The sequence below is a fragment of the Mytilus galloprovincialis genome, chromosome 8, assembly GCF_965363235.1.
Source record: "Mytilus galloprovincialis chromosome 8, xbMytGall1.hap1.1, whole genome shotgun sequence".
Taxonomy (NCBI): domain Eukaryota; kingdom Metazoa; phylum Mollusca; class Bivalvia; order Mytilida; family Mytilidae; genus Mytilus; species Mytilus galloprovincialis.
The window spans coordinates 89732121-89876299 of NC_134845.1; the positions used below are offsets into that span (position 1 = coordinate 89732121).

General features: G+C 31.5%; 6 protein-coding genes and 1 pseudogene across 11 annotated transcripts; 5 read left to right on the plus strand and 2 right to left on the minus strand.

Moving 5' to 3' along the window:
• Positions 1 to 2769: 2769 nt before the first annotated feature.
• LOC143042804 (stromal interaction molecule 1-like) lies at positions 2770 to 40635 on the minus strand. Of its 5 annotated transcripts, none has more exons than XM_076215263.1 (16): positions 40341 to 40635; positions 35755 to 35876; positions 30692 to 30806; positions 28874 to 28985; positions 27499 to 27617; positions 26501 to 26675; positions 24585 to 24675; positions 23371 to 23457; positions 21854 to 22018; positions 19769 to 19869; positions 17283 to 17413; positions 16128 to 16220; positions 13980 to 14033; positions 11423 to 11512; positions 9597 to 9822; positions 2770 to 9243 (listed from the first exon to the last, which is right to left on the minus strand). In XM_076215263.1, the coding sequence occupies exons 1-16, from the start codon at positions 40459 to 40461 to the stop codon at positions 8919 to 8921; spliced, it is 2127 nt and encodes a 708-aa protein (XP_076071378.1). In that variant the 5' UTR covers positions 40462 to 40635; the 3' UTR covers positions 2770 to 8918. The 5 variants fall into 5 exon arrangements, with proteins under 5 accessions (XP_076071378.1, XP_076071379.1, XP_076071380.1 ...); XM_076215264.1 differs by having other exon boundaries at positions 26501 to 26670; positions 27497 to 27617; XM_076215265.1 differs by lacking the exon at positions 13980 to 14033.
• On the plus strand, positions 16286 to 114392 carry LOC143042808 (uncharacterized). The gene is made up of 6 exons (XM_076215273.1): positions 16286 to 16291; positions 109090 to 109172; positions 109738 to 109907; positions 110687 to 110847; positions 112433 to 112599; positions 113659 to 114392. Exons 2-6 carry the CDS (start codon positions 109109 to 109111, stop codon positions 113709 to 113711), a joined length of 615 nt encoding a protein of 204 aa, XP_076071388.1. The 5' UTR covers positions 16286 to 16291; positions 109090 to 109108; the 3' UTR covers positions 113712 to 114392.
• On the plus strand, positions 47685 to 96197 carry LOC143042805 (pancreatic secretory granule membrane major glycoprotein GP2-like). 2 transcript variants are annotated; one of them, XM_076215269.1, is made up of 7 exons: positions 47685 to 47818; positions 48668 to 48862; positions 55228 to 55407; positions 56240 to 56311; positions 93675 to 93716; positions 94530 to 94614; positions 96080 to 96188. In XM_076215269.1, the coding sequence occupies exons 1-6, from the start codon at positions 47767 to 47769 to the stop codon at positions 94592 to 94594; spliced, it is 606 nt and encodes a 201-aa protein (XP_076071384.1). In that variant the 5' UTR covers positions 47685 to 47766; the 3' UTR covers positions 94595 to 94614; positions 96080 to 96188. The 2 variants fall into 2 exon arrangements, with proteins under 2 accessions (XP_076071384.1, XP_076071385.1); XM_076215270.1 differs by lacking the exon at positions 94530 to 94614 and having other exon boundaries at positions 96080 to 96197.
• Positions 62220 to 71146, plus strand: LOC143042806 (uncharacterized). The gene is made up of 7 exons (XM_076215271.1): positions 62220 to 62375; positions 63197 to 63288; positions 64970 to 65005; positions 66179 to 66348; positions 66662 to 66822; positions 69116 to 69282; positions 70778 to 71146. The coding sequence occupies exons 2-7, from the start codon at positions 63222 to 63224 to the stop codon at positions 70828 to 70830; spliced, it is 654 nt and encodes a 217-aa protein (XP_076071386.1). The 5' UTR covers positions 62220 to 62375; positions 63197 to 63221; the 3' UTR covers positions 70831 to 71146.
• LOC143042930 (uncharacterized) lies at positions 81550 to 86703 on the plus strand (annotated as a pseudogene).
• LOC143043658 (uncharacterized) lies at positions 87113 to 91107 on the minus strand. The gene is made up of 4 exons (XM_076215860.1): positions 90709 to 91107; positions 89645 to 89819; positions 88895 to 89084; positions 87113 to 88052 (listed from the first exon to the last, which is right to left on the minus strand). The coding sequence occupies exons 1-4, from the start codon at positions 91018 to 91020 to the stop codon at positions 87203 to 87205; spliced, it is 1527 nt and encodes a 508-aa protein (XP_076071975.1). The 5' UTR covers positions 91021 to 91107; the 3' UTR covers positions 87113 to 87202.
• Positions 96149 to 104410, plus strand: LOC143042807 (uncharacterized). The gene is made up of 7 exons (XM_076215272.1): positions 96149 to 96297; positions 97110 to 97201; positions 97655 to 97690; positions 98853 to 99022; positions 99336 to 99496; positions 102575 to 102741; positions 104117 to 104410. The coding sequence occupies exons 2-7, from the start codon at positions 97135 to 97137 to the stop codon at positions 104167 to 104169; spliced, it is 654 nt and encodes a 217-aa protein (XP_076071387.1). The 5' UTR covers positions 96149 to 96297; positions 97110 to 97134; the 3' UTR covers positions 104170 to 104410.
• Positions 114393 to 144179: the final 29787 nt, after the last annotated feature.

Sequence of the window (144179 nt, forward strand, 5' to 3'; positions counted from 1 at the left end):
AGAAACATGTCAATGGGATCAACTTTTATTAATAAATGTTATCAATTGTCAAACACCAGACACGCATTTGGACTAATAAAATCTTTAAATATCCAAAACGTAATATAAAAACTAAATTCGAAGAGCGGATCCAACATGAGAGAAAAAAACTTAAGTTTACCCAAATTCGAACAACATAGCAGAACTTCGCATGAGGGAAATATTTTCCTCACTCTAATATAATTTCATTTTTTTTTCTAAAGCACTTGCATTGTTATCAGATACCATTTTGGTTCGCAATGAAGAGACCGGATATAACTTTAAGTTATGGGAACTCAAATGAAAACTATTTATACCATTTATATTGCGGACCTGTTTCTGTATTATGAACAATTAATGTTTTAAAGACAAATTGAAACAACAACTGATACCGCCATTTTTAAATATGTTTATGATTTATTGTCAATAATGACGATTTAAGTATGTTGTTAATATTGAGTCACTGATAAGGTCTTTGCATCGGAACTAAACACATTTATTCTAAAAACAGTTGTTGGCATGACACGGGTTATGTTCTTCTCATATATGTTATGATGGTATGATACTAAACCCCTAACGGGAAGGATTGTGCATGATGTTCATATGATGAAATCATAATCTTTCAGTCAGTTTGATTGAAGTCTGGAACTGGCATGTCAGTTAATTGCTAGTAGTCTGTTGTTATTTATGTATTATTGTAATTTTGTTTATTTTCTTTGGTTACATCTTCTGACATCAGACTCGGACTTCTCTTGAACTGAATTTTAATGTGCTTATTGTTATGCGTTTACTTTTCTACATTGGTTAGAGGTATAGGGGGAGGGTTGAAATCTCACAAACATGTTTAACCCCGCCGCATTTTTGCGCCTGTCCCAAGTCAGGAGCCTCTGGCCTTTGTTAGTCTTGTATTATTTTAATTTTAGTTTCTTGTGTACAATTTGGAAATTAGTATGGCGTTCATTATCACTGGACTAGTATATATTTGTTTAGGGGCCAGCTGAAGGACGCCTCCGGGTGCGGGAATTTCTCGCTACATTGAAGACCTGTTGGTGACCCTCTGCTGTTGTTTTTTATTTGGTCGGGTTGTTGTCTCTTTGACACATTCCCCATTTCCATTCTCAATTTTATTAACCACCAAAATGTTTCCTGTTGACCTCACTTTCAACAAAGCTATTACTTACAATGAACACTGTGCTTTTCTTATCTTAAAAGGGGAAAGCTTAGAGAAGATTTTTCCTTTCCTTTAATTGAATGGTCCGTGTTTAGAGGGTGACGTTACCTAGAAACGATCGTATTGTGTTTGTATTTACTAGAACTTGTTAGAATTGCTAAGGTATGTTACAACGTATTTGATTTTAATTTTTGATTGACTTTTGGTGTTTTAACGCCAATTCTAAACGCCGCTTTTGAGCTATTTCGTGGAGGTCAGTTTTTGTTGTTAGAGAAGATGGAAATCCTGGAGAAAATCATAGACCTTCGATAAAAAAACTGACAATCCTCGAAAATTAAAATGGGAGATGAGTGCATCCGCAGGAGCGGGGTTCGAACTCACAACCACAGTCTTGACTGGCTGCTAGTGATTACAGTAGAACTACTCAGACCACTTGGCCACCGGTACCCATATTTGATTTAAACGAAAGATACCTACGTTATGTTGAAAAATTATTTCAACTGGATTTTTGAACTTGTCAAATCTTTTATTAAATTTCTTAAACGGTATATGGACATTATTTGAAAATATAAGTCGACTTGCAGACATATTATACATTCAAGTATTTTTAGTGGTAATATTCCATACAAATAAAAAATAAGGTCTTAATTCACTCCAACATATAGCAAAACTGACTTATAAACAAGGGGTATATGGTTACGATATGTTGTCAGATGACATTTATTGGGATTTCTTCATATGGTCTTTGGACTGGAAATAAATAAATCTATTCCAAAACATCATACTGGCTATGTTTGCATCTACTTTTTTTGCGAGCCACTTGTCGTTTGTATATGAAACTTCCGATATAAAGTATCAAGCCTTAATGTGTTATCCATGTCCCTCATGTAATTTGAATTCAAACTGTTGTCCAATTTTTTCTCAGGAGTACCATCATATATCAATCTAAATTTTTGAACATGATGTAAATAGAAAACTTCATTAAAGATAACTTGTCCAGACTTTTTGTGTAATAGCTGAATCACTTCAAAGATTTTTTGGTATAGTGCATAACTTTGACTAATAGATGGAGTTCGGGATGAAACACAGAAAACCATGACTACCTGTGGGAACAAATCAGTTATTTCTTTTCCAAATATGTAAACGTTTTATAACACTGACCCATACATTTTTTTCAATATGTAAGATATAAATGCATTTAAACTGATATTTTATAACCATAACTATGAAAACTTTTATTTCATGTTCCCTTGAATGGCAAAAATGACTTCTATCAATCAAAAGTAAACACAATGATTACAGATAGACAGAAAGTGAGCCAGAGAACTAACACTGAAAGATAGACACATTATCATTGTCACTGCAAATACACCATACATTGATTTATAGGTCAAAATTCAGTATGAGTTCATAGGATATGTAATGCACAATTTCAACAAAGTAATTTTTATATGAATTCAGCAGACATAAACAAAATCTGTATATCAGATTTGAAACTATTACTGGAAATGAACAACCCCAAAAGAGTACTAAACAACCATTTTCAAGATGCTTGATTTGGCACAAGTACACTAAACACATTTATGGAATGATAATTTATTTCAAATATACATGATATATAATAAAAATAACAATTTATTTTATCACATATCAGATATTAACAATAACATCAGATTCTGAAATTTAAATATTGGACAACATGTATTTTTTCTGCATCTGCACTTTGACTCATTTGGTAAAACAAATATGTTAATACACACTTTATATATATATGTACCTTTTCTTTTTATGAATATAGTGTAATTATCTTTCAACAGTATAGTGAAAAATATGATTGGAAACTGTAATTTTTTCTGAAAATTCCATTAAAAATGTCCATAAAACTAATTTCAGTCATAGTTTACTGAATAAATATAGACAATTTTGCAACTTTATATTTCCAATCAATTTCTATTTTCTTAACATCAGAAATAAAACGTTTTACAGTATCCATATTTATGCTAATGCTAAACATCGTCAAACTTAATTCGAAAAACAAACAGTGTAATAAAAAAAGAAAATTACAGTTTAAAAAAGTCATGTAGATAATCTGCATTATTTTCTCAGTTTTTTTTAATTAACTTATTAAACATAATTAGTTATTAATAATTTGATAATAATTTCAATGTTTAATGTTTTGTCTTAATCCTTGAAGAGATATCAAAAACAAAGGATGTGTTACCTCAACTAACATAACTTTTAGTTCTTCAGTTTCTGAGTAAGTTTTCACAGTTCATTCCCAAAACAGTCACAATAAACTTACAATAGATTACACAAAAATTCCCTTTTTTGGGGGGAATAAAGTTCTTATAGTCACTAAAAGAGAGTCAAGAGATACCTAAATGACATTAAAACGTATTGGTAAAATACATTCTAACAGTGCTATAATTTATCAAACCATGTTATGTTGGTTAACTTGAAATTTAACTCCATCGATCGTATGTCCATTACTGAGGAAAAACTCCTTTATTTATTCTAAAAACAAGGATGGTGAAAGTGGAATGAAAGAAACAAGACAGTCAAAGTTCAATGACATTTCTAAACAGGTATACTACACAGTACAGCATTGTTCAACAACAAAAATCTAAATTATCAAAATGACAATGTCAAAAGGTCAAATTTCAAATTAAATCACAAGATAAATTTTACACAAACTGAGAATGTATAAATAAAAAGGGGTGACAAAATGGTATCATTGACTTTTAAAAGAGGAATGAAAGATACCAGAGGGACAGTCAAACTCATAAATCGAAAATAAAACGACAACGCCATGGCATTAAACCTAATGTTCCTGGCTTAGGATTGACTAAAATAAAGTGGAGGAAGTGCAGATTGGTGCAATTGTGTACTGAAATTGAGAATATTTACCTGTGTTCTAAACAAAAATAAGACACGACATTTGTTTACATCATTTAACAAAATGCTGACAAAAAACATTAATTATGCATTTTCAATTAAGTTAATTATTAAATCACATTGCACAGTAGAAAATTTAACTCAAGTATATATCTATACAAAATAATTGGTAGAAAAATAGGATGAATGTATAAACAAAATGTACGGAATGGTTAGTTTTGGTTATTATCAATAAATTATTCCCGATACCACAAACAAATAGCTATATATTCATATCTAGGGACTAAACATGATGATTTTTTCAGCTGGAACACACTTGACAATTACAATCCAAATAATGAATGAATTCAACACAAACTTCAAGTTATGATCTATAAGCTATAGACGGCAGTCCACACATATTTGAATATTTAAATGGACAGTTATGCAAAGTCTATCTAGCATGTTTTTACAGATGCATGTCATTTTGTTGCACAATTTAATAAAAATAAATTGGAATGATATTTTAAAGAAAACAATTGCAGTTTTTGAGAAGATAGGAAACATCAAAATGGAAGACTAAATATATTGCAAGAAAAAATATAAGGTAAAGGAAAATAATTTGAAAGAGATCAAGATTCTAAATTAAATCTAATGTGTTGGCAGATTTGATTGCAATTTTAATAAAATAAAAAAATTATGATTAGTGAAAAAGTAGAATAAAAAAATAATGACTCACTTTTGTAAAACAATTATTATGAGAATGAAACTTACATGAAAAATTTAAAAAAGGGGAAAAAGGTGGAAAGAAAAGTATCACAGAAAAAATGTCATTTTGAATAAATATCACCTATATGTAAAATATTAAATTTCATATTTGATTAAAAAGAGTAACTTTCCATGTATTTACATATTCAAATCAAATTTACAAAACAACAATTGTTATTTATCTGTGTAGAAAAAATAGAACATCATAACTTGAAAAAAATAATTTAACCTGTAAGAAATTAGTTAGAGTAAACTCTGAATATGTTATATAAATTCAGATATTGTTAAAAACGTAAAAAAAAGTAGCTTACTGTAAAACACATAGAGAAAAACTTTGTATTTTTCAGTCATTCTCCGTTTAGATTTTTCCAAAAATGTTTATACTAATTTTTTTCCACTTATTTTGAAAATTAACAAAATTCAAAGGCAACATTTTTTTCTTTTTTTTTCCCAGATGTATTCTTATTTCAAACAATTCTAGATATGTTATATTAAAATAACTAGAATAAAAATAGACTTACAATCAAATATCATCTATCCTATATACCTAAATTGCATGGAGTCTTGAGTTGTGAATACATAAAATATAAGTTAAAGACAAACCATCTGCCCTCATTATTAACATCCCTAAATGAGAAAAAAATCATGATAAAATAAAAGACAAAATTTAACAATGTACTCATTTCAGGGCTTGAATCCAAAACAACACTTTGAGTCACATTCTTTTGCATATAACATTTCAATTTCATTTCTAATTTTCAATTTTTCATTCACATATTTCGTTGTCTTTCAACTTCTCTTTACATAAATAAAACTGTACAGAATGTTCATACCCAATCACAGGAATATAGTTGCACTAAACAAACAATTTACACTGAAGATAACATTTTAAAAAGAGGTTTCTAAGAGAAAAAGTATGCTTTAAACAAAAATGAACACAAAATTATAATTCTATTTATAAACCAAAGGAGTATTTCCCCAAATTTATGATATTGACCAAGACAAATTATAGTATGCCATATTGCCTCAAGTTAATCTTTATGGTGATTGATAAAATGAACAACAGATAAACATATATATATCTATTTATCAGGAAAAATAAAATGTGCACAAAATACTCTGGTAAAATGTTCAGCCTTTTAAAAAAATTAATTCTTTTATTTCTCCAAAACTTTAGTTCAGTTTAAGAATAGTATGTACAAAAAGTTGCTGAAAGTTATTTTAATAAAGAATTATTTACACATCCTAAAGTTATTTATAGCCAACCATGCAAAAAAAACCTCCTATTTAGATGCATTGACTCTTGTATAAAAGTATAATATCTTGGAAGAAATTTAATTTTCTGGTAATTCTTTGATTAAGACAAAATCCCCAAAATATCCCCTGGTGTAAATTTAATGACATCAGAACCTGCAAAAGTAGAAAATGATGAATAAAAGTTGTGGAAATGTTTTGCCCTATATGTTTTGAGAAATATTAACAATAAATCCGGAAAGAGAAATCAATTGACAGAACATTTCAATACATTTTATATGCCAGCATTTACTTCGACATTGTTATGCATATTATTAAGTATCGATGATTGAATTGAACTAAAGAAGCACAACTTGTTAATACATGTTCAAGCTCTAACAACTCAAATTTCAAAGTGGTATGTGCATGAAAATAAAAATCTGTGTGTAACTGTTCAATTATAAAACATGCACATGAACATAACTATATTCTAACCATTTCTTGTATAATTCTAAGAATTTTGCCTTTAACAATGAGTATATTGTATTACCCATGCATTTAAAAAAACATATTTCTTCAAAGACTACGAAATTAATGCTTTTTTATCTTATTAAAATCTACACAAAAAAATTATCTATGAAATGAAACTTATCTCATGTTTCCTCTTAACTTTCTTTTTTACTGTTGATAACTGCTGCTGTTTTTGAAATGCAAACATATAATATCTCAATAATAAAACATCTAATGAATTCTACAAATAGTTCTACATATCTAAAGTGTGATGAGATTTCCTTGAAAACAGACAAGCACTATAAAATGAGCATCCTATATCAATATTCCTGAAGCAACTATAAATATATTACAATTGAAAACTTGCATGTGTTAAACAATTTTCTTGCAAAAGGGCAATTTAAATTTAAAATCGGCCTTTGATAACACAAGTTTACCTATATTTCAACTGAGCAATTCATATTTCAACACCAAAACTTTTAACCATAATATAGATTCTTCATCAAATCTAAAAATAATTTGACCATCTTTCAAGAAACAAAATACAACCAATTTGTTGTCTTGGTTATAGGAACAATTTTTGGTTACAATAAAATGTCTCTGTATTCCATATTTGTTTTGTAACAATTCTTTTGCAAACCATCTTTTCATTATTTGTTTTAAAATGGATGTGAAAACTTATCAATTCATTCCTGTTATTTTTCAATTTGAAAAAAATAAAATGAAAAAGATATAATTTGGATAAAAAAACAGAAAATCTCATGAAAAAATTTCAAATCTTGTTTACCAATATAACCAGTATTTCAAGATGTATCAACTCAGTATTTTGAAATGAAAAGGAAAAAAGATTTAAAACTATAAAAATCTATTATTCAGAGTAGAGATCATAAAATAACACAAGTTCTTCCATCTCACCAACAAAAGAGGTAGAGGTTCAGGAATTCATATTTGGAAATAAGGTTTTTTGGTCATAAAAAAATCCAAACAAAAATCAAAGTATAAATAACACAAGAACACTGAATGAGACCAACAGTTTTATTCTTTTTTTTTTCAGGAAAAAATCCACAATACCATCACGTTTTTCAACAACAAACTTGAATTTTTTGCCTAGTAAGCATATTATAATTTTTTTCGCCTATGAAGCAAATACCTGTTTATGTCTTTACTGTAATTTATAAAGCTATATTGAACTGCACAGAAATACATTTGGTTGCACCAAATATGAGCCCTATCTTAAAAAAAATCCATCAACTAATATATATAATGTTATTTCTACTTCCTAATGAAATCTAATAAATTAAATATTAAGATATATATTCAAACCTAGTAATTTACACAATTTATTTATAATAATCTCTTAAGACTAGCAATACAATCCAAACCATCATCTTCAAAACAAAAGCAAAGCTCTAAATGCTGAAGGATATTCCTTCTTAAAAAATATAGCATAATGTATCGAAATATATAGTATGATGGCAAGAGACATCTTTTTGTATATTTAAATTGAACCTTTTCAGTTTTTAAAATTCTATTTTCAAGATTTATGAAAAAAGAAAAATACATTTATAAACATTTATGTTAGTTTTCATCATATTTTCATAATAATATGTATTGTAATGCCCAATCTTTTTATCCTTTTACTGAAAAAAAAAACCTAAAACCAGTTATATATTTTTCTAAAATTCTACATATACTACAGAGAAATACTAGCTTCAGACAATTATGCTTTTCATTATTTTTTCATAAATATTGAGATTTGTTTTCAACCTCTCAAAATAATTTTAGAGAGTATGATTGGTTTTTTTTTTTTAAAGAAATCATTTTCGAGAAGTCAAAGTATAAGAAAATTAATTAGCAGCTTGACTAAAAATGCAAATAAACATTGTTTTCTTCAATATACATGCTTCATTTATATAGTCTCAAAATAAAAAATCTAAATCTTCTAGTCGGATTTCTTTTGTCTTAAAAGAAACCAACTAACATCATTATTTCAATGTATCATTTCACCCTAATGCTGCCTCCATATTGTTTTAAAAATGCATTGTGGGTAAACCATTACTCATTTGTATATAACAAATCAAAGCACAGCATTTTGGATAAACATTACATAATTTCAAGCAACTGGTTCAATACATTACAAATAGTAAATATTTATCAGAAGATTAAAAATAATTTTCATGGTCTTAAACACAATACAATTACCCATGATCCTTCATTTTCTGTAGCATAGCAACATATATTTAGGCAAGCCTAAAGGCAGGTTTACAACAGAATACATTACATAACCTCACAAAACAAAACAACCTTTTTGTAGAAAAAATTAAAAAAAACAACAATCATTGATTCAAGATTTATGTTTCTTATGAAATAATTTATTAAACACATTCTTCTTTTTTTCTTTAGGTTTTGTCTTTTCTTCAACGCTATGATTTGTAAGCAAATGAGCTGAATTATTCAGTTTTTCTAAGTTTGCATCTGATTGGCTACGTTTTCCAAAAGGCACGTTCTGTCTTAAAATATCTTGGTTCTTTATATAACCCAGTCCTCCAATAGTATCACTGTAATGCTTGCTGTTCCCTAATAAACTCATTGATTGGGAAACCTTCATAGGCTGGTAACTAGGTGGTGTATGTTGCTGTTGTATCAGACTTTCTGGGGAAGGTGAATTGCTACAAATACAAAAAAACAGTTATAATGATAATAATAAAAAAACATTTATCAAAGAGTACCATATAAGTTAATACTAGTAAAATCTTAATCTGGCTGTAAAAATGGCAAGAAAAATTCATGGGATATCAAGACTAAACATGTGCAAAGTTTTGAGTTCAGCTTTAGATTATGTTGTCTTGCTTTCTCTTACTTACTAGTGATAATAACTGACTGTTTTCATACAAAACTGTTGACTTGCTCAACAGTAACCTGGTCACCCATTCAATACTGATATTCAAGCTTGTGACCTTAGGGGTAGGTACCTTACTGAAGTCTAATTCATTCTTTTAAAATAAAATTAAACATAACATACTTGTCTAAATGAAAGACTGGTTTGTCTGGTAGACTTGTATCTGGTGGTGTCTCCGTACTATTGCTAGACAGGTCATCACTTTGATGTGATTCATCAGAATGTCTCTTTTTTGGTGTCCTTGACCTAGGTAATGAGCTACTGCTACCCAACTGTCCCATTGAATTTTTCAGATTGTTTGGTAAGTTGTGTGGTCTCAATGGTGTACTGGTTCCTGGTACAGGGTACCCTGAAAATGAAAATAAATAATGTAAAAATAACAACATTTTGAAAGTCTAGATTTCAAATTGAATTCCTTTAAGTTAAAAAAAACATGAAGATGACAATTTCCAATGAGAAAACTCTCTACAACAAATCATTTTATAACATAGAAGTAAGGTATATTACACAGTACAAACAAAATCCTTGGTTATGACAAAATGATGTGTTTTTTTTATTTATTTCTGCAGTGTTTTTTCTTCAACTTTCTTTTCGTCAACTTCTTATCTACAACTAGTTATTACATTTAATAAGTGAATCAACTTTATTTCAACAAATGATTCTTGAATTGGTTGTGATAAGTAATCCTGGTATAAAATTAATTTTCAATATAAAAAAATAATTGTAGGAAATTAAAATGAAAATAAATATTGGCATGCATTTTTTTACACAGAGAAAGGCATTCAAGGAGAAGAAATAAATTCTTATTTCAAGCTGGGTGCACTCTTTAAATGTAGCAAAGAACTCAAAGTTGAGAAATAGTTTTGTCTGTTTTTATTCGACATATGATTTGTGTATGCCACCTTCATGGTAACCTCTGTTATTATGACCATGATGGCCCTTTCAGTTAAAAAAAAGAGATTCACAGATACCTCAACTTACAAAATCCAAAAAAATATTCAAATAAACATTTAGCAACTACAAAACATGTGTGTATTATTCTTTGCTGTGTATAAATAATTTTTTGAAACAAACCAGAAGAGATTGCTGTGAAAAATTACCAGAAACAATTTTCCACTGTATCAAATGATTTGAATGCTATAATTTCCAGTATGAATAGTTAGAAGGAAAAATCCAATTAACATGGATAAAGATTTTTCAAAAGTAAAAGAGCTACCTTCACTATTATTTAAACAATTGCTATAAAAATGTGTCCAAGTAACAACCAATTTATTTGATTATAACAGTAAATGGGAAAAAGACTGTTATTATTTATCACAGTCACTAACAGTTTAATGTTAATCATGAAACATCAATTTTGAAAAATAAGTGAGCCTGTTTTGTATTATGATCAGGTTTTTTTGTCTTTAACCTGATGTTTGTAAAGTTTTTACCTTTGTGCTATCAGTCTTTCTTCAGCCTCTTGTTTTAATGCTCTTTTTTAAATGATTTCACTTTTTTCGGGTTTTGATGGGTATGGAAACAATTATTTCTCTATTTCCTAGTTTAGGGAATACCCATTTTTCATTTTAATTATCACAACAATAGTTTTGAAATCTGATCTATTTTAACTGCCAAATTACATAGAGCAAATGCTTAAGCTATTATCAAGTAACAGCTATTAAAGCTAAAACTGGTAGGGAACAAGAAACAATTAAGTTATTCTAAAAGACAATAAATATCTTGCAGCATATGCTAAATATGCAAAAAAATATGCAAGCTAATATAACGAAATAATCAGGCAAAAAAAATCATTAAAATGCATTATCAAAATCTAAATGAACATAAGATGCTTCAAACAGATTCCAATTCTATACCAAAAAAAATAGAAATGTAAGGAAGGCTAGGATTAAAGCCATCTTTCCCAAAAAATAAAAGCTTATACTGGTATGACAAGAAACCAGTCTTACTTGGCTGTGCCACCATATTAGTTTCTGACCATCTTCGGAACAACTTTTTCTTATTACATGTATTTGTTCTGGCTGGTTGGCATTTTACAGCTGTTTTAATAAGATATCAATATATAAGATATTACAATTATTTTTAAATAAATCAGCTAAATATTAAAACAATCTTAGAAATAAAACTAATTTTTTTTGCATTAAATTATTAAAAATATGTTTGCAGTGATTTCTTTAAAAATATATTTGCAATAATTTGTTAATATTATGTATCAAAATCTCTGATTAATATTTATAAACAAGCCGTTACAATGTAACAGAAAGAACAATTAGCACAGATCATGAGAACAGATTGAAGCTCTTAGAAATTTGTTTTAGCATGTTGTCTTTTACTTATAAGACAATATCATTAATTTTAAAATAAATTATTTCATGTTTACATTTATATTTCTCACTATTCAATAATTTTTTAAACAAACATTTAAGATTTAGAACTAGAGGTAGTCTTTAGTTAAACACTCAATATTGACCTCTATACAATAGCTATATGTCTTTGTTATGTTGTGAGGTTAAATTATTGTTTTACTGATATACCATATCTTGTTTGATTTATATTAAGCCTCTATGCAAAAAAGATATAATAACAATTCAATTGCCATTGATTTTTGTTATATCAGTTGGGAGAATCAAAATCTTTTATGATTGTAAGTAATCAAGTATGCTCTATTTAACAACCTTCCGTTATCCTCGTACCTTGATAACTAACTACTCGGAACTTGACTGTGTTTTTCTACAGCAGTTGGCTAAGAATTCTGACCAATTATTTAGTTTAGCTTGATAAAATAAATTGCAATTTGGTTGGAATTTTGAATAAAATTCTATAGGTGGAGAGCAACAATTAGTCACAGAAATTTGTTATTTGATTATACATGTACAAAGTTTTAGCATTTTGTATACATTTTGTTGATGCCTGATTGCAGTTTTTTAATCTTTCATTAAGGATGCAATGTTTATTAGTAGCGACATTTACTCATATCACTAATTATTATCAGTGGTTATTGTGCTTTCATATAAGAACTGTTATGCATTAATTTTATATATATATCTATATAAATATAATATAATGAGTGCAAAATAAAAAGTTGTAAATATTCTTGAAAAATATAAATAGTGTCAAACATCTTTATTTTCCTAAACCTTCTTCCCACTGTGCACAATTAAAACTGTTGTCACTATTTCTGACAATAACAAAAAATACAATACACTTAATTGCATAATTGATAATTAACACTTTGAGATTTACAAATAAGTTGTCTCATTGACACTCATACCACATCTTCCTATACCTAACCTAAAATGCAAAAACCAATTTAATCCTAGTTTTGAGGTCAAATGATTACTTCCTAGAGGCAGCACTCTAAAAGTAGGAACCTTTGTGTTAGAAGTCCAATGCAATAACCAATAAACCATGGCTCTCTTATTAATATAATAAATTTTCCCAAAGGCCATAACTTGTCAAAAATATTTGATTATCACTAATATTTAAAAGAGACTAAACTCATTACTGATATAACCCTATGATACAAGTTTCATAAATTCTGGCCGGTACACATGAGAATCCTTACATGGCAAATTCCATAAAATCAATATTACGAAGGGGTATAACTTTTAAAGTAATTAATCATCTCTGAATTTTAGAATCTTCTAATTAAGATATTGATGATATATATCTTTTATAAATTTCTTCAAAATCTGACAAGAATTGTACACATGAGTGCACAAACAATGCAATGTTTCATATGAACAATCTTCAAAGGGGCATTACTCTTAACTGATTGGCACTAATTTTCAAACTAATCCAAGACATTGTTGATATAAACTTATTACATAAGTCTGGCAAGAAAAGTACATATGCGAGCTCTAACAACACTGGACAGATGGACAGATAGACAGACTGACAGACGGACACACACACACAGACAAACAAACACACAGACAGGCTGACAGACAGACACCCTGTATGTCTATGTCTCCCACAACATGTTGGATCATGTGAATTGGGAACAAATATTCAAATATTGATAGTATTTATGATAAAAAATTTAATACATGTAATATACACAGTAAAATTGAAAATGTTCACCTAATATTAATTTGATCTTTAATTTGAGACAAAATAATGCAGAAAAAACTTTGCAAGCAGCATTGCTTCTAAAAATCAAATTTGGCAAAATAAAACCAATTTCTACAGTATTTTTTACTATCCGGACTTGTAAAAATATGTCAGCCATTGAATTGATTCCATGTGTGAGTAAGTAATTATTAAAAAAATAAGAGACAATTATAAAAGCATAATAATTGATGCCATAAAAAAGCACAGTACATATATACATACACACTCACATAAAAAATATTCTGGAAAAACCCACAAAGTTGTGTAATAATCTCTCAAGAAACAGAAAAATTTCTTTTAAAAGAGGTGGATTTCAAATGCTACAAACAAGATAGAAAAAAGATGCGCTCTTTTTTGGGAACACCACATGCCTACCAGTGTAAAGTTGCCTACCTGGGTAAGGTGGTGGGCGAACCATGCCATTAGTTACCGTGTGCTGCATAAAAACTGCCAGTAAAATATATAATGTGCAATTTTATCAATTTTAAATGTGAATAAATTTTCATATAATTTTGTAAAAAATATATAAAATATTTACACAAATGCTTTACATCTGAAAAAAAAGAATTAAAACTGTGGAAGTATATAAACATTAATGTTCATGCATGTTTATGTTTAATTAGAAACAAATAGGAAAATCTTGCAACGGCTTAGTACAATTGGACAACCTATTAGATAAGACAATCTTTTAAGCCTGCTTATTAGAGAGACTTTTTATGCCCCACCTACGATAGTAGAGGGGCATTATGTCTTCTGGTCTGTGCGTCCGTCCGTCTGTCCGTCCATCTGTTCGTTCGTCCGTCCGTCCGTCTGTCCCGCTTCAGGTTAAAGTTTTTGGTCAAGGTAGTTTTTGATGAAGTTTAAGTCCAATCGACTTCAAACTTAGTACACATGTCCCCTATGATATGATCTTTCTAATTTTAATGCCAAATTAGAGTTTTTACCCCAATTTCACGGTCCACTGAACATGGAAAATGATAGTGCGAGTGGGGCATTCGTGTACTGAGGACACATTCTTGTTTTAAGTTTATATATAGTCCATCAAAAAAACTCTCTCATATAATATGACTATTTTATCATGTTCCAAATTTAAGATAATGACACTTTAAATGTAACAGTTTCAGGAAAGTTATATGAATAAAAGGATGTGTGATTCATACTTGCATTGTTGCAATATTTTCTTATTTGTTTCCACAACCTCCTTTGATTCTTTTCACAAAAAAATCTTTAAAACTCAGCGGGTTAAAATCAATTGGGAGTCATGGAAATTTCAGTGGGAGTTATGACCAATTTTTTGTTGTAAGATTTTGTTTGTGAAAAGAGTCCCTTGACCATAATCAAAATATTCATAATCATTTAAAGAAAGTTCAAACAGAATGGTATTTTTTATTTTTGACAAATATTTCCTATTAGGTTTTGACTTTTTAGCATTGAAAAGAAAATTTGGTTCTTTTAAATCATGAAGTCAATTGTGGTCTGGGGACAGATGTTATTCTGATTCTTATCCAGTGGTGGATCTAGAAATTTACATAAGTGGGGGCCCACTGGCTGCCTACGAGGGGCCCCGCTCCCGTCACAATTTATTGATTCCCTTTATAATCAACCAATTTTTTTTCTCCAAAAAGGGGGGTCTGCCCCCCTCAATCCACCTCTGTTTTCTCCTTTTTGTTTATATCTGTATCCCTAGACCTTGTACATGCATTCAATGTATACCTGAACCAATATAAGAACAGTTTCCTTCTATATTATAATCTTGGTTCACCATTCATTACTGTAAATTCCGAAATTATTGCACATTTTTAAGTGCATAGTGCAACTTGGTAGTATCTCAATACCAGGAATTCACATTCTGATAATTGGAACAAAGAATTTGTTTTCGAAATTGCAATAACCAAACTTGTATTTTTTGTCAATTCTTGGAGAATCACATTAACAAGTGCACACAACTATTTCTGAACTTACAGTATTCAAAATAATTAGTACTTTCTACCAATGACCCTTATGATGTGGAAAGATCAGAAAAGCAATGGTTTACTGAAAATATTACAGTTACAAATAGATGAAATCTTTCTACTGCTCTTTATTTTTTTTTATATCAAAAGAAAGAAAATTTCGCTTCATCAGTATAAAACTGTCTGCAATCCCTCCAATAAATTTCCTTCTTGAATATATTGGAGGTTTGCAGACAAAATACCAAAACAAGTGCAATAGGATATTTAAAAAAATGATGGGTCATCCACATTTGATATCTAATATATACACTAGTCCTAAACTAACATGTAGTTACTTCTTAGTATACATTAACAATGCTTTTCTTTACCTTAATAAGTATTCTGAACTTAATTATGTTAAATCTCATGATTCTTATTTTGCTTTTCCTCCTATAAAACAATGAAATCTAAAGTTCTAACCCCATAACCTTTCTGGAATTTTCTCCTGTTATATAAACCACACCCATTTTATAAGTTAACTCCACCCCTTTTTCTTATAAACATTCCTTATATTAGTAACCACACCCATTTTATAAGGGAGATAACTCACCAGTTCCAGGATAACCGGGGGGAGTATCTTCATCTAGTTCTCCTTCTTCTACATTCCTAAATCCTAAATCAACTGATATATTCTGTGGAACTCCTACAATACAATTTTCGAAATCTGCGTAATTCAAATACTATAAATTTTGACATGTTGCTTGTTTGTTTAATAAATTAAATAGTCAATATATTCATCAAAAGTTATATTTGGATTTCAAATATTTGGGTTTGATTTAGTGGTTCTTGCTCAAGTTGGGCACTTCAGACACACTCAAGTAATTTTGGTCTATTTGTCTATGATCAGTGAAAATCATTTCAAGATAAATGGTCAATATTCATGGGATACCAATTGTTGGTAGTGAGAAACTCTGTCATACAAACAGATGGAAGGATGAACATAACTTATAATATTGCCTCTCTTATATTGTATGCAAAGCTTTTAAAACTGTAAAAAAAAAATTGAATCATTTAGTGAAAGAATATCATCTATAAAGGGGAAAGTAGAGTTAAAGGATATTGTTAACTTCTTATCTTTCTTCCTCAGAAGTTCCTGTATGAAGTCAGTCTCATAATAATAAAGAAACAAGTGGACAAGAAGAGGGGCACAATTTGTTCCCATTGGAATGCCGACAATCTGTTGAAAAACATGTCCTCCAAACGTAACAAATATGTTGTCAATAAAAAAATCTAGCATCTTGATGTCAGTTTCAGAGAATTATTTGTTTGAATCAGAGTGATCCTTTACAAAGTAGGATTTATCCCTCCCTATGACATTGGACATTCTTTTTTATGAAACAAAGCAATACCAACTCTTTCAAATTGTCTTTTAGTTTGGAATGTGGAATACATGTGTAAAGTGTAAAAAAGTCAAAAGTTTTAATACTATTCCATGATGAAAGACAGTTAGATTGTATGTACTCTAAAAGATCTTTGGAATTTTTATGGGAGACAATGTTTCACATTATTTACATTAACCAAAGGGAGACAATCTTTCACAATATTTAAAAGTATCCAAAGGGAGACAATCTTTCAGAATAATAACATTATCCAAAGGGAGACAATCAGATTAAATAATACTATCCAAAGGGAGACAATCTCTTAAAATGACTCCACAGTATATGTTGCCAACATGTACTATTTGGTAATCATATCTATGTATTACCTATCTGTAACATCTGTACAAGTTTCTCTTTGCCAGGATTAGTACACACAGGAAAGCCACATATCTGTTCTATATTGTGCCATCTTTGTAATCTCTCATCCAAACAATGCTTTACTTCTTCTAATGCTGATCTAGAAATCACAAAAATATGTCATGTTAATATAAAACTAGATGTGTCAAAGCGACACGAATGGCCCCGTCTCAAAAAGCTGAAAAATCTCCAATTTCAATAACTTATGTGGACACAAACATGATGGTAGTCTCACATACAAAAATCAGCTCAAAATCTGGAGGTGAATAGAAAAATGTCCACATAACTGTGATTTTCAACAATTTTCAAAGTTGTAAACCCTTAATTTTGGCAAAAATTAGCAGAGCAGAACGAAACTTTAACTTGATCTGTAACTCATCATTGTAAGCTCACATACCAAAAATCAGCTCAATATCTGAAAGCGTTTAGAAAAAAAGTTTGTATAACTGGGATTTTTAACAATTTATCCAAGTCCAAAGCCCGTAATTTCAGCAAAAATTAGCGGAGCGGAACGAAACTTAAACTTGATCTGTAAGGGACGACATCAAAAGATCAATGTAAGATAAAAAACTTAATTCAATAGGTTTGGGGGTGGGGGGTTGAACGACTGCAAGATTTGGTTATCCGACATTGATTTTTACATATATTCATATGGGTCAATCAATATTTCCAAAATTAAGTTAAGAGGGGGGTGGGGGTTCAGTGCAAAAACTATGTGAATTAAGTTTTTTATCCTTCATTGAACTTTTGATGTCGTCCCTAACTCATCATGGTAAACTCGCATACCAAAACTTAGCCCAATATCTGAAGGCGTTTAGAAACATAAAATCTAGACCAACAGCTAAGAACTTAAAAGTGTCAACAAAAATAATCTAAAAATGTTGTTTTGGGGCATTTTGTAAGTTGAAACATAGGTTATATGACATTGAAGATTAAAAGTTGTAGAGTGCTTTTTGATCAATTTTTAAAGTATTTTTCAACACAGGCATTGAAAATGTACTTTTTCAACATAAACAAATTAAAAAACTTATATTATTGAAATGTGGATTCTTTTTGATTGCCAAAATATATATTCACTTCTAATAAAAATTCAAATGACTAAAATAGACACAATGATTGATGTGGAATAAACTAATAATCAATGGTTTGTTATAAATAAAAGTTTTAAAATTTTACTAACGGTTTCAAGCCAATTACTGATTTACACAAAATAAGTGAACTAATCTAAATGTTGATTAATTACAGATGTCAGATTATTTGAAATTTATCGAGTAAATTATAGACCTTACTTGAATACCTTTTATATATTCATATTTATATTCATATTTCATTTTTTTTTTAAAAGATCTTGTTAATCCATTAATCATTTATCTTTCAGACATAATTTACAGAATCACTTTATGTAATGTAGATCAAAAGTAATAGGCAATAACTAAATCTATCATCCTTAAATATATCAAACATCTAATATATACATTTGTGTATTCAAGTATGAGGTCAAATATTTGTATATTCAGATGTGTATTGGAGGGTCTGTATAATTATGTAAGACTGAGGTTGATAAGTTATGTGGTCAATTTGATTGACAGTTTAGGAGGTGGGGTATTGTAATTAAAGGTCTACCTTGTCTCTGATTGTTTGGTGATAATGACAGTTGTCAATCATACTAGTATGATATCAATACCCAATTACCTAATCAAATGTTTAAAAAAAAAGCCTGCACATCAACACATCCTAATGACATACATTCTTAAATAAACTGCTAAAAAAATATATATTTTTTTTCAGTTTATGTGTGTATTGTGTACATACATGAGAACTATAGGGAACTATGTTTCAGTGGAAATACATTTAGTAACAGTAGCTAACCTGTCATGTTGTTAGGGAGGCTGGTGCCTAAGTAAAGATTTAGAACAAGTTCTAATCTTTCCAAAAAAACTCTGTATAATGGTTTGTTGCGGAATGACAGAATGAGGGAATTACGGAATTTAGGACAAGGGTAAAACTATATGGCACCAACAACTTTGTTGCGGGGCCATAAAAACCAGAATTAATCAATAAACTAAACAGAAATGTATGTCAAAATATGTTGATTCACACATTTATTTATTCTCTTTGTAGTATTTTTTTGATGTTTCCTTTTGATATATTAAGCATATGCATAGTCATGCAAACTTAAGTCCACATAAAAAATAACAATAGTAAAAAAGACATAAAATTCTCATAAATTTTACTAAGCCAATATCAATCTGGAATTAATCTGTAGATAATAATTTGAGGCCCTTTATAGCTTGCTGTTCAATGTGAGACAAGGCTCCTTGTTGAAGACTTTTAATGGTTGACTTTAATAAAGTGACTTGGATGATCAGTTGTCTCTTTGGCAGTCATACCACATCTTCTTATATCTATATAAGAATTCGATTTGTAACAGCTAAATAATGAAACATGTTAATACCTGGCTTCTTCTATTTGGTGATCCATTTCATCCATACTGCTACTAGTAGCTACCCGTAAAGACCCCCAAATTCCTACTCGCTTCCTACTCATTCTTTCACACTGAAAAAAAACCAATACAATTAAAGCTTAGATGATTTTAATAGTAGGAACCAATACATCTGTATGTGATCAAAGAATAATGGCAGTCTATAGATTGATACTTAAGGTGGTACCTAACACTACAGGGAGATAACTCTGTAAAATCAGCTAAACCTTTTAATTACGTTGTGTTGTTAAGGGAATATTAAGCTTCTCAATGATCAAAATTAGAGTTAGTCTAACTGCTATATAACCAGTGTAATTTTTCTGATAAATTGGTTGGTTCAAATTTTTTGAAATTTTTATATTTTTGTCAAAGGGTCAAAGTAAATACTTTGTCAAAATTTTATGAAAATTAAACGAGCCAAATTAGTTTTAATGAAAGTGTTGGGTACCACCTTTAATCAAATGTAAATTCAGAAATTAAAAGATACAGTCAATTCAGAAATTATTGCAAGGTTCTTAATGATGGAAATAATGAGACTACTATTAGTATCGCATAATTATAGAACTAGTATCTGATACTTTTTATAACTTTTCCTAAAATCACAATAATTAAACTTACATTTCAGTTTGACGCAATGATTTTTAAAATTTACATTAGTGTAAATGGAGGAAAATTTTCAGAACTTGTCATTCCCAATTGTCTGTAGAATCTTCCAGTGTTTCACATAATCCAAAGGGAGGCAATCCTTCATTATGTTCAAATTATCTAGTGGGAGACAATCTTTTAAAGTTTACTTTATCCAAAGGGATATAATCTGTCACAATGTTTACATTATCCAAAGGGAGACAATCTTTCAGAAAATTTACAAAGGGAGACAAAGACTTCTTCTACCAATAAAAATTAATAGCTATAGGTGATTTAAATGCAATCGGTTATTTGCATAGACCACTATCCAGAAAAATATATGCAAAACGAAATCCGAAAAGAAGATGATGACTGGTGATTCATTTCTAGATTACTGAATTCAAATAGATAATTCATGTCAAGTATAAAAGTATTGTGTTTCTATCATTTTAAAAAAGAATATAAACAAAACAAAAATTTTATAGACTTGTATTTTGTGACCTATGTGCAAAATATAACACCTCTTGACATTGCATCATTGATAATCTTTTAAAATTTATTCGAAAAAAAATTTGAATGCATGCAAGATTATTCAAGAATATTGAAATGATCTGTGAAACTTGTTACAAAAGTCTTCTTACCTTTAAATTGGCCTTTTCAGTGAAAAATAATCAAATTTAAACTTGATGTATTGAAATGCCATTTTTTAATCAAAATGATGTTTTTTCAAGCTATGCAAATATTATAATTTTTGTTTACAATTAATGAACAGAAAACATAATAGAAAAAAAAAAATGTAAAAATTGCTGATAGAAAATGCTATTTCCCTGATAAACCAGACTATTATGTTGTATCAGAAAAGTTTACCTATCCTAGCTTTCTTAAACTGAACACAAATAGGTATACCTACTGTATCAGCAAATATCAAACTTCTAGCCCAGTTCTATTTAATAGATTGATTGATTGATTGTTGGTTGCTTAATGTCCAGTGGCAAATATTTCATGCATATTCAGGACGAGAACAAGTTCACAATAAATACAATAGGTAGGTCTGTCACAAGAGAGGCCATCTGGGATGATGGTCAGAGAAATTTGGACTGCCACTGGAAAATGAGGGTATATTGGATAGGGCCAGAAATTTTGCCTTGGAACAGGCCACCTACGGACCACTCAAAGAGTTGTTGCAAGGGTTCTTAATGAGCAAAGACTGTGGCACTCTCTTTGCACGAGGCATCGGATTTAACGTCCCCATTCTGACTGGACGTGACTGCAAACTTGATACATCCTGCACAGACAAACGGACGGTCCACTTCGGCAAGCGTTTTACTGCAGGTAGGGAGAAGACCAAGTTACCATATTTCTATTCCTCAGTCACCCTAGGGGCCTATTAAACAGAAAACCAGGTTAAGTTACTGTATCAGCAAAACATCATACCTCTTCCCTAGCTCTCTTAAACTGTATATCAGCTGCTAGTTTCTTCCTGTTGAAATAATCTAGTTCTATTTCATAGGTGAGTTGTAACCAATTTCGTAGGGCTGCCGGTGTTACCCATTGAGATCGCTCCAACTCCTTCTCAGCCCTCTTTAATGCTCCCCTGACCTGTCAATAAATTCACACAATTGTACACGTTATATATTTTCATGCACATTATATATTTTCTTGCACAATGGAATTGGACAATTTTCTCAAAGGTTTCAAGTGTTCTTTGCTTTGTCTTTATTAATATCACTTTTACTGTGTGATCTGTTTTACGTGATATACATTTGACGTGGCTCTGTACTTATGCATTCAATCATTATATGTTGTTAGTATTATTTTTCATTGTTACTTGTGTGCTTTGTTTGTGTGACTTTTTATGTTTTTTTGATATATATAACTTGTCTCTGGTACTTTAAACATTGCGTAATTGTTTTATAATAATTTTTGTATACTTTGAACGACTAAATTATTTTATATCTCTACCTGTGTGACATTTACATTCTAGACTCAAACTCAGGATTCTACGCCAGTGTTTATGTTAAAATTACGATTTGGTGCCAGTGTTTAAAATTTCTTGCTCCTTAATAGGTTGATTTAGCATATATAAATAACATTCAAAAATAAGTAAGCAATGAACAATGTTGTTAAATGCTTTTTTGTGCCTCTTTGTTAGATGTGTTAGTTTTTGTTGTGATTAAGATTGTGATATGGTGTTAACTGCTGTACCCCTATTTTGACATTTTTATCTATTATGTCTGTTTGTTTTATTCATGCATCTTTTCAATATCTATTATGTCTGTTTGTTTTGTTCATGCATCTTTTCAATATAATGGAATTTGATGTGACTGTCATACAAGTGAGAGGTTTAGTGATATATAACCAGGTTCAATCCAACATTTTCTATAAAAGAAAATACCTGTACCAAGTCAGGAATATGACAGTTCTTATCCATTTGTTTGGTGTATTTTTGCTTTTGATTCTTCCATTTGATTAGGAACTTCCATTTTGAATGTCTCTTGTAGTACAGTATTTTTGTGATTATCTTTTTTTATATAGCTTTTAATCATCAACACTTAGAAAACAGAAAATTATCAAATAAATGTGTCACTCTAATTATAATTGTCAGATATGACATTAACAATGTGGCTTAGTGTAATCAAACTGTATGTATATAATCATGATCATCCATTTCTAAACAAAGAGAAATAACTCAATCACATTATAAATAGCACTTTTGAATATCAAAAAGGGTGATAACTCAACAAAGAAAGCTTAAATGGTGAAAATTGAACTTGAATTTCATATAGTAGCAGGTCGCAACATTACTAAATTTGAAAAAAATTCATCAAAGGGTTTTCATGTAATTGTGGAGACACTATCTGGCAGCTACCCGCCCACCCTTCCCCTTAAAAGTCTGAGTGAGAGAACTTGTAATTGGAATTCCCCTACCCCTACAACAATTCAGGGTATACCTGAACAAGTTCCTCTTCAGCTAGTTTAAGTCGAGAAATTTCTTCAATACTGCCCTCTCTAGCTACTTTGAGTCTTTCAGCTTCTTTCTGCAACAAAAAAAATCACAAATAATTAAATTTACAAAATTAAGAGCATTTAAATGATTAGATTTTCAAAACTAAATAAAATACTGATAACAATTTACAATAAAGTGTAGCTGGATATGACCGCAGAGGTCCAACCCTAAACATTTGGGCCAAAAATGGACACAATTTTCACACTTGATACAGGTCTGAATTTGGATTGTAATTAAGTATTTGTCAGTTTATTTTCGATTTATGAGTTTGACTGTTCCTCTGGTATCTCTCACCCCTCTTGACACATAAAGAATTTCTACACCAAAAAAAAAATCTTTTCCTCATAATATGGTCATAATCTCAATTCAAATTTCCAATAGAGTTTGCTACCATTATAACCCATTTAAATACATCATAAAAGTTTAACATAGAAAATAACACACATTATCATGGCTAAAATTACCTTCATCAGCATTTTTAAAATAGTAACTTCTAAAAATATATAATTTACTATATTTGATTTGTATTACTAAAGTTATTGTACAAAAACCAAATGTCTTTGGACGCTGCCTACGTGATACCAATATAAAAACCAAATGTCTTTGGACGCTGCCGACGTGATACTTAATATAAAAACCAAATGTCTTTGAACGCTGTCGACGTGATACTAATATAAAAACCAAATGTCTTTGGATGCTGCCGACGTGATACCAATATAAAAACCAAATGTCTTTGAACGCTGTCGACGTGATACTAATATAAAAACCAAATGTCTTTGGACGCTGCCGACGTGATACCAATATAAAAACCAAATGTCTTTGGAGGATGCCGATGTGATACCAATACAAAAACCAAATGTCTTTGGATGCTGCCGAGTGGTACCAATATAAAAACCAAATGTCTTAAGATGCGGCCGATGTGATACCACTACTGTTAATCAATGCTTATTTTAGCCTTCTCAAGATTAACCAAAGATTTTGTAAAAATACTGAAAAAGAAAGCAAATCTTATTTTTCAAAAGATATAAAAAATTGACCCTAGTTTCTAGTTCTTTACACCATACAAACTTTTACATCAACTTGGTAAAAGTATACTGGTTCTTCTTCGACACCAAACTGAGGAAAAAAACATTCCTACAGAAATTCATTTCCACTTACCTTTGCCATTTCTATTTCATCTTGATATTTCATTTCTAACTTTGTTTTCTCTTTAACCACCGTCAGCTGTAATTCTTCTGCTTCGGTTAATCTATGGGTAAACAAAAAAACAAACTTTTTTTTTAAGTTAAGAACTTCAACTGTTATCCTTATATTTTCAGAAAAGGTTCAAAATAGAAATGTTCCCACAAAGCATAACAATATCTGAGGTTTTTTAATTGAAAATAAAGAAATTGTAAGTTACTGTAACTCTTAATCTATTTACATGATATATGAGTAACAAGTTAGTTTTTTTTAGTTAACTATAGTCCTCATGTTTTCAATTATGCAATCTTAATCTTGGGATCATTTTAAATAACATCTAAACCAAACAGAAAGTCCAATACATAAACTATCCCATTGTGTGCTAAAATAAAGAAAAGAGATAAATGGGCTAAAGAATAAAGAACCAAATAAGTTGACCTGAAAATTATAAAGTACTGAAACAAAGACATGGTATGCATGATTTTTTTATTAGTTGTTAGTGGCTTTGAACTAGCTGTCAGATAACTGGGAGCACTCTCAGATCTTTTCATTGTGTCTTTTTGTGTCGGCCACGTCCACTTGTATTTTTGTCCATCTGATGATGTCCTTTTTTAACTGATTTTTATTGTTCGTTCTTATGTTGTACTGTTGTACCACTGTACCAGGTTAGGGGAGGGTTGGGATCCCGCTAACATGTTTAACCCCGCCACATTGTTTATGTAACTATGTGCCTGTCCCAAGTCAGGAGACTGTAATTCAGTGGTTGTCGTTTGTTTATGTGTTACATATTTGTTTTTCGTGCATTTTTTTATATAAATAAGGCCGTTAGTTTTCTCGTTTGATTTGTTTTACATTGTCTTATCAGGGCCTTTTATAGCTGACTATGCGGTATGGGCTTTGCTTATTGTTGAAAGCCATACAGTGACCTATAGTTGTTAATGTCTGTGTCATTTTGGTCTTTTGTGGATAGTTGTCTCATTGGCAATCATACCACATCTTCTTTTTTATATGGTATACATACAGTAGTATGCGATTTAAAAAAAAAATCATTCTATTTGTGCATATAAAATTAATAACTTCTAATAAAACATTTTGAGTAGAATTATCATACTTAGATTTCAACCAATCATAATACTGGATTTTGTGTTTCATGTAATACTTTTGTTCCCTGACTTCTGAGATCAATTTTATGAGACAGAGCCCATGCCTGGCTTTGCGGTCATCAAATTTTTAAAGCTCAATTAAGGTACTAGGACTCAAAAATCAACCAATCAAAATACTGGATTTATATTTCAAGCACAAATGTTGTGCCCCCAGTACTGAGTTAGTTTTATTACTTACAGCCCTGAGCTAACAACATGAACAATCATAAAACATTTGAGTGTAATAAATGTAAAAGTACTCAATCATAAACCAATCAAAATACTGCATTTGGTATATCAAGTGCAAATCTTGTACTCTGAGTACTGAGAAAAGTTGTATAGCTGGGAATCATGATGTGCTTATGATCTTAAAACTTTCAAGAATGAGTATGTATACAGTACTCTCTCAGAATAGTCCAATCGTAATACAGGATTTTTCAAGCACAGTGACACATTTTGTACTCCGAATCCTGAGTTAAGTTTTAAGACAGTGAGCCCTTGGCCTTTGCTCATACAACTATACTCAGTACTTGGGAGTTCAACATTTGTGTTAATTACACCAAATTTGATAATTTGATTGGTTGATTTCTGGGACTAATTACAATAGTTGTATTTCGAAAATTTTATTGACCACAAGCCTAATCAACCAAATCATAATACTGGATTTGGCGTTTCAAGTAAAAATTTTGTACTCCAAAAATACTGATTTAAGTTTTATCACCGTGAGCTGCTGAACTAACAAAAACATACTTATTCTGAACATCTTTGAGTTCGTCATCAGCTTTCTGTAAATTCTCCATTTCTCTCAGCATCCTCTCCAGTTGACACTTTGACCTCTTGTTCTGTGAATATGCAAACCAGGACACGCCCACCACAAAAAACGTGGATAAAATGAGAGCAATGTCTTTCAACACATTATGACCATCTAAAATAAATAATCAAACAAACAAAAAATGTCTATATACTGTGTGTTAAACTGGTTTTTTTTTTTAAATATTCATTTAAAGGTATAAATGGTATTGGGGTATTAATTTAATTTAATTATCTTGGATCTATTTTCAGTGAATAAATAGATGCCATATACATTTTTAAACATTCAAAATAGAAAAAATTCGAAAATGTCCCTGTAGTCGTAGTCTAATACCATATCTTCAAAGTAATGATGTAGATGAATGGTTGCATAACGACCAGCCCTTACTCTTTAATGCTGAATTTAAGAGGGACATGCTAATATGTAAGCATTGATCAGGCGCGGATCCAGAGGGGGGGTTCCGGGGGTTGGAACCCCCCCTTTTTTCCCCCCGATCAATGCATTTGAATGGGAGCATATAGCTGGAACCCCCCTTTACTCTGGGTTGGGAACCCCCCCTTTTAAAAATGGCTGGATCCGCCCCTGATTGATGCAGACCTTTTTTTAATGAAAAAGCTATTATGCATCTAGCAGTTGAAGAATTAAACTGTTTACTTGGTTTGTTATAATGTGAGCAACACAAAAGGTCCCACATGTGAAGCAGGATCTGCTTACCCTTCCAGAGCACCTGAGATCACACCAGTTTTTCATGTTTTTGGTGGGGTTCATGTTGCTTAAGTGTTTAGTTTTCTATATTGTGTTTTGTGTACTATTATGTGTCTGTTTGCAGTTTTCTTTTCAGCCATGGCATTGTCATTTTATTTTCGATCTATGATTTTGCCGGTATCTTTCGCCCCTCTTTCAAGATTATCTTTTAACAATTCAATATTACTCTTACCTTTTGGAGGTCCAAAGAGGACCAAATCCATGGCCTGAACTGATATTTTCTGTCGGTGAATTCCATTTTTTATTCCTAACTCTGTCTTCAGTGTGTTGGTCCCTTTAGTGATAGCAAGTCTGAAAATATGAATTCCATTCATGTTATTATTTGGGTGTTCCGTATATATGATATAGTGATATACAATGTTAAATTTTGGGACATTTTTTAAAAATACTACAATACTACAATATAATTGTGCACTTTATTACAGACTGCCCAGAATATATAATTATCATAACTATTTATATATTATACTATAGTCAAGGTCTAGCATAAAAAAAATGTTTGGCTTCTAAACTTAAATTCAATAAATCTAATGTCACCTATTACAAATTACAAATTGTATTATCATGATTATCAAACTTATTATTTGCATTCATAAAGAAACATTTTTGTTGAAACTTGTCACTTTTTTGTGTCTGTTTAAAGTTAGGACACTGTAATTCATGTGGTAATTCAGTTGTTGTATGTAGTTAAGTTCATGTCTGCCATACTTTATTTTTTTAAACTGTTTTTTTTAAATTTTCTATTTATATATAAACAGATTGCCTAAAAAGGTTATTTTAACACACTATTTAATAGGTAAATATTAGAATGTTTAAAACATTTTCAATGCGATAAAAAAAATAAACACAATATTTCACTAGACAAACAAGCCTCATCAAGCCTGCATCGAGGTGAAATCAATTGTAGATAAGAAATTATATATATAAAGCTAGTTTTCTTGTTGAATTTTGGCGGAGAGTTGTTTTATAGGTTATGCAATCATACCACATCTCCTTGGGAATGGCATCAAAAGTTCAATGAAGGATAAAAAACTTAATTCACATAGTTTTTTCACTGACACCCACACCCCCCTCTTAACTTAATTTGGGAAAAATTGATTGACCAATGGGGATATATGTAAAATCGATTTTAGATTAACAAAACTTGCAGCAATGTTGACCACCCTTCCCCAAACTATTTGATTTAAGTTTTTTATCCTACATCGATCTTTTGATGTCATCCCTTATTTACATGTACATTCATTTTTGTGTCATATACATGTATATAGTAAAGATAAGATTTGAAACCATACATGGTATATTTATTTCTAAGCACTAATATTTTATGCTTCATCAAAGCAAAAAAAAAGGATTAGTGGGTTTTTTTCTTGGTCTTACATATGTTTTAGTACTCAATAGAAAAGAACTAGTATTGAGACACCTGCAGTATTGTACTGGTGTATATCTAAACATCTTACCAAATGCCACAAATATTATATCAATACTCTATTAATATTTGTACAATAAAATTTTAATCTAAGATCTTTTAAAATATGCAGATTTCTTACCTAGGCATAGAACGTCCAATGATATTATGTGCCCTAAAGGTGGCACTGTACTGTGGTAAATGTACATGTGACTCTAACCAATGGACCACATCATCTACTGTCCAGTTGTACACTGTGAAAAGAACATGGAAAATCAAAACAATGGATCTGATCATCTACTGTACAGTTGTATGCTGTGAACAGAACATGAAAAATCAAAACAATGGATCTGATAGTCTACTGTACAGTTGTATACTGTGAACAGAACAAGAAAAATCAAAACAATGGATTTTATCATCTACTGCACAGTTGTATACTGTGAAAAAAAACAAGAAAAATCAAAACAATGGATCTTATCATCTACTGTACAGTTGTATACTGTGAACAAAACAAGAAAAATCAAAACAATGGATCTAATAATCTACTGTACAGTTGTATACTGTGAACAAAACAAGAAAAATCAAAACAATGGATCTAATAATCTACTGTACAGTTGTATACTGTGAACAAAACAAGAAAAATCAAAACAATGGACCTTCATTCTTATCATCTACTGTATAGTTGCATACTGTGAAAGGAATTCCTTCATATTTTTATATCATAGCGGAATATACAGTATGGGTTTTTTTCTCATTATTGAAGGCAGATTGGTTGCCTTTCATTGCTTATATCCACTTTCATTGGCAAGCATACCATGCATACCTGACATCTCTTTATTTTCATAAGAAATAAATGAGGAACGTGTCCATGGAACACGAATGATGCCTCCAGCTTGCATCAATTGTAAACATGATAAAGAGAAATAGCCTGGTAAAAGTGAAACCTCCCCTATTTTAAACATTATCTGTGTTTTGTGGTAATAATAATATTAATAACCAATTTTGGGTGAGACAAGGAGAGCTTTGGGAATGACACTGCAATGTTAGACAGTAATGTATCTTCTATATACTGTCTATCTAATGTGAAGATATATATATATATTTTAAGGCAAATAACTGTGAAAATCACAAGGTCATGTTTATCTTTGAGTTTATGACGTCTTTACACTAAATCCATTGGATGTGTTCTGATTGATAATTTAGTCTTAGATGTATGATTTTTTTAATAGTTGTTAATGGCTTTAAACATGTTGAACTAGCTGTCAGAAACTGAGAGTACTCTCAGATCTTTACTTAGTGTCTTTTTGTTGTTGGGATATATATACAAGTATCTGGCAACGTCCACTCTGTGTTATATTTTATATGTATACCTCGAATCTGATGAGTTAAGCCTTTTCAACTTATTTTTATAGTTTGTTCTAATGTTGTACTGTTACACCACTGTTTCAGGTTAGGGTAGGGTTGGGATCCCGTTTACATAATTAACCCCGCCACATGCTTGTCCCATGTCAGGAGCCTCCAATTCAGTGGTTGTTTGTTTATGTATTACAATTTCTTTTTCATTCATTTTTTGTACATACATTAGGCCATTAGATTTTTCTTTTACATTGTTTAACAATGTCATTTCAGGGCCTTTTATAGCTGACTATGCAGTATGGGCTTGGCTCATTGTTAAAGGCAGTACAGTGACCTATAGTTATTGATTTCTGTTGTCATTTCTTGAGGAGACTTGTCTCATTGGCAATCATACCACAACTTATAATTTATATCTAGTTGCTTGTGGCGAGTTGTCTCATTGGCAATCATACCACAACTTATAATTTATATCCTAAGTTGCTTGTGGCGAGTTGTCTCATTGGCAATCATACCACATCTTCTTTTTTATATCTAACGTGTAATTTTGGAGTGAACCATCTTTGAGTGTGCTGTACATTTAAATGTTGAAACACCATATTCTCACCATCTGATTTCATCCATGCTTTCCATAAATCATCCACTGAGATCAAGGAATCATTATTATGGAATATAGCCACTCGTTCTGATCCACCTGTATATTGTAATTCTTCTTTCAGAAACTGAAAATAGAAAACAGCAACTTTAATAAATTTAAAGACTCCAACTTTCAAATTATCATCGGTATACTGTAAATTTAGAAATTATTGCGATGTTTTTATTATTGCGAAAAACGCGACAAGGTTTTAATCCCAATAACTGAATAATTTAAACTCGCATTTGATTTTTTTTTATATTAATTTAACAATTAAGATACTTCTCAATATCACAAAAGTTGGTATCGCATTTTAGTCTAAAATGACAAAATCGCAATAATAAATGCAGGCAATAATTTGTGAATTTACAGTATTAATTTTAAATGAGAATTATTTATCATGTTTATATTTAGAGCTAGATTTTATAATTTTGTTGCTCGGACTGAGTTGTGGTCTCTTTAAATTTATTTCAAAAGGAAGGAAATTTTCAACATTCCTGAAATACATATAAATTATTGAAGGCCAATTGCATAGATTACATATTGTACACCATGTATAATGCACTAAATATCCTTATTAATGTACGTATATACATCATGTACATATTTATATGAGAACAACCTGTTACATATGTAATGTATTGATATGCTATAGACGTATAGATACAATCTGTTTAATAACACCTGTATATGATTTCTATTTCTATTTCTATATATATAAATAAACATTGATTTCTAATAGAAATATTTTTTATAAGTTGTAAGTTCTTAATATTTACTCCAGTAAATTTCATAATTCATAGCGGCATTCCTTTGTAAACATTACCTAATTGATGAATTTAAAATAAACATTGTATTTGTTTTTAATAGATATATTTTATACTACCACTTCTAAACATTTGCATAATTTCATAATTCACAATCATGGTATTCATTTGAAAATATTACCTGATTAATCATAATGTTTTCTAAATATATATTTACATTTTTTAGGGCAATTGTTATATTCTTTTATACTCCAACTTCTAAATTCTTTTATAATTCATAATATGGTATTCATTTGTAAATATAACTTGATTGATGTTATAAAATTGACAGTTTATTTACATAAATTTTAAGACTCCCCCGTTTTACGTACACATGATGACTATATGTGTGTACATTGTCTATGTTATGTGATTTAGTAGAGCCCTGGATTGTATCGTGTACAATATAATGATTCACTATAATCATGATAATATGACTTGGTGTTCGGACAATTTTACAGCGTCACTTTTATAAGATATCACACCTTTTTAATGGATACTGTACATGCTGTATACATGTACATATATGTCATCTAAAAATTTAGACAATATGAAAACAAGGAGCCCACTTTATATAATATTTCAAATATTTTTCTCAACTCCTATTTTGACAACTTGGGATCGGCACTGTCAGGACATAGACTGCTCTCTGGAGGGTTTCATTGGGAGGGGTCTGATCTCAGGTCCTGCTTATTGTTTTGTCAGATTCCTGTATCCTCTTATCATTGTTATAATAACTCTTGCTCGTAATTTTACCTGTCCCTTCTACTTTGTTAACTGTTTTCTTGCACAATAATTTGACTTTTACTTGTCACGCTTATAATAAAACCGCCAATCCAGTGTCACAATTAGACCCAAATGAGACCCACACTGAAGCCTGCATGACTTGTACCTCAATTAAGTTCAACTGAACTCACAGAAGAACTATGATTGCTCATGATCAGAGTTCATACTATATATCACTTGGAAAGGCAAGGATTCTAATAAACAAAGGTCTGAAGGTCCCTGAACTTTTTATTCCCATATCTTTTGAAATTTAAAGAATTAGACTCTGTTCTCCAGAGATTAACACGTGACATATGACTTGTGATTTGTAAATCCTTTAAACTAAAATTCCTTGTACCCCCCCCCTTTTTTTAAATTTTACAACCAATGCTTTTATATATTTTTAATAAAGTTTTGGAGAATTATGTATGTCATTAAACTGTTTCTTAATTAAACCACCTGTACAACACCTTCAAAGAGTTTGTCATTTACACCTTTCCTGTGTGGGTAGCCCACTCATTTTTGGAAATTTGAAATTTAATACAAATGTCAAAGAGCTAATTAAATCAACACAGACATGACAGACCAAGTGTATCAACCTTTATTTAAGGGAAAAAATGCTAGATTGACCCTACTGCAGATTCTAAATTTCAGAAAGACCTGATTTGTAGTTCCTGAAAAATATAAAACACAAGTTTTATTTATAAACTCAAAGCTTTACTGCGGGGCTATAAATAAAATCTTTTCCTTCAAAATTCAATATTAATCAGAATATCTTATTTTCTCAACTTTGTCATTTCAGGGTCTTTTATCGTGTTTTATCTTTTAACAACTGACTATATAGCCATGTGGCATGAGTTTTGCTCATTGTTGAAGGCTGCACTGTAATTTCTGTGTCATTTGGTCTCTTGTCAAGGTTTCATCATTCCACTGTCTTCTTATTTTTATTTTCTACTTACTAGAATGTAAGTTCAGATGTTTCATAATTTTGTCTCCAAAATGTCTACATTTACATGCGTATATATATATATATAACCCTAATTAGCTTGTTTCTATTATAGTATACCACACTGCATATATACATGTATATTTCCCCCCTAAAGTTGCTCATAAAATAGTCCATAGCTTGAACTATGTACATGTATAATATGCCCTTTAAAATATCTTAAGGAAACAAGTACAGTATTAAAAGAGATTATAAAAAGGAATTAACTACTAAAAACAAGGTTAAAGTAATGTTTAAAGTAGTAAAACATATATTGACAATATATCAAATCTATATTACATGTACTTATTTTTAATTTAACATCCTTAAGACTAAGTCATGTAAGTGCAAAGTAGATACATAAAAACCTTGAAGGCGCGTGCACAACACTGGGCTTCCAAGTAGTGACTGTACAATGTTCACATGTATGCCCTATTCACCTAACACAGGAAATAATTATAAAACAAGGCTTGAAATCAATGATATAAAATTGAGAATTGAAATGGGAAATGAGTGACAGTGTCAAAGCCTTTTGCAAATTAAAGAGACAACATAACTCGACCATAGAATAGACAACAGCAGAAGGTCACATATGTACATGTATACTGTAAATTCAGTTATTAATGTATGCATTTATAAATTGCAATTTTGCAAAAAATGGACAAAATGGACAAAAATGCTAGATTAATAATTGTGATTTCAGGAAAATCTACATACAGATATATATAATGTAGGCCTTCTAATCTGGGCCTATTATAGCTGACTACATGCGGTATGGGGCTTTGCTCATTGTTGAAGGCCGTACGGTGAACTATAGTTGTAACTGTCTGCGTCTTTTTGGTCTTTTGTGGATAGTTGTCTCATTGGCAATCATACCACATCTTCTTTTTTATACTATATTAGCTATCAGAATTTGAGTTCTTTTTATTGTGGACTATTTTTTCTCTTTTACACATTTCCCATTTCCATTCTCAATTTAATTCTATTATAAAATCATCCAAGATAGTTACCATAGTAGAAAATATAGAACCAAGGTACTGGTTGATTAATATATTTTTGGTGGGTACCAATTTTCTTTGATTGAGAGAAACTTGCATTTTCGTGAATATTTAATTTAGTGGTATGTATTCCTTTAGGAAATTTGTTATCCCTTGAACATTTAAATTTGTGGTTCCCCTGTATCAATGAAATCAACGAAAATTGGTATCCAACAATATTAATGAGTCCACAGTACCATATGGACCTTTGGTGTTTTAAGTCTCTGGGGAGAACACTGATAATAAAAACCTCACAATAATTTCTGAATTAACAGTACATGTACTGGTATATGAAACTGTTATATAAAAAAAATCATGAGCATAATTAAAAGGATTAAGTGATAATGAACATGATGAAGGTCAGATGTTATGCCAGGGATGTTATGGTCAATTTCTTTGACCAGTATACACGTACCATTGATTATAATGGTCAGTTATATATAATTATTCAATACATTCACCTGGCCTCCCATGATTCCAATACATCTTGATAACACCACATTATAAATGATTAAATAATGTTCTAAATTCCTGATAAGATTTATTACTATTGAATATTTATTACTTTTACAACATTTTATGTATATTTATATACCTATTTAGATTAATGTATGTAAATGAAATTTACACCATGGTAAATTATTTCTTGATTAATGCATGATTAGGATTCAATAATAAACAATTTGAAAAAAGATTTGACAAATTAGATTTGAATGCATTGGTGATGTTTTAAATGGTAACATTTTTACGTTATGATGATATGCATGTTAAAAGTCAATGATTTAACGGGTATTAAAACTCTTACATTGTGTAAAATGTGAACCCAAATCTTTCAAGTAGGATTGTAAATTATAGATTTACATGTATATACAAGGTCGATTTTTCAGCAAACTATTTTATACAACATAAACTATAAACTAAATAAATACTCTATATATCAGGTAACCTGCAGCAGACAGCTTTTGATTTTAGCAGACAACATTAGAAAACTGGCAAAATTACAAAAAAAAAAATACTTTTAACTTTCTTATTTGTTTATTTTCTTGTTATTATATACCAGGCAGATTTATAAGGGTTAAATACATACTTATACATTTAATGCTATGACTTTTTACAAGGGGCCCACCCCCACTCTACAGTTCAGAAATTACTAAAATTTGGCTTCCATGCATCCTCCATGCTATACTTTGAGATGTTTTTTTCCTTTTGTTCATATTGTCCTCATGGTCATAGTCAAAACTGGGATTAGCTGAAGGATTTTACACTCCCTCCCTTTCCACCCAAGTTTTGACCTTCATAACCAAGCTCATTTCTTACATATTGGTCACCATCTATATCATACATGTACATACATGTAGTCATGCATGTGGTGTTATTTTTTATCACTTCCACATGACCTCTCCCCTCTCCCACCCCCATTCCAGTTAGACAATAACTACATACCCCTTTGCTTTCCTGTTGGTTTACATTGCCATCTTGGTCATCGTCTATCATATGATGTAATTCATTAATGGCTTCCAAACTCAGTTTATCTGTACTGCATGATGGGTCTTTCTCATCACATTCTAAAAAGAAAATGATATCCATGATATATGTTAACATTTTTTTCTTACTAAAACACTCTTAGAACCAGACAAAACATAATATTTAAGGCAGCTAATCACTTGTAAATTTGAAGCATATTTGATTACTGTAAACCAACTTATTCTTGCAGATACTTCATTTTTGTGTTACTAGCCCTTTCTCATGTTTCTAGTGTAGACAATTGTAAGTATTCATTTTCTTAATTTCATAGGGAATGACTATAAGCATGAAAAGATCAGTTGGGTGACTGTAAGAGAGGGCTTTTATGTCACTGTTTCCCTCTATCCTAGGTTAGCCACAAATGGACACTCTGACATACAGTCTTTTGGTATGTATAACACGCACATTTATACCATAGGTCATGTTTCTTGTAAGAGGGGTGCATGTAATACATGACTACAAACAATTTCTTAGTCTTGTTTTTAGGTCCAAACTCCGACAAAAGAAAATTTCAAATGAAGTGAAGAGTACGGAATATTTTTGCTAAAACCTTGATTGTTTTTATGTTTTTCATTTCTCAATCATGTCAATTTTATACTATAAAACTGAACATCACACATATACCAGGACAGACAGATCTATCTCACTTCAATATGCTTAGGCCAAAAGAAAAAAATCTTGTGTTAAGGGTTTCACCATACATGCTAAATATTACCTTTCCTTACTAAATAGTAATAACTACAATGTCAATGAATGTATAGGAAGATGCGGCATGAGTGCCAATGAGACAACTCTCCATCCAAAAAACAATTTATAAAAGTTAACCATTAAACATGTTATAGGTCAATGTACGGCCTGCAACACGGAGCCTTGGTTCACACCGAACAACAAGCCATAAAGGGCCCCAAAATTACTAGTGTAAAACCATTCAAATGGGAAAACCAACAGTCTAATCTATATAAAAAATGTCTAAGCAAGGTTTATAAAAAATTGATACTGAAAATAGTATAAAGGCAACAATTAATTTTCATATTGATCACCCCAGGTCTATCTGTCTATGGTGGGGTTCATGCTGTCTCTACTTTGAAAAGTGGAAAGCCTAGGCCTGATCACAGACATGACAGATACTTTTGTTTGTACAGAGTACATGAATAAAAAAAAATATTTAAAAATAGGAGGTTCTAAATCAATCAACAATCATGACAATGTTCAGTGTAAAAAAAAATAAAAAATTAACAAAATTGTCCTCACTGATGTACATGTACAATGTGCCATAGTGCTTGTTAATGTTTATAGATCTACCATATTGGGGTAGGTTAGTTCGTCAATAAAATGCTTAGTCTTTTAACTTCTAACCCCATATTCTTTGATGTTTGGCCTTACTATTGTTTACTAGTACTCACGGATAATGAAAACAGATAAACGATGCACGCCATTATCACCGTTGTGCAGCTTCTTCATGAGTTGATAAAGTATTTGCAAATTGGTTATAATACTGATTATTGTCCAAAGAACATAAGCATATGTTGATGAAATATACATGTATAATACTTTTCATCGTCTATTTCACACGTCACCTATTACTAAATTTGTTCAAATTATTTGAAAGATAATGACCGCAACATGGTAAAATGATGATGATTTTACTGGTTAATAACTTTTAAATCATGTTGTTCAAGCTGTCTGAATTAGCTTCCCACATTTGTAAAATTTAGCACCTTGCATCATGTTTATAAAAATTTATGACTAGAAGTTAAACAGCTGCTATAAGTGAACTACTTGTAGAGGTACAAATGTAAATGTCCTTAAAAAAGCTAACAAAATTAAAATTGAGAATGGAAAGGGGGAATGTCATCAATGGTCATTGTCATCAAAGATAACATCCCCGACCAAAGAGCAGACATTTCCGTTCAAGAACCCTGAATTAAAAAAACAAAACAATGATATACATGTGCATGACAAATATCACATAAATATATAAAAAAACAAGATGTGGTATGATTGCCAACGAGAACACTCTCCACATCAGCCTAAATGACACAGAAAATGAGAAATGAATCATGTGAGTAATTCAAGGCTTTTGCCAAGTGTTGTTGTATGATTGGAGATTCATTGTGATGGTGTTATTCCACCTCAAGGTTTAACATACAAACAATGTATTAAATAACAAAAGTTCTTCACACCAGTTTTTATGTTATTATAAATTATTGATAAAATAACAATGACCATCATGACTATCATGACAATGTGATAACACTGTTTTCTTCAACCATTGACTCTGATATTATGGGATGAACACAAATCTCTATCATATACATGTACACGTATGTCTATACTTACAATTTGAAGCATATTTTAAAACATGTTACTGTACTTTGTTTTTTCTGCATTCAAATTCTGTACAATACTGTTAATTCAGAAATAATTGCCATGTTTTTTAATTATGTTCCAAAATCAATCAAAGTCTTAAAGTGGCATGTAAATGTACATGCATTGACATGTACATGTATATGTGCACTTTCATAAGGTCAATTTCTATCCAACGCAGTAAATATATAAGATAATAAGAAAGAATTGAGTTTTAATGTATGCTTTTAACATATATATTGCATTTGAATTCCCAAAATCAATAAGCCTTTAAACATGTTAAAAGCTTTATGGAAATTACAAAAATGATCGCCTTTGAATATGTACAGCTGAAATCTTTAAAGCCATGCAAGAATTATCAATATTCTCTTTGTCTTTTGAATAGTTGAAATCTTTAAAACTATGTGGGAAATATCAATATCAGAATACATATATATTCTTTTTGTGTTGTTAAAGGGAAGATTATGCCATCAAAATACATTATAAAAACAGTCTTAACATAACCATGACAATGCAGAAGAATACAAACATTGACAAATGTTACGTACATGTATATCATGTACAGTTTTTGTTGACAGTGTATAAATGCATATGTACATGTACATGTAAATATACATACAAAGTTTACAAACAAGTTACCTTCTAGTTTATGCAGTTATATACTGCAGCTGTGCTATTTGAGCAGTCAAATTGCATTGACCGTACCTTTTTATTCATATGTGATATACAGTCACTGACCATGTATCATCTTGTTTATGATGTTGACAATGTGTTTCCGTAGAGTTTTATTTCTGACGTCAATAAAACATACAGGCTCGCAGAAATTTTACGTCTTCTGCTCAAAATTTGGAAATGATGGTTTTTACCCTAAATACTTCATTTAGAACATGTACAGTTATAAGAGTTGCAGTGTATAAAGAATAACCATACATTGTCTCAGCACAGCCTCGCTTTCTACCTGTTTCTAAGCCTTGTACAAATAACATTGATATTTCGAGACAATGTATGGTTATTCTATATATATATAGGAACCAGAAAATCAGTCATTTAAATTTAAGTACTTGAAATTTAGGTTTGAAAAAGATGAATGCTTGCCAAACATCATTAGTCATGATAGTGACAATAAGACATAAAGGAGTAGGTCCAAAATGTCCAGTAAGGGGCGATTTTGGCCTCAAATTTCAGGTTCATCTGACGAAAGATTTTGCACACTTTTTAAACACTAAAAGTTGTAAGTGCTATTTCAGTTGATTCAATTAGTTTATGAGAAGAAATTTAACTGATTTAGTCACTAAAAACGCACTGATTCAAGCTTAAATAAGAAAAATCTATCAAATATACATGTATGACAAAAAATGTTGCTTTTCACATGATTTTTGTCAAAAATGAAAGTAGCCGCATCCATGTTCATCCTCAACCTTTATATACATGCATATGATATATGTTATGTATTATCATCAAATACAACTTACATTTCAATATTATGAATGAACACAAATGCGGCCTATTTCAATTATGACGGAAACTGTCTTAAATTTAACTAAAATGCTAAACTTGTGAAGATTTTAGTAGTTACATGTAAGCATGACTTACTGATGCTAGTACACGATATATGTGCATTGTATTGTCAAAAACAACCATATTTATGTAGCAGAAGCATTCTACTTTCCAATATATACATGTATAACTAAAAGTTTACATTTTAACAATTTTGTATAACTGCTATATTTTAGGGCCAAAAAAGGGTCTTACTGGAGGAAATTGGGAGTATAATCCGTGATTCGCGGTTTCACACCGCTACACTCGGAAAACGGTGATTAGAGTTCGTGATTACAAACTCTCTGGGCGTACTGTATGACTGTATAGGTCCTTCTGATATTTTTTAACTATTTGGAAGCATCCATGATCCACAAAATAGTCTAACTATATCATAAGGACTATAGAGCTAAAGTGTACTGTTCCACTGCTAGGCCAACACTGGAAAACAGCCTGATTTTAATTACATAATTACCATGATCAATATCATGTACATTGTACATGTATAACTGAAGTATATATGGCCATAGTAGGATATGGGAGCAGAGAATGAGTGTGTGAATGAGAGAGATTTTACTTTTATGATTCTTTAAGTTTTATACCTTCTTTGATTCCTCCCTGTTCTGAATTATCACACACAATCAAAAGCGAGTTCAACAAAACTGTTACAACAATAAACAGTGTGGTTATCACCGGCGATCTGGGCCAACTTCTGGTTATCATATTTTGTACTCCCGGTAATTTTTAATATTTATCCTGCAATACATTAATTTCTTTGGAACTTAAATCCGGTATTTGAACATATAAATTCATCACAAATCCTACAAGTAATGTGGAAATTCAAAAAAGAATTTGTGTGTTCATACGTATCATTCTTCTACCGGAAGTTTATGTGATACATTGGGTAGTGCTAAAAAGTTGATCAGATGAACCGATGTTATCAAACAAATAAATCTTTAAAATGTGAGGTTAAAGCATGAAATTGATCATACAAAGTTACGGGATCCATTAAATCAACTATTAACACAGGCACTTGTCTCAGAAAAAAAGTCCTATATACCTTCAGGTATATACAGAAAAAAAATTCTGAGGACGTGACCGGCTATAAATTATTTAATCCATTAACATTGTCTTATCATATGAAATTATTTTTCTTACTTTTCCATTAATAAAAGCATTAAATCAAACAATATTAAACATAATTTGAAAGAGGTTTGAGAAATTTTCAATTACTTTTTCATAAATGTTGTTACAGATATCCGATACTGAGGAGACAAAAACATTAAAAAAAAAAAAAAAAAGACAGAAATCACCAAATTATGATAAAAATCGAAGAAAATAAAAGTGATTAGATAGTGAGCTGAATTTTAAACATGTAACAGAAGAGTTTGCGAGTACAAAAATAAATAGTTTTAATATGAGGAAAGCTACTAGATATGACAAATACATTTTTTTTATGATTTTTATATTCCTTGCCCGATTGACTTATGTTTAAGAAAGCAAAAATTAATGAAAAAAAAAAAAATGTCAAGACAAAGTGATGTCCCCACCCTCCACTCTGAAGTAACTGTATTTAAAAAAGTCAATGTAGGACTTTCGTTGTTGTGCCGGGGAGAAACAATTGCTGCCCCCGCAAATGCAAAGTGTTATTCTAAAATAACTATAACATTTAACCGCTTCTACCCCAAAAATTACAAGGTTCAACCAGAGACATATATACATGTCTCTGGTTCAACTATCTCCCAAAAGAGTTTGAGAAAGGCAATATTAATAAGAATAAAAAAACACAAAAAAACGACAACATGCATCCTTCAATAAATTTATAAACAGCCAGCATAGTGAAAACTTCCTAGTATTCAAACTTTAATTAGAAGGAGTTATCTGGAAACGCTCCTCTTATGCAAGTAAATACTAAAAAAAAAAATCCAAAGTTCAACTAACTCCCAAAATAGCAAATGATTATAATAAAGATCAAACCCCTGAGCACTATACACCTTCAAAATATATATATGTACACACAGCCAGCAAAGTGGAAACTTCCTAGAATTCAAAAAGTACCATGGAGGAGTTATGCGTAATAACTAATAGTATATAACCATATAATGGAACGGACGGATGGACGGACGGAGAGGAGTTAAACAATATGCTTCTCAACTTTTAGTTACGGGGCAATAGAATAATAATAAATTGAAAGTACTGGAAAGCATTTTATACCTTACCTTCACCTCTGTATCTTTAACCCTCTTTGTAGAGGAACCATACGTTAGTATGTAGAGCTTGTGAGCTCAATTTCTATATACATTTTTTGTACAGAGGATAAAGGCAATATAGGAACGTTTTACTTGCATTGAGTCAGAACACCAACAATTATGGAATTATCAAATAGACATTTGAGAGTTTATCTGCTGTAATTATTTGATCACTGGTGATGACCTTAAGATGACATATGACTGTTAACTTTAATGTTTGAATGATCATTTTTTTTTTATATAAATAAGGCCGTTAGTTTTCTCGTTTGAATTGTTTTGCATTGTTTTATCGGGGCCTTTTATAGCTGACTATGCGGTATGGGCTTTGCTCATTGTTGAATGCCGTACGGTGAACTATGGTTGTTAATGTCTGTGTCATTTTGGTCTCTTGTGGACAGTTGTCTCATTGGCAATCATACCACATCTTCTTTTTTATATTGATAAAAGTTCACGGAGTTAATTTACCTCCATTATTCATTTTTTTTTAATTTTAAAAGGCTGAATGGCAGACTAGTATAAAGTTTAATTTGATCTCAAACTTTTACGGATTATATATATTTTTTTTGTTGATTTCAATACAATTTTATTGGTTACTAAAGAACACATTTAGTGTTATGTCCATAGGCACTTGTTTCTGTCAATGTGGGGTTTATATCATTTTTCGTACGGGTATGGATAGTAAACCCCACATGTTTCTGTCAATGTGGTGTTTACTATCCATAAGGCCGTACGAAAAATTGACAGAAACAATTAAGTGCCTGTGGTTATGTGATTTTATACCGATTAAACATTGCGTAATTTTGCCAGTATTAAGAAACACTTTACCAAGTTAAACGTATTTCAACAAAAAATGACATTGACAACAAATACATTGAACACAGCACATTGTACAAAAGAAGGAAACAGTCAAGAATGATTTAAACAATGGAGTGTCGATGGAGTGTCTACTAGATAAATCTCTTCCAGAGACCCTTGACATGTATTAATGTTAACAATAATAGGTCATCTTAAGGTCACCACACACTAAGCTATAAAGGCCTCGAAATGAACAATGTAGAACATATGCATTATTTAAAATCACAGGAAACAGCAGTACTCCCGAGTGTCAGAACTACCAGATATGGTTTAAAATCGTTCAGCTACAATGCTGCACAAATCATTAATGAGCTGCCGAACCATTGTCAAATGGAAACATCAGATTCTTTTCACCAATTCAAAAAGTTGATACGACGATGAATCCAAATAACAGACAATGCCAGTGCAGTGCATGCAAACACATAATGTGTTTGTGTCTGTACTTTGTTGCTTTTAATTTTTGCGTAACTATTTGATTTATTTGTATTTTAGTTGGTATAATCTACTGAGCTTTTTATTTCAACTGGTGCTATGTTTTAAGATATACTTTATTTTGCATACTAAGGGTTCCTAGCTACATGTACGAGATATATAAAAGACATCTAATGTATGATTTTTTTTGTTCAATCATTGAAAAATAAAACAGTGAAATAATAATTCGCTTTTAGCAGCCAGTATGATTCAATTTTGTAAAATTAAGCTAAGAAATGGCATTGATGATTTTTAAATTATTTACTTGCAAGTGAATAATTCGACTTCATTGAATCCGTATTCATGTGAACTTCAATGTAAACCCTTAGCTATAGAGATGGATAAAGCATTTTTAGTGTGTGTACGGTTACTTAAATGAAAATAATGTCATCATTTAAAGTGAAACAAAGGTAAATCATTTGATTGTCTGATTCGATCCACAAATAAAAATCATTCTTATACAGGTAAATATGACGATTAAAATTGAGAATGTAAATGGGGAATATGTCAAAGAGACAACATAGGAAAGACAACAGCAGAAGGTCACCAACAGGTCTTTATTAGCCTATACTTTTAGTCTATACTTTGAAATTGAACAGAAAAATCTAATTGCACGCGTTTGCTCTTAGCTTTATTTATATCTATATTTATGTTTATAGATTTAAGAGGATGTGGTATGAGTGTCAATGAAACAACTCTCCATTCAAGTCACAATTTATAAAAGTAAACCATTATATGTCAATTTAAGTATGGCCTCAACACGGAGCAATGGCTCACACCGAACAGCAAGCTATAAAGGGCTTAAACAAATACAAGACATTAGTGTAAAACCATTCAAACGGGAAAACCAACGGTCTAATCTATATAAAAAAGATAAACACTTATGAACCACATCAACAAACGACAGCTACTGAACATCATGCAGATTTCTGACTTCGGACAGATGCAAACAATTGCAGCGAGTTTAAACGTTTTTTTAATGGTACCAAACCTTACCCTTATCTGAAACAAAAGTGTAACATTGGTGGTCCAGTGGTTTAAGAAGTTACTACTACAATAACTAACCAGTCAACACTTGGGTTGTGAGTTCGAACCCCACTCGTTCTAGTGCGTTCGACTCCAATCTTAATTGACTAGGATTGTCAGTTTTCTTATTGAAGGTCGGTGGTTTTCTCCGGGCACTCCGTCTTCCGTTACCAATAACAAATGACCGGCATAAAATAGCATAAATGCAGTGCTTAAAAGTGGCCTTAAAACACAAAGAATCAATCAATCAATCAATCAATCAATCAATCAATGTAAATCGCTTATATGACCATCAGAGGTCATCACTTATATGACCATTGGAGATCTTCGGAGGTCAATTAGATAGTCAATTAGATAACGTCACGACTAAAATACACAAACAACGAAGCTACATATTATCGAGCCCATGACCTGAAAATTGTTTATTTTATACTTTTTACAATTTGGATAAATGTTTTACACGGTTATAATTCAAATATTAGAATTTGAGTCAAATCGGTGAACACGAATTTGACAGCTAGAACCTTTTAACTTGTATATGTCATCTATTGTATCTAACGATGTACTCTATGTTTATATTAATATATATATATATAAAATAAACTCATCATAGATACCAGGACTAAATTTTATATATACGCCAGACGTGCGTTTCGTCTACAAAAGACTCATCAATGACGCTATATGTTCTCATGATTTGTTTATATGTATTTTCTTTTTCAGTCAATTTGAAAAGCTCACTAGAGCTTGTGTTTATATAGTGTGAAGAATATCGACTGTGAAGTGAATAGGCTACACACCTCATAATATATGTAATGGGTGAATAGCAACAACGTAACTTTAATTGTATCATACCGTTGTGGCATTTTAGAGCCACTACAATTGTTTAAGTGTGGGTAAATTAATCTTCCTCAAGCGTCCTGTTTACCCTACAAATTTAGCAGTGTTGATATCAGTTTCGTTGCTCGCCTTTGAACGTTTTTAATTGCTGTTATATCTTTAACTTTATATGGGCTCCATAGAAACGTTAGCATATTCGAGGTTTGATCTTACTTATGCTTTAAATAGTAATATAAATATTCCTATTGAGGCAGGTAAATGACCTTCTTATTAAGTCCATAATACTGTTGGTTTTATTTATCTTCCCATTCATATTATGGTCGAAGTTTAGTTTGTTGTCAATCGTTACTCCGATGTCTTTTTCTTTCTCGGCATGCTCAAATGTGGTATTTGTGGTTGGTATCATGTTGTTTTTACATGTAAGTACTTTACATTTATCAGTGTGAAATCCTAACAACAAAGTATTTGGCCAAGTTTCTAGATGAAATAAGTCAGTTTGGATCGCATCACTATCATCTGTTGTTTGTATTTGTCGGAAGACTTTGGTTTTTTCAGCAAACATGTAGCGTTTGAGTCAACGATTTCTGGCAAATCATTTATGTAAATGACAAACAATATTGGTACCCTTCCAGTAGGTATGCCGCTTGCCACTTGTTTGAATTCCGAGTAGCTGCCGTTGACACGTACTTGTTGTTTTCCACCACTTAAAAATGATTTTACCCATCATCTTATCTTTTCTGCTATTCCGAAACTCTTTAATTTCCCAATCAGTAGGTTGTGGGGGACAGTATCAAATGATAGGTTGTGGGGGACAGTATCAAATGCCTTCTTGAAGTCAAGGTGTACAGTATCAATGGAATCAAGAATTTCAGTACTTTGTAACTGGTAATCAACAAATAGTGTAACACAATATGGTATCTAACAAATGTTTCTAAAACTTTGCAAAGTATGCACGTTACACTTACTGGTCTGTCATTTGACGCCTGTATTTGGTTGCTTTCCACTATCCAGTGTTGCGGTATATATATATATTTTTATTTCAGTGACGCATTGAAGATAATGGTTATTCGAGTTGACTAGGCAATATATGTGGTGTCTGTCGTTCATGGAACACGTTTGATGTTGTTCTGTGGTTTGCATGTTGTGTCGACTATTATATAACTAGAACATTTGTAGTTGTTTGTGCGCTTATCGGCGATGAATGTTCTTGCATGTGGTTTTGCTTATTTCTGTCACGTAGTGTTGTAATTTTTCCGATATTTTTTTTTTATCTTATTATAAAAAGTAAAAATCACAAAAAATACTATACTCCGAGGAAACTTCAAAACGGAAAGTCTCTAATCAAATGTCAAAATCAAAAGCTCAATCGCATCAAACGAATGGATAACAACTGTCATATTCCTGACTTGGTATGTTCTAATGTAAAAAGTCATGTATTAAAACTGGTTTTAAAGCTAGCTAAACCTCTCACTTGTATGACAGTCGCTTCAAATTCCATTACATTGACAACATTGTGTGAACAAAACAAGCAGACACAATAGGTAAAAATATCACAAATAGAGGTACACGAATCCAAAGCACAAAGGCTCCACATTTAACTTTTTTGGGGGTTTAGAAATGAAATACTTTAATTTTGTGGAATTCAATGGTAAACTTCTCTTTTCAAGATAAGGATAAACCAGTCTTTGTAGCAGGTGTGTATATTTGCTTTTGAGAGAAAAAGTAATAAATGCACAGCCTTCCTAAATTCTAATGACTTCTTTAACCATAAAAGAAGTACGGTACAATTTTATTACATCAAATTATGTGAAAAACTGGGACATTTGAGTAACCCAAAACATTTATTTGACACACCCTTAGTCTTCCACAACTTAAAATTGCATGGTCCCATATATTTTTTTTTAACTATCTGAATAAAATATCTCCGAATGAGTAATTGTGTTGTTCACTGTTGTTTCGTTGCTATCTTCTTGACGAATATATGAAATCTTTGTTTAATCATCAATATCATTAACAGGTATATTTCGGCATGTTCGGGTTATTCAAACATTCGTGTCTTAGCATAAAATCAACTACTCGTTAAACTGAGAAGGAAACGAATAATTTAAAAATTAAAAATATCACGAACTATAGATGTAAATACAAAAGATGAAAAACTAAGCGTGATTGTTCATTCCACAATACATGAAATAATGTGTTGTATTTCAGCAAATAACACGGGTTCGCATTTCATTGTGAATACTTTGCAGTCCATTATGCATTATAACCCTTTCAGTGGAATGGTAAAAAACACAGGTATAAAAATGTGTCATACGTCGATAAACAATTTTATTTGCGAGGAGGTACACATACTAATAGTATATGCTTTCCCATATGAGGAAGTGTTCCCGACCTGTTTAAATTTTTAAATAGATAAAACTGATTTATTTCACCAGGAAGTTGATTTTTTTCTTCAAAAACCCTAATAAATTGTATTCATGTATTCACATTCTTTTGTTACAATACTGACCATACACAAAAGAAAACGTAGACATTGAAAGCAGTTTTCGAAACTAAAATAAAATAGTTTCTTTTGGATAATTTTAAGATGATTTGTATATTTCTTTTTCTTTGTTTAATAACAGTAACAAAACTGGAAGGTAAGAAGTTGCAAATAAAAATTACTTTGAATTTCAGAAGGACCTTTCTGATCAATTTAAATACGCCATTTTGAAAAAAAGAGTTCTGGTTTGTTTAGATTTATACATAAAATTCCATCGAATTTAAATCCTCGTGATAGTAGGTCCTTGATATTTCAGAGTCTATCAAAATTAATTGGTCAATAATCAGATTAATGTACAGCCTTTATCAATCACTTATTTCCTTGTTCAATGTTAATTTAACGCCAAGAGTACTTGTTTTTAGAAGCTGGTGTTTTTGAAGATTTTGTTCTATTTGACGAGTGGGTCCATCTTGTTAGCTATACATAGTTTGTTTGCCCAGTCGTCTTGATATAAGTGATATAAAACAAAATTGAAAGGTATCGGTTGACTTTGTTAAAATATAAAGGACAAAGTCACCAGTGTGTGCTTCGAATATAAAGAAAATTGGCCGTATTTGTCAGTTAGTAGTGAGCCGTGCTGGTCATAATTGTGCTATTTAATCAGATGAATTTAAATAGAGCTCTGAATATGTTGTATCCTATAGAATGGGAAGAGTTAAATGAGGACTAAACAAACTCCGATACGGAAAAGTATACTGAGTTGATAAATGACAATACTAGTACTACAAGAGAGAGAACACAAAGACAAGCATCTCGAACGACAATACAGCAGTTTATTCCAATGTGGTATTGATTAACTTTGACAAACTGTAATACTGTAAATAACTGTTACTTATTTGACTAAAGTTATAGAAAGTGAGTCCGTGTTCGTCTGTTTTCGCCACAAATACCTGTTCTTAATTATGATTCAGATACTTTTGAAACTTTTCTCTCATATTTCATTCAGATCCATGCTTTACAACAAAACTAATTGACGACTGGCGAAGATCTGTAGCCAATGCAGCTATAACAGGAGTATGTGATAACATTTTAGAGGAAGGATGGTACAGAGTCATATCTGATGCCGGAGAAATAATGCCAACTGAATGTCCAATTGGTGGATACCGTTGTGGAACGACATCACCATTTTGGCTATCATCAAGTAAGATGTACACAAAATACATCTTATCTAAGATTTCTGTTGTCATGTCCTATTTAGTAATAAGGGTGGATCTTTTTTAGGTCCTGTTACCCTATACTATATTATATCATATAATAAAACGGACCTTATTTATGCTTCTGATTCATTTTTAAGCTCTTTTGGGGAAATAAGCGTTGGGGCCTTGGAGGGGAAACATGCATTTTCTATTTCTTTAATTTAAAACGTAAATTCAAGAAGAATGGTATTACTTTTCTACTGGTGTCCTCGATCCAAGTATATTGATTTATAAACACACAGACAATAATGGAACTAATCACCCTTTTATAACTGTTTTCTCGTTATTTCTTTGATCCTTCATTTTGTTCTTCATCTGTGTTCATGCCTTTTTTAAACACAAGTACACTTATAAGTTGACACAGACTGTTCAATAAATATATTGTAGATAGATAGATAGATACTTTATTTTCTAAAAACTAAATACAAGTTTACAAGGAAACATACAATATGAATAAAAATTCAACGGTTGAGGTAAACAAATGTAGTGCATTGATATTAGTTGAGGTATAACATTAGGATGGCTGACATACGTGCTTAGTAACACATATAACAAAAGGTTAAAATAATAGAAGAAACAGTGCGACGTTAATGAGTTTACAGTAACATGAAGGAACTCACTTTTTTTTATTTAATTGAATTCACATAATAGATAAACATCGATTTCTTAAAACTGATTGCTTTTAAGTATTGATTGATGAACAAATTGGACTGTGTTAAAATTTAGTTTGTAAAAATAGTTTCTGTTCTTCAGTTGTGGACAGCAAAACAAATAATCTAATTCGTCGCCTATATCACAGGATCTACACAGTGCTACTACACAGTGCTACCCTAATTTAATGCATGCCGTATGTGATATATATTATCCGTTTTGCAAAACTTATTGTCACGGGTTAACGAATTAATAGCAATTGACGGAATCAAATGAGTCGAGTTTTAATTGCTAATTGGTCGGTATTTTGAACAGATATATTATGTTATGGAGGGGTAATTGCGAAAAATACCAATAAAGGGAAATTCGGTCCCAGGACTGGTATTTTTCGCAAAAACCCCTACATAACATGATATATATCTGTTTAATTACACAAAATAGATTTGGATTAAAACTCTATATATAGGTGAATATTTATATTTTTTTTACTTGAAATTTGTACTTCATTAACATGTTTATGCATAATTTTGAGGATAAGAGGATATTATCATAGAACCGCGGGAATTATACATGTACTAATACGCGTTAGCTCATGTTCTTATATAATGTCATCTCCGAAAACAAATTGGCGGGAAGATGCGCGAGAGGTTAAAAAAGGAATATCCAAAATTGCAAAGACCATGGTATTTGAGGCGAATTCACCGTCAGTGGTGAAAAACGGGCACATTCGTTTGAAATGAGAAAAACATATTAGAATATGCAAGAAGTACACTGGCTATGAACGAACTAAAATCTGACTTTCTTTTATCATGTGTAATTAGTAGGAATTAAACACCTGTATGGAACGCCGGAACTGTCTTATAGTGTAAATATTTAATGTGTTTTGTCGCTTTGCCTTTACGTCCTGTCATTTCTTCTTTATGTTATGTGCAGATGCCTTTATTTCCTGACATCTCTGTGTTATGTCAAATTAGTAATTTGTTTGGTCAAACAATTGTATGATATGTCATTGCTAAACTTTGTTGTGTAAAATATGCATTATATTATGCTGTAACTACTATATATTATGTGAATACTTGGAAACTTTATGATCAACCACCTTTACATTCTCTCATATTTTATCTATGTTGTGTCTATTCTTCTTTTACGTAAGTCAGTTAATAATTGCGTCCTGTCTTAAGTGTTATTGTTATGTCAAATGTTCTAAACGTTTTGTTTTGATACACCTTTGTTCTATGTTAACCTCATGATATTATATAGTCTTTTGGCGTTATGTTGTGTTTATACATAAGTATCTCCAGTGAAAAACACAACACATCTTGGTATAGTTCCTATGCGTTTTGCCGAACAATTGATACTCTCTGTGAGCATTCATTACGTCATGTGCAAATGCCTTTTACATTATGTGCAAACAACTTATACGTTTTGTGTAAACCTCGTTTACCCTATGTGCAAACATCGTTCACCCTATATGTTCAAACATCGTTTACCTTATGTGCAAACACCTATTACGTTATGTGCAAATACCTATTAAGTTATGTATAAAAACTAATCATTATGTGCAAACACTATTACGTTATGTGCAAATACCGCTTACATTATTTGCAAACACCATGTAAGTTATGTGCAAATGCCTATTACATTATGTCCAAACATCTATTTCGTTATGTGCAAACACCTTTTACGTTATGTCCAAACACCTATTACGTTATGTGCAAACACCTATTACGTTCTGGTAAACGCTTTTTTGACACAGATTAAAACAAAACGCATCAATGATATGCATTTTGAAAATGAAGAAAATTAAAAGTTTGACCTTTCTAACAAACTGTGGATTTTTAAAATTATATTGATTGGTGTAAAAATGCTATATACATACAATGTATCTAGTTTTATGGGAAATTATTTTGCTCTACTTTAAGAGTGTGCGTTATGCATCCTTGCTTTGAAAATTTGTTCACTTTACTTGTTGAAAATTTTAACAAATATACAGACACGACTCTAGTTTCCAAGAGGTGCAACCGAAAGGAACAATACGATATAAAAAGGAAGATGTGGTACGAATGCCAATGTGACAACTCTTCACAAGAGACCAGGATGATTTGTTATTATCCTCCCAGTAGAGTTTTCATCTAGCGAGACACGTGTACTAGATTAATGCTACAAATGTAATGACGTCTCCCACGATTCATGTAGCAGCTAAGGAATCCTACAAAATGTTTAAGATTTTATTTTCGTTCATTTCCTTTAACAGTTGTGAATATTATTCTGAATAACCTTCCTAAGACTTATTATTTCCTCCGTCCCTGACAAGGCGTGTTGAGACGGGTGGGTGTCCTGAAAAAGGTGGCCCATCTTATCTGACAATATTTTTTTTTAAACTAACAGGGATGTTGGAAAAATTTGATCCGATTTTGGATCAGACAGATAGAAGGGTGTAACAAAAAGCTGCATTTTCTCTAAAAAAAAACCCTATTTTTTTTTCATATTAAAAACTGCCTTATCCTGTAATCCACAAAAATGACGCATACACATATTTCTTCTGAATGAAAGGGTTATCAGCCTTGTTTCACCTTTACTGGCCATACTCGAAATTAAATCCCGCAACTTGAAACTCCAGATAATGACTTTCATTTATCCGTATTTGGTCCGGTAACTTTTCGAACCGTGTCATCAAGAACGATACAAAAAATACATATTCTAGTAAATTGTTATTGTTTTCTTCTATTATTTTTTTTATAAGTGATGTGCATATCGTTTCTTTTGTTGTCTATAAGAATAAATAAATAATTTCGTTGCTAAAATGGTCATCATAGCATAATTTTCCCTTTGAATTTCTGAAAAAACTGACTATCTATAACAAAGATGTGGTATGAATGCCAATGAGACAATTCTCCACGAGAGACCAAATGACAAAGAAATGAATAACAATAGATCCCCTTATGGCCTTTCACAAAAAACCCATTACGCATAGTCAGCTAATCTATTATTTTTTTTACCCCATTTAATTTTTTCACCAGTTTTTAAAAAAATGGTTACAGTTAAGTAATTCGCTTTTATCCTGCAATTAGCTAGTTATTGTCACAGTCATCCGATGTAAATGGAATAGAGAAGTTGTTCATTAAGATATCATTAGATAAATAAACACACGGACCTAATTTTTTTTTTATCTTTTTGATTTCTCATTCAATGACCAATGGCGGAACCAGAATTTTTGAAAATGATGGAGCTGCGTTTGTTGGTTCTATAAGCAGTTTGATTAAGAGGGGGCTCTGGACTCAGTTTTGTCAAAACTCCCTGCTAATTCAAAAAAAAAAAAAACAAGATAAGAGGTGGCGAGAAAATATCTACTCGGTCAATATAATCTGAATAGACGCATATATAATGTGTTGACCTTGTCAAAAGTCTATAATTCATAAATGTAATTCGATCGGCGCCTTCCAAAACCATATGTTATGATTATGTATGCAAGATATGGCGACCTATAAAATGACCCGCTTGGTGCAGATGAAAGAGAACATTACATAAATAAGGCCGTTAGTGCTCTCGTTTGAATTGTTTTACATAATCTTTTCGGGGCCTTTTATTGTTGACTATGCGGTATGGGCTATGCTTATTGTTGAAGGCCGTTCGGTGACCCAAAGTTGTTAATTTCTGTGTCATTTTGGTCTCTTGTGGAGAGTTGTGTCAGTGGCAATCATACCACGTCTTCCTTTTTTTTTATCAACTTATTTCCGTTCACATTTTCCGTAAAGAAATGAGGTTGCATTTTGTTTTTTACATGTAGCTTTTTTTTGCTTCGAATAACAGAACAGAGCTTTTAGTTTCAGTCGATATACACGCCATCTTGAAATAATTACTTGTCACATATAAATTCTGTTTGGTTGCTTCATGATGGGGCTCATATTCAGCAACAACTATTGGCTTAAATGAGATAAATAATTACAGACTGTTCTCTTCTGAGGATATTAAGCCATCAAATGCCGGAAAATTAACTACATGTATGTGTATTACATTTCAGATCAAATGTTATTAATTCATGGTCGTTTTATTATGCATATATTACACACTGAAATTGAAAATTCAAATATCAATCATTAATACGTCTGTATTTGCATTGCTAATCTGCAATATGCACGATTTGTTTGCTAAATTTTTTTCCTGTACAATGTTTTCAAAAATGCATTAAATGTATTTTATGACTTTTGTCAATCTAGGCACACCTCCAGAGAGACACACATTGAGAATCGTGTCTATATATTTGTAAATATTTTAATTTTCAACAAGTAAAGTGAACAAAATATAAAAAGAATGGATGTAAAACGCACACTCTTTAAGTAGAACAAAAAACTAAATATTTATATAACATTTTTATATCAATCAATATATAAAAATACTACATTTCCAATACTAAATCAACAACCCGATGCACACATATTACCTTTAGTTCACATTCAGCATCCAATGGATATTACCTTGAAAAAGAATACAGCGAAGTAGTTCAGAGCTTTTTAGAAAGCTAAAACTTATAATTTTCTTAATTTTCAAAGTGTATATTACTGATGCGTTTTGTTTTAATCTGTGTCAAAAAAGCGTTTACCAGAACGTAATAGGTGTTTGCACATAACGTAATTGGTGTTTGTACATAACGTAATAGGTGTTTGCACCTAACGTAATAGATGTTTGGACATAATGTAATAGGCATTTGCACATAGCGTAATTGGTGTTTGCACATGATGTAAGCGGTATTTGCACATAACGTAATAGTGTTTGCACATAATGATGTAATTGTTATACCTAACTTAATAGGTATTTGCACATAACGCAATAGGTGTTTGCACATAAGGTAAACTATGTTTGCACATAGGGTAAACGATGTTTGCACATAGGGGGAACGATGTTTGCACATAAGGTAAACGAGGTTTGCACAAAACATATAAGTTGTTTGCACATAATGTAAAAGGCATTTGCACATGACGTAATGAATGCTCACAGAGAGTATCAATTGTTCGGCAAAACGCATAGGAACTATACCATGATGTGTTGTGTTTTTCACTGGAGATACATATATATAAACACAACATAACGCCAAAAGACTATTATATCATGAGGTTTACATAGAACAAAGGTGTATCAAAACAAAACCTTTAGAACATTCGGCATAACAATCACATTTGAGACAGGACACAATTTTTAACTGACTTACGTAAAAGAAGAATAGACACAACATAGATAAAATATGAGAGAATGTAAAGGTGGTTGATCATAAAGTTTCGAAGTATTCACAGAATATATAGTAGTTAAAGCATGATGTAATGCCTATTGTACACAACAAACTTTAGCAATGACAAATCATACTACTGTTTGACCAAACAAATAACTAATTTGACATAACACAGAGATGTCGTGTCATGAAATACAGACATTTGCATATAACATAAAAAAGAATCGTCAGGACGTAAAGACAAAGCGACAAAACACATTAAACATTTACACTATAAGACAGTTCCGGCGTTCCATACACCTGCTGTAAATATGGAATAATGACCAAAAACGATATGACAAAACTGATGCTATATATCTTTATCTGAAATTATTTAGTGTTATGACAGCATCGTCAAAGCATATCAAAGTTATGAATTTTTTTTTCTCACATCAGATAATGTAACAGGATCATTATATCCACACAATGGCAACACTGTTAATAGAACAACTTGTAGGGCGACCTTTTCTGGCAACTGTTGTGACCAAACAATCGATATAAGAATTAAAGATTGCGGCTGTTACTATGTTTATTATTTGAAACATACAACGGGTTGTTACTCAGCATACTGTTTTGGTAAGTTTATTTTCTTGTCGTCTCCTTTATTTTGATAAACTCTGAAATGTAGCAAACTTTTCATTTTGATAGTTTTCGCCATATTTATATCAACTTTCAATTCGCTCTTTTGTCTTTTTTAGGCTTGAATTTAACTTAATCATTTGATTGCTATACATATACTCATCACACGATAAAGGCAATTATGTTTTTATTTGTAAATAAGTGGAACTATTTTGGTTTATATTGAAACAGCTAGCAGAAATAATTTTCCGAGTTTCCAAGTTTTCTCTAGATATCTCCTATTTTCATAAAAACAATATGGACAGAAATGACGGGCTCTATTGTCCTTTTCCTCTACACATCGTACTGTCAACTACAACGGAAATATGACACATTTTGCAAAATTATGTACTGTGGTAAGTTGTATACATTAAACTCTTCAAAGATGTCAGGTAAATATCTAACACGCCAGTTGTACGTTTCGTTTATATTGGACTCATCATAGGCCCTGAAATCATAGCAGTTGAAAAACAAAAAAAATAAATAATTTAAAACTGTATATTATGTTTGTTAAAAAAAATAAAACGAAAACAAGACATCGTCATCCCTGGTAGCAAAATTAGTCAAATAGGAAAGGAAAGTAAATAAACCATGGCAGTTTACTGCTTAGTTTTACAAGAAACTTTTACTATACTTGTTTGATCATACACATGCATACATATAAACAACACTAAATATTTTGTCAATCATTAACAACAACACGACTGCTTTTGCTTTTATTTAGAGTTTGCCAATAACGTGAATGAATCTGTGACATGAACTCAAACTTCATGTCCCTTCTCTTTGGTAGGTGATCAACTGCCATGTTCTGATGGTCTGACTTCGTCAACTGGGTTTACACCAGGATGTGTAAATAGTAGTTGTAAGTGAAAATTTAAAATAAATTGTTTTCATCATTTTAATTACTTCTTATTCATTAAATATGATATATAATTGATGGTAAGTAATAAAATTGAATTAAATTAAGTAATACATTTTTAGTTGCTTGTAAATTTTAAAAATATGAAATAATGGTTCTATAAGTATTTAGATACATCATTGAATTTATAATGCGATATAAAAAGGACAGAAACTATACACGTTCTCGCATGTTTACAGACGAACTAACAGATATATAACATTGATTTGTTTATCTATATGAATGTACTATTATTATGCTTCTCAATGCTTATCCCAATTGATTTGATTTTCTAATAAGGCTATATTAACCTATAGCTGTTTGTTTTTATTAATGTTTTTTTGTACTTGATTATAAATGTTGATGCTTCTAACCAAATTTTAATGCTGTTTGTACTTGATTATAAATGTTGATATCTAAAAATGTTCATTAACATGTTGTAGTAGATAATCTTACTTTTATCAATGTTTGTATTATAAACTAGTTTATGTAATTTCTATATAAAAGCAAATTTTAAAAAGTTTTTTCTGAATAATTCCTTTTGACAACAGCTGGATAATGATAACTATTTAAATAGATTTACATTTGTTTTGGTATTTTCATCAATATCAATGTTAATTCAACTGTTGTGTTTTGTTTAATCTCTTTATAAGATTAATTGAAAAATAATGATTCCAAATTAGACAACAAAAATCATCATACTTTTTGTATCGGCACATAATTTGTATAACAATGATAGTACGATAACCTTACACGTTGTTTAAGTTTCTCTGAATTACCTGCCTTATTTGAAAGTTCTTAAGTAAAATAAAGAGGAAACGGCAATTTACCGATGTTCCTAACTCGTAAATACAATCTAAATATAAAAAAGAGGAAAAAGTCAAAGAAGGCCCATAAATAGGCCAATTATTTTTTAATTTATAATCGTCTCATCTAAGGATGCTTTTTTAGTGATATCGTCATCGTTGTTATTGGAATCAATGGCTTCTTAATATTCATGCCCTTGAACAAATAATTAGTATTTTTCTCCAGTTACTATATTTTTAAGACAAAACGTCAATACAAGGAAAATGAATAGATGAATATAAAACAGTTAACGATAAAGTCAGGTCAAATTAGTCTGGAATTATAGAAATATTATACAAATGACGGGAAAAAGCTGACGCACTTTAATCTCATATTTAGCAATTGCATTATTTGGGTCTCAAATTGTAAGAAAAGAAATGTAGAATCTGCTAAAATTTAGCTTAATGACTGTTTATGAGCTATTTAAAACTTAAATGAAAAAGTGGGTGATATGGGGCAAAATATTTTATACTGTTTTGTAGTAAAAAAAAGTCTTTAACAGGATATGACTTCATCCTTAATTGATGTGTTAACTACATGTATCTTTTCTCAAGCTATATTGATAAATGATTGTATCATACACGTAAGTACTTGTACCTGTAAGACTAAGACTATGAATGTATTTTATCGTAATTTGCATACATACATTAGGTTAGGGGAGGTTTGGGATCCCGCTAACATGTTTGACCGCGCCACTTTCTGTATATATGTGCCTGTAATTCAGTAGTTGTCGTTTGTTGATGTTTAAATATTTGTTTTTCGTTCAATTTCTGTACAGAAATTAGGCCATTAGTTTTCTCGCTTGATATTAAACTAAAATGGCAAAGTTATTTATGTGTTCTTGTCTTTCATTGTGTAGGTAAACATTATTTGTTCAAATAATGTATAAATACACATTGTCAATTAATAAAAGAAAACATGTAGATAACATGTAACTAAGACAGCAAATCATCGACCTTTTCGAGAACATATCACAGATCGGTTTTGAACACAATACCATTGAGAACTAATAAAAAGAAATCATCCAAAAACTATAATACGATTAAGAATGAGATAAAGACAACTACTCACAAGGTTCTCGACTTTAAAAATGCCCATGTTGTAAGGTTAAACTATGTCCTGAAATCTCAACAAGTTGCATTGTTAGCATAATGAAAACAAGAACTATCTTTAAAAAAGATATCCGACGTATTTAAATTTGAGTATATGTTTAAAACTATCATTTCGATAACCTTCAGAAGCACAAAGATACCATTTAAATAACGTTTTCTCTGTTTGTGTTCAGTATTCTCGGTCCTCGTATCTTTCTGTTTACATTCACCAAAACCCCGCGGAAATCTCACATGCGTAGGTACGTTCTAAAAGTCATGTAAGTTCGTACAACAAAGTTTACATTAAAAATTATATAATTGTCCCGAATAAACAGCTGTCACGGATGCAAAGAGCTATTGGAGAAACAATTATTTTAATAAAAATATAAATCTTTGTAAGATCTAGTCAAATATTTATAGTTTTTCACTTGCTATGCATCACGATATAATTAACGAGACGTTTTTTCAAACAACCAAATCACCCACCATGACTGGATTTTGTCCAATCACAGAAAGGATTTTCGAGCATGCATATTCTGTTGCCACAGTTAAACGTCCTTAAGTTCAAAGGGCACAAACCGAAAATATACTGACTACGTCGGAAAAATGATCAGGACGGTTAGTTTTTTTAATTTAAAATAAATTAAGTGATAAATTATAAATCGGACTGTTTACTTTTAAAACAGTAATTGTATAAATTGACCTGTGTAATATAAATTATCTCTCCGTTCTTCAGGTTCAGGAATTGGAAAACTCAAGGAAGCTAGACCAATAAAATTGAGAATGGAAATGGGGAATGTGTCAAAGAGACAACAACCCGACCAAATAAAAAACAACAGCAGAGGGTCACCATCAGGTCTTCAATGTAGCGAGAAATTCCCGCACCCGGAGGCGTCCTTCAGCTGGCCCCTAAACAATATATACTAGTCCAGTGATAATGAACGCCATACTAATTTCCAATTTGTACACAAGAAACTAAAATTAAAATAATACAAGACTAACAACGGCCAGAGGCTCCTGACTTGGGACAGGCGCAAAAATGCGGCGGGGTTAAACATGTTTGTGAGATCTCAACCCTCCCCCTATACCTCTAACCAATGTAGAAAAGAAAACGCATAACAATACGCACATTAAAATTCAGTTCAAGAGAAGTCCGAGTCTGATGCCAGAAGATGTAACCGAAGAAAATAAACAAAATGACAATAATACATAAATAACAACAGAATACTAGCAGTTAACTGACATGCCAGCCCCAGACTTCAATTACACTGACTGAAAGATTATGATTTCATCATATGAACATCAGGCACAATCCTTCCCGTTAGGGGTTTAGTATCATACCATCATAACATATATGAGAAGAACATAACCCGTGTCATGCCAACAACTGTTTTTAGAATAAATGTGTTTAGTTCCGATGCAAAGACCTTATCAGTGACTCAATATTAACGCTAAAATATGCAATCTTTAATGACTTGACAACAGTATCGTAATTATATCCAATAAGATGTAAGTATGTTGATATCTGATATCATGTTTTATTACCGACCTTGCAAGACCTTCATGGATAGTCAAAATCATGTAAAACTCGAATGGTCGTCATGTGTTAACTAGTTTGTTGAGAGAGTGCATATTGGTATGTTACATTACATACCCCTATCAAACCTGAATTACTCTTCTATTACAAAAAAAACCACTGTCTGAATGCATGTTTGAGTACTCACTACTAGGTATTTGCCAGTTGCACATATATACTCAATACAATATGCATATTAATACCACGCTTTTGTATACATGTAATTCATGAATTTTACTTCATTTTGACGATAAAATGTTCACCATAGAAACATTCTTTCAAACAGTTTTAACCATGTATATCCACCAGAAATATCAGTTCACTCCCATCATAAATTCCACAGATTTTGTAATGTCCTATGAGAATAATTATAGACACTAATGTATTATAATAGATTCAACCATTAATTAGGTTGCTGGTCCATTTTAAATGAAGAACGTAAAAAAAAAAGAATTCTCAACATTTTGATTACCCTTGGTAAGTTTCTGGCATTTTTCGTCTTCTGTTAAGTAAATTATGTCAAATAATAACATTATAATTGACATTATTTAAATAAGGGCTATAAAACCCGACTCATATACACTGGCAATTTTTGGAATATGTTCTGACATATCTAAGTTGTTATCCAATCACTTAACTCGACACCTTTTCTATCCTTAATATATCTTACTAATCACACTTTATCATGTGGTTTTCATTTTCATGTTGCTGTCGCTTAAAACTGTTTTCTCAAAATGAATTTCATTTTTTTAATTTATAGTTTTGGAATGGACCAGAGGAAATATAGTTCTACGGAAAAGAAGCTTTCAATACAAGAACGAATAGAGCACGTTTTGACTCGTTTTGTGAGTTTTGATTAAATCAACTACTCTTTCAAATGATTTAGTTTCACATAAGACATGTTAGAACAACTTTCCGAAAGCATTTTAAAAATCTAATTATTCCTTTACCATGTTTTCTGATCAATTATTATATGTGCACTTGCCACGAACTACGCGACTATAGGAACAGACTAACGACCCTTCTGGGTATCGCCCCAGTTTTCGAAGGTGTAGCTCTATCTTTCTTGCTTAGTCGTATACTCGAAATCTGCTGGTTCTTTCGTTAATTTTTACGGAAATTTGTATTTTTTGTATATCTTAAAAAAGATAGTTTATTATTGTTTCCTCAGTGTATTCGTCATAAGAGTTTTTTTTTTTAGATATAAACGAAGAACGAACCTCATAATTACCATGATGGATGAATAAACTCATCATAGATACCAGGACTAAATTTTGTATATACGCCAGACGGATATGGTAACTGAAAGATTATGGAGAAACTAGGATAAATTTAAAGTGTGAATAATTAACTTACAGACAAATTGCAAATCAGTAGTTGTTTCTGAATTACAATGATGGTCAAACTCACAATTGGTTGCAAAACAGATTGCAAGACCGCAATTATTCGATATCCCAACATATTTGTATTATCCCGGTAGTTCAAAACATTTGTTATTTCGATTCATAGGTATAATTATATTTTGTTTCTGATTAATTATGTTCACACATAAGCCAATTATATAAAATTAACTGAATAAATTAGGGTATCATATGAACACAGCCCATTTAACTTTAACATATACGGTTCTGTTTAAAATATCGTTATGATACTTTGTAACATATCGCGTAATCATTAAAATATGAAATGATGTTCTGCTTTTAAAACAAAACATTTACACATTTAAAATGTAGATTCATTCTGTTTTATTACTTTTTTAACACAAACCACTAACAAAGTTGTTTTCCATCATAATTCCGAAATAAAGACCAAAAAATATTAACTTGGCGGATTTATTGATCAACTTAGTAAGCAGTTCCGACATACAAAATAAGTAAGAAATGTGTTATTAATTGATACGGTTTTTATCCATTCGTTTGATGTGTTTGGGCTTTTGATTTTGCCATTTGAATATGGACTTTCCGTTTTAAATTTTCTCTGACTTAAGTATATTTATGATTTTACTTTTTTCTTATTATAGTGTGTTAATTATACACTTTTGTATTATTGAGAAAAAAAAACATAGGCTGTAAAAATATAACAGAAAGAGAAAAATGAGAACTGCAATGCATTTGAATGTGTGTAGCTAAATGTTTTCAATAGCAATATGTATTAAACTGAAAAATTGGGTTCACTGATTAAGATGCAACAATTCGGAAAAAAGTATAAACATATACATAGTAAATTTCAAAATGATTTCATTTAAATCAAATATAGATAAATTAATCAGTTAAATATTCACTTAACATTTATCTTCAGTATAGGTATCATGTCATGTCACATCTAGATTGTTTTTCCCTAACAAGGAAGCCGCGGAAGGAGGCACGGTTTGTTAAGATAAAAACAAGTTAACATGCGTAGATGGAGAATGAAACTATATTAAAAAAAGCTGCTGACAGATGTATTGTCAGTCATAGTCCAGGCATTGAAACAAGTACCTTGTGTATAAGTGGTATTTATTGGTATCTCTTATAGGGTATGTAATGAATAATATTATACGAAAATAGTGTCTTTGCGTATACAAAAATAAATGTCTGAAAAAAAAATGGCTCTTAAAATGGTCAATGATATTTATGAGAATCGATTTCGGCCAAAAAAAAAAAAAGAATTAAACTAAACGCTAATTAAATAGTTTTAAGGTGGTACCCAACACTTTAACTAAAATTAATTTGGCTCGTTTAATTTTCCTAAAATGTTGTCAAAGAATTTACTTTGACCCTTTAACAAAAATATAAAAATTTCAAAAACTTTGAACCAACCGTTTTGTCAGAAAAATTACACTTATTATAGCAGTTTGACAAACACCAATTTTTATCATTGAGAAGCTTAATATTCCTTTTACAACACAATGTAATTAAAACGTTTAGCCGACTTTACAGAGTTATCTCCTTGTAGTGTTAGGTAAAACCTTAATGTGTAAAAAATGAAAGAAATTTGAAATATATCAAGACGAAGAAAATTAATTAAACCTTTTTATTTTGTTTGTAGACAACAATTGAATTAAATACAGTAAATAACGATATTTTTGGGATTTTGTACAAACAAGGACAAAAATAATAAAAAAAAAATAATATAAAAACGGAAACAGCAAATTAAAAATAATAGTAACGATTTGATTTTATGTTTCAGACAAATGAAGATAAAAAATTAGAAAGAAACAGTGACAATATTTATTTCGGTTTAAGACAAACGGAACAACAACAACAAAATTAACACTAACGACTGTTTTTGGTTTAAGAAAAGCGGAGACAACAATTAAAAAAATAAATAGCAGTAAAGAGTTTTTGTTTATTGTAGATAAACGGAGACAACAATAAGAGAAATGACCAGACTGTTCCTAAGCTTAGTTGTTGTATGCGTAGTGGTGCAAACTGTCAGCTCGAACGAAAGTAATAACATTCAATAATCATGACAAAGATATTATATGTACGGTAAAATTCTCATTAACTTTCAATCCTTTTTTGAATTTGATAACTATCAAAATAGTGAATGGAAATGGGGAATGTGTTAAAGAGACAACAACCCCACCATTGAGCAGACAACAATCGAAGGCCACCAAAATGTCTTCAATGCAGCGAGAAACTCCCGTACATGGAGGCGTGTTTCAGTTTGGTCCCTATACAAAAATGTATACTAGTTAAGGGATAATGGTCATCATACTTAACTCAAAATATACACAAGAAACAAGTTGCATGGTTAACATAAGGGAAAAAAATGATCAGGACGGTTAGTTTTTTTAGCTCACCTGGCCGAAAGGCCAAGTGAATTTTTCTCATCATTTGGCGTCCGGCGTCCGGCGTCCGTCGTCGTCTTCCGTCGTCGTACTGCGTTAACTTTTACAAAAATCTTCTCCTCTGAAACTACTGGGCCAAATTAAACAAAACTTGGCCACAATCATCATTGGGGTATCCAGTTTAAAAAATGTGTCCGATGACCCGGCCAACCAACCTAGATGGCCGCCATGGCTAAAAATAGAACATAGGGGTAAAATGCAGTTTTTGGCTTATAACTCAGAAATTTTCAGATGAATCGGACATTCCGTTGTTGGGTTGCTTCCCCTGAAATTGTAATTTTAAGAAAATTTTGCTGTTTTTGGTTATTATCTTGAATATTATTATAGATAGAGATAAACTGTTGACAGCAATAATGTTCAGCAAAGTAAGCTCTACAAATAAGTCAACACGACCAAAATGGTCAGTTGATTACTTTAGGAGTTATTGCCCTTTATAGTCAATTTTTAACCATTTTTCGTAAATCTTAGTAATCTTTTAGAAATATCTTCTCCTCTGAAACTACTGGGCCAAATTTAACCAAACTTAGCCATAATTATTATTGGGGTATCTAGTTAAAAAAATGTGTCCGGTAACTCGGCCAACAAACCAAGATGGCCGCCATGGCTCAAAAAATAGAACATGGGGGTAAAGTACAGTTTTTTGCTTATAACTCAAAAACCAAAGCATTAAGAGCAAATCTGACAGGAAGTAAAATTGTTGATCAGGTCACGATCTATCTGCCCTGGAATTTTCAGATGAATCGGATAATCGGTTGTTAGGTTGCTGCCCCTGAATTGGTAATTTTGAGGAAATTTGGCTGTTTTTTTGTTACTATCTTGAATATTATTATAGATAGAGATAAACTGTAAACAGCAATAATGTACAGCAAAGTAAGAACTAAAAATAAGTCAGTGTGACAAAAATAGTCAATTGACCCCCTAAGGGGTTATTGCCCTTCATAGTCAATTTTTAACAATTTTCTTAAAATTTGAAGATTTTCAATAACATTTTCCACAGAAAGTACTGTTATAGATAGAGATAATTGTAAGCAGCAAGAATGTTTAGTAAAGTAAGATCTACAAACACATCACCATCACCAAAACACAATTTTGTCACGAATCCATCTGTGTCCATTGTTTAATATTCACATAGACCAAGGTGAGCGACACAGGCTCTTTAGAGCCTCTAGTTTAATTTAGAATAAATTAAGTGATTAATATAAATCGGACTGTTTACTTTTAAAACAGTAATTGTATAAATTAACCTGTGTAATATAAATGATCTCTCCGTTCTTCAGCTGCAGGAAAGGGAAAACGCAAGAAAGCTAGACGAAGTAAGTATGTTTGTCTAATGCTTAGTTAGTTTCTGTGTGTGTTATATTTTATTGTTGTGTCGTTGTTCTCCTCTTATATTTAATGCATTTCCCTCGGTTTTATTTTGTTACCCGGATTTGTTTTTTTCTATCGATTTATGAGTTTCGAACAGTGGTATACTACTGTTGCCTTTATTGATATCTAATATCATGTTTCATTACTGACTGTGCAAAACCTTCATGGTTAATCAAGGTCGTCATGTGTTAACTGGTTTGTAGAGACTCAGAGAATGCATATTGGAATGTTACATTATATACCCTTATCAAACCTGAATTACTCTTCTATTACTAAATACAACTGTCTGAGTGTATGTTTTAGTACTCACTACTAAGTATTTGCCAGTTTCACATATATACTCAATACAATAGGCATATTAATATCACGCTTTTGTATAAATGTATTTCACAAATTTTACATCGTCTTGGCGATAATATTTTTACCTTAGAAATATTTTTACAATAAAGTGTTTACCATGTCTATCCACGGTTTGTGGTACCGGAATATCAGTTCACTTCCATATCAATTTCAACATACTGTAAACCAACTTATTTTTGCCAGCGATTTTTTTTTCATCATACTAAACTCAAAATATACACAAGAAACTAAAATTAAAACTCATACAAGACAAGACAAACAAAGGCCATAGGCTCCTGACCTGAGACAGTCGCCAAAATGCGGCGGGGTTAAACGTGATTTTTGAGATCTTAACCCCCCTATACCTCTATCTAATGTAGAAAAAACAAACACACAACAATACGCATATTCAAACTCAGTTTAAAATAAGCCCGAGTCCGATGCCAAATAGGTATAACAAAGGAAATAAACAAAATGATAATGATACATAAATTAACAATGGACTATAAGAAGTTACTCACATGATTGAAAGATTATGAATTCATCATATAAATATCAACTATAATTACATGTATTTATTTGCTTCCTTTGTCATATTATTGCATGTTTATATTATCATTTTTTCGTATAATGAATCTATCAAATGCCTCATTTTATGTATTGAATTCCGGATTACACTATCAAAAAGCCACCCATAAAAAAAAACATACTTACAAAGAGTACTTTTCTTTTATAAATATTTAAAAAATGTATGACACAACTGTGATGAATGTTTACAGTTTGGTTTCCTGTATTCGTTGCGTTTGAAGGAAATGGTAAGTCTGTGTATGACGCATGGCGAAGTCAGTCAGAATGCAACCCTCTTCCCACGTCTTTTGCAACAGTCGGTTCTCAGCGTCATCTCAGAAATAGTGTTGTGGATGACTGGAATAATACAAATATACGAATGGTATGTCGCAACTTAAAATGGTTTATGTCAGAACTATAACAATTCGTTCCGAACTAAATTTATTAAGACATCATTTTATTTTATTCATTATTTCAATATATTAACATTCATACGTTCATTTTAAGTTCACAGCAAAACAAGAGAAGTCAACACATTTCGTTTTCATGCATATTTTCAGAGAAATATCATTATATACTTTAAAGCCTGCCAACACTGATTTTGAACCTGAAGGCCTCGTCTTGTTCAAAGACATATTAAAAATTAAGTGTGCATGTTTAATATGTTAAAGAAATATGATTTCTATAATTCACAGGTGAAGGTTGAATTTTTCAAAAACAACCAAGTTGTTGCATGGATGACTTTTAATGGTAGGAATACAGATAAGATGAACTGGTTTAGCAAATCAAACCTTGTGCAGAGTAGTTTTAATGATTTAGGATCACGCAGTACATTTAACTACTTTTCGATTGCTGGGTAAATGTTTGCTTAATATATAATTATTTTGTTTTATTTAATGGAGACACACAACTTTGTCCAATTGCTTTATGTGTTAAGTTCATCGTCAAGCATTCACAGCTCTTTTGTCTTCAGTTCAAATTAAGTAACAGTCATTCAATGTTAAAGCAATAGATTAGGTTGCATTGTACTTCAACAAATCTTCATACTTTTAATTTCATATAAGGGCTTATAATCCTTTCTTTCGCCTATATCGTCTGACAAATGCGCTCCGTAATCCTTGTTTGACGACGATACAAAGTAAGAAGAGACATTATTAAGTGTAAAATTGTCTAAAAGAGGAATAAAAAAGAATGTGTCCATAGTACACGGATGCCCCACTCGCACTATCATTTTCTATGTTCAGTGGACCGTGAAAATTGGGGTTAAACCTTGAATTTGGAATTACAATTAGAAAAATCATATCATAGGGAACATGTGTACCAAGTTTCAAGTTGATGTAACTTTAACTTCATCAAAAACTACCTTAACCAAAAACTTTAACCTGAACTTCGCACTATCATTTTCTATGTTCAGTGGACCACGAAATTGGGGTCAAAACTATAATTTGGCATTAAAATTAGAAAGATCATATCATGGGGAACATGTGTACTAAGTTTCAAGTTGATTGGACTTCAACTTCTTCAAAAACTACCTTGACCAAAGACTTTAACCTGAAGCGAACGGACGCACAGACAGACGGACGAAAAAACGAACGGAGGCACAGACTAGAAAACATAATGCCCCTCTACTATCGTAGGTGGGGCATAAAAACAGAAAAGAACGATAAACAGTTTGTCTGGTTTCCTATAAATATCGTAAATGATTAACACATTGTGGACATTGTTTGCTCGTTCGATGTGCTCTTTGGCCCACAAAGTTTCACATTGTACATGATGTCGGTAGAACATCCCATTATTTTTCCGTACTGGTTCCCTGGAACCTATGAAGTACAATACATTTACTTGAGATATGTGAAATATGCAATAATGTACCCTTCTTTTTTTTAAATTCATGCATTTTATTTAATTTCAATCGTGAAAAAAAGTAAACAACAATGACAACACGTTATTAGGTTTCATTTAATACACACTTTACCAATATATGCATACATGTGTATTTTGAAACTAACACGCATGCATAGTAATTAGTTTGTTTTTTTATATAATGTACTACTTTCTTGTATGTTCTTTATGACCGGGAAAAATTAGTTGTGGTACACAAAATACAGAAGCTATGATCAATTGTCCCGATTCCAATTTCAAAATGATAATATTTCTTTACCTTAGCAGCAATACACTAACTACCCCTCGTATGGAATATACATTTGTCAACTCTTACGATATTCAAGAGCTGGGAGCTGCTACTTTCAAAATTAATGAGCTAGGATTTTGACAAAGAACGTGTCGTCGTTTATCTCACATATTCCTTGGAAATTTCCACGGCCTTATAAATGAATTGTTAGTGTCTGCTACTCAAATAATACAATATGGTGTTTAGTTATAGATTCTAGGTGGTTAAGTTGTGTATATTTTTATTTTAATTTAGTTTTCCAGTTAACTGTATTCGTGCTATTATGTTTCTTTTCTATTGGTCGTAGGCATTTTGTCCGTGATGTATATATGTTTACACAGTTTTGATTGTTGTCACATTAACTTAGTATGTTTGTTTTGCACACACAATTTTGTCGATATAACAGATTTATAAACAACTTCCACAAAAGTGGTAGGTTTATCTAGTTATAAAACAGGGTTATACCCACTATTTTCGTCGTAAAAATGGTAAAATGTCTGTACCAAGTCGGGGATATTATAGTTGTTTTTCTTTCCTTCCATCTGTTGATAACGTTCGATTTTGTCCGTTTAAATGGACTTATCTGTTTGAATTTACCTTGGAGCTCGGTATTTTTGTTATAAGTTTTTATAATTACATGGAAAATGGATATCCTTATGTCATAGAATGGTTTCCAATACCGTGTGAATGAACGTCATTGTATATTTTGTTTTTATAATCCATCACATTGTTAGTTTCGAAAGTCAAACTGTGCATAAACAACCTATTTCAAGGAACTGTTTTCTGCCGACTAAAATTGAATAGAATTTACTACACAAACAAACGAAGTTACAAATAAAATAAACATGTATAAGAAAAGGTCAAATGATAAAAATCTTTTTGAAGAACATTGTCACGATACAGTATTTCATTTGATTGTTGTCTTATATAAATTCATCAAATCCGTTTAAATGTTTGTCCAACAAATACATTTTTTCAGAGATCATCAACGAAAATTCTATGTAAATCAGAACTACGGAGGATGTGCTAGAGATCAAGGGTGGATGTATGTCCTTGATCAAAATATAGGCTGTCCATATGAACGCATTGGCTCGATTCCGATGTTTCTTTATACAAAGAACTTCACAGATAGAAACTGGACACGTAGTAAGTTCTAATTGAGTCATTTATAATTTTCACATTAAAACACTGTTTGAAAACATTGTTCACTTAGTATAAGTTAATATTTATGATTGGGGATATACACGTTATTTGATGATCTCTAACGTTAAGGGTGTTTTTTTATTCGAAAGATCATAGGTCTAGAAAAATAGACAATATTTTCAGTGAAAATGCAATCTTTTTTTGAAGAAATAAGTCATATATTTAACCTTTACTAAATTGCACTCTCATTGAAATCATTTGGTGGTCTGATGTTTCTGCCTTTATAAGTAAAGGTAACGTAAACTAGTCAAAACTATGAAAGATGTGACGAATTACCCGATTATTGTTAATTTATTTAGGTTATAAAGGTCACAGTAACCCTGATCCGGATTTTTAAAAGTCTGAACTGATATGGTATAGAAAATATTATCGCTATTTTGTGCAATTTTTCCTTTGATCTTTTTTTGTGATAATTTTTCATATCATGCTACTCGCTTGCATTGAGATGGATAATTATCGCTAGAAACTTAGCAGGCACGTGGCGTTGCTAACAAAATTGACATGAAATTGACAACGTTGTCATAGGTAAAATAGCGATAAACAGATTATCATTGGTCATCTCAACTCGATTTCCTTTCTCGTTTTCGGCGTCCCGGCTCGAGCGAGAAAATCATTCTCGTTGAGATGATCAACGATAATCTATAAATATTTAAAATAATCTTTATCTTACTGATATATGAACAGGAAGATATGGGGTCAATTAGGATATTGATTGATTGATACTTGGCTGCTCTACGTTCAGCGGGACCAAATAATAGGACAGGCTTACAAATAAACGCCTATCTTTTTCATTTGTTTTTTTAAGACCTAATTAGAAATGTCTTAATTTACAATGTATCAATGATGTTTGCTATTAATGTTTTTTTAATCAGTGTATAAACTCATCAGAGATAAATGGCGTACATATTTTACTCAAGACGCACGGTTCGTCTACACAGTAATCTACTATTGCAACAGAATGAATATAATTGGAATGCAAAGTCAAACGCATAGTTGAATTGTATTTAAACCAAAAACAACGAAAACTGTTTCCAAATACAACAAAAGCAATCCGATCCCTGAGGATTGAAAACCTTAGTACATTGCTATTATTCGAATTATGTTAAACTTTATAAACAGCTAATTTACAGAAAATGAACGTTTCAAAGATAAGTTGTCAACTCCAACGTCCTGGCTTCTGGCATGGCGATGTCATAGCCGACAAAACTTCCACCATCAGTATCAACCAAGGGGTTGAAAAAAACTCACCAAAGCTATCGGCGTATACGTACACTTGCTTTTTTGAAGGCACATTCTATTCGTTTTTTTTTAAATAATCTAAAATGGTAATATTGTTGGATACTAGGGTAAAGAAATAAGCGAGATTTTAGAACAAATAAAAACATTTTTTAAAGATTCATGCTGCAGTTATTTTAATTTAATTTAATGTTTTTTGTAGACATTGCAGAACCAGCGGATATGATGGTTATTTCTGTCCTAGCAGAATTATAGAGAGTTGGTTACTAAGATCAACGTTTTGCTTTGAAAGAGTTTGGCAACTGATCTGACATCACACCATATATGGAACGTTATGCTTTTCTTCTATTAGATACCAGTAATTCAATAAGTTTTTATTGTACAAATATTTTTATATATACCGGTTAAAGTACAGATCTGGATTCTCTTAAGATAAATCTGATTTTACCTGAATTATGATATCAGTAATTCAATTGTTTTTTTTTTGCAAACATATTTTATATACCAGTTAATAATTTTACCTGAATTATGATAATGTAATCAATTTTCCAATTAAAAACTTTCTATACACTATGTGAGTTTAGTTTCAATGTATTTCAATGTATTTAAATGGAACTTATGTGATCAATATAAAAAAGAAGATGTGGTATGATTGCCAATGAGACAACCATAGCCCATGCAACTTCATTTTGTTTGGTTCCAAAAAATACAAAACGCATGAAATCCGAGTGGATAATACAAAATCTTAACCAATGAAAAAGTGTTATAGATTTCATATTGGGTAAAAATGTGAAATGAACTAAATATCAGGTTGTCTGCATATTGATATTATAAAAGATCAGCTACAAGATAATATGTTATCCTTTTCGCGAGTGAGTGCAGCGAATGCTTTCAAAAAGTCTTCATATGTGCTCAGCTGCAATTTTTACAATATCAATATGTAGTCAATCAGATTACTGAATTATTGATTCGTATTAGTAAATTTTGCATGATAAAATATGTGTTTTCATTGTTTCAACTGCAAACCGGACGATAACAGGACAAGTTTTGGTCAATCTTATTAACGCCTGTACATTCCTTATAACGTCGATGGCATGTTCGGGTCAAATGTATGTAGGCCGGCTCAACGTACTACACGCAACAAAGCTGTGATAGCCATTTTATTCATAGCTTAGTACAATGGACGATCGACCAAGCTTGATATCAGCCGGAGTTATTAAAATTCAATTCTATAATAATAAAGCTGTTCGGGTCAAATTTATTTAGGCCGGGTCAACGTACTACACGCCACAAAGCTGTAACAGCTATTTTATGCATAGCTTAGTAGTGTGATACAGACATTGGACGATCGACCAAGCTTGATATCAGCCTGAGTTATTAAAATTCAATTTAATGATTATAAAGCTGTTCGGGTCAAATTCATTTAGGTCGGGTCAACGTAGTTCACGCCACAAAGTCGTAATACTAGTAGCAGTTTTATTCATAGCTGAGTGTGATACGGGCATGGAACGATCGATTAAACTTGATATCATCCTGAGTTATTAAAAGTCAATTCAATAATACACGAGCCTAAAGAAGGTTTATTGCTGTTATTTAAAGTTGAAAAGAAATATTATTTATTTGTTGGAGGAGAATTATTTTAAAATGAAGAGATGTGTTAGGACAACTACAAATCATAGCCCAAATGATGTGTGTATAAGCATCAATAAGTCAACAGTGCGACTTGAACAATGATCAAATATAACCCTATGTAAGATAAATTACAACTCGACAAAAGCTTATATTATAGAAATCAAACGAAAACACTAGCGGCACGTTTTATGACCAAACAATAAAACAGAATATAACAGACAGCTATTAACGAGAAACCCTGAATTACAGCCTCACGAATTAAAGACTGATGTAGAATGTAGCGAGGTAAAATATACTGCGAGAGCTCAGTCTTCCTTCTTATTTGAGACCATGGTGTTATAGCAAAACAGTTGAATGTTAAGGGTTTTAACATTAACAGTCAGACAAAATACACGTAACTACTGCATGGTTACTCAGGTCACTGAGAGACACTTATAATTATTGAATAAATCATGTCCTAACATGTTAAAGAATCAATCAGTACACAAACGAATTATTGAAAAGTATAACCATGTCTTTGATATTTGAAAATCATAATTGACCTAACGAATAATCAATTGAAATTTGGAAATTTCGTATCATATTGCGAGAAGAGCTATTGAATCAATATATTCATCGTATTTCTTGTATAGAGATGACTTAGCTGTATTTGACAAAACTGTTAGGAAATTAGTCCTCAATGCTCTTCAACTTCGTATTTTATATGACATTTTTAACATATTTTGATTCGAGCATGACTGATGAGTCTTTGTAGACGAAACGTGCGTGTGGCGTATATGTGAAATTTCAATCCTGGTATCTATCATGAGTTTATTCAAAAAGAAAAGTATAAACCCAGTGATTTATATTCAAATTGACTAATGGCGTCTAGCTTTATTGCTAATTCCGGAGAACATTGTCAGCCCAGTAAATGTAGTGTGGTCAGTGTTTCGGTACCTTTTTTTTGGTACTTTAGTGAATTGTTTTATCGAAATGTTAATTTTGTGGCCTTCTTGGAATTGTGTTTTTTTTTAACACTTCGCAACTTTATATTTAAAAGTTTGCAAACAAATTAACAACAGCTATAGTAATTGACTGACAACTTTACATGAAATATGTGCATAACTGCACAAAAATTAGAAAGCGTAACCTTCGGAAAAACACCAAAAACCACAAAAACAATCTATTTTTTTAAAAATCTACAACAGGAAAAGATGGAGATAGTGAATAACACGTAAAAACACAAATACAGTTTTGGCGTCTATATTTGAATTTTGACAAAAATATAAGTGGTATTATACCAAAAGAAAAGAAGTATTTTACGTCACAGTACTGTGACAAATGGAGAACGAAAACGCTCGAAGACAGTGCTTTATTGAGGGACCAACAACTACTAATAACGGACTAATGAGGATAGAAACTTACAAAAATACTATTTTTGTTTTATGATATTTAATGTAATTTTATTGCACTGTATTTATAATTTATGAACAAGACGCAAATATTAATAATGAAACAGATGATGTCCGGCAATGGTAAAATTATTTAACTGAAATCAAACTTGAGATTAACCTTTGGAAAAATACCAAAACCACATCTACATAATGTACGATTTGTTTTTACAATTTATTACAGGAAAATATATATAAACTACAAAAACTATAAGAAAAATGAATAAAACTTTACATATCTGTTCCTTAAATTGCCAAGGACTAGGTCAAAAAGAAAAAAGAAATAGACTTTATACTTGGTTAAAATATCAAAAAACAGATATACTTTTTATCCAAGAAACCCATTTTGTTAAAGAAATAGAAAATAAAGTAAGTAATGAATATGACGCAGACATTTTTCACAGTTTTGGCACAACACAACCAAAAGGTGTGGCTATATTTATTAAAAAAACACTAGACTCAAAGATAATTGATACTTTTACTGATCAAGAAGGTCGCATAATTCTTGTAAATGTTGAAATAAACAACAACATATTTTCTTTGATAAATTTATATGCACCTAATGAGAAAAAAAAAGCGAAACATCTTCTTTAAAAATGTAAATAAAATAATTGAAGAACATAGTCTCGGAATTTTAGTAGTAGGGGGAGATATGAATGAAGCATTGAGTAGTACAGATAGAAAGAATAATAAGAAAATAGAGAACAAAAAATTACAAATAGTTAGAAAACTTTAATAAAAACAAATAAACTAGAAGATATATGGAGACAATTACATCCGAAACTATATCAATATACATGGAAACGTAAAAATAAGGACGATGAGGCGAGTAGAATAGATTATTTTCTAACCGGTAAAGAATTGAGAACTATGATAAAGTCTACAGATATAAGACCAGCCCTAATTTCTAGTACAGACCATTAGGCAATTTCATTGAAATTTAACATGTCCAATGATAATAAGGGTAAAGGGTTCTTTAAAATAAACAACAGTACACTTACTGACAAATCTTATAAAGATAAAATAGAAAATGTTATAGACTATTTTATACTTAAAAGCAATTACACTGAAAATCTATCACAATTATGGGACTTGTTTAAAATTGAGGTAAGAGAATTAACAATACGGTTTTGCAAAAATAAATCTAGGCAAAGGAAAAATGAAATTCAAAATTTGGAAATAAAACTTCAAACATTACAGAAAAGAAAGGATAATAATAAATTAAGTGAAGTAGAAAAGAATGAAATCAATTTATTAGAAAGTGAGATAAAATCTCTTTATAGTTATAAAGCAAAAGGTGCACGTTCAAGGATAAAATGGATATAAGAAGGGTAAAAAATTCTAAATTTTTTCTAGGATTAGAGAAAAGTAGACAAACAAGAAAAAATATAATAAATTTAAAAAATGAGAAAGGGGAGATTATTACAAAACAATCAGAAATACTAAATTTAGGAAAATAATATTATGAAAAACTTTACACTAGCACTAAACCAGATAAAAATTTTATAAACACATATATTAAGGATACAAATATTAAACAATCATAAAGTCTCTAAATGGATTTCTATCAACAGGAGAATGTACAAAATTAATTTTTCAAATGAAATTAAATAAATCCCCAGGCCTAGATGGACTTTCAGTAGAGTTTTATAGAGAATTTTGGGACAAATTAAAGAATTATGCAATTCAAAGCTTCAATTATTGCTATAACAAAGGAATGTTATCTGAATCACAAAAAATAGGCCTAATTTCTCTAATATTTAAAAAAAGGAGACCCCACTGAATTAGTTAATTACAGACCAATTACACTATTAAATGTTGATGTTAAAATTATTGCATATACATTAGCCCAAAGATTAAAACCTATGATGTCAAAAATTATCCACAGTGACCAAAATGGATACATTAAAAACCGTTATATAGGTTTTAATATACGTCAGATACAAGACATTATAGATCTTGCAGAAAAGTTAAAAATAGATGGAGCTATACTTTTTCTAGATTTCTCCAAAGCCTTTGATTCCCTAGAGTGGGAATTCATGTATCAATCACTAACAAAATTTGGTATTGAAAATTCTTTGTTAAGATGGGTCAAAACCTTGTATGCAGATATTAAGGCATGTATCTGAAATGATGGATGGATTTCAAGCCCACTGAAAATTTTTAGAGGAATTCGCCAAGGATGTGCTTTAAGCGCCATTTTATTTGTCTTTGCAGTCGAAATATTAGCCTGTAGAATAAGAAACGACAATAACCTTAAGGGAATAAATATAAAGTTAGATGGAAAAACGCATAGCCTCATTATAAGCCAGTTAGCTGATGATATTACATTGTTTCTCTGCTCTAAAGACGAAATCTCTCAGTCACTTAATATAATTGAAGTATTTGGTTCTCTATCAGGACTTATTTTAAATCGGAGTAAAACTGAAGGACTAGGTTTCGGTAAATTAAAACACATTCAGGACAATTTTGAGAATATTAACTGGAGCAAAGAGACTGTTAAAAGCTTAGGTATTCACTTTGGATATAATAAATCTCAATGTATGAATTTAAACATAGAAAAACAACTTCAAAAATCTGAAAAAATTCTTAACTCATGGAAAAAAAGAAAGTTAACAATGATCGGAAAAGTAACTGTTGTGAAATCTCTAGTTAAACCAAATATAACATATCTAGCTTCTGTAACTGATATCGACCAAGATTCACTTTTTAATTTAAACAAAAATGATTTATGAATTCATTTGGGACCACAAAAAAGAAAAAATTAAAAGAAAAACAATTAACATGAAAAAAACTGAGAGAGGACTTAGAATGATAGATATTGACAAGTTTATTGATTCAATAAAAATTAAATGGGTGAAAAGATTAATAGAAGGTGAACAGTCAAATTGGAAAATTATTCCCACATTATACTTTAATCAATATGGATCAATTTTTTTAATATTTCACATGAATCTGGATAATTTAAAATCAATAAATATAAAAAAACAACAAAATCCCAAATTTTTACTTAGAAATACTTAAAACCTGGGTAAAATATGGCGGTGGTCACACTAATAAACCAGAAAACTTTAGAACCATTAGACAACAAATTATATGGGGTAACAAATACATAAAGGTTAATGGGCACAGTTAAGTTTTTAATCATTGGATAAAAGACAACATAATCTATGTAAATGACATAATTGATGACAAAGGTAGAATATCAAAAGAAAAAATACTTATTAAGTTAAAATGTAAAAGAAATTGGATTGCAGAAATATTACAAATAAGAAAGAGTATACCAAATCATTGGAAAGATATATTACAAAAACAGAACTCATCAAAAACTATTGTTAAGTGTAAAAAACAACTATTTTTAAAACAAGGCGCAATTATATATGATTTACAAACAATTAATAATAAAGATATTTATGTAATCCTATCAAATGTAAGTAAAGATATTCCTATAGGGTTTACAAAATGGCGGAAAGAACTAAAAAGAGATAAAATTCAACCAAAAATTAAATACACATTAAATTTTATTTTTAATTATTTAGAAGACAATAAATTAAAAATGGTTCGATGGAAATTATTACATTATATATTACCTGTAGGTTCACATCTTTTCACATGGAAAATTAAGAACACCAATTTGTGTTCCGTGTATGGGGTACCAGATACTTATCAATACAAATTCATGGAATGTACTTATTTTAAGGTTTTTTGGAATAAAATTTGTATTCTATTAAATAAGCTTCATATTGGTGAGCATATAGTTACTTTAAAACACTTAGTAGTAGGATATAAAATAGAAGAGGACTCATTAAATGATATTAATTATCTCTTGACAGTCATCTTATTCACTATACATAAATGCAATTGTATCTCAAATAATAAGATAAATCAAGTTAATGTTGATGAAATATTTAAACAAGAATATAAATAAAGATATTATCCGATGGAGTATAGAAATAAAACAATAAGTAAGATGCTAAAAAATATTCAAAAATATATGTAATTGAAATGTATACCATTGTGTGGTGTGAAAATTAAAAGCTATGCTGGACGTTATATTGTACATGTATTTTGTGTGAAAATGAATAGCTATGCTAGACTTTATATTATACATGTATGTTGTAGTTGTTGGTTTTTCATTTTTTGTATGTATAGACAAACTAAACAAGACACTTTATTTATTATACTATTTAAAAACTAAAATGATTATAATTCAACACTGATTTGTTTTACACCAAATATCATCAAGCAATTGTGTGTATGTTGGTATAAAACCTTTATTCTTTCTATTATATTTCCAGAAACATTTTATCTTTTTCACTTTAGATACATTTATTTTGTTTTTATGACAAAATTGTTAACCAGTAGTATAAAACCCTTACCAAACAAGTTTTATCTAATCCAACAATTTATTTTCACAACAAACGTGTGCTTACTTTTGCACTAGCTATCGGACAATGATTTGAAACTAATCCAGCACAAAAGGTCAAGTACAAATAACTGGGTCAAAGATTATAAAAATGGGAAAATGAATACAAATTCGGAAGGCAAATTGATGTTCCGTAAACACGTGATTTATACTATGAAATTTCATTCTTAATATGTATACACTGTATTTAAAAGAATGTATATGTTATAATATAATTAACACTTTTATACTTTAGTATACTTTACTGAACTTTTCCCTGGAAATTCAGTAACTAATTACAGGGATACTCGGGCTAACGGTGTAATCCGAGTAAATTGTTAAAACAGCAGATTTGTAATAAAAGATATTTACTTGGAAAAAAAAAAAAAAAAAAAAAAGAAAATATATATATTGTGAATTACACTTTCAAACAAATACAGTTTAAGCGTCGTTGCCATACTGTTCTAGTGATAAAGTGATAAAATGAGTAAAAACGAATTAATAAAAAAAGTATTACCCTGTCTTTGATATTTAAGATTTATCATTGACCTAACGAATAGACAATGGACATTTGGAAATTTGTATCAATTTTCGGAGAAGAGCTATTGAATTAACATATTCATCGTATTATGTATTCATACCACCCTGTTTTCAATTGTACACAAGGTATAACTAATCTCGTTTGGATTGTTTTACATTGTCTTATCGGGGCCTTTTATAGCTGATTATACGGTATGGGGATTGCTCATTGGTCAAGGCCGTATGGTGACCTATAGTTGTTAATGTCTGTGTCATTTTGGTCTCTTGTGGACATTTTTCTCATTGGCAATCATACCACATCGTTTTTATATAATAATGTGGAAAATAGATAATTGCCACATCCATAAGAAAAACTATGATATAGAGATGACTTAAAGTCTTATAAAAGGGAAAGTTATTCCTGCTCACTGTAGTATAAATGCACTCATCATAGATACCAGGATTGAAATTTCATATTAACGCCAGACGCACGTTTCGTTTACAAAATACTCATCAGTGACGCTCGAATTAAAAAAATGTTAAAAAGGCCAAATAAAGTACGATGTTGAAGAGCATAGAGGAACAAAATTTCATAAATAAACTCAGTGATTTATATTCACATTGACAAATAATATCTAACTTCATTACTTATTCCGGAAAACAATGGTAAGCCCAGTAAATGTAGTGTAGTCAATGCTTTGATACTTTTTTTGATTAGTTCATATACAAATTTATATATGTAAATTAATGCTTCAGATGGGAAAAATAAGTAAATTGCAATTGTTTTATCGAAATGTTAATTTTCTTTGTGTGACCTTCTTGGAATTGGGATTTTTTTAACAGTTCGCAACTTCATATTTAGAAGTTAGCAAAAATGTTAACAACAGCTACATGTATCTGGACAACTTTACATGAAATATGTTCATAACTGCACGACAATTAGTAAGCTTAACCTTCAGAAAACACCAAAAACCACAACTGCGATCATTTTTTTATTAATCTACAACAGGAAAAGATGGATATTGTGAATTACACGAAAAACACAAATACAGTTTTTGCGTCGATAATTTGAATTTCGACAAAAAATAAGTGCTTTTAAACCAAAAGAAGAGAAATATAAATTATTTCACAGTACTGTGACAAATGGAGAACAAAAACACTTGAAGACAGTGCTTTATTGAGGGACCAACAACTACTAATAACGGACTAATGGGGATAAAAACTTATAAAAATACTATTTTTGTTAAATGGGATTTAATGTTATTTTATCGCATTATATGAATGTTTGTATTATTATTTAGTTTATGTAATTTCTATATAAAAGCAAATTTTAAAAAGTTTTTTCTGAAAAATTCCTTTTGACAACAGCTGGATAATGATAACTATTTAAATAGATTTACATTTGTTTTGGTATTTGAATCAATATCAATGTTAATTTAATTGTGGTGTTTTGTTAAATCTCTTTATAAGATTAATTGAAAAATAATGATTCCAAATTAGACAACAACAATCATTATACTTTTTGTATCGGCACATAATTTGTATAACAATGATAGTACGATGACCTTACACGTTGTTTAAGTTTCTCTGAATTACCTGCCTTATTTGAAAGTTCTTAAGTAACATAAAGAGGAAACGTCAATTTACCGATGTTCTAACTCGTAAATACAATCTAAATATAAAAAAAGAGGAAAAAGTCAAAGATGACCCATAAATAGGCCAATTAATTAATTAATTTATAATCGTCTCATCTAAGGATGTTTTTTTAGTGATATCGTCATCGTTGTTATTGGAATCAATGGCTTCTTAATATTCATGCCCATGAACAAATAATTAGTATTGTTCTCCAGTTACTATATTTTTAAGACAAAACGTCAATACAAGGAAAATGAATAGATGAATATAAAACAGTTAACGATAAAGTCAGGTCAAATTAGTTTGGAATCATAGAAATATTATACAAATGACGGGTAAAAGCTGACGCACTTTAATCTCATATTTAGCAATTGCATCATTTGGGTCTCAAATTGTAAGAAAATAAGTGTTGAATCTGCTCAAATTTAGCTTAATGACTGTTTATGAGCTATTTAAAACTTAAATGAAAAAGTGGGTGATATGGGGCAAAATATTTTATACTGTTTTGTAGTAAAAAAATTAACATGATATGACTTCATCCTTAATTGATGTGTTAATTAGATGTATCTTTTCTCAAGCTATATTGATAAATGATTGTTTCATACACGTAAGTACTTGTACCTGTAAGACTAAGACGATGAATGTATTTTATCGTAATATTCATACATACATTAGGTTAGGGGAGGTTTAGGATCCCGCTTACATGTTTGACCGCGCCACTTTCTGTATATGTGCCTGCCCTAAGTCAGGAGCCTGTAATTCAGTAGTTGTCGTTTGTTGATGTTTAAATATTTGTTTTTCGTTCAATTTCTGTACAAAAATTAGGCCATTAGTTTTTCTCGCTTGATATTAAACTAAAATGGCAAAGTTATTGATGTGTTCTTGTAGTGGGACGGCTTAGTACCGACATTTGACAAATTGTGATACAAGCAAGGGATTTGGCATTGACGTTCATTAGGAAGTACTTTATCATATAGTCTTGTTTACTAATTTATGCAGAAATGCGCAGAAACGGCTCTGGGTGGATGCAAAATGTCGGCACCACCCACAATCTTATACTTACAAAACACTTCATTTCATTATTATAAAATAAAAAATAGTATTTTCAATGCATTTTAACAATAAAATATGAAACATTCAAATACTTTTTTACAACAATGATACCATGAGAACATCAACTGTTTACACTAAACAAGTATGGCGACCCGGGAAAATTTAAAGAAGTTATCCATCGACAATCTCCGCAAACTCGCTACAGATCTTAATATAAACACCACCAAAGTAAAAAAAGATGACTTAGTAGGTAGTTTGCTGGTCCACAATGTTGCAGAAACAAGTTTAACTCCGGTTTGAGCCGTGTCTGAAGCTACAAACATAGGTCCAGGAGCTAGCGGGAAAGAGAATCTACCCCCGTTCCTGTCAGTACACTATTCTCCTCTACCACCTACCTTTTTCGACAGCACTCCAAAGCCATCCTTTGCAACCATCTACAATTTCATGATTCTGAGATCAAGAGATGATGGTGGTAATGTCAAAAACTTCAAAGGACTTGACAGATCTGTGAAGCATTTTGATGCTGGGGATATCCATGAAATATGTTTTTCAAGGGTAAGATTTAAAAATCATAATTGAATATTTGATAGGTCTTTGATTTGTTGGGATATGAAGTACCTTTGCTTTCAAGCATAAGTGTATGTGTATCTTATAAAAATAAGGAGATGTGGTTAGATATATGAGACTATCCAATAAAGATCATTTGAAGTGGAATTAATAAGAAATATATTGATAACAATAAGGCTTTCAAAATTGGGAAAAACCCATACTGTTCAGTCAGCTATAACATGCCAAGACACAAATAAATATGATACGTTATAAAACTAAGTTTAATATTTTAAAGATATTAAAAAAAAACCAATTATGACTGATATGAACCAACATCAACCACTGAAGTACATGTACATACTCCTGACTTTGGACAAGCACATTAAAATATATGGAATAAGGACAGTGCAACCTTTCATAAAACAGATCTGACAAGGAACTTGAAACAAAAAATTAAGTATGAAAAATACACAATATTTGAGATGTGTTGATATGAACTTTAATGGAATAAATAGAGATTAATACATGGCCTTTTCCATATCAGCCTGGGTATCATCCCGAGACCCCCATATCAGCCCGAGACGGAGTCGAGGTGCTGATATGGGTCGAGGGATGATACCCAGGCTGATATGGAAAAGGCCATGTATTAATCGCTTTATCATGTACTTCCGACAATAGTTTTATGTAAGGCAAATAAACTAATGCAATAACTAAAACAGTCAAACATTTTATAAAGAAAATTAAAATTATGAATCAAATATACTATAGTTGTCCAACAACAGCATTATACTCCTTATATATTTATGGTAACATTTCCTATAGAGGCATTTTGAAACATTGAAAATTTGGAAGAGTTTTACGATCATTACTACTCCATGTTTGTTGTACTATAAAATGATTCATAATTGTCAATGGCATTTGTTAGCAAGTATTAAGGTGGTATGGGAGTCTAAAATAAAAATGATAGAATTTGTTCATACTTTGCCAAAACGTTGTATCTATTGATACATGTTGAAAAATATAATGATAGATCACCGCGCATTTCCTCAAGCTACAGGACGGGACAAAATGACACATTTTGTATGGATTATACAGGAAAAAACACCAATTTGTGATTAGAAACTAAACAAAATGATAGAATTGTTAAATACTTCAGGAAAAGATAGCTTTCAGACACTGCTTTGAGAATATCAAAAGAAAAGATAGGGTCACCGTAAGTTTTTTCCGGCTAAAATACAAAATAGGAAAATTCCATACAGAATCCTTCAGAAAATGCACTTTTTTAGAGTTACCTCCCCTTAAAATGCCAATTTAAAAAAAAAAAAAAAAACAACAACCAAAAATAATTCACATTTGCAAAAATATCAATATTTAGAAGTTATATTCTTATAAATTGGTACTTTTAAATGAAAATGTACATTAAACATCTGCATTCCTGCATCAAATTTTGCTAAGTTGATGGAAAATCTGGACCTTTGATTCTCTGTTTTTCACAATCCAAGATGGAGGAAGACACCCATACCACCTTAAACTATCCCCACAAAAGTTCCCGTAAATTTTGACGTCGTCATAAAAAACATCTGACGTCACAATGGAAAAGTAAACAACCGATACCGGAAACACCGGAAGTAACTTGCACGAGAGGCACTGATATGGGTTTTTTGCACGAGAGGCACTTGATATGGGTTATCAGCCCGGGTGGGAAGATATGGCTTGTGCACTTCCACCCATTTCACATATGCAAAAGCTATCATATTAATGCTAAGTATATGATAATACTCTTTAAAATAAGAAAAACAAATGCTTCGATTATATATTTCTTACTTTTCTTACAGATTGATGAAGTAACATTTTACCTAAAATGTTTCTGTCTGGCGTCTATGAAGAAGCAGCGCTATCAAGTTTATGTGTGTGTGACCTGACCAGAAAACCATGACAATTGATTTTGCCTATTGTCAGTGTCCTATTGGGTATGTTATTGTTATGTTATCATATTTTTCTTGTCTTAATGTGTCATACTTCTAGAAGATCTGCTTACAGTATTACATTTATACATGCAGTTAGACACCTAATTGCACCTGCAAATGCTCAACCTATTATTATGCATGTGCTCCTACAGACATGGACTTTAAACTGAAATTGACTCTTAAAATCGTTCTCACTGCTAAGCCTGCCTATATGATAAATTATATATGAATATATAGATATTAAGATGAATTCAAATTAATAAAAAAAAACATTTTTTTAGGTTAGCCCAGTCATGTAGCCATATTGGTGGATTGCTGTTCGCATTGTCTAACAGCCCCTCTAGTAAGCAGCAACAGCAGGATAAGAGCTGCACATCATTGCCATGCCAGTGGAAGGTCCCTAGATCAGTCAACCAGAAGGCTCAACCACTGAAATGTCTTGCTTTATCAAGACCCAAACTAAACAAGGATAAACAGGAAAAGACCACCAGCATATCCACTTTTGATCCAAGACACTCAACTGACAGAGCTCCTGGTATAAACAGAGCCCTAGATCATCTATCAGAGCTAAAATCAGTATTTCCCAACAGTGGTAAGAATGATGCAATATAATAAATTTATAAAATGTGGAAAAGGAGCTGCTTACTTACAACCGCAGACCACCAATTAAACCATATGCACTAATTTCTAATATTTTACAAATGAAATACAGACAACTTGTAACATTTATATATAAACACCTTTTCAATTTTTTCTTAAATAAAGCAAGCAACAAAGTTTGAGGTTTTAAAACTGTATTAAACATAAATAGATGTTTATATAATAACAAAGTATAAATGACTAGATCATAAAAGATACTCATTCAACAATCATAATAATTTAAAATTTTGACACACTACATGTACATGTACATAATAATTTAAAAAATTTTACACACTACATTTACATACTAATTTTAAACTTTTAAACTTGGTTGTATCTAATCATAATTATTGTTAATTATCAATTTTATTCTGTCCTTTTTTTCTCATCAATAAATTTGTAATTTTCACTCCTAAAAGTTACAATGTTATACAGCGATAATAGTTTTGTATATGAAAACACAATTTCTTATTGAAACAAATAAAATAACCAATTAGTTATGTCTTTCATGTGTTATGTATGTACAATGCCATAACCACAAGAACAGCACAATATTTGTATAAAACAAGCAAATAGATTGAAATATTGCACTTTTAAGTATGACAAATTTATTTTATAGGTATGTGTAGCCTTTGGAACATCCCTGATAAGGCCCCAGAAGCAATGTTGTTGAGGAGGTCACTACAACAGAGTCTCCACTTCTGCTCGCTATGAGATAAATGGTGTTTACTTCAGAAAATAGTGAGTGTTATAAAAAACAACAATATCAAGTCATAAACAAGTCTCATTATTAGAATTGAAAAAAATCATAAGGTAATTTTTTTGTCAATGGATTATCCCTCTTTGATCATGATAAGCACCATTTATACATTGTCAGTGTATATGTATATATATATATATATATAAAAAAGATGTGATATGATTGCTCTGTGGACAACTCTCCACAAGAGACAAAAAATTAAATGAAATGCAAATTAACAAGTGTCAGTCACTGTTCATCCTTCAATAATAAGCAACGTTCATAGGCATAATCAGCTGTAAAAGCTATTTTTCCACAATCATAATTTTGTGAGAATATAATTATGTTACTGTATTTCAAATTGATATTTTCAGTTCCACCAGTTGAGATAAGCCTGGAATTAGTGACATTTATTGAAAAGGAGACTTGCGACCAAAGAAAAAACCAAATGTGGAAAGACCTTCACATAAGACGTATCACAAGCAGTATGTTTGGGGATATTCTCAGATGTCATTCCTCACAAGAGCATCTGGTGAAACAGATTTTAGAAGGATCTAGCTTGGATAGGTACACTTCTGCTTTCAATTGATTCATATTAAATAATAACAAGATGCTTATCTGTTCTTCACTTCTCTTATTCACTATTGCTTAATAGTTTGTAGAAATGAGCATTCAAGCTAAACATTCATACACTACATTATCTCTTTTACATTTGTAAATGAATCAATGAAATAAATTATTTACTGTTATTCATAGTTAACTGCATGTATTGACTCTCAAAATGAGTTGACAAACATCACATAAGTAAGTCATTTCAGGCTAAATACATGTACATGTATTAGGTTTTTTTTTTAATTTAATGAATCTTTAAAGTCAATTAATTAACCCAGTATGACCACACTAAACTGTAGCTAAATGAAATACAATGTAAGTTATAATTTTGTTTGTGGTTGGTTAATCTAGCTAAAAATATCTGTAAAACTGATAATTTCTATTAATTTTTTTTATATATATGTATCTTATTCCCACAGGTATCCTCAATTACCAAAGGCCATGCAGTGGGGTGTCGACATGGAGGACCGGGCAAGACAGGAATATGTAACTTTCCAGAAAGCCTTAAAGAGAGATATAACAGTGTTACCCACAGGGCTCACGCTTTACCCACATATGTCTTTTCTTGGTGCATCTGGTGATGGAAAGGTTTTAGACGGTACAGAAACTGGGGTATTAGAAATAAAGTGTCCTTTTTCATGTGGTGGAGTTCCAGTCAATACTATAGACATAGAGGACATTTTAAACCTAAATTCGGCTAATTTCTGTTTAGAATGGGGACCAACAGGACCACAATTGAAGAGAAATCAGAAGTACTATGCTCAAGTGCAAGGAGATATGGCAATTATGGGTCTACCATGGTGTGATTTTGTTGTATGGACAAATGCTAGCAAAAATAACATTTTTATCGAGAGAATTTGTTTTGATGAAGTTTTTTGTAATAGTATGTTGCCAAAACTACTTGATTTTTATATGACATTTATTTATTCAAAAATTTGTGAATGAGCTGAAATGTGATGTTTAAACTCTCATTAAATACTTTTATTAACTTATTTAACATCAACTGCAAGCACAAGGTAAAGTGTCACTCAAAATTATTTACTTGTTATTCTAACCTTTCAGCATTTTAAAATTTAGTTCGAAATTTTATCATTTCAAAATTTAATTAGATATGAAGTAAGATACTTTTTTAATATTTTATTTCTTGCAATTCATCACAAACATAATTTAAAGATTTTCAATACACAATGCTCAGGTTAAAAATAATACCTACATGTATGTATATATATATATGCTTTTCAAAGTCCACATTCAGTTAAATACATGTAAGTCATGTTGATCTAAATCAGAATAAAAAAAGTTAATTATTTAAGTAATATTATTGTACTTTATTCATGTTATTGTTTTAAAGATTTTGCAGTATAATGGAATGAATTTCACTTGGCCACATTTTATGAATAAATAAACAGGGTAAAAAAACTTGAATTTATAAGGCAGATTTGAATTACAGATCATTTATATCATCCTGAACTAAAGGAACATCTAGATTTGTCAACCAACAACATGTTTGAAATATTTTAGTACTAAGTGGAGCAATTGACAATGGTAGTACCCCTTCTAAAATATGGAAGTTTTTAACTCGTCCAATACTTCTTTCCACATGAATACGAAGTTGTGCAATTTCTTGTGTCTGAAATACTTCATCTGTCGTAAATTGGTCCTTAATACCTCTGAATGGTGGAATATTTAAAGCACACTGACGTTTTACAAGTAAATCATTTATAGTAAATCCTTTGTCAGCCATAACGTTATCGCCAGGCTCTAGTAAATCAAGTATACCACATTCAATTGTTATTTCACGGTCTGATACTCTTCTACCCCAACCTTCAGATACAAATGAGATAACGCCTGATGGTGTGATGCCAACTAGAAATTTAAGAGTGTTATGGTGTTTGTAGCTGGAATATGTCAAACTCTGATTTAAAAGACTGGAAGCTTTCTGAATAAAAATTTCAGTACAATCAATGATCACTCTGGTAGATGGGTATCGATCTTTAAAAGAATTTGGCATTGTTCTGGTAATGATGTCTCTAGGTGGAAAAATGTTAATAACTTCAAGTTCAGCATGAATAAGGTTGAGCCAGGTTGTAAAATAACTAGAATAAGAAGAAACAGAAATTGAAAATCTATCAGCTACATCCCTCACATACAATCCAAGACGAAGTCGCATCATCACAGCTAAGAACTGTTCAATAGGCTGAAGTCGGGAAGTCGACACCCTAACCCTATCCTTACTGGGTGTATTTCCATCTCCCTTCCAATACTGCATTCTGGAACTCTTTGCACATAGGTAACTGAAACAGAAACAAATAATTCTAAATGACTGTCTTGAAGAAGTTTAATGAATAATTCTGGCCTTTTCATATGTGTTACATATAAATACCACAAAATTCTTGAAACAAGGCATACAAACATCATAAACTTAGTCTTCTGTGCACGATTTTATCATTTTTTTTTATTCTCAATTGGTCAGTGTTGTTGTGAAAATATGGTAGGTAATCATGTTTTGATGCTGAGGTTTAAGGATTGTCACCTGTTTGTCGACATCATCAAAAAACATGGATATTTAGAACGAGTTTACATGTACAATCAGATAATAGTTAAGGACATCCATTCAGCATTATGCGATCACTTGATTTTTATGAGATAGGTCAATTTGCATGCAAAAAATATGTCAGGGGAAGGAAGTGATTAAGATAAAGTAAAATTCTTCTAAATAGGAACAAATTAAAGAATTTTCTTTATAATTCTTAATGAAAACTGTACATTGAGATATTAAAAAACATATGCATTACTTTTTTTAATTTGAGGTGTCTTATGACTATAAGACCAATTTTCTGAAAGAAGGGAGATAACTCAAATACGAAATCTGAAACTGCTCTGAATTTGGATTGTATTTTAATTTCTGACACAGCATAGGTATCTGACATAGAATGAAGGACTTCAAAATGTACTTAATAGCAAACAATAACCAAAATCTAGATTCAACATAATTAATATTAAAGAACACCCAAAGATAAATTGTTTTTATGAAATTAAAGAACACCAAAAGATTAGTTGTTTTATATGTGATGAAATCTAATAAAGTTTAATATTTGATGATGAATTTAGAGCTGGAGCTTTTTAATGTACTAACTTGAACAACCAGAGAAACACTGTGAATGTTGGTAACCCAGTGTAGAACTTGGTAGCAGAGTCATCATCTTTAATTCTGTGGATACCACTATTCCTCTTTGATTCTTCAGCAAGCTGGTCTTTCAATTCCTTAATCTCTTTCCTCAGGAGTAGATTTTCCATTAGCAATGGATCAGGGTCACATTGAAAACCTTAAAAAAAAGATTAAATAAAAGATGAATGACCGTGTCAAATGATTTACAAGTACATAAATTGAGCAATATGATTGATGTCACATGTTGAGCAAGACCTGCTTACCATTCAGAAGCAACCGAGCTCAGCAAAGATATTTTTTGGGGGTTTCATTATTTCATCAGGTTTTTCTTTTTTGGGTTATATATGGACTGCCCTCTTTTTCCTACATAGGATTCTAGCTACATCTGACTGCCAGTATTTGTAATTCAGTGGTTGTCGTTTGTTTATGTGTTACTTATTTGTTTTTCATTAATTTTTTTATTTTTTTTTTACATAAATAAGGCCGTTAGTTTTCCCGTTTAAATTGTTTTACATTGTCTTATCAGGGCCTTTTATAGCTGACTATGCGGTATGAGCTTTGCTCATTGTTGAAGGCCGTACAGTGACCTACAGTTGTTAATGTTTGTGTCATGTTGGTCTTTTGTGGATAGTTGTCTCATTGGCAATCATACCACATCTTCTTTTTTATAAGTACTGATTGGTATTTAATATATGAATTTTGAAATACAAAATGTACCTATTGTTCTTGCTTGCACATAGGGCAGTTCTATGTCGTCTTCCACATCCATGGCATTGTGGTCCACACTTATTTCTACCTCTGGCTCTACAGTGGAATAGGAGTGATCAAGAATAGCACTGTCTCTATTTGTCTGGTCTATACATCTCTGCAGTTGTTCCTCTGCTAATAAGTTCTGTTAAAGCAAAAAATAAAGTAAATGAGTAATATGCACACTGTATGCATCTAATTTACAAAAGATTTATGATTGGTTATCTTGGTCTTTTTTTATATAAATAAACAAATTGAATATTTTGGCTTCATGTCTCAATTTGTCATATATATCTTTATAGTTTATGTAATTTAATATTTTAACTATTAGGTACGATACTCTAAAAATCTTATTGAAGTACTGAAATTAATTTATTTTGATTGATTATCTAAAACAAATGAACTTATAAACCCATTTCAGGGCCTAATACAAGTAGCCGACAAGGCAGTTTGTGCTTTACAACTATGTTCACGGTTTATGTCGGTGTCATTTTGGTCTCTTGTGGACAGTTGTCTCATTGGCAATCGTACCACACCATCCATGGCCTTCTTTTACTTTAATGGTCCCAGCCCATAAAGATATATGCTGAACCATTTTTACCCCAAATTTTACCCTAACCCATATACCTTAACCTAATTAACACTAGTTAGTCCTAATCCTAAAACAAAACCCAAAACCACTAAACATAACCTTGATAATTGGCTTTTCATTTAAGTTATGGATAAGAACTGACCAGGAGCATTAATTGCACACACAAAAAATAATAAAACATTATATACCTGATACCCACACAAATTATAGGTTCATTTCATTCATTAAATTGATGAAAAGTTTTTCAGTCTTATATTATAAATTCATAGCTAGCTCAAGAGATATTTAGCTCAATAGATATTTTTATGAGTCCCACCTCCCAATATTTTTACCTATTTTTTACCATGTATTAAGTTCCATCAAGTATTTTTAAATGGCCTTCATTACTCACATGACACTAAAATTAAGGGGGGGGGGGGTATTTTTCTTTTTAAATTTTAACCTTTGTTTCTTGTCTGGAGACGGTTCTAGTTTCCCGTGCCTTCTGTTTGGTGCTGAGTGTCTTTTCTTTGTATATGAAGATGGTTGGTACATAATTAATATCATCTGGGTCATCACTGTGCCACCCGTCAACAAAATGAAGTGAGCAGATGCGGACGCTGTCATTTGGCTCCCAATCAGCTCTATTTATTACCTTTGTCCACAATGACCTCTTTCTTTTATCCTTTGGGAACCTAAAAAAACTAATACCGGCATTTCTTGCTGTTTCGTTTGCCTTACTGTGGCACATATATGCACAACAACTCTTCACCATTCTCGTTTGTTTACGCTGTTGTTATGGATCCACCCAGAGCCCGTTACGCGCATGCGTGAGATTCAGGACCGCAGTTACAGTGAATAAGGTTATTAGAGGGGTAGCCAACATGTTTTCGATTTTTTTCACGGCGGCCATATTGAATTCAAAATTGACATCATTTTGCTCAATCTTTCAGAATGAAAAACTGTCCTAACCATTTTCAACGCTATATATGTCATGAAAACTATTTGAAATACAATAAAATGATATGAAAATATGTCAAACAGACAACAATTGTAAAAAAAAATCACCACTTCCAGGTTTGGGTCGAAAAAGTTCTTACACTCGAGTGAAATAATAATGGTATAGATATATGATAAAAATGTCCGTTTGGTATATCGATAATTATGTTAGACATGCTGGAGGATTGATCAGTGTAATAATCTATTTCCGATGTATTCCGTTTTAACAGCTACATGAACACAATGTTGTACAGGTCAAGCTAGCTTTGTAACACTTACATCTACCAGAACAAGTTTTTTTTGCAGCCACATTTGTGTAACTCCTGACAAGATGCAGCAATTGCTGCTAATTGTGTCCAATGAGGAATCCACATTCCATCTGCGTTCTCCTTAACCCATCCCCAATCACCAGGACTAGGTAGATGTTGATCATGTATGACTGCCTGTCCCCATACATGGCCACCTTGGTATGTAGCTCGTTTGATATGCTCAAGCAGTGCAGCTCTAGTTGGTGGAATGGTGTCATACTGTCTTTGTTTGCGTGCAAACAGTTCAAGCCTGGATTCGTTGATGTCAAATGTTGTTGTAGTTCTGTCGTACATAACCACAACAAATGCCTCAATCAACTCCATATCAGCGTCACTGACCAATTCAGGTTTCTAACTTAATCGTTCAAAAACCTCGGTTACATCATCAAATATTCCCCACGTCTGCCACGCCGATTTCTTCCCCTTTCAATGAAAAGCGGAGACCGTATCACAGCCAGTAAAAGCATGAAAAAATGGCAAAGCTTCTGATTTAGGACCAAGAGCATGATTAATTTCGTGAATCGGGAGCCATCTCAGGTCTTTTCCTTTTCTGAAGGCAACCCAAAGTTTTTCTACTTGAAGTGTTTTGAAAAGAGACACCGCCAAAACCACTACATCAGTGTCTCAGTGAAGACTTGCACCCTTTTTCAGCTGCACTTTTGATATGAAGAAATATCCTTGTGTCTGCTTCCTCTTGATTACACGGACTGAGATCATCATGGTCATCATCAGAATTTGTCATAACAATTTCGCCTTTTGTCACAAAAATAATTTTGTCAGATTGAATCGAGCAAATTTTGTCGGCAAGGAAATCAAACAATTCCGTTTTGTTTTCGTCCACTCGAAGGAAGCTTGACCAAGCTTTCGGAGTCTTACTGGTGCCGACAACTTTCCTCCTGGATCCAGCACCCCTCGCTTTACGTGTTTGTGCTTTTATACTGTCTTCTATGTAAATATCATAGATAACATCTACTCTGGCATGTTTTGAAGTAAGGTGGATAATGTACGGCAAAATCACATCTTTTGCGTATTCATCAAAAGTGTATGTTCCACGCGTTGGTCTTGAATTCACCATAGCCGCACCATCAACAACTACCATGTCTGTCTGAGGTTTTTCTCTTGGTAAATCTCCCTTAGCTTCTTTCATTGTGTAGTTAAAAATTAGTTGTTCAAATAATGTATAATTACACATTATCAATTAATAAAAGAAAACATGTAGATAACATGTAACTAAGACAGCAAATCATCGACCTTTTCGAGAACATATCACAGATCGGTTTTGAACACAATACCATTGAGAACTAATAAAAATAAATCATCCAAAAACTATAATACGATTAAGAATGAGATAAAGACAATTACTCACAAGGTTCTCGACTTTAAAAATGCCCATGTTGTAAGGTTAAACTATGTCCTGAAATCTCAACAAGTTGATTGTTAGCATAATGAAAACAAGAACTATCTTTAAAAAAGATATCCGACGTATTTAAATTTGAGTATATGTTTAAAACTATCATTTCGATAACCTTCAGAAGCACAAAGATACCATTTAAATAACGTTTTCTCTGTTTGTGTTCAGTATTCTCGGTCCTCGTATCTTTCTGTTTACATTCACCAAAACCCCACAGAAATCTCACATGCGTAGGTGCGTTCTAAAAGTCATGTACGTTCGTACAACAAAGTTTACATAAAAAATTATATAATTGTCCCGAATAAACAGCTGTCACGGATGCAAAGAGCTATTGGAGAAACAATTATTTTAGTAAAAATATAAATCTTTGTAAGATCTAGTCAAATATTTATAGTTTTTCATTTGCTATCCATCACGATATAATTAACGAGACGTTTTTTTCAAACAACCAAATCACCCACCATGACAGCATATTGTCCAATCACAAAAAGGATTTTCGAGCATGCGTATTCTGTTGCCATAGTTAAGCGTCCTTAAGTTCAATGGGCACAAACCGAAAATATACCGACTACGTCGGAAAAATGATCAGGACGGTTATTTTTTTTAATTTAAAATAAATTAAGTGATAAATTATAAATCGGACTGTTTACTTTTAAAACAGTAATTGTATAAATTAACCTGTGTAATATAAATTATCTCTCCGTTCTTCAGGTTCAGGAATTGGAAAACTCAAGGAAGCTAGACCAATAAGATGTACGTATGTTGATATCTGATATCATGTTTTATTACCGACCTTGCAAGACCTGCATGGATAGTCAAAATCATGTAAAACTCGAATGGTCGTCATGTGTTAACTAGTTTGTTGGTATGTTACATTACATACCCCTATCAAACCTGAATTACTCTTCTATTACAAAAAAAAAAAACACTGTCTGAATGCATGTTTGAGTACTCACTACTAGGTATTTGCCAGTTGCACATATATACTCAATACAATATGCATATTAATACCACGCTTTTGTATACATGTAATTCATGAATTTTACTTCATTTTGACGATAAAATTTTCACCTTAGAAACATTCTTTCAAATAGTTTTAACCATGTATATCCACCAGAAATATCAGTTCACTCCCATCATAAATTCCACAGATTTTGTAATGTCCTATGAGAATAATTATAGACACTAATGTATTATAATAGATTCAACCATTAATTAGGTTGCTGGTCCATTTTAAATGAAGAACGTAAAAAAAAGGATTCTCAACATTTTGTTTACCCTTGGTAAGCTTCTGGCATTTTTCCTCTTCTGTTAAGTAAATTATGTCATATCATAACATAATAATTGACATTATTTAAATAAGGGCTATAAAACCCGACTCATATACACTGGCAATTTTTGGAATATGTTCTGACATATCTAAGTAGTTATCCAATCACTTAACTCGACACCTTTTCTATCCTTAATTTATCTTACTAATTACATTTTATCATGTTGTTTTCATTTTCATGTTGCTGTCGCTTAAAACTGTTTTCTCAAAAAGAATTTCATTTTTTTAATTTATAGTTTTGGAATGGACCAGAGGAAATATAGTTCTACGGAAAAGAAGCTTTCAATACAAGAACGAATAGAGCACGTTTTGACTCGTTTTGTGAGTTTTGATTAAATCAACTACTCTTTTAATTGATTTAGTTTCACATAAGACATGTAAGAACAACTTTCCGAAAGCATTTTAAAAATCTAATTATTCCTTTACCATGTTTTCTGATCAATTATTATATGTGCACTTGCCACGAACTACGCGACTATAGGAACAGACTAACAACCCTTCTGGGTATCGCCCCAGTTTTCGAAGGTGTAGCTCTATCTTTCTTGCTTAGTCGTATACTCGAAATCTGCTGGTTCTTTCGTTAATTTTTACGGAAATTTGTATTTTCTGTATATCTTTAAAAAGATAGTTTATTATTGTTTCCTCAGTGTATTCGTCATAAGAGTTTTTTTTAGATATAAACTAAGAACGAACCTCATAATTACCATGATGGATGAATAAACTCATCATAGATACCAGGACTAAATTTTGTATATACGCCAGACGGATATGGTAACTGAAAGATTATGGAGAAACTATGATAAATTTAAAGTGTGAATAATTAACTTACAAACAAATTGCAAATCAGTAGTTGCTTCTGAATTACAATGATTGTCAAACTCACAATTGGTTGCAAAACAGATTGCAAGACCGCAATTATTCGATATTCCAAAAGCTCATAAAACATTATTGTATTATCCCGGTAGTTCAAAACATTTGTTATTTCGATTCATAGGTATAATTATATTTTGTTTCTGATTAATTATGTTCACACATAAGCCAATTATATAAAATTAACTGAATAAATTAGATTATCATATGATCACAGCCCGTTTAACTTTCACATATACGGTTCTGTTTAAAATATCGTAATGATACTTTGTAACATATCGCGTAATCATTAAAATATGAAATGATGTTCTGCTTTTAAGACAAAACATTACACATTCGAAAATGTAGATTCATTCTTTTTTATTACTTTGTTAACACAAACCACTAACAAAGTTGTTTTCCATCATAATTCTGAAATAAAGACCAAAAAATATTAACTTGGCGGATTTATTGATCAACTTAGTAAGCAGTTCCGACATACAAAATAAGTAAGAAATGTGTTATTAATTGATACGGTTTTTATCCATTCGTTTGATGTGTTTGGGCTTTTGATTTTGCCAATTTGAATAGGGACTTTCCGTTTTAAATTTTTCTCTGACTTAAGTATATTTATGATTTTACTTTTTTCTTAGTATAGTGTGTTAATTATACACTTTTGTAATATTGAGAAAAAAAAAACATAGACCGTAAAAATATAACAGAAAGAGAAAAATGAGAGCTGCAATGCATCTGAATGTGTGTAGCTAAATGTTTTCAATAGCAATATGTATTAAACTGAAAAATTGGGTTCACTGATTAAGATACAACAATTCGGAAAAATGTATTAACATATACATAGTAAATTTCAAAATGATATCATTTAAATCAAATATAGATATATTAATCGGTTAAGTATTCACTTAACATTTATCTTCAGTATAGGTATCATGTCCTGCGTCACATCTAGATTGTTTTCCCTAACAAGGAAGCCGCGGAAGGAGGCACGGTTTGTTAAGATAAAAACAAGTTAACATGCGTAGATGGAGAATGAAACTATACTAAAAAAAGCTGCTGACAGATGTATTGTCAGTCATAGTCCAGGCATTGAAACAAGTACCTTGTGTATAAGTGGTATTTATTGGTATCTCTTATAGGGTATGTAATGAATAATATTATACTAAAATAGTGTCTTTGCGTATAAAAAAATAAATGACTGAAAAAAAAAATGGCTCTTAAAATGGTCAATGATATTTATTAGAATCGATTTCGGTAAAAAAAAAAAGAATTAAACTAAACGCTAATTAAATAGTTTTAAGGTGGTACCCAACACTTTAACTAAAATTAATTTGGCTCGTTTAATTTTCCTAAAATTTTGTCAAAGTAAATCATTTAACAAAAAAATAAAAATTTCAAAAATTTGAACCAACCGTTTTGTCAGAAAAATTACACTGGTTATATAGCAGTTTGACAAACACCAATTTTTATCATTGAGAAGCTTGATATTCCTTTTACAACACAATGTAATTAAAACGTTTAGCCGACTTTACAGAGTTATCTCCATGTAGTGTTAGATAAAACCTTAATGTGTAAAAAATGAAAGAAAATTGAAATATATCAAGACGAAGAAAATTAAGTAAACCTTTTTATTTTGTTTGTAGACAACTATGGAATTAAATACAGTAAATAACGATATTTTTGGGATTTTGTACAAACAAGGACAAAAAATAATAAAAAAAAAATAATATAGAAACGGAGACAGCAAATTAAAAATAATAGTAACGATTTGATTTTATGTTTAAGACATTGAAGATAAAAAATTAGAAAGAAACAGTAACAATATTTATTTCGGTTTAAGACAAACGGAACAACAACAACAACATTAACACTAACGACTGTTTTTGGTTTAAGAAAAGCAGAGACAACAATTAAAAAAATAAATAGCAGTAAAGAGTTTTTGTTTATTGTAGATAAACGGAGACAACAATAAGTGAAATGACCAGACTGTTCCTAATCTTAGTTGTTGTGTGCGTAGTGGTGCAAACTGCCAGCTCAAACGAAAGTAATAACATGTAATAATCATGACAAAGAAACATATGTACGGTAAAATTCTCATTAACTTTCAATCCTTTTTGAATTTGATAACTATCAAAATAGTGAATGGAAATGGGGAATGTGTTAAAGAGACAACAACCCCACCATTGAGCAGACAACAATCGAAGGCCACCAAAATGTCTTCAATGCAGCGAGATACTCCCGTACATGGAGGCGTGCTTCAGTTTGGTCCCTATACACAAATGTATACTAGTTAAGAGATAATGTTCATCATACTAAACTCAAAATATACACAAGAAACAAGTTGCATGGTTAACATAAGGGGAAAAATGATCAGGACGGTTATTTTTTTTTAATTTAGAATAAATTAAGTGATTAATTATAAATCGGACTGTTTACTTTTAAAACAGTAATTGTATAAATTAACCTGTGTAATATAAATTATCTCTCCGTTCTTCAGGTGTAGGAAAGGGAAAACGCAAGAAAGCTAGACGAAGTAAGTATGTTTGTCTAATGCTTAGTTAGTTTCTGTGTGTGTTATATTTTATTGTTGTGTCGTTGTTCTCCTCTTATATTTAATGCGTTTCCCTCGGTTTTAGTTTGTAACCCGGATTTGTTTTTTTCTATCGATTTATGAGCTTCGAACAGTGGTATACTACTGTTGCCTTTATTGATATCTAATATCATGTTTCATTACTGACTGTGCAAAACCTTCATGGTTAATCAAGGTCGTCATGTGTTAACTAGTTTGTAGAGACTCAGAGAGTGCATATTGGAATGTTACATTATATACCCTTATCAAACCTGAATTACTCTTCTATTACTAAATACAACTGTCTGAGTGTATGATTGAGCTACTAGGTATTTGCCAGTTCCACATATATACTCAATACAATATGCATATTAATACCACGCTTTTGTATAAATGTATTTCATAAATTTTACATCGTCTTGGCGGATAATATTTTTATCTTAGAAATATTCTTACAATAAAGTGTTTACCATGTCTATCCACTGTTTGTGGTACCGGAATATCAGTTCACTTCCATATAAATTTCAACATACTGTAAACCAACTTATTTTTGCCAGCGATTTTTTTCATCATACTAAACTAAATATACACAAGAAACTAAAATTAAAAATCATACAAGACAAACAAAGGCCAGAGGCTCCTGACCTGAGACAGTCGCCAAAATGCGGCGGAGTTAAACGTGTTTTTTTTTTTTAGATCTTAACCCCCCCTAATACCTCTATCTAATTTAGAAAAAACAAACACACAACAATACGCATATTCAAACTCAGTTTAAAAGATGCCCGAGTCTGATGCCAAGTAGGTAACAAAGGAAATAAACAAAATGATAATGATACATAAATTAACAATGGACTATAAGAAGTTACTCACATGATTGAAAAATTATGAATTCATCATATAAATATCAACTATAATTACATGTATTTATTTGCTTCCTTTGTCATATTATTGCATGTTTATATTATCATTTTTTCGTATAATGAATCTAACAAATGCCTCATTTTATGTATTGAATTCCAGATTACACTATCAAAAAGCCACCCATAAAAAAACACACTTACAAAGAGTACTTTTCTTTTATAAATATTTAAAAAATGTATGACACAACTGTGATGAATGTTTACAGTTTGGTTTCCTGTATTCGTTGCGTTCGAAGGAAATGGTAAGTCTGTGTATGACGCATGGCGAAGTCAGTCAGAATGCAACCCTCTTCCCACGTCTTTTGCAACAGTCGGTTCTCAGCGTCATCTCAGAAATAGTGTTGTGGATGACTGGAATAATGCAAATATACGAATGGTATGTCGCAACTTATAATGGTTTATGTCAGAACTATAACAATTCGTTCCGAACTAAATTTGTTAAGACATCATTTTATTTTATTCATTATATCAATATATTAACATTCATACGTTCATTTTAAGTTCACAGCAAAACAAGAGAAATCAACACATTTCGTTTTCATGCATATTTTCAGAGAAATATCATTATATACTTTAGAGCCTGCCAACACTGGTTTTGAACCTGAAGGCCTCGTCTTGTTCAAAGACATATAAAAAATTAAGTGTGCATGTTTAATATATTAAAGAAATATGATTACTATAATTCACAGGTGAAGGTTGAATTTTTCAAAAACAACCAAGTTGTTGCATGGATGACTTTTAATGGTAGGAAAACAGATAAGATGAACTGGTTTAGCAAGTCAAACCTTGCGCAGAGTAGTTTTAATGATTTAGGATCAAGCAGTACATTTAACTACTTTTCGATTGCTGGGTAAATGTTTGCTAAATATATAATTATTTTGTTTTATTTAATGGAGGCACACATATTTGTCCAATTGCTTTCAGTGTTGAGTTCATCGTCAAGCATTCATAGCTCTTTTGTCTTTAGTTCAAATCAAGTAACAGTCATTCAATGTTAAAGCACTAGATTAGGTTGCATTGTACTGAAAAAAATCTTCATACTTTTAATTTCATATAAGGGCTTATCATCCTTTCTTTCGCCTATATCGGCTGACAAATGCGTTCCGTAATTCTTGTTTGACGACGACACAAAGTAAGAAGAGACATTATGAAGTGTAAAATTGTCTAAAAGAGGAAGAAAAAAAAAACCGAAAAGAACGATAAACAGTTTATCGGGTTTTCTATAAATATCGTAAATTATCAGCTGATTAACACATTGTGGACATAATAATAATAATAATATAATAGTAAAAATTTCTATAGCGCCCTATATAACAATAAAATCACTCTAAGGCGCTTTACATATATATATATATATACATGATAAAAATATATTAAGTTAACCACAAAACAAAATGAAATAAAAAATGTTATGTTCAAAAGAACTAAAAACGTATATATGAAAGATATATGAACATAAATGATTATATTGATAGAAAAATAATAGAATTAAAATCAATAATAAGTACAAAAAAAAACAAAAAAAAAAAATAATTAAAACATAGAAAGCGAAAATATATTAAAAATTTAGCAGAAAGATTATAATAAATAATTGAAATGGTCATGAAAACTTTTGCTAGAATAAAAATTGTACGAAGAAAACAAAAAAAAACAAAAATCACAGCACATTTTTAAATAAAAGGAATAAGAGTTAAGATAACAGCTTATTAAACGCAAGTCTGTAAAAATATGTCTTCAATCGTTTTTAAAAAACTGAACAGATATAGAGTGACGAATTTGTACAGGTAGATTGTTCCATAGGGAAGCGGCAGCACGATTAAATTGTCTTTCACCGTACGTTTTTGTTTGGACATGTGGCAGTTCGAGTCTAAGGCTGCCCTCTGATCGTAGTGCCCTAGTTGTTGTTTGGAGATGTAATAGTTCCTGTATATAGTCCGGGGCAGTTCCTTGCAGTGCCGTGTACGTATATACAAGGATTTTGAACTTTGGCCGGAATTCAACAGGGAGCCAGTGCAGTCCAGCGAGAATAGGTGTAATGTGTTCTCTTTTGATAGTTTTCGTAACAAGACGGGCTCCAGTGTTCTGAACTCTCTGTAACCTTTCAATTTGACACTTGTTAACGCCGAAGAGTAGACTATTTGCGTAGTCAAGTCTGGAAGTTACAAGGGAATTAACCAGAGTTTTACAAGCATCCGTAGAGATGAAATGTCGGATTCGTCCAATGTTGCACAGATGGTAATTACACGATTTTACGATAGACGCAACTTGTTTTTCCATGGTAAGACGGCTGTCAAAATAAACACCAAGATTACATACCGATGTGACACTATTGATGACATTTTCACCTACTTTAAGTTTTGTTTGCTCGTTCGATGTGCTCATTGGCCCACAAAGTTTCACATTGTACATGATGTCGGTAGAACATCCCATTATTTTTCCGTACTGGTTCCCTGGAACCTATGAAGTACAATACATTTACTTGAGATATGTGAAATATGCAATAATGTACCCTTCATTTTTTAAATTCATGCATTTTTATTTAATTTCAATCGTGAAAAAAAGTAAACAACAATGACAACACGACATTAGGTTTCATTTAATACACACTTTACCAACATATGCATACATGTGTATTTTGAAACTAACACGCATGCGTAGTAATTAGTTTGTTTTTTATATGATGTACTACTTTCTTGTATGTTCTTTATGACCTGGAAAAATTAGTTGTGGTACACAAAATACGGAAGCTATGATCAATTGTCCCGATTCCAATTTCAAAATGATAATCTTTCTTTACCTTAGCAGCAATACACTAACTACCCCTCGTATGGAATATACATTTGTCATCTCATACGATATTCTTTACCTTAGCAGCAATACACTAACTACCCCTCGTATGTAATAAACATTTGTCAACTCATACGATATTACCTTAGCAGCAATACACTAACTACCCCTCGTATGGAATATACATTTGTCAACTCTTACGATATTCAAGAGCTGGGAGCTGCTACTTTCAAAATTAATAAGCCAGGATTTTTACAAAGAACGTGTCGTCGTTTATCTCACAAATTCCTTGGAAATTACCACTACCTTATGAATGAATTGCTAGTGTCTGCTACTCAAATAATACAATATGGTATTTAGTTATAGATTCTAGGTGCTGCAGTTGTGTATATTTTTAATTTAATTTAGTTTTCCAGTTAACTGTATTCGTGCTATTATGTTTCTTTCCTATTGGTCGTAGGCATTTTGTCCGTGATGTATATATGTTTACACAGTTTTGACTGTTGTCACATTAACTTAGTATATTTGTTTTGCGCACACAATTTTGTCGATATAACAGATTTATAAACAACTTCCACAAAAGTGGTAGGTTTATCTAGTTATAAAACAGGATTATACCCACTATTGTCGTCGTAAAAATGGTAAAATGTCCGTACCAAGTCGGGGATATTATAGTTGTTTTTCTTTCCCTCCATCGGTTGATAACGTTCGATTGTGTCCGTTTATATGGACTTATCTGTTTGAATTTACCTTGGAGCTCGGTATTTTTGTTATAAGTTTTTATAATTACATGGAAAATGGATATCCTTATGTCATAGAATGGTTTCCAATACCGTGTGAATGAACGTCATTGTATATTTTGTTTTTACAATCCATCACATTGTAAGTTTCGAAAGTCAAACTGTGTGTAAGCGACGTATTTCAAGGAATTGTTTTCTGCCTAAAACCACATTATAAAATTGAATAGAATAAACTACACAATCAAACAAAGTTACAAAAAAATAAACATGTATTAGAAAAGGTCAAATTATAAATATCTTTTTGAAAAACATTGTCACGATACAGTATTACATTTGATTGTTGTCTTATATTAATTTATCAAGTCCGTTTAAATGTTTGTCCAACAAATCCATTTTTTCAGAGATAATCAACGAAAATTCTATGTAAATCAAAACTACGGAGGATGTGCTAGAGATCAAGGGTGGATGTATGTCCTTGATCAAAATATAGGCTGTCCATATGAACGCATTGGCTCGATTCCGATGTTTCTTTATACAAAGAACTTCACAGATAGAAACTGGACACGTAGTAAGTTCTAATTGAGTCATTTATAATCTTCACATTAAAACACTGTTTGAAAACATTGTTCACTTATTATAAGTTAATATTTATGATTGGGGATATACACTTTATTTGATGATCTCCAACCTTAAGGGTGTTTTTTTTATTCAAAAGATCATAGGTCTAGAAAAATAGACATATTTTTAGTGAAAATGCAATCTTTTTTTGAAGGAATAAGTCATATATCTAACCTTTACTAAATTGCACTCTCATTCAAATCATCATTCGGATTTTTAAAAGTTTGAACTGATATGGTATAGGAAATGTTATCGCTATTTTGTGCAATTTTTCCTTTCATCTTTTTTAGTGATAATTTTTCATATCATGTTACTCGCTTGCATTGAGATGGATAATTATCGCTAGACACTTAGCAGGCACGTGGCGTTGCTAACAAAATTGACATGAAATTGACAACGTCGTCATAGGTGAAATAGCGATAAACAGATAATCATTGGTCATCTCAACTCGATTGCCTTTCTCGTTTTCGCCGTCCCGGCTCAAGCGAGAGAATCAATCTCGTTGAGATGAACAACGATAATCTATAAATATTTAAAATAATCTTTATCTTACTGATATATGAACAGGGAGATATGGGGTCAATTAGGATATTGATTGATTGATACTTGGCTGCTCTACGTCCAGCAGGACCAAATAATAAGACAGGCTTACAAATAAACGCCTTTCTTTTTCATTTGTTTTTTTTTAAGAACTAATTAGAAATGTCTTAATTTACAATGTATTCGTTATATGATGTTTGCTATTAATGTTTTTTAATGAGTGTAAAAACTCATCAGAGATAAATGGTGTATACATATTTTACTCAAGACGCACGGTTCGTCTACACAGTAATCTGCTAGTGCAACAGAATGAATATAATTGGAATGCAAAGTCAAACGCATAGTTGAATTGTATTTAAACCAAAAACAACGAAAAGTGTTTCCAAATACAACAAAAGCAATCGATCCCTTAGGATTGAAAACCTTAGTACATTGCTATTATTCGAATTATGTTAAACTTTATAAACAGCTCATTTACAAAAAATGAACCTTCCAAAGATAAGTTGTCAACTCCAACATCCTGACTTCTGGCATGGCGATTTCATAACCGACAAAACTTCCACCATCAGTATCAACCAAGGGGTTATAAAAAAACTCACCAAAGCTATCGGCGTATACGTACACTTGCTTTTTTGTAGGCACATTCTATTTTTTTTTTAATTAATCTAAAATGGTCATATTATTGGATACTCGGGTAAAGAGATAAGCGAGATTTTAGAACAAATAAAAACATTTTTTAAAGATTCATGCTGCAGTTATTTTAATTTAATTTAATGTTTTTGTAGATATTGCAGAACCAGCGGATACGATGGTTATTTCTGTCCTAGCAGAATTATAGAGAATTGGTAAATAAGAACAACGTTTTGCTTTGAAAGAGTTTGGCAACTGATCTGACATCCAACATATATGGAACGTTATGCTTTTCTTCTATTAGATACCAGTAATTCAATTAGTTTTTATTGTAAACATATTTTTATTTACCGGTTAAAGTACAGATCTGGATTCTCTTAAGATAAATCTGATTTTACCTGAATTATGATAGTGTAATCAATTTTCCAATTAAAAACTTTCTATACACTGTGTGAGTTTAGTTTCAATGTATTTAAATGGAACATATGTGATCAAGCCCATGCAACTTCATTTTGTCTGGTTCCAAAAAATACAAAAAGCATGAAATCCGAGTGGATAATACAAAATCTTAACCAATGAAAAACAGAACAAATCATTGCCATTTGAACAAAAACGATAGCTCACATAAAAAAACCAGAAAATATAAAAAAATAGTGTTATAGATTTCATATTGGGTAAAATGTGAAATGAACTAAATATCAGGTTGTCTGCATACTGATATTATAAAAGATCAGCTGCAAGACAAACTGTTATCCTTATCGCGAGTGAGTGCAGCGAATGCTTTCAAAAAGTCTTCATATGTGCCTAGCTGCAATATTTACAATATCAATATGTAGTCAATCAGATTACTGAATTATTGATTCGTATTAGTAAATTTTGCATGATAAAATATGTGTTTTCATTGTTTCCACTGCAAACCGGACGATAACAGGACAAGTTTTGGTTAATCTTATTAACGCCTGTACATTCATTATAATGTCGATGGCATGTTCGGGTCAAATGTATGTAGGCCGGCTCAACATACTACACGCAACAAAGCTGTAATAGCCATTTTATTCATAGCTTAGTACATTGGACGATCGACCAAGCTTGATATCAGCCTGAGTTATTAAAATTCAATTCTATAATAATAAAGCTGTTCGGGTCAAATTTATTTAGGCCGGGTCAACGTACTACACTCCACAAAGCTGTAACAGCTATTTTATGCATAGCTTAGTTTTTGTGATACAGACATTGGACGATCGACCAAGCTTGATATCAGCCTGAGTTTTTAAAATTCAATTCAATAATAATAAAGCTATTCGGATCAACTTTATTTAGGCCGGGTCAAAGTCGTAATAACAGTTTTATTAATAATAATAATACATAATACACGAGCCTCAAGAAGGTTTATTGCTGTAATTTAAAGTTGAAAAGAAATATTATTTATTTGTTTATTTGAGAATTATATCAAAATGAAAAGAGGTGTTAGGACAACTACAAATCAAAGCCCAAATGATGTGTGTATTAGCATCAATAAGTCAACAGTGCGACTTGAACAATGATCAAATATAACATCATGTAAGATAAAATACAACTCGACATAAGCTTATATTATAGAAATCAAACGAAAACACTAACGGCATGTTTTATGACCAAACAATAAAACAGAATATAACAGACAGCTATTAACGAGAAACCCTGAATTACAGGCTCACGAATTGAAGACTGATGTAGAATGTAGCGAGGTAAAATATACTGCGAGAGCTCAGTCTTCCTTCTTATTTGAGACCATGGTGTTATAGCAAAACAATTGAATGTTAAGGGTTTTAACATTAACAGTCAGACAAAATACACGTAACTACTTCATGGTTACTCAGGTCACTGAGAGGCACTTATAATTATTGAATAAATCATGTCCTAACATGTTAAAGAATCAATCAGTACACAAACGAAATATTGAAAAGTATAACCATGTCTTTGATATTTGAAAACCATCATTGACCTAACGAATAGTCGATGGAAATTTGGAAATTTCGTATTATATTGCGGAGAAGAGCTATTGAATCAGTATATTCATCGTATTTCTTATAAAGAGATGACTTAGCTGTATTTGGCAAAACTGTAAGGAAATTGGTCCTCAATGCTCTTCAACTTCGTATTTTATTTGGCATTTTAAACATATTTTGATTTGAGTATGACTGATGAGTCTTTGTAGACGAAACGTGCGTGTGGCGTATATGTGAAATTTCAATCCTGGTATCTATCATGAGTTTATTCGAAAAGAAAAATATAAACCCAGTGATTTATATTTAAATTGACTAATGACATCTAGCTTTATTGCTAATTCCGGAGAACATTGTCAGCCCAGTAAATGTAGTGTGGTCAGTGTTTCGGTACCTTTCTTTTTTTGTACTTCATATACAAATATATACATGAATACTTAAGATGGGAAAAATAAGTAAAATGCAATTTTAGTGAATTGTTTTATCGAAATGTTAATTTTGTGGCCTTCTTGGAAGTGTGTTTTTTTTAAACACTTCGCAATTTTATATTTAAAAGTTTGCAAACAAATTAACAACAGCTATAGTAGTGGACAACTTTACATGAAATATGTGCATAACTGCACAAAAATTAGAAAGCGTAACCTTCGGAAAAACACCAAAAAAACACAACAACGATCTATTTTTTAAAAATCTACAACAGGAAAAGATGGAGATTGTGAATTACACGTAAAAACACAAATACAGTTTTGGCGTCGATATTTGAATTTTGACAAAAATATAAGTGGTATTATACCAAAAGAAAAGAAGTATTTTACGTCACAGTACTGTGACAAATGGAGAACGAAAACGCTCGAAGGCAGTGCTTTATTGTGGGACCAACAACTACTAATAACGGACTAATGAGGATAGAAGCTTACAAAAATACTATTTTTGTTTTATGAGATTTAATGTAATTTTATCGCACTGTATTTATAATTTATGAACAAGACGCAAATATTAATAATGAAACAGATGATGTCCGGCAATGGTAAAATTATTAAACGAAAATCAACCTTGAGATTAACCTTTGGAAAAATACCAAAACCACATCTACGATTTGTTTTTACAATATATTACAGGAAAATATATATATTGTGAATTACACTTTCAAACAAATACAGTTAAAGCGTCGTTGCCATACTGTTCTAGTGATAAAGTGATAAAGTGATAAAAAACGAATTAATAAAAAAGTATTACCCTGTCTTTGATATTTAAGATTTATCATTGACCTAACGAATAGCCAATGGAAATTTGGAAATTTGTATCAATTTTTGGAGAAGAGCTATTGAATTAACATATTCATCGTATTATGTATTCATACCACACTGTGTTCAATTGTACACAAGGTTTAACTAATCTCGTTTGGATTGTTTTACATTGTCTTATCGGGGCCTTTTATAGCTGATTATACGGTATGGGGTTTGCTCATTGGTCAAGGCCGTATGGTGACCTATAGTTGTTAATGTCTGTGTCATTTTGGTCTCTTGTGGACAGTTTTCTCATTGGCAATCATACCACATCTTCTTTTTTATATAATAATGTGAAAAATAGATAATTGCCACATTCATAAGAAAAACTATGATATAGAGATGACTAAAGTCTTATAAAAGGGAAAGTTATTCCTGCTTATTGTAGTATAAATGAACTCATCATAGATACCAGGATTGAAATTTTATATTAACGCCAGACGTACGTTTCGTTTACAAAATACTCATCAGTGACGCTCGAATTAAAAAATGTTAAAAAGGCCAAATAAAGTACGATGTTGAAGAGCATAGAGGAACAAAATTTCATAAATAAACTCAGTGATTTATATTCACATTGACAAATAATATCGTACTTCATTACTTATTCCGGAAAACATGGTAAGCCATGTAAATGTAGTGTAGTCAATGCTTTGGTACTTTTTTTTTATTAGTTCATTTACAAATTTATATGTATAAATGAATGCTTAAGATGGAAAAAAAGTAAATTGCAATTCTAGTAAATTGTTTTATCGAAATGTTGATTTTGTTTGTGTGACCTTCTTGCATTGTGATTTTTTTTAACAACTTCATATTTAGAAGTTAGCAAAAATATTAACAACAGCTACATGTATCTGGACAACTAAAAACACCAAAAACCACAACTGCGATCAATTTTTATTAATCTATTACCAGGAAAAGATGGATATTGTGAATTACACGAAAAATACAAATACAGTTTTGGCGTCGATAATTTGAATTTCGACAAAAATATAAGTGCTTTTAAACCAAAAGAAAAGAAGTATTTTACGTTACAGCACTGTGACAAATGGAAAATGAAAACACTTGAAGACAGTGCTTCATTGAGAGACCAAAAACTACTAACAACGGACTAATGAGGATGGAAACTTATAAAAATACTATTTTTGTTTAATGGGATTGAATGTAATTTTATCGCATTGTATTCATATTTTATGAAAAAGTCGCAAATGTTAAAAATGAAACATGAAATCCGACAATAGTAAAATTATTAAACTTAAAATCAAATCAACCTTGAGATTAATTACCGTTTGGAAAAACACCAAAACCACATCTACGATTTGTTTTTACAATGTATAACAGGAATATATATATATTGTGAATTACACGTTCAAACAAATACAGTTTAGTGTCGTTGTCATACTGTTCTAGTGATAAACTGGAAGTGTATTTAATGTAAGTGAACATTTTAACAATTTTTAAATGATAAATCAGATATAAATCTTTGAATGATTGCTGATTTCAACAAAAAAGCCTATTAACAAATCATATATGGAATACAAACGGTGACTTATTAATTTTATGGACGTTAAATACGGTGGAAAATAGTGTCATTTTGATTGATAACTTAATATAACTGATAATATAAGAGAAAACCCAAACAGATCACAATTTTTTTCTTTTAAATAAAATAAAAAGAGAAATATCGGCAAAAAGCTCTACTGAGCGTATGTTTGTAATTTTTCATGTAAACCATCCTAAAATAAAATGTTCTATTCTATTTTATTCTAAAAACAATATTTTAACTTTTCGTTTATTGATAAGGTAATTTATTTTGTATGCATCATGTATCTATTTTGATAATATTCTTTTATGATCTAGTATAAAACTGAACGCTGAAATGACCATGTGTATCTTAGCTCTGATTTTGCTTGTTGTTAAAGAAAGTGTCAGCACAACAGAAGGTAAGAACTATATACATGTTAGTGCTAGTCGTTTTATGCAGTATTTAAATGCGCCCGTAGAAAATTCAACAAAATATGCCTATTCGGTATAGAATCAAATGAATAAGTTGATTAAATTATAGAATGAAAATTTGTCCTCTTTAAAGTTAAAGTCATAGGAACCCAACAGAGATTTTCAACTTATCTTTCTGAATTGTGGGTCTGTCATTCTCTTCAACTTCTTATGTTTTCCCCGACTCACTAATCAGTTCTTTGAGGACAAACTCAGCATCTGGCGAGAATTTTTTTACGCTTGGAATCTATACTTGAAAAAGGTAAAAAAAAAAAACCAAACAAACGAACTCCGAGAAAAATTGAAAACGGAAAGTCCGTAAACAAATTGCAAAATCAAATGCTCAAACACATCAAACGAATGGATAACAACTATTATGTTCATGAATTGTTATATGTATTTTCTTATGTAGAAAATTTTGAATTAAACGTAGTTTGAAAGCTATCTTAACAATTTATATCATATGACATTTTATCTTGCATTAAATGTGAAATAAAAACTTTTACATTTTAGTTTGGTTTCCTGTGTTTACAGCATTTTCCGGAAATGGAAAATCTGTCGTTGACGCATGGAACAACCAGGCATTGTGTAACGATCTACCAACATCGTTCGTTACTCAGGGCACGAGCCGCCATCTTAGAAATAAAGTTATCGATAATTGGAATACTGCAAATATAAAGACGGTAACTTGTATTTTATAACTGATATAACTATAGTAATAAAGAAAGTAGATCCAGCTCTATATATATCTATAACAAATAGCGAACACCAAAGGCACCAATTGTATAAAAACGAAGCCCAAGGTTTGAACATGGTGTTTGACATTGTTTCTTTTTTCTTGGAAAGATAAGTTTATAGAAAAGTAGGTTAACTAAATTATCTTTTATACAAACAATAACTAACAACATTTTACTATGATGTACTATTTATTTCCCTTCATAATTTTCTTTATAGAGGGTTGCTGCTCACAAGGAAGCTATTAAACCAAGAGTTCCAAATGGTGAAGTTGAAATCATCCCTTAATAAATTTTATGGACGCCATCACGAGTTGGTTGACCATTATGGAATTACCGTTTCACAAATGAAATCGGATATGTTCCTTACGTCGTAATTACAATCCCCTTTCCTTTCAAGAATGTGACCAACCGAATTAGACTATTTACCGGATTTTTTATGACATAAGCAACACGACTGGTGCCACATGTTGAACAAGATCTGCTCACCCTTCCGGAGCACCTGAGATCACCTTCAGTTTTTGGTGGGGTTTGTGTTGCTTATTCTTTAGTTTTCTATGTCATGTATGTTGTGTCATGTGTTGTATTGTTTGTCTGTTTGTCTTCTTTCATTTATAGTCAGGCGTTGTCAGTTTATTTTCGATTTATGAGTTTGATTGTCCCTTTGGTAACTTTCGTCCCTCTTTTAATATAAGATTTTAATCATTTTTTTATTTTTATGTTCGCAGGTGAAAATTGAATTTTTCAAGAATAATCATGTTGTTGCATGGATGACCTTTAATGGCAGAAATACAGATAGGATGAACTGGTTCAGTAAAGCAAATCTAGCAGACAGTAGTTTTAATGATTTGGAATCATGCAGTACATTTAACTTCTTTTCAATAACTGGGTAAATAGTTTACCTATAGTTTATTATAATGACTAAAACTTATTTTGTATACAGTAAACATGGTAAAGAAATAGGAGTAAATTGATAATAAATATTCTGGATACAATTAGGAACAATACATGACCATGTTGAAGGTATCAAAAACATGGACTTGTTGATTCAGAGTCGTTTTAAAGAGAACATATTAAAACGGCTATTATTATAATAATGATCAAGATAGTTTTAATGATTGCATGATTATAGGCATTAAAAAAGCCAAATTAATATATGCATTATAAATTTATAAGTGCAATCAGCCTAGTTATTAGGTCAATAGCTATATTGTTTGTTAAAGATAGTATTATTTCCAATTGTTAAGTGAAATGTTAAAAAACAGCACATAAGAACGTTACTGTCGGTTATATAACTAATTACAGGTTGCATTTCTGTAAATATTGACAATGCAATTTCCCATAGGAACTCCTTTTACGGCTAAAACTGTACCACTTTTACTATGAAGTTTTGAAAAAATCTTATCCTAGAATTGAAAGTTCATATGCACCACAATTTTCTTCAAAGGTCAAAATATAGGGATGTGCGGCATATTTCCAACGTTTATATGCCCTGAACTTCGCAGAGTTTAAACTTACACTAATTTTCTTAACTACCCCTACCTCGAATGAAAGGTTACCACAGATTTCAATGTAAACAATATGCACGTGTTTATTTACTGGTAACATTCCCAAGTTCTGTCTCTGCGATATGGAAAACAGAGAGCATAACTGGGAACCAGTATGTAAACAAAATGAATTTTCTATGAATATTCAATTACTCCCCAAAAGAGGCGTGTTTTGAGAAACAGCTGTATTTACAAAGTGCAACCTACAATTATTTTCTCTTGCTGTGTATTTATCTCTAAATATTAAAACTTTATCAATAACAGTATATCATCGTTCTATAAAAAAGAATTTTTAATATATTGCATGAGATACAATTAAGTAATATAATATTATACTATACATCATACCATATCATATCATATACTATACTATATAATATTTTACATCGTATATAATTTAATTATCTCACATGGTATTATTGCATTACTTATTAGTATTGATAACGAAATCAACAATTGATTTGGACGAGGCTATGTCACATGACGTTGACCACATTACGTGCGGTTAATCTTTAAATAACGTTTTGAATACTATTAGAGATTGTAAAGTAATTTCGTTTTCAAAATTAATTTAGGTCTAATAGAAAAAAAGGAATCATACTGAATAGATTATGTTTAGTTCTGATTATCATTCTTAATGTCGTGTTTAGTTACAAAAACAAAAACAAGCGGATAAGATAAAGAATAATGTTCAGGAAGGGAAACAGTATAGGAAGTGGAATAAAACATTCATTTTCCATTGGCTTATTGAGATATGAAGATGTTTTCACCCTCGAAAAGATATAGTTCCATCGGGCGATGCTCTCATGAAATACGAATGTTCTTGGGTGAACACATCTTCATATCTCCCCAGGCACTGAAAATAATTGTATATTATCATATACAGGTAAACAATGTGATCATGTTGATATCTGATTATTTCTTCAGAAGTTTAGGGCGCAAGTTTTTTGTAAATAAAAGTTATCATGGATGTCCAGGAGATTATGGATGGTTTGCTGTTATTGATCAAACTCCGTATTGTCCATGGGAAAAGCATGGAGCCATGCCACTTTTCTTTTACACCAAAAACTTCACACCTAGAAACTGGACCAATGGTAAGCTTGCATTTATGGTTCGAACTATTAAGTTTGTTGAGCCTTTAATTTCAAAAAAATCAAATCACATATAACCTATATGTTCCTTTATATCTACGATTTCTCGAACCTGAACGTCATATCGTTCTCTAAATGTAAAAAAAAAAACCAAAACAACCAGTGAAAATTCTCTAATGTGGTAGGTCAAAAGTACAATCTATAATATTTAAACAACTATTAACAACTTTATTTACTAACGAGGATCTTTTTGACGGCCTAGATTTATTTCTTTTGTCTTGAAAATTCCACCAATGCTAAAATAATATAAAAAATGATAAGCCGACAATATGGTATGGGGTTTTCTAATTGTTAAAGCCCGTACAATTGCTTTTGATTGCTTCTTTATTTGAACTTTTGGGAATGGTTGTCGTATTGCCAATCATACCCCATCTCCTTATTTTCATATTCTTAACTCTACAAAATACCCAAATTCTATAAGGATCCTTAAAATAAATGGCATATAACTGTGTCGTTTAAATACACAACGAATGTAAAATTCCCTTGTCTACCTTTCAAGTATCTAACGCTGTGAGTCAGATGTCAATGATAAATCTTTCAGAATATCATAAAAAATACAATGTGAATCATTGTTTTTTCGCAAAACTAATTAATAATAAAAGTTTCAGTTTCAATATTTATATAAGTTGAAACCTTATTTTATTTAGTACATTGTTATTGAAGATGCATCAACTGTTTAAACAAAAAACGTAGACTTGAATAAATTTTGAAAGAGAACACTCTAATTCAAACAGAAAAACTCCTCGTACAAGTCATATTAGATTTTCTCCCCCAAAAAGCTGGTATTGTCCTTAAACAACATCTACCACTCAAAAGATTCTACCATTTTAATGTTTAATTGAGGCATGGCAGTAATATATTTTCTTTCTTTTAAAAAAAATAACATAGACATGTGTTTTTCCTAAACAATTTGTGTAGGTCATATGCAAATTGGAACCTGGTTCCGTAACCTTATAAATAGGCATACCATTCAGAAAAATAACTTTTTTTCTTTTTTTGTAGATATAGCTGCTCCAGCAGACACCATTATGGTATCTGTCCTCTGTATTGTATAAGCTGCAAAAGAGAAAAAAAAAGCATCGAGCAAATCTATAGACCAATATATAAGGATTTTCTTATCCCAGGAATAGATTACCTTAGCCGTATTTGGCCAAATTTTTGGAAGTTTGGATCCTCAATGCTCTTCAGCTTCATACTTGTTTGGCTTTATAAATATTTTGACATGCGCGTCATTGATAGTATTATGTAGACGAAACGCGCGACTAGCGTACTAATTTATAATCCCGGTACCTTTGATAACTATCTACACCACTGGGTCGATGCCACTGCTGTTGGACGTTTCTTCCCGAATTATATCTCCAGCCCAGTAGTCATCACTTCGGTGTTGACATGAATATCTATAATGTGGTCATTTTTATAAATTTCTTGTTTACAAAACTTTGAATTTTTCGAAAAACTAAGAATTTTCTTATCCCAGTAATAGATTACCTTAGCCGTATTTGGCACAACTTTTGGAATTTTGGATCCTCAATGCTTTTCAACTTCGTACTTCGTTTGGCTTTATAAATATTTTGATATGAGCGTCATTGATGAGTCTTATGTAGACGAATTACGCATCTGGCGTACTAAATTATAACCCTGGTACCTTTGATAACTATATATAGCAATATTTCAATTGTAACTTGATATCTATGCAATCATAAAGGCAACAGTAGTATACTGCTGTTTAATAGACATTAATCTTCAGACTGAAATGAATCCGAGTCACAAACCAAAACCGAGGAAAAGACATCAACGATAACATTGTAAATTAAGCAGCACAACAAAACCACATAAACACCGAAATGCTACCTAAAACAAACGCCAACATACACAGAAACGAACTATTTTATAACAACTTCCATATTTTTGACTCTGTACAGGATATTTTAAAAATTTAAAAAATATTTTAAGAAAACAACGGTGGGTTGAAACTGGTTTTATGACTAGCTAAACCTCCCGATTATATGGCATATATGTGTGAAATTATCGCTAAAATGACAATATTACGTGCCAAGAATACAGCACATAAACTTGATATTAAGAATCATAGTTTAAATGTCTTCGCAAACCAGAAGTTTGCATACTAGTATGTATGCACGTGCCAAACAAAGAGTTCCGAGTGCTGAAGGTGAAAGCATTCCTTTTTAGATTTTACAGACGCCATCACGAGTTTTTTTTTACTATTATGAAAAACCTGTTTCTCAGATGATAGCTGATAAATTCCTTATATCGTAACTACAATCCCGCCCCCTTTCCCGAATTTGACTTACCAAATATGACTAATTAAAGGATGTGTACAGCAACGCGATGGGTGCTATATATGGAGCAAAATATATCTGCACATGAGATAAGCCAAGTTTTTGGTTATTTAGTGTTGCTCATTATTGACCATGTTAATGTTTGTAAATGTTTATTTGTTAGTCTGTTTGTCTTTTTAAGTCATGGCGTTTCAGGTTATTTTCGACTTATGGGTTTGAATTTTTCCTTGGTATCTTATGTCTTTCTTTAAGTAAGGTTGTTACTGAAATTTGTATACTCTCATTTTATTGAATAGCGAAATGTAATTCAAGGTCACAATACTAGGTTGATTTTCTTAGAAATCAGTCGAAAACATGGAGTTGGTGTTTTAAATTGACAAAGGACGTTCTTAGAATGGATAAATTGTTTAAAAAAAATCCAGTTTGAAACTCAATTATGAATTAAAGTCACATCTTGGTGACAATTCTATAAACAACAATAACTGATAAATTAATTGTAGATATTAATAACTTAATTGATTTCTTTATATTTGCGTGTTATTCTTGAATGGGATAATTAACCGCCATTAACATTATAGTTGTACAGTCGAATATAAATGGACAACACTATCGAAAGAAGAAGACAAAAAGAATATAAACAATCCCAAAATATACTACATACAAATGTAGAACACTTTAAAGGATTTATTCTGGTACAAGGCACCCTTCACTCTGTCGTGCAACTTTAATATTAGACATTTTAAAATGTGTGTATGCTCAAAATGTAAAACAATTTGGCAAACAGAAGGTTTTCAGTCAAACAGTGTAAGTGTTTTGTATTTGATTGATAAATATCATATCATCTTCACCTCTGAATGTCATCATTGTCGAAGTCATCTAACATGTCTAATGGAATAGTCATGGTAAACAAATTAAATAAAATCATTCTTCGTGTCACTTTTTCGCATTACGCTACATACAGTCTGATCGATACGAGAAATATCTCTTCATACAAAAAAAAATTAAAACAGGCTATAACCATGCGAGAAGTCAATTACCAATGGAAAACCATGTTATCGCGAAGAAAACACCTTGTGAGATATGTTATTTTTAATTTTAGTATCTTGTGTATAATTCGGAGTTAATTATGAAGTCCATTATCACTGAACTAGTGTACATATTTGTTTAGGGGACAGCTGAAGAACAACTGCGAGTGCGGGAGTTTCTCGCTGCATTGAAGACCCATTGGTTGCCGCCGGCTGTTGTCTGCTCTATGGTCGGGTTGTTGTCTTTATGACAAATTCCCCATTTCCATTCTCAATTTTAGAATCATATGATGTGGTTCTAAGCCTCTAAGAACAAGCGAAAAGAAAATTAAAACTGAGATCAATAGTTATAAACACACGGGACAGGGTTTCTATGAACATGTGAATGATGAATTGAGATCCTATATCCTTGTTTAAGGCGAAGTGTACGTAATTAAACTACTCAACAGATTTTTTTTTTAAATTTCACATATGAATTTTGATTGTAAAATTACACCAGAAAATAAAATAAAAAAGGGGTAACCGTTTTCATTTTTGAGATACGTGCCGTTGACATTAACAGGATGATACACCAAAAATACAAAGGATAAATTGGAAAAACATCAAAATTAGTAGATATTTTTACATTATCAAGAATTTCTGTTATGTTGGTCAACAGTTGTTTTTTTTACAATTGATATACGATTCAAAAGTGAAAGACGAATCCATGCTAGTTTTTAAGCTACTCACTGTTGAAGGTTTTTTTTTACTGGTACATTACATATATCCGGCGACGTCATTGATGTCTACAGAAACATCGCCACAACTTCTACATCGGTACTCTATTATATCGTACAATGTCGTAGCAAAGTCGTTCGTGTGTATTACCCATCTTCCTACTTATTACAAATGATCAATGGTTATAAATTGATATTAAGGAAATAAACTGACTAATCTTATTTCTAATGCCAAAAAAATGCAAGTTGGCAATTAAATTTAGCACAAGTGAAAGAATATTACCGTAGTATTTAACGTCATCTTTTTCTATATAAGAATAAAAAAGAAGATGTGGTGTGATAGCCGATAAGACAACTCTCAACAATAGACCAAAATGACACAGGCATTTACAACTATAGATCACCCTACGGTCTTCAACAATGAGCAAAGCTCATACCGCATAGTTAGCTATAAAAGGTCCAGAAATGACAATTTAAAACTATTCAAACAAGAGCGGTTTCCGCACATGTTTTAAGGCTTGGATTGTTAACTTTTTTATGAATCAAATATCGAGTTTGAATTTGTCCCGGTAAGCACAGTGTTGTCAGAATGAATTGATCGGTTAAAATATTAGGGTCGGGTATACACCTCTTTTTCCATCTTACTTCTGCACATTCCAAACTAAAAGACAAATTGAAAGAGTTGGTATTGCTTTGCTTCGTAAAAAAGAATGGCCAACGTAGATACAAGTATCTTGTCTTAGGGTGGGATAAATCCTACTTTGTAAAGGATCACTCTGATTCGAACAAAAAATTCTCTGAAACTGATATTATCAATATGCTTGATTTCTTGATTGACAACATATTTGTTACGTTCGGAGGACGTGTTTTTCAACAGACTGTCGGCATTCCAATGGGAACAAACTGTGCCCCTCTACTTGCCGACTTGTTTCTTTATTATTATGAGGCTGACTTCATGCAGGAACTTCTTAGGAAGAAAGATAAGAAGTTAGCACTATCCTTTAACTCTACTTTCTTATACATCCTTTCAAATGTTCGGCCTTTAGCGTTCATTATCGAGATAAATCCAGAAAAACCTTACGGGTGCATAACATTTAAAACGTGTCAATTTTATTTAATCTTCTGAATTTTTTAATAATGTAAAAATTTGAAGGACTGGCAAATACATTTTAAGATGATAGAAGCGATCAGAGTATTTTGTGTAACTTCCCTTCGCAGATATATCATACATATTCAAGATGAAAACATACATTTTTATAAAACTTTTGAGATCGACGTACCTAGTGCAACTACGACAGGAACATTCCAAGGTTTATTCCATAGCATTGTGTTTAGGGAAATGCTATAGAAATGTGTATTAAAGTGTAATGCTTTAAATTTACTGTTGTAAAATTAATGATATAAGAATGTACCAATGTTACCTGATAAAATTTTATAAGAATGTACTCCGTGTAATGCACGAAGACTTTTTATAATGTATTGCTACACAGGTTTACCTAGCGTAGTTCCATACAAATATAGCCTCTGCGTAATGCAAATGCATTACTTTCTTATTTCTATAATATAAAACAAATAAGATGTGGTATGACTGCAAATGATCCAACTACCCGCAACTGGTCAAATGAAGTCGATGTAGGCAATCACTAGAAAAAACTATACTGTTTTCAATAATTGAACAAATAAGAACTGAATGTGTAGGCTATAAAAAGACTAAAAGGTTATCATACGAGAAAATCAACGGCCGTATTTTTAACAAAAATATTTAGAGAAAACAATTACCATGTTATCAGGTGACAGACATGAACGTAAGTGAATGAGAACCAGTAAACCACAGGCAGCTCACTTGAAATAACTTAGGCATTTACAAGACAACAAATATAACATGTGGAACGTGTAATACAATCTATACAAAAACACATAACAAAGTTACTAAGGATGTGACGTTACATATGGAACACCAACGTATAGCGTTACGTTACGCGCGGTTAAAGTCATTACATTTCTCCATTTCTTCAAAAGTTCTGATCTTCATTTCAAAGAAAGTGGTATTAAATAAACGGTTTAAATTTTACAGTCCATATTTCACTTATATATCTATTTTTGATAATTACAGTCCATATTTAAAATCAGACCACAAAGCCTCTAAATCTAGCAGGTGCTCTCTTGGTTCGGTTCGGCATCTCTCTTCTTCCTGGTGTACCCATGTGTTTGTCTCTATTCGGTTTAGTGTGCATCAAAATTCTTTTTCGCCATTTACCATTTGAGTTTGGAATGTCAATGTTATTAGCGAGTTTGAAGTGCGAAGAGTTACAAAACACCTTCATCCGTCTGACTTTCGCTGAGCTCCAATGCTTGATCCGGATATTTTGTATATGAAATACGGGTCAAGTTCATATGCAGTTGAGCATTTATTCCGTTTCTCTTGCTTGAATAAGACACGGTCACTGATTTTAAAAGAATGTTTTCTGTACCTCCTTTTCTGTGAATGCTTATTTGAAACATTTTGTTTGTTTTCTTTGTCTCCTAGTGCTCTTGTGTTCTTGTCTCTTTGTGTGATCTTCTTGATTATGTTTTCGGTTTTATTGCTTTTCCTTATGTGGTTTGATTTAGTCCTTGCTGCTTTGTTTCTTATCTCTGGTATTTTATGTTCGAATTTTGCATTTCCATCCCGAATTCCTAATCCATTTGGCTCTTTTAATGTTCCATCTTCTTGTATTTGTAACATGCCTAATTCAATAAGTGTTTTCTTTCCAATGAGTGGTGGTGAATTAGGTTTTCCTTTAATCACAATTACTTTTGTTTTTATTCCTCTAGTTGCATTTCTCACTGTTGTAATGAAGTCTCCTTTTACTTTTAAACTGCTTTGCAAAGTACTCAATTTCTTTATGGTTTCTAATAATTCAGCTCCCTCTCTAGTTCTGTTTTTGTCTGCTCTGTACTGATACTCATCCATTACGTTGACGTCGGCTCCACTATCTGGTTCTATTTTCACTTCTACATCATTCATCATAACTAGTACTGTTCTTGCTTCGTTTCCAAATTTATGTACATTTATTTTCTTAACTGCACCCAAATGATTCACTGTCCTTCCGAAAAACTCATTATCTGAATATTCTTCTTCGCTTGTGTCTTCCATTGTTCTTCTAACATTCATACCTTGATTTCGTTCAGTGTATCGTTGATTCCTAAATTGGTCATTGTCCTGGTATACGGATTGCATACTCGATTTGCAAACTACAGCAAAATGATTCCATTTATGACATTTGTTACACTGTTTTCCGTAAGCACCACAATCTTCACGTTGTTCAAACGAATGTGTTTTTCCACGAAAGTTACAACTATTCCTCCTTTCATGTTTCATTGTGTATGTTCCCTCTCTATTTTGCATGTCATGATTTCTCTGTTTTCCTCCATGATTCGTCACTTTTGCAATTTCTCCGGTTCTTGATGCTCTGTATATATCTCTCATATCATGTATCTGCAATGTCGTATCGTCTAGCTGATGTACTTCCTGTAACATTTAATCAAGTGTCCATTTTCTGTTAATCGTCTTTTTGATAAGCGATTCATTATCTTTGGTTTGAATAATGTGTTCTAAAATTCTGTCATCTTGATTTTCAAACTCACAATCAACAGCTCTCTCTTGTAGTCGTGTCGCGTATGCCACTGTTGATTCTCCATTTATCTGTCTCATTTTCAGAAATACATATCTTACATAATGTTTATTCTTCTTTGGAGCAAAATAATCATTCAAGTTCTTTTTTAACTTTTCATAAACATCCATGCGTCTGTCTACGGGGTCAGGTGTACTTTTCTCTAATCTTGAAATTTCCTTACCTCCGTAAATAATCATTGCGTCCTTTTTGTCCTCAGGTTTCTGTAATTCGAAAATATCGGAATTTTCTTTCTATTCCTTCTAACCATTCCTCCCACTGACTTCCCGTGGTGAGATGATCCTCCGAGGGTGTGAACGGTAAAGTTATCAAATTTCTGTTTTCTGTCACAACGGTAATTCCTTCAGCCATTTTTCTTTTCTTTTACTTATTATGCCTTTAAATCTCTTCTTTCAGTCACTTTTCATCTCTTTTTATCCTCGTCGCCAATGAAATAACTTAGGCATTTACAAGACAACAAATATAACATGTGGAACGTGTATTAAAATCTATACAAAACCACATAACAAAGTTACTAAGGATGTGACGTTACATATGGAACACCAAAGTATAGCGTTACGTTACGCGCGGTTAAAGTAATTATCAGGTGACAGACATGAACCTAAGTGAATGAGAACCAGTAAACCACAGGCAGTTCAATTGAACTAGGTGAAAGCATAGAGCTGACCATGTGCGAGATCATCATGGATAATTACTGAGGTCGTTAAACAACCCTTACAGTAGACTTTGGTTAAATAAATAAAAAAAAAACACATAGAGAAATTGGAATCTGATATAGAAGAAATGACATGTTATATTTTAATTTTACATGTGTACTTTCAATTCCAATTTGGTTCTAAATTTAGATTTAGTTTTCCAACAAATTGCAGACGGAATAGAAGACGTGTTTATTTTCTGCCCATGTAGAAAAAGTTAAAACAAAAAGGGAGTTGAATGACATAGTTTTTACCTATTCTAAGATAAATGTTCGAGTTATCACTTTTTAGTTTCAGAGTAATGTTTTGTCGACCTAATCTGTTGGTTTGTTTGTTTTCTGTGTTTCACTATTGGTCAAATTATTCTCTTGGTATCGTTTTACTTTTTATATATGAATATAAATCATGTCCTAAAATTTTCAATTGCAGAAAAAAGGAACATGCCAACGTATTTTTAATTCAACAGGTAAATTCCATGTCATTCATAACCTAACACTTTACCGTTTTTGTTCAAAACTACGGCTTTTTAAAACGATATTGTTGGGTCAACTCAGGTTTTATTTTAAATAATTTGATATCAATAGATATAGAATTGACACATGTCTATTTGTTTATTTGTTTATAATTTTGGTTGTGAGAGGTTTTTACTTTCTGTTTATATCATAAACACGAAATGCCTTCATCTACGCGTCTATACCAAAAACAGTGTTTTCAAGTCAGGCTGTCATAAAAATAGAATGTTTTGATTTCTAATTTGAGTTATTCAGATAATTTCTATCAGGTTTTAGACAGCACAGGCGTGCTTGTTGGATTCATGATGACCGCACGAAGTAGTTTCTATTTCGTTGGAACTTTCGTGTGTCCATTTTCCTTTTTTAGAGTAATGGTGATAACTAATGTCGGACGTTTTTAATCCCGTATTACGCTAGAGGTGTGCAATTACGTACACTTCGCCTTAAACATATTGGATTAGGTTTCTAAGAACAATTGAAGAAGATTGAAGAGCCTTTACCTCCTTTCTGTTCAGCACATAGGACTATACCTCAGAAACAATCGGAAAAGAAAAAGCCTGACATGGATTTCTCTTTTCTCGTTCATGCAGCTTGTTTACGTTTGTTTGAGTGATAATATTTCTTGGAAAATGCAATGATTCAAACACCTTGCCGTATAAAAATGAATCTGCTTACCCTTTCAGGGCACCATTAAATCACCCCAGGTTTTGGTGGGCTTCGTAGTGCTTATGTAGGCTTTTGTGTTCTTTGTTGTGTTTTGTGTACTATATATTGTGAGTCTATTTATTTCCCTTTTTTAACCATTGCGTAGTCACATTTATTTCTACTAATATAAGTTTAAATGTCCCTCTGACATCCATCGCTTTTCTTTTTCAATAACAATTATTGCATCTTCTTTTAGTAACGTCTTCATTCTTTAATAATGAACCCAGTGATTCATGTTCAATGTTTTTGTTGAATGAGCATTAAATTTTGTGGGGCAACCGTGTTTACTAATATATAATCGATTTTGTTGAAATCACCTGGTGTGCATATTTTTATTTTATTTGAAATTGATGTGATTATGGCATGACAAAGTACTGTTATAAAAGGCAAAGTGACGGTCTATTAAAGTATTTTTAGGGAGACCGTCACAGCGATAACATGTGTTTGTATGATGGAAAACACACTATTAATTGATGTTTGATAACACAAGTTTGGTTTCTTTGAATCTCGTGATACTAATTACTAAGTTACGGACGCCATCACGAGTTGGTTGACCGTTATGCAATAACCAATTCACAAATGATATCGGATATGTTCCTTGCGTCGTAGCTACAATCCCCTTCCCTTTCATGAATGTCACCTACCGAATTAGACTATTTACCGGATTTGTAATCACATAAGCAACACGACGGGTGCCACATGTGGATCTGCTGACCCTTCCGGAGCACCTGAGATCACCCCTAGTTTTTGGTGGGATTCGTGTTGTTTATTCTTTAGTTTTCTATGTTGTGTCATGTGTGCTGTTGTTTTTCTGTTTGTCTTCTTTCATTTTTAGCCATGGCGTTGTCAGTTTGTTTTACATTTATGAGTTTGACTGTCCCTTTGGTATCTTTCGTCCCTCTTTTACAACTTAATTGTTTTTTTGGGGGTTGAATAAATGCACATATTTCACCATCGTTACGTATGACAATGTATGTGTTATACCACCACCGTTGAACTGATAATGAACGCAAGTGTCATTCTTTCAATAGTCAGTGATTAGTTACTTACATTGATTATATCATTTCGATTTTTCCGTTGATAAGTTAAAGTTAAGTTTCCAATTGTCTCAATTTACTTTGATACATTTGATTTTTTCCTTTAAGTCTATTTCAGTAATGCCTACTTTCAGATATCAGCAAATGCATGGATTTGAAAAGTCAGATGTAGAAAAATTGATACATTATCAATTGGATAAATTTATGTAAGCGTGATTGCAATGGATGCATATGTAAACAGTCAAATGAAAAGCAAAATGTATAATATTGTCAGATGTCAGCCTAGACATTCAGTTCAACTAAAGTAATATCAAATATTATCAGTCTAAAACAAACTGACGGTACCATGGGATTAAAAACACTTGTACAGATGGTAATAAGCTCCTTGTTGTTCATAGTTATATTTTATTATAATTAGGGATGTCAATGAGTATTCGAGCAATCGAGTATCGCTCGGTAGTACCGAGTATCGATTACCAAAATGATACTCTACTAATCGGTTTCCTGTCAGAATGTTGTAGCTTTCTGAGTTTAAATAATAAATATTTTAATTAAGAGCACCTCCCGGGAAATCAAATATTAATCAAAATTAATAATAATAAAAAATACGATTCGAATGTTTGCGTTTAACTGTCATTTAAAATTTCTCCAAACAGAGGTAGGATATATCAACCAGAGCACTTTTCCAAGGCTTACACTTGTAGCTAACCTTAGTCATCCACCCACCTGTATACCGTCAGAACATATATCTTCATCAGCATGACTATTAGTTACCTAACAACTTTTAGAAATGGCCTCGTTCCAGAAAAAAGTTGACTAGATAAAATTTTAAATAAGATCAAATTCGTTGCACCCTCTGTCGACCCTCAGAAAATGATGAAATGTATCATTAAGTTTTAATCATCACCCCTTTGTTGATCATAAAAAGTGTTTTTTACGGTTCTCAAATACTGTTGTTTGAGTAATAATTTTTCTATAGATATTAATTAATTACTTGATTAAATTATTGCTAGTTTCCTTAATTAGTACATGTAAGAAATAAGCTATTGATTATGGTATAAAATTCCTTTGACTATTATTTAGACATCCTTAGTAATAATATTGAGGGTTTTACGTTAATAACACAACGACACACTATAAAAAAAAAGGTATAATTTTGTGTTTCCACTTTGTAAATGTTTTACTGAGCGAGTACTCAAGTATCGCTCTGTTAATCCAACGAATACTCAATTAGTAAATAATCACCGAGTTGATATCCCTAATTATAATAAATATGACCGAACAATTTTTGTTTTACCAAAATCAATCCCCACCAAGTTACTTTTTTGCTGTATACCTTCTGGTTTTTAGATGTTGAACGTTGAACATGAGTCAAATGATTCAAAATGACAATAATTGCCTTGAGATACATGTACTAGGTTCTTTCTAGTTTTTTAAACAGATAACGGAAGTATTTTTTTTGAAAAGGACATCAAAGGTTTCATCGGTCAGCAAACTAAAAAACATAGGATAGAATATATATATTAGGTAACATTCCATGTTATCCTAATTTATCGTACATCTTAAGAGAACAGAATGGCACACAATGTTAAGTAAAGGCAACAATAGTATACCGCTGTTCAAAACTCGTAAGTTATGGACAAAAAACAAAATCGGGGTAACAAACTAAAACTGAGGGAAACACATTAAATATAAGAGGATAACAACGACACCACATTATAATGTAACACACACAGCAACGGACTAAGCAGTAGACAAAATCCGATGAGAATAACAAATAAAACATCAAAACCAAATACATGAATTTTGGATAGAAAAGTACCGTGACATGTCTTATAGTAATGTGAATTAACACTCAAATATAAGAGAAAACAAACGACACAACGGAAACAAAACGTTAAAATATAACACACACAGAAACAAGCTATAATATAACAATGGTCATATTCCTAAATACCACAGGACATTGTTAAAGGAAAAAATGGTTGGTTGACCCTGGTTTTGTGGCATGCAAAATCTCACACTTTAATGGCAATGTTAAATATAAAATTAAAATGACAACATAATATTACAGGACTACAATACAAATAAATACGAGAACATAGTAGGCAAAGAAAAACATGATTAATAGCTAACAAAACATGCAAAAGGCATCAGGTTTAAAATTCAATACGCCAGAAACGCGCCTCGTCCACACAAGACTCACCAGTGATGCCCAGATATAAAAGTTCAACAGTTAAAAAATACAAAGTTGTACAGCACTGATGATCAAAAGTTCAAAAAGGTTGTGCCAAATACGGCTAGGGTTTTCTGCTTGGGATAAGAACATCCTTATTATTTAGAACAATTTGTGCTATTGCAAACAGTAAATTTTATCAAATGAATATAAAAGATATACATGATAAAACTGAAGTATTAACTAATTACTTTAAATCAAAACACAATAAGGTACATATTATGGGGAAAGACAATAAATTCATATTTCGATAATAATAAACATATAATATCTTACCTTTTGATAATAATTCAAAAGCGAAAAGATTAACACATGAACTATATTATCCTTCAATCATGTCAGGTTACGATTATTTGATCACACTAAAACACTTGCACGATTTTTTTTCTAAACGAGCAATATGTGTCAGGTAGACTGTATCCAATAATGAAGATGTAAAAGTAAAGGTCAAATACGGAACAAATCACGTAATTATAAATGTGAATGATTTGCAATTATATATACTTATATTGTAATTTTTTCTATTTGTAATTAGCTGTATAATGTATTTTTTTCTATTTGTAATTGACTAGCAATTATTTGGATTATATTATAATTTATAAATGTATGTTTTACAGACAAATTAAACTTACAAGTATTAACAAAATTTACTATATACTACTAACGGTTAACGAGGCCGGGATAAGGTATCGGTACTTGATGTATCCATTAACAAATGTGAAAAACTATCAATAAACATGATTTACCTTTAAAAAAAAAAACTAATTACAGAAAACAAAACCCGGATACATTACAAAGACCAACACAAAAAATGGACACATCCGACTTAGTAAAAGCCTCAACGCAAAAAATGAAAAAAATGAAGTCACATACGAAGTGGTGAAAATGCACAAAGTTAGTATCACAGCAATGATTTTGAAGTCAGCGGTTCATTTTTACATCTAATTGTAATTTATATGGAAATCTTTCCTAAATCTTAATAAAAAAAAATCTATGCTTATCAAATAAATTGTTTAAATAGTTGAGACCTCAACCACATCAATTGTCAGATTTAAATGTGACATTTAATTTCGAAGAACTGAATATTACAAATGATTAACAAACATGTGATATAAATCAAATATGCACAGACAGCTGATTTGTAAAGAACATTATAATGTATATGCATCAAACCTGATACATTGAGAGATAACGATTGGAAGCAGTCTCATCTTACCTCCTATACACTTCTATGAATATGGTTGGTTAAAAACCTCCGAGTGGAGTCCGTGTTTATTCCATTGTATATTCGACGGGGTTTATTTCAATACATGGTTAGTGGTGAAGTTACGACTTTGACACTATTTGACTATTTAAATGTATTGAAAATTCTATTCAAAATTGTTATATCAAGGTTGTTGATATTAATTGCTATTGTTCACATTATTGTTTTTTTGCATACCAATGGCATTAAGTTATTAAAATTGAACACTTTGATATAGAAATAAGAAGTTGTGGTATGGTTGCAAATGAGACTATTCTAGTATACATGTAGCAAAAAAAGGTCTAAATTTAACAAAGACAGTTGGAAAGATTAATTATAAACATAATGTTCTAGTGACGTAATACGGTATATACGTGAAAATAAATGTCATATGGGGTAAGAGCGAAAAAATTAACTGACTCAGTATATATCGTATTCGATAACTAGAACAATATGTAACTAATAATATTGTCATTACTGTATTCAGACATATAACACTTCATTGGTCATACAAAAAATCAGTCGCTACGAACTTACATTAGTACTTCTTTACCTTTCTGGCGAGAAAAAAAACAGGTTCACCCTGAGAAACACGTGGGTTAAGTTTTTGATTTGTTAACATATTACGGAAGCATTTATTTGAATAAGACATCAATGTTTTCAGCTAAATTTTAAAAACTTTAAAAAATAAATTCCCATATCGACAACAAAAAGCAATCAGGCGAATACAGTTTTGAAGTAAATTATACTTTGCATTTGTATTAAGGAAAATAATGATCTCACATAGGTCATTATTGTATGCATTGGATCATGTTTCATTGAAACATGGTATCATCCGGGTAGATTCTTCGAAAGAAAACTACTCCATAAAGGTATATACATACTATGAAGGTTTAAATTTTGAACTTTCTAACTAATGCATTTATTTTAAGAAAATTTGAAAGTAAACTGAAACGCCATGGCAAAAAAAAAAAAAATCATAATACGAAACAGCATAGAAAACTAAAGACTGATCGACAAGAACACAACCAAAATGATGTCTTGATGTTTGAGCATTTATTGAATTGCCTTCCTCGTCTCAAAAGGTCCTGAACTATCCCTGTTTACATGCACAGGTTCAATCTAATAATTTATACCATGCTGAGTTTGTATGAAGATACAACTGTGAAATGTGAGTAAAATTTCGCTGATGCTGAGATAGTAAATGAAAACGTAATCAACGACAAAAATAAAATTAAACGACATCGCACATATTTTGAATGAATGTACACTACATTTTGTGTTCAATAAATTGTTTAAAATGCATATTATATTGCAAAAAGTAAAATCACATAAATACTGAATTCCAAGGAAAATTTAAAACCGAAAGTTCCTAATCAAATGAAAAAAAAAGCAAACTTAAACACCTCACACGAATAGATAACCATTGTGATATTGCTGACTCGTTACAGGCCTCTTCTTATGTAGACAATTTTTGATTAAACCTGGTTCATTGTTGTATAAACCTCTCACTTGTATGATAGTCGCATCTAAATTCGCAAGTATATCCGCAAATTCGAGACTCCTTGTTCCCCAATAAAAGATAAAGGACTGCGATTTGGGAATATAAGTCATATATATATGTATATCCAAAACTTCTCTTGGGAATGTAATAAACCCCTAACAACATTTTGTGATCTTATGCCAGGTTTATGAGCAATATTTTATTTGGTCTGTGCGTACGTTAGTCCGTCTGTTCGTCTGTCCGTCTGTCCGTCTGTTTCGCTTCAGTTTAAAGTTTTTGGTTAAAGTTGTTGGTCAAGGTAGTTTTTGTTGTTATTGGTTTTGGTAGGCGGCTTACTTAATATGTAGTAATTGTGCCTTAAATTCATATAACATAAATATTATGCTGAGTAGTTTTTGATGAAGTTGACATCTTCAAACTTAGTACATATGTTCCTTATATAATGATCTTTCCAATTTTTATTCTAAATTAGAGTTTTGACCAAAATTATAAGGTCAATTGAACATAGAAAGTGATAGTGCGATTGGGACATCTGTGTACTATGGACACATTCTTGTTTATGTTTTGTGTTAAACAAATAATAAAGTTTTGATACGTGAATTAAACATCGCACATAACCTGAAATTGTCTCAACAATGATGTAAATTCTTTGTTGATTTTTAACGTCTCTATATAAATTATAAGAGGCGCCATAAATGACTTTTTAAATTTACATCATGGCTTTATCAAGTAACAATTTACCGACAACATATTGCAATTTATGTACGTTGTTTTTCTGATTCAATTGTTGATTTAAGTGAAGTAAATGTTAGAAGGACGGTTATCCATAGATTTTGGATTGAAGAATTTATGTACGTTGTTTTCTGATTCAATTGTTGATTTAAGTGAAGTAAATGTTAGAAAACGGTTGTACATAGTTTTTGAATTGAAGAATTTATGTACGTTGTATTTCTGATTCAGTTTTTCCATAACGGTCAACCAACTCATGATGGCGTCCGTAAAATTTACGAAGGGATGATTTCAACTTCACCATTTGGAACTCTTGGTTTAATAGCATCCTCGTGAGCAGTAACCCTCTATCAAGAAAATCATGATAGGAAATGCAAGCACGGGAATATCGTATCAATTGGGAGATATATACCCCGTATGCAGGTGCTGCTGGAATGTTGCTACTTAGAAATGGAAAGTTCCCAATTGGAAAGCTGAAATCATCTCTTTTTTCGTAAAGTTTTGTTTTCAACCGACCCTCATTGTCAATTTCTAGATGTAAGTCAAGATATGAAGCCGACTTAACTGTATATGTAGTATCCTTTATCTCCAATTCGATGGGATAGATGCGTTCCACATAGTCACCAAATTTTGAATTGTTTAGTGAAAGAACGTCATCTATATAGCGGAAAGTAGAGTTAAAGGATATTGCTAACTTCTTATCTTTCCTCCTAAGAAGTTCCTGCATGAAGTCAGCCTCATAATAATAAAGAAACAAGTCGGCAAGTAGAGGGGCACAGTTTGTTCCCATTGGGATGCCGACAGTCTGTTGAAAAACAGGTCCTCCGAACGTTACAAATATGTTGTCAATCAAGAAATCAAGCATCTTGATAATATCGGTTTCAGAGAATTTTTTGTTTGAATCAGAGTGATTCTTTACAAAGTATGATTTATCCCTCCCTAAGACAAGATACTTGTATCTACGTTGGCCATTCTTTTTTATGAAGCAAAGTAATACCAACTCTTTCAATTTGTCTTTTAGTTTGGAATGTGGAATACTTGTGTAAAGAGTAGAAAAGTCAAATGTTTTTATACTGTAACAAGATGAAAGAGAGTTAGATTGTATGTACTCTAAAAGATCTTTGGAATTTTTAAGTATCCACATCTGATTCACGCCACCTCTAGAATAGGCAGTTTCACAATAACTTTGAAGCCCGTCTTTGATTGCTGATAAAATAGATGTTAATAATTTAGAAAGAGGTTTGGTGGAGCACTTGGAAGACCCAGCAATATACCGTTGTTTGTAAGGATACTTATGTAGTTTAGGTATCCAATACAGTGATGGAAGATCCAGTTCTTCATCTTTGGTTGAAATACCAAAGGAATAAAGAACAGACCTATGATTATCCAGGATTTCCTCTTTGGTAAGTGTCATGAGGGTATATGTTGAGTTTCCAAGTGAATTGTCTATACCTAATTCGTTTATCAAGCAATTAATGTAGTGACTTTTACAGACAAAAACGATGTTATTTGGGGCTTTGTCTGCGGGGACAACAACATATTTATCATGGAGGTCGGATAAGTGTTTAGCAACATTTGGGTCTTTAAAGATTGACGTAGCATGGGCATTGATGGACCCATTCAGTTTCTTGATTCTGATTTGTATTAACGACCTCACTGCCTTAATCCATTCGGATAGAGTGTCTACGTCTTCCTTTTCACGTTTAGCCCATTGCCTGGCATAATCCTCGACTGAGTCCATCAAAATTTTAAAGTTGTATTTCCAATTGATGGATTTAGGCTCACGATATTTCGGACCTTTCGATAACACATTTCGTAGAGAAGTGTTATTAACAATGTTAAGGTCACCGGTAATAACGTGGCCAGCAGGATTATATATGAATTGGGAACTAGCACAAGTGCAATCAGAAGGTTTAGACTTGAAGTCGTCAATATCAAATTCTGCAAAACGCGTTTGTAATTGAAAATTTTAGTTGCAATAGGTTTGGTATAGGTATAAGAAATTATTGGTACAGACTGGTCTTTGAAATAAGGAGGTATTTTCGATTGAACCAATTTATGATGAAGGATATTGCCTAGGTTGATGCCATCGAAACCTTTGTTGGCAAAGGAAAGATTTAGAAAAGATCTTTTCTCTTTTTAACACACACAGAAACGAACTATAATTTTACAATGACCATTTCCAGACTTGGTCCAGGACATTTAAATAAAAAAAAAATGGTGGGTTGAACCTGGTTTTGTAGCTAGCCAACCTCCCACTTTTATGGCTTCAGAGCTTGTCTGACATCTATAATAATACACAAAAACGGAAAAATGAAGATCCTGTACCAAAAAAGGGTTGATGGCTTTTGGAACAGATAGATTTAAAATTTAAAAAAAATTTTTTTGGTAGAAAGTGGAATGCTAGACTATAGATGAGTAAAATAATTACGCAGCTACGCATTCTTGATGTTATTGTTCCTCTGTCCCTTTGTTTTGGTCTGAAGTAACTCGAATTAAGAAAGGTAATCAATGTATAGATGCTGCTGATGTTGTTCAATCAACACAACGGGCTATTGTGACAGCAAAGAACTAAGGCAAATGTTGTTGTTTTCTAAAAAGAAAAAAACATGCTGGTAAACTTCATGTTTTTAATAAAAATATCAGTTTTTTTATGCAGGGTTCCACAAATAACCTATAGTCTGTGAATGACAGACAAGCTTTCCATTGACAAGTTTCAGGGAAGAGACCAGTCAGAAAATTGACAGAGGAACAGTTATGGTCAGCGCCAGAATCAGACCCAGAACCAAATCCAGAACCAACCTCAGAACAACCAAGGGTTCAAGAAACCTGCAAACCTATACATCGGTTAGGTTAAGAGAAAACTTAAGACATATACAAAACCTATTCCAATTATCAATGAATGTCATTATTAATCAAAATTCTATTTCTGTAGGGGGATTGATAAGTTTTCACTATATAATTGGAACTCAATAACAAAAGACCCTTGAGTTATCTAGTGTTTCAACGGAATATTAATAGATTTCTTATCAACACCTTACCAAAATCAAATACCCAATCAAACCTTTTTTCCTATCAAGAGAATCAGGAATCGATTAGCAAAATATTTAAAAGCCTTTTGAACAAGAAAGCCATAAAACAGTCTAGCATATATATATTTGTTTAGGACCAGCTGAATGACGCCTCCGGGGGCGTGAATTTCTCGCTGCATGGAAAACTTATTGGCGACCTTCTGCTGTTGTCTTCTCTATGGTCGAGTTGTTGTATCTAAGACACATTCCCCATTTCCATTCTCAACTTTATTTCCTTACAAAGGATTCGTATTTTAGTCACATTTTTTTCTGACTCCAGAGAAGAAAGGATGTCATTAACCTGCTATCAATCTTTTTACGTTACGAACATTTCAAAGTGGCGAGAATCCATTTGTTGAAAAATCTTCTTTTGAAGAATGATTGAATTGTAAAGGTAGACCTAACGAATGCTTATTTGACATTGCAAATAGCGAAGAACACACAAAATACCTCATTTTTATGGTGGGGAAAGGTAATGTTATTAAGGTCTCTCCCATTTGGGATTGCAGTAGCCCTCAGGTCCACTGCATTATTGCAATTTACAAAAATTGAAAACAAAAGCCCTGCTTTTTTTTGTTTCTGAGATCGGCCAGGGGGGATTACAATCACCAAATTTAGTTAAACGAAGAAATTCACAACGAGTTGCATTGGTGGGTAAACAAACTAGGGTTTCGAAACGGGAAAGCGTTACTACAGTCATAACCCCATTTAACAGTCGGATGAATGGCTGTCGGGATAGGGAGCAGATAAGTGGGCTTTGGTTAGACGAGGAGAAGTTCCTCTATCAAAATCAGCTAGAGCTAAAACCAGCTATGTTGGCAGTACACTCTTATGATAAAAATCTGCAAAACAAGAATATACTTTTATAAACATTCAATAAAACAGCAATTGTATCTGCTAACAAGATGGGGGCGGTGTCAACAATTTAAATTCTCTTTCAATTAAGTTTTTGATTAGTATCTTCAAAGGCAATTAACAATTACTACTACTAATTAATTTCCCAAAAAAAAAAAAAAAAAATATTATAGCAGACTGGGAAAGCAGGCATTATGTGGATTTCAGCAATTGGTGGTTAAGTTCGATACTTTTCAAAAGTCTAATGAAACTAAATCTGTTTGCGGACAGGCCAGAACCAATCATTACCGAAATCCAATTTTTGGGGGGATTTGGATATCGAATATTTAAGGATACAGGAATCGACCTTTCATCGTTTCAAGCACATTCTTGTTGCATGATCTCAACTAGCAAGGCAGCTATGCGTGGCATCAGTATGGATGATATATTGTCCATGACAGATCGATTGGTACAACACAAGAACTTTTCAATATTTTATTTTATGAATACATTAATTAAAAAAAAAATGTTTTTGCAAATACAGTTTTAGAAATGGGAATTTTGCTTTATACGTGCATTATTATATCCAACAAAAATCTTAAAAACCTATTAATAGATTTTAAGAAGGGGCAAAGCGCCCAAAATTAAATATTTATTATATAAGATAATAGTTATCAAAGGAACCAGGCTAATTATTTAATACGCCTGATGGACGTGTCGTCTACATAAGACTTATCAGTAGAGCCTAGTTGGTCGAGTGGTCTAGCGCGTCTTGCATAGTGCAAGGCATGTATGTGCCATGAAATATCATAAGCATGAATTCCAATTCCGGTTAGGGAAGCATAAGCAATGTAATAATGTTAGGCTGATATTAAAATATGTAAAATTTGTTCATTTTTAGAAGCGTACAATCACTGTTAATTTATTTGTATATATAACCGTTTTTATTTATATATAGCAGTTTATACTCATGTTTCTCTCATTTAGATATTTGTTAACAATGCAATCACGTCATAAAAATCGAGATATTTCTATAAAGAACACTGGTATCAATATAAAAATATAATACTTTGTTTTGTAGATTTCGAACACTTATTAATTAGATCTTGCAAAAACGTTAAGCTCTTCGAACTCGAATGAAAAGTTTTAATCTTACAATTTGTGTTAAACATTGTCCAAAAGGTATACCATTCTTTTTAACCATCGTTCAAGACATTATTTTTTATAGAAAATATACCTTTCCATTTTTATTAAATGGTGTATTCAGCCATCACCAAAATCAATGCTAGATAACTTACTTTATCATTATGTCCTATCATATTCCCTCTTCAGATTAATGATAAGATAGAAAATTGACTGTTCTATTATACTGTCTACATGTTGATGTATTAACCTCTCCAAATGCATGCAGTTTTACGGTACAAGTTGATGTCTTATTTGAATATTGCATCCGTGTTGTGTTTAAAAGTACTTGTCAATATACATTTATCTCAGTGCAAATTTGTTCAAATCGAACAATGCATGGTAACTCTTCAATATCTACACACAAGATAGTATCCACATACAAATGCAAGTTCAGATAAAACTCATCATAGATATAACTCTATTTATTTCACTTGACTGGGCGGGGTTTAACTGTTTCGCTTATAATACACCAGTCCATCTATAGATAGGTGTTTTAGGATAACCTCATCAATGAAGTGTCCAGTCATTTTTTTGTAAATTCCTTTGATGACACTGATAGGTGATTAAAAATCAATAATAATTATAACGGCAATCATCCTTATCACACGCATCTTCAAATAGACTGTCCTTATGCAAATTAAAAAGTAAGCTCCGCCCGATCAGTTGAAAAAACATTGGTAATATCAGGATTAAAATTTTATATCCGAGTACACAGTTATCGTCCCCTTGATTTTCGTTGTCCACAAATATAGTCCCTAGTGTAAATAGTGTGCTACTTGCCATTTTTTTTTATGCCCCTATCAAATAATTTTTTCACGTTTTATGCCTCAAATAGCAAGAAGGGAGATAAAATTACAATGAAAAAATCGATTTATGAATTTTAAAGTAAAGTAGTGATTTGGTCCAGGTTAAAAAGGTTAAAAATAAGCTTTATCCGAAGCTGTAAAAGATTCTAACACCCTCTGAATATAAAATTGGCCATATTTTGAGTTAGAGCCGATGAAGTTTTCTATAACTTTGATATATTTTGTCCCAACAGTAGTACACCACACTGTAAGAATATATTGAAAAAGCGCAGGTTTGATTTTTTTTATTTCCAATTATTGTCTAAAAGAAATGCACTACGAAATAACTGTGTACTCGGACCTAACATGTGAAATCATGAAAAATAAAATCTGTACTTTGGCAACTTCCTTTAATGATTAAATGGTTCCAATGTGTCAAGTAGCACGATACTATACGATTTAAACTTTTGTTTGATAGAAATGCTGCAAAAATGACCCGTTTTGGCATTACATGGTCAAAATGAGCATTTCAAAGCTTTTTTTTTTTTTAATTTTGATGCATAAGTGGCATTCTTTCTTTCTATCTGACAGGTTTTCATGTGTCAATATTTGTGTTTCTATAATTTAATCCTGTTGTATTTTTGAACTCGGAAACTACAGAAAAGATGATTATTTCAGATAATGTGTGCAAAATGTGTTGTATAAATGACCCTCGTCTAACGTCCTGATTGGATCAAGTTAAATGTGAGGAGCTTGGTACATAAAAGTTGAAGTCCATAATAAAGATTTCACTAAATTTATATAAAAAGCACTTAATAATGTCTTTTGTACCTGTTTCATTTCACATAATATCTTTCGTTTCTTCTGTAGGATAGCAAGTGTTTCAAATATAAGTTTATTGCGACTAAAAGAGAATGTACGTTTTTCACTAAAAATTGAAAAATCTTTTCATTTGACCATACTGTCTGCAAAACAAATTGAATTCAAGAGTCCTTTGGTGCTCATATATATATTGTATCATGTAACCTGAGTATATAGAAATGATTCAACACATCATTCCATCAATCAGTCACGTCTCAACCATTACAGGTGAACAGACGTGCTGGGCCAGCTCTCCTTTACCCGCTATCTTCGATGAGGGTTTACTTTTAGATAATCAACGACTTACTAGATGACAGAAACCAATCCAACACTGTACAGTAAACGTTGTAGTAAGCGTATTTCCGAGTTAACATGCACTCCAAAACCCATTGTAGATGGGGGAGTGTTATGCCGATTAACGTCCGAGGGCTGTATCCTAGGTGTGAGATCATTGACCTTCATTTCACTGCCTCACGGCTTTGGTCCTATTAACGCTTCCTGTCATCTTTAGCACTATGTCCAAGACTCATCTACCAGCACTCCATCATCGAGGTAAGCGGGCTGCCAAGCTGACCAAACTTGCCCTGAAAGCAGCAGTTGTGAAGAAATAACAACAAAATGGTAAACAAACCTAAAAGAACTCACAAAACAAAGATGGTGACCTCCAAAATGGCGTCCACCACCTGTTCCTGACCGATGGCAAAAAATTATTTAAACGCACACCAATCGCGTCTTCGGGCACCGAGCCGACCGTGCGAGGGCTGTATAGCCAGTCAAGGTCGTTAACAACTTCCATTTGTTGTAGAAATGATGAAAAAGACATACATTTTTATTTCCTATAGCTTCAGTATGCATTTTTAAATGTAAATATGTGCTACGGCCTAAATTGACCCTAAATTATTTTCAGTCTTTCTTGGCATAAGACCCATTTAAACTAATATGATATATTATTTGTTATTTTTCTTTCCATTTAAAGTACATTAAATGCATATGTAAGGATTATTTAAAACAAAAAAACGTCACAAATTTAAAATTGCTGGAAAATATTACATCTTTATGTAAGGTCACCCCTCATTGTAAAACCTCCATTTTTAGGCATAGGCTCATATAAATTTGACTTTGGAATAATTATTCTGAATCTGATAGATCAAATGAGTATTTTGTTTGCTTTTGATACATGATATATTATATATTAAGGCATTTAAAAGGTATTTCTATGTAATATTTTGATTTTTGAAGCCCCAAATGTCGATAGTTGAATTTTTGCAATGTAAACGTCAAATTTTAACACGCAATGTTGATTATAGAATTTATCATACTGTCTATAATATATATGCCATTGCATTAAAACTATGTAAGTAATCTCATAACGTATTGAGCTAAGATCATATAACGTTTTATTAGGATTGGTGATTTATTTCTAACCTATTAGGTTCGAGTACACATGTACAGTTATCATCCCTTGATTTTCGTAGTCCACACATATATTTCCTAGTGTGGACAGTGTGCTACTTGCCAAACTTGTTTTTATACCCCTCCCAAATTTATTTCTTCACGTTTTATGCCTCAAACAGCAAGTAGGGGGATAAAATTACACTGTGAAAAAATGAATAATGAATTTTAAAGTAAAGTAGTGATTTGGTCCAGGTGAAGAAGATTAAAAATAAGCTTTACCCGAAGCTGTAAAAGACCCCCTGAACATAAAATGTCCATATTTTGAGTTAGAAACGATAAAGTTTTGTATGATTTTGAAATAGTTTGTCCCAAAAGTAGTACACCACACTTTGTTTTGTATTTCAACATGTTCAATTAATTGTCTAAAAGAAATACACTACGAAATAACTGTGTACTCGTACCAGTCGTTGTGGTGCCTACTGTGTGTATAACGCTTATTATTTTAGCATCAGTCATAAGACCCTAAGACGTTAAAATCTGCGATATGCAAACTATCCTATTTCAGGTATTCATCACCACCTAGGCAAATGTACATATTTTGGTGAATATGGTATTCTACTGACATACCTATTACGTTATATAACGTTGTCTGAAACCCAAATTTTTACGAGGATATAACAATTGAATGCAAAAGAAAGGAAGTTAACTCCTTAGCACCCACAGTTTCCCATACACCTTTTCATTTATATTTAGAAATCAGTCTTTACAAACTTACAGTTTTATTTGATATTTACATGTAAATACATAACGAATTGTTGCCATAGGATGCATGATTCGAAATTAACAGGTTCGCCCTGAGATACATGTAGGTTGTCAAGCACGTTCTAGATTTTACGTAAGGAAACGGATGCATTCATCCGAATAGGAAATTAACGTTTTAGTACAGGCCTTACGAAAAGTTCAAACAAGTCAAATACGAATGTACATATTATATAATATAGTCAACATTACATTTCATCATAAATCTGTGGAGTGTACATGATGGCACAAAATGATAAGGTAAGTAATAATGCAATACTTTTGCTGTTAGTTGTTCAGTTTTTTGAAATTTCCTCGATTACAGTTAAAAATGTATATTTTTGCTTTGTGTTTCCATGAAAATGTATGTTCGATCGCATCATTTATGTATTTTTGTGTCTTTTATTATGCCCCATTTATGGGCATTATGTTTTCAGGTCCAGGTGTCCGTCTGTCTGTCTGTTCGTCCGTCCGTTCGCCTGTTCGTTCGTCTGTCCCGTTTCAGGTTAAAATTAATGGTCGGAGTAGTTTTTGATGAAATTGAAGTCCGTTCAACTTTAAACTTAGTAAACATGTTCCCTCAAAGAAACCAGGTTATTTAATTTCACTTTCAGATATATTGATGATGTTCTTTCCATTAACAACCCAAACTTTTCCGATTGGTTCCCTTTAATATATCCACCAGAACTAGAACTTAAAGATACAATAGACACGGCTACCTCCGCCGCATTTTTAGACTCATACCTCAAATTTGACACACACAGTCATCTCAGGAATGTAGGACAGAAAGTCACAGGACAAAAAGTCACAATTCATTTTTACTGATTATTTTCTTTGAATAAAAAACGCTTATTTCTACAAAAATATTTTTGTATTTTTCTTGAACTATTGTATATAAACCAACTTTGTAAACACAATTTATCCAAAAATATCAAGGATGATTAAATAATTGTTAAAAACAAAATGTCAAAGTGGCTTGGCACTTAAATGGCTTCATGGTACCAAGAAATCTTTCTTTTGTACGATTAAAACTAAATAAATCATTATTTTTTAAGTATAATGACACATTTCCTAAATTTTAATATGGATATATGTATCAAAACGTAAATATTTCAAGATATTTCTCTTACATATTCAGACAATTGTCAACATATTATTTGTGACTTTTTGTCCTGTGACTTTTTGTCCTACCAAATTTGTGACTTTATGTCCTGTGACTTTCTGTCCGTTTACCTCATCTCAGTACCAGAATCTATGACAAACGAGACTATGTTGATTTTCAAATTATCAATTCCCCCCCCCTTTGTAGCAATATACCAACTTCACCTGCATATGGAATATACATTTCCAAAATTATTCGATATTCAAGAGCTTGCAGCTCCTACTCAGACTTGGTAAAACGTCAACAGTGTCTGAGCAGAAAGTTGACGAACCAGGGGTATGTCACGGAACGTAAAGAAGGTACCAAGAACTTGTTGATAAATATTCCGTATCAACTTCACAAATAATACACGATGGTCTTGAAGTATAGATTTTGCGTACTGACGTTGTTTATCATCTTAATGACGTGTTATTCTTTTATTTGTCTTTTATTTATATTACGTTTACTGTTAAGTCTGTTTTTTTAGATATCCATTTGAAGTAACTCTGTACTTATGTATCCCATCATACTTTGAACGGCAAAATTATTTTATGATGTGACTCTGTACCAATGTATCTTGTCATACTTTGAATGACAAAATTATTTTATTAATATTACTTTTACTGTTAAGTCTGTCTTTTGTGATAAACATTTGATGTTATACTTTGAACCACACTATTATTTTATTTACTATTATTACTTTAATTTACTGTTGAATCTGTTTTTTTAGTATATCTATTTTACGTTACTGTATTTATGTATCCCGTCATACTTTGAACGACAAAATAATTTCATCTCTACCTGTGCGAATTTCAAACACGCAATTTTATCCCAGCACTTTAAACCTCCCATCCTTTAAGGGTGCATTTTACATAGATTCATAAAATCGTATAATACAAGCAAAATGAGGATATTAATGTTGATGCATGCCTTTTTGTGCTTCTTCGTTACAATTGTTGTTGTTATTAAGATGATAACACAATGTTGACTGCTGTACCTCTATTTTTGACATTTTTACCTATTGTGTCTGTTTGTTTTGTTCACGCATCGGTGACAATATAATGGAATTTAACGCAACTGTCATACAAGTGAGAAGTTTAGCAAGCTATAAAACCAGGTTCAATCCACCATTTTCTACATAAGAAAATGCCTGTACCTAGTCAGGAATATGACAGTTGTTATCCATTCGTTTGATGTGTTTAAGCTTTTGATTTTGCCATTTGATTATGACGTATATCAAGAAATTGACTATGAGGGTCGGTTGAAAACAAAACTTTACACAGAAGAGATGGTTTCAGCTTCCAAATTGTGTCAATTTTCATTTTTAAACGAAGAGTTCAAAATCACGAGTCATCACGAGTTGGTTGACCGTTATGGAATATCCGTTTCACATTTCAGGTTAATTTTTTTGGTCAAGGTAGTTTTTGATAAAGTTGAAGTCCAACCAACTTGTAACTTAGTACACATTTCCCTGTGGTATGATCCTTCTAATTTGTATGCCAAAGTATCGATTTTATCCATTTTTCCCGGTCCACTGAACATAGAAATTGATAGTGTACATGTCGTGTACAAGTTGCGATTTTGTACAGGTTATAACATGTACAAAAATATTGTACATGTTATAACTTGTATAATGCAAAAATACAAGTTATAACATGTACAAAAGTACCTCATACATGTTATAACCTGTACAAAATATTGCTTAAACATGGTTTTAACTTGTACAAAATTTAAAATAAATCTTCATGAAGTAAAAATTACATTTAAATTCACCAATGCATAAAGAACAACAATAAATACATTTGTAGGCCAGAACGTGTCTTTTTCTGTAGAGGACAATGATCACAAAGTTTCAGAAATATATGTTTCATGACTTATGTTGGCAAAATGTGTTTTCATGTAATTGTATGTTTTATGCAGTCCATCATGGCTTAAATAAGTGTAAAACTATTTACTAAAAGCTTGCATTCCTCAATGACAATTACATTAGATACTAGTAACTAAATTCTTCCAAAATTTTTAGTTTAAACATATTTATTTATAGTGGATTGGGAAACAAGTTTTGCAACTTATATTAATCCCTTTCCACTTTGCGGGTGCGAGTGCTGCCTTGTAGCGGCATTAGCCTGCTCTTTTTTGAAATCTACAAGGGTGTCTTTATCGTGCAAGAGATATGGCTCTCTCTTAACACGGGTCAGCCATTTAACGTCCCCTTCCCATGGACTATCATCGTTTCCTCGAGACCATACTCACAAATGGTGTCAAGGGAGAGACGAAAATTCAGATCCTGAAATTTTCATCCCAGACGGGAATCGAACCAGGAACCTTTATGTTACTAGTAGTAGTCTGATGCACTACCCACTACACCATGGCTCCAAAAAATTTAAGAACGAATCCTAATAATTTTGGGAAATACTCCTCCCTCTCGTTTTTATAGCATGCAAAGACTAAAACAATGTCTTATATGCATACTCAGTAAAAGCAAGAGAGAGCTGAAATAGTGTTCATTGGACCACGCTTCATTATCAATATCTTTGGATCTACTCTTCAACATTTTTGGCCTTCAGCATGACTTATGTAAATTTATAACTCAATTTTTGTTTATAAACTATAAGATCATTGCATGAGGCGAATGTCATTTTGATGTTTTAAATATATATCCTCTACTTTGAAAGCATGTATTTGTGGCCTTTGGATGTTGTCTGCTCCATGGGCGGGTTGTTGTCTTTTAGACACATACCCCATTTCAATTCCCAATTGTATTTGTAGACACATCTATCCTGGCTATCCTCTTATGTCTTTTAGTGTCAACTAGAAAGAAAGTATTTTACTATTGCCTTCAAAGTGGACACTCACAATTATAATTCATCAAATAAAGATATGTCCTAAGATATATCTTATGACAGGTCTTAGGAATGCTTCGTAATACCGACACTTGGACATTAACTGTATCAAAAAAGGAAAAAACACACTAACATGAAGGAATAATACAAAAGTTATGAAAATGTTATTGAGGTCAATATCATCTGTTGCGATAATAGAAAAATATCCTTATTTTTCGATTTTGTACAAGTTAAAACCATTTTTAAGCAATATTTTGTACAGGTTATAACATGTATGAGGTACTTTTGTACATGTTATAACTTGTATTTTTGCATTATACAAGTTATAACATGTACACAAATTTTGTACATGTTATAACCTGTACAAAATCGCAACTTGTACACGACATACATATCAGATTAAATTTTTTGGTCAAGGTAGTTTTTGATAAAGTTGAAGTCCAACCAACTTGAAACTTAGTACACATGTTCCCTGTGGTATGATCCTTCTAATTTGTATGCCAAATTAGAGATTTTATCCATTTTTCCCTGTCCACTGAACATAGAAACTGATAGTGCACATTTCAGGATCAATTTTTTGGTCAAGGTAGTTTTTGATAAAGTTGAAGTTCAACCAACTTGAAACTTAGTACACATGTTCCCTGAGGTATGATCCTTCTAATTTGTATGCAAAAGTAGAGATTTTATCCATTTTTCCCTGTCCACTGAACATTTTCACGGTACAATGAATATAGAAAATGATAGTGCGGATGGGGTATCCTTGTATTTGGGACACATTCTTGTTCAATGTTCTTTTAAGGTTTCGTCATCTTGAGATTGTTTATGACATTTTATAGACTATTTACCGGATTCGTAATCACTTAAGCAACACGACGGGTGCCACATGTGGAGCAGGATCTGCTTACCCTTCCGGAGCACCTGAGATCACCCCTAGTTTTTGGTGGGGTTCGTGTTGTTTATTCTTTAGTTTTCTCTGTTGTGTCGTGTGTACTATTGTTTTTCTGTTTGTCTTTTTTATTTTTAGCCATGGCGTTGTCAGTTTGTTTTAGATTTATGAGTTTGACTGTCCCTTTGGTATCTTTCGTCCCTCTTTTATACTTGTTTTGTTTTTGTTTGTTAGTTTTTTTTTTATTTTCACTAAAAGCTTGCAAAGTGTTGTTCTATATCTTTTATGTCAAGTAAGAATAAATTCTCCACCAGAATATTTGGTTCTTAATTTACGATTTTCAGCAGAAAGCAAACCGATTAATCTAACATAATTGATCAGACACAGAAATGTTATTTATCAAAAGTATTAGTTTAAAAAAGGTAAGTTTAAACATATTCATCTATAGTGGATTGGGAAACAAGTTATTGCAACTCATAATACTCCCTTCCCACTTTGCGGTTGCGAGTGCTGCCTTGTAGCGGCATTATCCTGCTCTTTTTCGAAATTTACAACGGTGCAAGAGATATGGCTCTCTCTTAACACACGTTAGCCATTTATTTTCCATTTTCGACGGACTATCATCATATCTCTATTAACTGTTATTTCGTTAAGCATGTTAAGGTCACCTACATCCTTCGACAACTCTTCACAAATTTACTAACGTATACATGGTATACAGGACATTTCCTATGGTGTTCGTCACCTAAGGCAATCCTAATATCGTATCTGACTTCCGGTTAAGCAATCTTGATTACCAAAAACCGGTATTTTCTCATTTTTAGATAATTCTTGTAATATTGATCTTGGTTTTCATTCCTCAATGTGGATGCGCAGTAGTCGTCCGACTCTCAGAGCAACAACAGCAGGATTTCGTAAATGACAACAGTTTCGCCAATAGAGGTATTAATAGACAAATATATTTGCAAATGTATAACTCTTACTAATGTCATTATATGTATATAGTATTTTCTTATGTGTTCATGAATGTGTCAACAAAGGGTGTAGTATGTTCACGCTTTTGAATAATTTTCTTAATGAAAAAAATTGAAAAAAAAATATTGAATTATTGAACACAATCTACAATTATTACAGACGTACATGCTTATATAGTGAATATCAATTACTAAAACGACATTTCAGAGCTTGTGCTTCCTATGATTATTTCCATGAAAGATTGTGAATGCTTTCGATTATGCTATTAAGTCTCTGCTGTCGAAAATTATCTGACGCCATTTTAAATTGATTTTAGCGAAAATATTGTCGAAGAGTAAATGTACTTTGTACGATTTTGCCCCCCCCCCCCCCC

Excerpts from the sequence above, each read along its gene's own strand:
- LOC143042808 (XM_076215273.1), top strand. The coding sequence starts at position 109,109 with ATGACCATGTGTATCTTAGCTCTGATTTTGCTTGTTGTTAAAGAAAGT. Across the intron at positions 109,173-109,737 it reads AAGTGTCAGCACAACAGAAG|TTTGGTTTCCTGTGTTTACA; the intron begins GTAAGAACTATA and ends TTTACATTTTAG. Across the intron at positions 110,848-112,432 it reads AACTTCTTTTCAATAACTGG|AAGTTTAGGGCGCAAGTTTT; the intron begins GTAAATAGTTTA and ends TTATTTCTTCAG.
- LOC143042804 (XM_076215263.1), bottom strand. The coding sequence starts at position 40,461 with ATGATAACCAGAAGTTGGCCCAGATCGCCGGTGATAACCACACTGTTT. Across the intron at positions 30,807-35,754 it reads ACCAACAGGAAAGCAAAGGG|TTTCTGAAAGAAGAATTACA; the intron begins GTATGTAGTTAT and ends TTCTATTTTCAG. Across the intron at positions 17,414-19,768 it reads CACCAAATAGAAGAAGCCAG|ATCAGCATTAGAAGAAGTAA; the intron begins GTATTAACATGT and ends TGTGATTTCTAG.
- LOC143042806 (XM_076215271.1), top strand. The coding sequence starts at position 63,222 with ATGACCAGACTGTTCCTAAGCTTAGTTGTTGTATGCGTAGTGGTGCAA. Across the intron at positions 66,823-69,115 it reads AACTACTTTTCGATTGCTGG|AGATCATCAACGAAAATTCT; the intron begins GTAAATGTTTGC and ends ACATTTTTTCAG. Across the intron at positions 69,283-70,777 it reads AGATAGAAACTGGACACGTA|ACATTGCAGAACCAGCGGAT; the intron begins GTAAGTTCTAAT and ends TGTTTTTTGTAG.
- LOC143042807 (XM_076215272.1), top strand. The coding sequence starts at position 97,135 with ATGACCAGACTGTTCCTAATCTTAGTTGTTGTGTGCGTAGTGGTGCAA. Across the intron at positions 99,023-99,335 it reads ATAATGCAAATATACGAATG|GTGAAGGTTGAATTTTTCAA; the intron begins GTATGTCGCAAC and ends TATAATTCACAG. Across the intron at positions 99,497-102,574 it reads AACTACTTTTCGATTGCTGG|AGATAATCAACGAAAATTCT; the intron begins GTAAATGTTTGC and ends CCATTTTTTCAG.
- LOC143042805 (XM_076215269.1), top strand. The coding sequence starts at position 47,767 with ATGATTTGTATATTTCTTTTTCTTTGTTTAATAACAGTAACAAAACTG. Across the intron at positions 47,819-48,667 it reads AACAGTAACAAAACTGGAAG|ATCCATGCTTTACAACAAAA; the intron begins GTAAGAAGTTGC and ends TATTTCATTCAG. Across the intron at positions 56,312-93,674 it reads AGGATGTGTAAATAGTAGTT|GTTCAGGAATTGGAAAACTC; the intron begins GTAAGTGAAAAT and ends TCCGTTCTTCAG.
- LOC143043658 (XM_076215860.1), bottom strand. The coding sequence starts at position 91,020 with ATGGTGAAGAGTTGTTGTGCATATATGTGCCACAGTAAGGCAAACGAA. Across the intron at positions 89,820-90,708 it reads TCTCCAGACAAGAAACAAAG|AACTTATTAGCAGAGGAACA; the intron begins GTTAAAATTTAA and ends TTGCTTTAACAG. Across the intron at positions 88,053-88,894 it reads GTGTTTCTCTGGTTGTTCAA|TTACCTATGTGCAAAGAGTT; the intron begins GTTAGTACATTA and ends TTTCTGTTTCAG.